Source organism: Oryx dammah, unplaced genomic scaffold (assembly GCF_014754425.2).
Source record: "Oryx dammah isolate SB20612 unplaced genomic scaffold, SCBI_Odam_1.1 HiC_scaffold_27, whole genome shotgun sequence".
In the NCBI taxonomy this organism is placed as follows: domain Eukaryota; kingdom Metazoa; phylum Chordata; class Mammalia; order Artiodactyla; family Bovidae; genus Oryx; species Oryx dammah.
This window is the reverse complement of record NW_024070211.1, coordinates 118,052,194-118,176,612: the sequence shown is the minus strand read 5'-3', so window position 1 is coordinate 118,176,612 and position 124,419 is coordinate 118,052,194. Positions and strand designations below refer to the sequence as shown.

Below are 124,419 nucleotides of genomic sequence, written 5' to 3'. Positions count from 1 at the left end.
CTAATTATTCTGCCCAGTGACACCTAAATGAGAAAGCTGGCAGGATTGTAAGAAGGGAGTTTATTCAACGAATATTTATTGTGCGTTGGTCATGTGCCAGACTTTGTCCTAGGCAAACAAGTAGACACATTCAAACGGCTGAGCTAAAACCTACTTTAGATTTCAGAAGTAAGTTTTTTGGCTCTATTGACTGTATAGGCAGAACAAATTGTTATTAAATTTGAAACATGCTCTTTTGTGTTTTGTTTTTTTTTTTTTTTTTTTTGCTCTTATGTGTTAACATGTTATACACAAAACCTTTGGACTCTCATTCTTTTCTGAGTCAAACAATATGGTACTTAATTGAGTCTCCACCAAAGAGCTCTTCCTGTCTTCTGACCAGCCATTCTGTTCATCCATCACAGTGAATGCCTATTGTGGACATAAATTTTGCTTTTCTTAAAAATTACTTATAAAAGAGTATGATACAGTGAGAGGGAGACTTCTGAAAAAAAAAATGCCTCCAGTCACACAGTGAGACCGACGTATAGGGCCAGGAAGTAAGTCTGCAGTGCCAGCACAGTGGTGAGAGAGGGCGTTCTGCCTGCCTGCCTTCTTTATCTTCGGTTATTGCCTGTGTCAGAATTGGTCTCTTCCTCCTCAGCAGTCTTAGCTGGAGACCAAATACTCAGATCTTTCTACATAAAGAACTTTAGGATATGATGGTCGATATGTGAAAATTTTTTTAAATTATGGGTAGCCTGTTTCCTGTCTCTTGACTTTGAAATAAGGAAAATATTGCTAAATGTAAAAAAAGCTGTTAAGGATTGTGGCTTCCTCTTTTAAAGTATTGGTATGTTTAAAGACTTAGTTTTCTTAATTGTATCTTGGGCATTTTCAAAGATGCAAGAGCAGAGAGAGTAGTAAAGTGAACCACTGTTTACCCGTCATCTGTTGACTGTCAGCAGTCGTCAGTGTGACCAGCCCTACTCCGTGCGTTACCCCCCTCCCCATCATTGATGCAGATCCCAGTCATACTGTGTTTGTAAATGTTCAAGTGTCATCAATAAAAGATAAGGCATCGTTTTTAATAAACATAAATTTACTGTCATTACATATAAAAAAAATGAGCAGTTCTATTTGAGAGATGTTGAAGACCCTCCTTATTCATATCATAATATAGGTCACTGTGTCAAACAAGAGCATGAGAAGTAATGGCACTTAGGCCTTGGATTCAGCACTAGGTTTAAATGCCAGTTTTGCTGCTTTTTAACTGCATGAGCTTGGGCTGGTTAAGCTCTCTTCATCTCACTTAGCCTCAGTTTCCTTAGCTGTTAAATGGAAATAACAGTAATTCTAGCCTCAGAGTTCTGAGTTACAAATGAAGCAGTGAAGGTGAAGTGACTAGAATATTGTTTTATTGTTATATATAGAACATTTTCAATAATACTGGTCATTTTATTTGGAGATACAGGGAAACGTACCTTATGTACCTAGGCTTCCCAGGTGGCTCAGTGGTAAAGAATCTGCCTGCCAGTGAAGGAGACACAGGAGGTATGGGATCAGCCCCCGGGTCGGGAAGGTCCCTGGAGCAGGAAGTGGCAGCCCACTCCACTCCCATGGACAGAGGAGCCTGGCAGACTGCAGTCCATGGGGTTTCAGAGAGCTGGACACGACCGAGCATGCATAAGGAGATATGCAGATAACTAATTTCACGTTCCACCTTTCAAGTGTAGTGATGCTTCAAGGTGATCCTCTAAGCCTCTGATTTTTATGGGATGCTGAAAAGTCTTAGTAGTATTTTAATCCAGAGGCATATTGTACACTTTTCTCAAAAGCAGATGATTTGTTTTAGGACATATGATGCTGTTGAAAGGAATAAGTATTTAATCTTTACTCCAATCTTGGATGTCTTTATGTATATTTGTATGAAAGCTTTGAGATACCTTAAGAGACCATTCTTTGTTTTAAAAATTTTGTTCATTTATTTATTTCGGTTACACTGTGTCTTCATTGTTTTCTGCAGTCGCAGTGAATAGGCTCTCCTCTTCGCTGCACGCTCAGGCTTCTCATTGCTGCGGCTTCTCATGTTGCAGAGCACAGGCTTTAGGCGCACAGGCTTCAGTACTTGCAGCGTGTGGCTCAGTAGCTGTGGCTTGTGGGCTGGTGAGCACAGGCTCAGGAGTTGTGGCTCAGGGACTTAGTTGCTTCGTAGTGAGGGATCCTCCTGGACCAGGGATTGAACCTATGTTCCCTGCACTGGCACGTGGATTCTTATCCACTGTGCCACCAGGGAAGTCCAAGAGCCCATTGTTTATAAATCTCCCCATAGCTTAAAAATAAAAAGCAGATCTAAATGCCCTTTTGTAGTGCCAGTTTCCTTAAAGTGATAGTTTGGGCAACTATAAAGTAAAAGTAGTATCAGTATTATTGCTTACACTCTCCTTTCTCCCCTCTATTTAATCCATTTAATCTTTTCTTATTTTACACCATCCAGAAGGTACAATGTTGAAAGAAATTTGTCTTTGTAGCTGAAGTTCTTTCATAGCAGGGTATTCTGCTGCTGCTGCTAAATCGCTTTGGTCGTGTCTGACTCTGTGCGACCCCATAGACGGCAGCCCACCAGGCTCCCCCGTCCCTGGGATTCTCCAGGCAAGAACACTGGAGTGGGTTGTCACTTCCTTCTCCAATGTGTGAAAGTGAAAAGCGAAAGTGCAGGCTCTGAGTCATGCTCGACTCTCAGCGACCTCATGGACTGCAGCCTACCAGGCTCCTCCGTCCATGGGATTTTCCAGGCAAGAGTACTCTAGTGGAGTGCCATTGCCTTCTCCGAGGGTATTCAAATTATAGTAAAAGTTGGGGATAAATTGTTCAGCATAAACAGTTCAGTTTATAGACTTTCTGGGACAAATTGCTTACATATTTTTAGTTTTAATTTTTAATACTTGAAGTGCACATCATTTTCATTCAGATTTTCCTGATTTATAAAATATTCAATTCTGGTTTTTAAATTATTTTTTGATAGCTTTATTAAAGTAAAATTTATGGTCATAAAATTCACCCATTCTAAGGTTGCAATTCAGTGATTCTTTAACACATTTTTTGACTAGGGGCTTTTTGCAGAAACTAATGCCTGTGGCTGGTGATTTGTTATGAAAGTGAATATTGAAATGTCTGTGGTCAATAACATTTGGGTAACAAAAGATATAGTAATACATCTCTGATCAATAATATGTTAATAGAGTTATAGAATCGTCACTGCAATTTGGTTTCACATTTCCATCACCCCAAGAAAGAATCCTTGTGCCCATTGCCAGTGATTCCCCATACCTAACCCAGATCCAGGCAACCATTAATTTGCTTTGTTTCTGTGGATTGGTGTGTTTTGGATATTTCACATAAATGGAATCATATAATTTGTGACCTTTTGTGTCTGGCTTCTTTCACTTAGCATAATTTTTTTAGCATAATGTTTTATGGTTCATCCATGTTGTATCATGTATCTATATTTCAATCCTTTTTTAATTGCTGAGTAATGTTCTGTTGTATGGATGTACCTTATTTTGTTTATTCATTCAGAATTGGTGGACATTTGAGTTGTTTTCATGTCTTTAGTGTTATGAATAATACTGCTGTGAACATTTGTAAGTAAGTTTTTGTGGGGACATTTATTTTAAGAAATTATTCACATATGTAGAAGTAATGGTTCTCTGTAATTCATGTATTCAAGTAATTCATGTATTTTTAATTTTGATTTTATTATGTGACAATATAGTGGAGAGGAGCCCTGTGCAGGGTTTTAGGAGTCTGGGTTTCATGTTATTACTCAACGTTCAATGTTATTACTCAAGGTTAGAACAGTGAATCTGTGTTTATAGATCTCAGTTTCCACTCTAGATTGAATCTTTTTATCCTTCCCAAAATTCATATGTTGGAGACTAACTGCCAGTGTGATAGTATTTGGGTAGGCCTGGAAAATCCCATGGACGGATGAGCCTGGTGGGCTGCAGTCCATGGGGTCGCTAAGAGTCGGACACAACTGAGCGACTTCACTTTTTAGAAGGTGATTAGTACACTTCTAAGAGAAACCCCAGGGAGCTCCCTTGCCCTCCTACCAAGTAAGGACGTAGAGAATGGCCCCGCAAGAACCAGGAAGGGGCCCTCATCAGACACTGGATCTGTCTGTGCCTTGATCTTGGACTTCTCAGACTCCAGAACCATGGGAGATAAATTCATTTATAAGCACCCCTTTATGGTATTTTTGTTTTAGCAGCCTGAATGAAACTGTGAAAAATAAATTTCTGTTGTTTACAAGCCATTCAGTCTATAATATTTCTATCATAACAGCCCGCATGTACTGAGACAGTTTCCTTATCAGTAAGGTGAAAAAGGTAAGTAGATGCCCTCTATGGTTGTAATCACTGGTTCTGAATCTATTAGTTTTTATCTAACCTTGGGCAGATTACTTAATTTCTCTGTGCCTCAGTCTCATCAGAAAAAATGGGGATATTAATGTAATTCTGGCTTCCCTGGTGGCTCAGACAGTAAAGAATCTACCTGCAATGCATATAATGATGTTGTTTTGAGGCGGAAATTATATTCTGGAAACTTGAAATAAATGCCAAGATGTGTTAAGCTACTTGTAATATGTTTGTTCCCGTTTTAGTGTGTTGGACCGAGAAGGCCTCAGTGGGAATGCTTTGGCTGTGGCCTCTGTAGAGAATCAGTGGTGGAAAGCCAAATAGCAGCTGGGGGAGGAAGGAAAACTGAGCTGTTAATAATCGAGGCCATTGGGTGCTTCCGTTGCCGAGTTTACTAAACGCTGCACATGCGTTAGCTCACCTAATCCTGGGTCTGAGAGTTAGAGTCAGTGACTGTGCCCACAGAAGAAAAGTTAAGGAATTGTCCAGGCCACCTAGCTAGTAAGTGGCTGCGTCCTACTCACACCCTTGCCCTAGGCCATGATGCTTAACACTGCACCAAACCACCTTTCTGGGAGAACACCTCCCCACCTCCCCGGGACAGAGTGCCAGGGCAGAAAGGTGTTCAGTTGGGGAGGACTTTGCTTGGGAAAGATTCCTAGTGTTGCTAGCAGGCCTTCTGAGGGCAAAGAGGTGCTCATGTTGCACATAGCTTTCCATATGTCTTGTATTACTTGGCTGCCTGTATAACTGTGATGTGACTGTTTAGTTACTGAACAAGTTAAGGGATTTGCAGTATGATCACTATTGTTTTTGTGTTTTTGGCTCAAAAATGCATTGTAACATACATTGTTGTGTGTGTTTTTTTTAATGGACTTCTTGTCTGATGTAAAACAACTTTCACGTGTTCCACTGGCTTCTTTCTACTTGGGTAATGCCATAATAATTTCCATTTTGTGAACAGTTTTCCATATCTTTAGTTAACTTATGTTTTTTAAACTTTTGTTTTGTACTATTATACATTTTTTACTTTTTTTCCAGTGTGCTGTTTGATGTACCAAATATTTTCATCATATAAACAAAAATTAGGAACCTAATGATACTTTTGTTCAGTCTGTTAGACGATTATACGTCTGAGTTAGATTTAAAAGCCTGAGATTATCTCAATGAAAGGTGTGTATGTCTTTGCAGAGTATAGAGTAGGAACACTTCTTTTTAGGATAAAGGTCAATAGAGAACAGATTTAATGATGACCCAGAGAAATGTTGAGATAGAGGATGGGATCTAGAAATACAGTCATGAGTTTGTTATCACGTGCTTCCCCTGATGAATGAGACAGACCTATTCCACAGCAAGTGAACTCAGTGGACACATCTATTGCCCTGGGGAAGGAAGTGGTCCAGGTTTCTTGGAGCTCAGTGCGATACTCAGATGCAAAAGCTGTTGCCTGAAGAGAGTTCACTTCAGAGAGCTCTCGTATCAGGTAAAGACTCTCTAGCCATGGGGTACTCTAGAGCTGGGGATGCCAGAAATGTCTTTACTGGAATTCCATCAGCCTCATTCACTTCTCTAAAGCGGTATTCCTTTTGGTGCCCCAGTTTTGGCGAGGAAGGATTTACTTATAAATTAACACAGATAGGAAAAGCCAAAAATTTGAAAAAGTCATACGATAAAGGACCTTCTGAAGCTGAACCTTCAAAAAATGCAGGTTTGTAGTTGCTAAGGACTTGGTAGGCTAGCTCAAGAGGTGAGGAGGTCCTTAAAGAACTGAGTTCCCTTGTGTCTGGCTCCTGAGGAGAAGGGGCAGCAAGGGTGATGTAGGGTACTGCTTGTATTGTTTTTGAAAAGGGTTTTGAAATGGCAGGCTATCATTAATATTAGCTTTAAATCTTTTGACATTTAAATACAGTGTAGGACTTTTCATGTCCCATTGGACCTTTACTGTAGAATTTTCTTGTTTTTCGAAGTAGGTTATGTTTTCATAGAAAACTTGGAACTTTCTCTGTTTGCTTCATCCCTTTCTTCTTTTCTCCCTCCCTCACGGAATAAACTAGGTCTTGACCCATCTGTAAAAATGGTGTCAAACGAGGATACTTCAGGTTTCCATTTTATTTAGAAGAATTACTGTTTTGGATAGATATGTATTGTTGTGAAAGTTAAGCATTTTATCATTTTCATTTGAAGTCTATCCCAAAAGCTTGGTTTTCTTTCAGAATTGTCAATGTTATTGTAAGCCCAGATTAATAATCATACATTGGCACCTACAGTAACAAATGACACGTTTTTAACTGTTGATCTGCTTTATTGATATATTTTTGTAAAGTTGAGTAATGTTTATTTCTGCCTAATTTTACATATGGATATGTAGGTGATGTGCCCAGCTAGGATTAATACTTAGTACCTCTGCGTGTGCTTATTTGTTTTCATCTAAGGTTGCTCTTGCTTTGTAACAATAGTTGAAAGTATTTGTAATCTGAATTCAAGGACAACTATAGCATGTCTTCCGGAAATAGAAAGCTAAGGGAGCGAGCGTGCATTCTGATTTTGCTCATTGCCATTATGTGTCTACATGATGTAGACTCATTAGAGATGATTTAGTTAGCCTTCGGCTATCCTAATGGGTTTTCACTGGTTGTTAAAAATGCTCTTCGAAGAATAACTAAATTTTCCAAATAAACTGGTTGATTTATACTCAGTGAAAGAGGAGTTCCAGTGCACCCATTCATATCATCAATTACAGTCTCTTATGAAGTGTAATTTGCCCAGTCTTGATTAAAAGGCCCGAAATTCTCTTTTCCTGCTGCTTAATACATCCTCTGCTGCCCTCTAATGGCTGCCCATTGGTAGAACCCATCGTGGTCCCCCTTACCATCATCATAGACCTGCCTTTCTCCAGCATCTGGTGATTATGCAGCTGCTGGATCCCTGGGAAACTGTCCCAGTAGAAGCTGGAAGGAGCTGCTTTGAAGGAGAATCAGCTCATGTGATCTGTGATCACACCACGGGGTGCTGACGGTCAGATAGTTGCGATGATGTTAGGACTCCTGGGCTATGTGTTTCACTTTACTGTTTGTCACATGTGTTTGTTCATTTGTTCACTGATTTATCCATTCATCAGTGAAATATATTATGAATACCAAGGACATCCAGAGCATCTTGCCTTGATTCAATCTAGTAGATGCTTACTGTAGATTTGTTAAATGAATGAATGAATGAATAAATAAATATGAAAATAAATAGGACAAGTCTGTCCTTTGGGGAGGCAAAATATCACTTTAACTACTTAGTTGCCCCAGCTTTCCTTTTTTGTTTTATATTTTTCAGAATTTCTCAGAATTCATCATCTCTAACTGTAGACGGGCTATTTTCAGATAGGATTTATTTTGCACCCAGGAATGAGAATTTACTTCAATGTTTCTTGCTTTTGGTTGGTGGCAACATGCAGTCATGGTTGCACATTTTTCTATATAGTCTCCTCTCCAAGGCATCTCACCTGCTATGAATTGGCTTTCTGTTTCTTTTTGAATAATAAATTGTGACTTAATTTATCCAGATTGTTTTAAATACCGTATATGAAATATGACATATTTGTGTTAAGCACTTTGTGAATTGTTGAATTTTCTGCTATTTTTTTAAGCCTGCTTCATTTGGCAAGTTTTTTTTTTAAAAAAACTTACTTTCCTTGCCACTTTCCATTAACTCATATCAGGTATATGCCTGTCATTGACTTCATTCCTTGTTCAAGAAATATTTCACTCAGATATGTTTAGGTTCAGTAAGTTTCTAGTGAAAAATCAGTGATCTGGATCTACCCACTGGAGAAAAGTATGAGCAGATACCCCATATTTAACACTTATTGTGGTGATAGCAGTGGACAGTGATATTTTGCAGGATTTTCTCTTATTTTGTTTTATGTTGTATTAGCTGTGAAGATGTCTTGTGGAATAACCTGAAGAATCTTTTTGGCCAACCCAATATGTTAACTATTTTATGAATTATATATAAGATAACTACAGATAGGCAGATTTGCCTTTTTTTTGTTTGTTTCTGATGACTGTGCTAAGGACTTGAAAAATCTTAAATGACTTCTGTAAAATTAAATTTAATTGGAACTAGTAGTACAGAAATCATGACTTTTCATTACCCACCTCTTTTATGATAACAATGAAAGAGATTGATGGAAAGGAGACTCTAGAAGGGAGGAAGATATAAAAAGTAAACATTACAGCTTTCATCTCGTTGTCTGCTTCACATTTTATTCATCAGTCTGATCTTGGCCTACACAACCAAAACCTACATTTCTCATTACTTTAGATTACTTTTTCATCACTTTCAAGATGTTATTTAAAGAAAAAGGCTATTGGATTAAACGAAAATCAATATTTTGCCATGCTGAGATGGTTTTGTGAAGTCATGGAAAGTTTAGATACTGCATCTCTGTCTCAGGAGAGTGATTAAATGTACTCTTGCTTCTGGATATTATGGTTTTCCAAGATAAATCTATCCCAGAGATTGAACCATCTCCCTTTTGTGCTTTAAGTATGTGGAGAACACAGTGGTGAAAAATTTGGCACTTGTTGGCATAAAATTGATAAGTTGACGTGCAAAACTCACATAACACAGATTTACTCAAAGGGTCACCTTCAGCTATTATTTCTTATGCCTTAAGAATTCCAGATATTCTTTTTTTCTTACTGATTAACTGTTATTAACTCATACTGATTAACTGTTATTTTTAAGATTTTTAAATTTATTTATGGCTGTGCTGGGTCTTCGTTGCTGCGTGTGGGGTTTCTCTAGTTGGGGTGAGAGGGGCCCATTCTCTAGTTGTTGCAGGCAGGCTTCCCAGTGCCGTGGTTTCTCTTGTTGCAGAAAATGGGCTTTAGGCATGTGGGCTCAGTAGTTGTGGCTCATGGGCTCTAGAGTGCTGGCTCCTGCGCTGTGGTACATGGGCTTAGTTGCCCCACGGCATATGGGATCTTCCTGGACCGTGGACTGAACCCGTGTCCCCTGCATTGACAGGCAGATTCTTTACCACTGAGCCGCCAGGGAGGCCTTGATTTGTTGGGCTTTATTGTGACAAGGCTTAAAACGTCAGTGTTCATTCAGAATAGATAACAGCAGGTTGGGTGGGGGGGAAGCCCACAAAGAGCAATCAGTGGCATTGAGTGATTGTATATATGACCTATCAAACTCTAAACTGCAGTTTTGCTACCTGTACTGGTCAAGTTTCTCCATTGACTAAAAGAGAAGTCTGCTCTGGGATCTTAAGCAGAAATGGATTTATTAGGAAAATAACTCAGAATTTATGAGGCTCAGAAAAGTAGGAATGACCCAAAGGCAGTTGAGAAGTTGTCTGTGCTTATACTATAGGAAAAGTCTGGTTAGGAAGCCAGTTCTGTTGATACTTCTATGATTAAGTTGCTCCTGTATCTTCATTACTCCCGCATGTTTGAAATTCCTTTGTGAGGGCATCCCACTGATGGCCTCTATCAGCAGTTCTCTTTTCTAGGTTTCAGGGTGTCTGTGAGTTCAAAATTATTTTTAAAATAATTTTTAGTACATCTTAATAGTGAGCTTTCACTGCATTACATTTGGACTGATGGTACAAAAGCTAGACTCCATCTTGTTCACTTGGCCAAATGTCACTGGATATTTTCAGGCCTGTTTTATTGGTAAGGTGATGATATGATATAAGAACAGTGTTACTGGAACCAGATTCCCAGGGTGTGAGTCCTAACATCTCCACTTACTAGGTTTGAGATGCTGGGCCACATTTAACTTCTCTCAACTCTAGTTTACTTTTCTGTAAAATGGGATTAATAATAGTACTTACCTTATGGAAATGTTGTGAGCAGTAATCAAGTTAATACAGGTAGATCAGTGTATGCCTTGTAATAATCACTTGCTAAATGTTAGCCTTCATAATCATTATTATCCAACGTTCACATCTGATCTTTGACAAGCTGGTCACGAGAGAAAGGAGCTTAGACATGAGCCTGAGCTGTCTGGTTCTTGTAGAGCTGAAGAAAAGACTCATCAGATCAAGATACTGATCTAGAAACATGAAGTGCTACTATTTTAGGATAAAAATGTAAAACATGAACTTTTCCCTCATTCTTCCTACTATTTGTATGTTAGCCTGGGCTGATGTAGAACAAAAATGAATGACCAAATTGCAAACAAATATTCAAGGATAAAACTTAAAGACAACATATCATGTTACTTTGACAACATGTTTTCTTTTGTAGGCAGGTGCCAATAGTAGTGATTTTTTTTTTTTAGTTGTATATGCAAAAGCTGTAAAATAATACACTTCTTTTAGGTAGTCATGCTTAAATAGTCATTATCTGACAAGCGTTAAGTTTACATTTCTTTCTCCAGATAATCTCGGATTTCTTTTCAAAAGACTACATTTTTTTCAGGGCAAGGCTGTAACTTGAGATTTTAGCTTTAGCTGAAAGCACAGAGCTTGAAATGGAATAGGTTTATAGCAAGTATTTGCTGAATAAGTAATGTTTTGGTTTTCCAGTACTTATAAAAGTTACACTTACACAATATTATAGTCTGTTAAGTGTGCAGTAACATGTCCAGAAAAACAAGGTGTGTATTTTAATTAAAAATATTTTATTGCTGAAAATGGCTAACCATCATCTGAGCCTTCAGCCAATTTAATCTTTTTGCAGCGATAACATCAAAGATCACTGATCACAGACCATCATTATAAATTAGTAATAGTGAGAAATAATAATAATGGTGAGAATACTTAGTAATAGTGAGAAACTTTGAAAAGTTGCAGGAATTGCGAAAATGTGACACAGCAATCAGGAAATAAGCAAATGCTTATGGAAAAATGGCATCAATAGACTTGCTTAATACAGGGTTACCACAAGCCTTCGATTTGTAAAAAAAAAAAAAATACAATAAAGTGAAGCATAATAAAAATGTATGCCTGTATATATTTCATAGAGTAATTATTGCTGTGCAGTTGACACTTAACTTTCTGTGTTTTCAGAGAGGAAAATTTACTGGAGGAAGTTTACTGGAGTAAAATGGAGGCCTCAGTAATACTACCCATTCTGAAGAAAAAACTAGCTTTCCTTTCAGGTATGTTTCTTCTTGAAATTGGAAGTGTTTGATGTACAAACTTGCTTAATCTTTTTTCTTTGATAATGCAGAAATCCATTTCCTTTTTCTAGGAAGGTTCTGTTTTAAAGGTATTTCTGAGATACCTTTTACTCAGAATGGATAGCAGTGCAAGCCAACTCTGTCACTTTTGGTGCTTGGCAGGCCAATTTTTATTCTGTTCTGTAATTTGATTAAAATGACCTCTATAAGGTAGATATCATGATGTCTCACTTCTCATATGAAAAATGAAATAATTATTACAGGCTGAGAATAATTGACTAGCCAACATCTAACTTACTGTTTCTGAAATACAGAATAATTCATTTTTGTGGTATCCTCTGTCCTAGCTTTTGTCTTCCATCTTTCTAGGAAGAAGAGTTACGAAATATAAGTTACATGATTTTCTCTCTTTACTACTTGAACTTGGTTTATACAGGCTTGAATTTACCTTCAGTTATTAACCCAAAGGCTGCATCAACAAAGAAGAGACAAAGAGAAGCTTTGAGATGTTTTACTAGTGTGAAAGCAGTGGTAACACTGGGTGTAGCAACTCTATAGAATTTTGGATCATTGAGTAAATTTGCCCATGCTGTAGAATAGATACTGTGGGCCCCCTGTTAAAGATGAGTTAAATTATTTTATTTTGTTTTTTTCTCTTACTCTCTTTAGGTTCTGTCAGAATTGTCTTGATATTGAGACTATTATGTCCTTTTTCAGTGTATATTGTATCTCTGTGATTGGCATGCTTTTTTAGTGTATGTTATAAAGGACAAAGATATTGAATTTCATTAGTAATATTGCTTCTCTAATATGTGTTTCTTTTTTAAAAAAATAAACTTCCTCCCTTATCAGTTGACACTTAGATGTTTTCTCTATTATTTTTTTTATGATATGAATGGTGTTGTAGGAAGCATTCTTAACAGTTTGTGAGTTTTGTGCAAGTTCAGCAGTATAAATTCCTCCAAGTGGAAGTGTTAAAGAGAATTTACATTGAAATTTGTGTTACATCTCGTCAGATTGCCCTTCAAGAATATTGTTTCAATTGTTATTTCTTTTCTCCCATCAGTGTATGAAAATAGACCCACAGACGTAAAAAATAGACCCACAGGTGTAAAAAACAAATTTGCAGTTACCAAAAGAGAAAGGGGAGGAATAGTTTGAAATTTGGAATTAAAAGGTACACACTACTATATATGAAATACATAAAAACAAACTCCTACTGTGTAGTCCAGTGAACTATATTCAATATTTTAAAATAACCTATAAGGGAAAATAATATGAAAGAGAAGAGATATATATGTGTATAACTAAATCACTTGGCTGTGTGTCTAAAACACTGTGTATCAACTATACTTAAATTAAAAAAAAATGCTTATTTGCCCATACTGTTGCAAAAAAGAAATCTTTATCAGTGATATTTTTGCATTCTTATTACACTTGTCTCTGCAGCATTTGACCTTGTTTACCATACCCAACTTGAAAGGATGTTCCTTCTTGGCATCTGCCTTCTTTTGCATTTACACTGGCGATTATTTTATTGTCCCTTACTGAAAGCTAAGGGCATAAGGTTAAATCTAGTGCTAAATGTTAGACCTGTCATCTGCAGGCAATTTCACAGTGGTTTAGAGTGCTATACTTAAGATATGAACCTTTTTGCAGATTTGCTTTAATGCAGGGATAAAGCTTAGCAGTTTTTGAGGAGCAGATGAAACTTTTCTGAACCCAGTCCCTTTTGACTTTCTCTACTGACTGTTAATTATTTCAGGCAGTAATATTCAAGCTTTTTGAATAACAGACAAAAACTTTTCAAACCAACAAAGTCCTTCAGGGAATACAGTTTGAAAACTATGGGTGCAGTTCTTTAAAAAAAAAAAAGAAAAGAAAAAAACTTGGATTCTAAACAAAAAACATTTGCAGTAAGGCACTATTGATTATTAAGTTAACCATTCGAAATTGCCATTTATTGAGATTAAACAAAGTGCTTGAATATCAGTAATTTATATGGTTAACCTGATAAAGGATCATTTATGGTTTGTACTTGGTAAATTGTATCCATGTTATTCATAGGTTGGAGAAGGAAATGGCAGCCCACTCCAGTATTCTTGCTGGAGAATTCCGTGGTCAGAGGAGCCTGGCAGACTACAGTCCATGGGGTCGCAAAGAGTCAGACATGTCTGAGCGACTAACACTACACTTTATTCATAGGAATCTTTTTTTTTTTTCATTTCACTTTGTTCAGTTTTTAGTGAAAGAGATCATATAAAATTGTTTCCTTTAGTATTTACTGGCTTTTACATTTCTAAAATTGCCATAAATGTCGGTTGGGTTAAAAGATGGACTTCAATGTGAAAACCAGTCATGTGGGAAGCTTTGAAAGAAGCTATGTGTATACAAAGTACTAGTAATATTTTCATGTTTATGGAAAATCAATGAGGACTTGAACGTCTGTGAAATACACATACACTCCACTTCCTGGCTTTCAGGCTTCTATATGAGGGCCCATACACTCTTCGTAGCTGGATAGCGCTTTCCCTTTATTGCCTCATGAACAGAGAATCCTATATGACCTTTGTGAGTTACCTGAGATCATTCCTTGTCACAGAATGCTCTTTTGGCTATAAATTCTATCCATTTTTCTTAAGTTTTTAACTTTTCTATGAACCATTATACATTTGTTATGGCTCTTATGTTCTCCAATTTCTAAATCCCTATTTATAATATTTTATATTTTGTACAGCACAGCCTAGAAAGCTGTCATATTTCATACTATTATTTCTTGTGACTTAAAGTTTTTCTTCCTAGATTGATTAGAAATTTATTTTGTTTTATTTGTAAATGCTTACTGTGCTGGGCACACAATAGGTGTTTGATGAATTGATTACAATCAGGAGCAGATTGAATGAGAGAAATTAAACGAAATGGTAATTGCTATGTTTAAGTGAAGACTTCCTGGGTGAATTTTTTTCCTCCTATCATTTTCTAAATTTTGTACAATTATACTGTACTACTATAAATATTTATAATATATAAAATAAACAGACATTATATTGGTTTTTACTTATATCTTAACCTTGAAATTGTTTTTGTAACTTTGAACTCAAGTATATATTATTCATTTAGTGCTCCAGTATCTCTTACATGTTAAATTTACGTCTTTTTTTCTTTAATAGGAGGAAAGGACAGACGAAGTGGCCTCATTCTGACAATTCCATTATGCCTAGAACAGACAAATATGGATGAGCTGAGTGTCACCTTAGACTACCTACTCAGCATTCCAAGGTGACTCCAAAGGCGTCCTTTCTTACATTTCAGGATGTTTTCATTTACTTACTAATGATTCCTGTCACTGTTAAGCTATAGTTTGTTGTCTTATTTGCTCTTATTATCAGTGAAATTATAGTCAAAACACGAGAATCAATAATATATAATGCCATAGCAGATGAAATAAACACATTTTATATTCCTGGGACACTGAATGATAACAGATTTCTAAAATGTATGTGCTGTCACTTTTTAAGGAATACAGAGATTGAGCATCTGTCTATATACCATGTAATTTGAGAAAACTTAGAAAAGTGAATCTTGTATTTAGGAAGCCATTTTGATATAATTGAGCCTCTGATGGCTCAGACAGTAAAGTGTCTGCCTGCAATGCGGGAGACCTGGGTTCGATCCCTGCATCAGGAAGATCCTCTGGAGAAGGATATGGCAACCTACTCCAGTATTCTTACCTGGAGAATCCCATGAACATGGGGTTGCAAAGAGTCAGACACGACTGAGTGACTTCACTTTCACTTTCTTTAGATATAACTATATAGATATAAATATATCTGTGTTTTTTAATATATTGGATGAAGGCTGTTTGGAGTTTAAAACATTTTTAAAAATGCGGAAATGTTTATATTTTAATCCAAAGAGGTTGGATTTTTAATTTTTATATTTCTTGGGTGAAGACAAACTTAACCCTTTGTATGTGCTCAAGCCTACCCATCACTACAACAGCAACAGACAAACCCCTCCCCAGCTTCCCTTCCCACACGTGATATTTGGGGGCTGAAGTTGGACTGCACATTAGACTCATCTGAAGATTTTTTTCAACATTTTTATGCCTGAGCATCCACCTCCAGAGAGTCTGATCCAGTTGTTCCTGGGAATCCTGCTTATCAGGAAAAAAATTCTTTTAAGGTTCCCAGACAATTCTTACATGCAGTCAGAGTTGCAAACCATTACAGTAACAAGGACAGATTTTTTTTATGTATGTTTGTAGAATGTAGAGGTGGTAAAAGGAACAAAGTTATCTCTTAAATAATGCTGGTAAGCTTCAGATGCATTTTAAACATTTTAGTCAGAGCAGACAATTCTTTATATCTTTTTCCTATACTTGAATTATTGACATAATAAATTATTTAATTTTAAACCACTTTGCAGAATACAAGGTTAAAATTGTGTTTTGGAACAGCTGACTTTAATCCCATCTGCTTCCAATATTGGTCTGTAATGTAATGATTCTATTGCTGAATGTTTTTTCAATATTAAGTGAACAGAGGTGTCCAGGTAAAATTTTTCAATTTTTTTTTTTGTTTTTGCTTTCTGGAAAGGAAAGTTATCAGACCTCACAATGGATTAGTACTAAATAACCTTGCTAATTCTCTGAGCTGCTGACTGCTAATTTGTATTATTCTTCATTAGATTGTGAACTGCTTTTTAGGTAAACAACACTGGTTAAACGTATAACTGGCAAATTATCAAAATAAATTCATGGTTTCGTAGGTGGTTAAAAGCGCTGAGGGAACTTAGAGACCATCTGAACCAACTGCCTTATTTTCCAGCTGAAGGAGCTGAGACTCAGAAGTTAGTTACTTGCCCAGGGTTACACAGTCAGTTAGCAGTAGAGCTGGGGTTAGAATCCGCAGTTCCTGACAGCAAGCCAGAGACCTTCATGCTTCAAATGAGTAGAGTACAGTGTAGTCACATCTTACCTGAGGTGAGGATAGAAGTATAGAATGTAATGCAAAAATGACTGATAGTCAAAACCACCCTTGAAAAATGCTTAAGGAAGAATTAGAAACTTAGATGAGCTATTATTTAGATGAGCATGCTAGGTTTTCTTCCAGCATTAGAACATGTCATGGAGACTAAGTTCCAGAAGACACAGTTGGCTTGTGGTTGGGTCTGTGATAAGAAAGTGCATGCTGGTATATACTAGGATCACACTCAGCCTCCCAGGATGCTCATACTATACGAGGCACTGGGTAACTGAGGCTAAGGGACCAGAGGTTTCACTCATGTCTCCTGTCTGTTCACTCTGGGTGTGCAAATAAGAAATATAGTAGAGGGCAAAATAGCCTACACTATTTAAACGTTCTCTTTCTTTGTTGTATAGGTATGGTGGCTCAGCGGTCAAGAATCCACCTGCCAGTGCAAGACACCCAGGTTTGATCCCTGGGTCGAGAAGATCCCCTGGAAAAGGAAATAGCAACCCATTCCAGTATTCTTGCCTGGGAAATCCCATAGACAGAGGAGCCTGGCGGCCTGCTGTTCATGGGGTCACATAGAGTCGGACATGACTTTGCAACTAAACAACAATACATATAATACTGTGCATGCTGAGGCCCTTTAGTTGTGTCCAACTCTTTGTGACCCTATAGATCGTAGCCTGTCAGGCTTCTCTGTCCATGTGATTCTCCAGTCAAGAATATTGGAGTGGGTTGCCCTGCCCTCCTCCAGGGCATCTTTCCGACCCAGGGATCAAACCCGTGTCTCTTAGTCTCTTGAATTGGCAGATGGGTCCTTTACCACTAGCTCTACCTGGGAAGCCCACATATAATACTATTGCAGTGTAGATTATGAATCAGTTTCTGCATACATACACATACCTACCTGCCAGCTAATAGAGAAAATACAAGTTGAAATAAGGTGAAAGAATTTAATTTAGCAAGACAAAATAGAGATCTGGATACTTTATTTTTGATAATTGTTCTGCTAAATTCTGACCTTCTCAAATATTTGCAAATGGCTCTGAATTTTTAGCCTTCTGCTTTTCTGGACCAATCTCCTATAACTTTGGCTTTTAAAAACATAGTTGACAACTTTAATCAGTACTTGCTATTTCATTAGTGAGTTCAAGTGTTTCCTGAAGAGTAATTTATTAGGTGTAATCCTAAAAAGTGGTTTTTCTCCTTCAGAATGCCTACTATTCAAAACTACTTTTAAATTGTGTTATGAGAAGTTTCAAATATACAGAAAAGTTGAAGGAACTGTGCAGTAAACATCATTACGCCCATCACTTAGAAGCCTGCACCCAGTGTTGTAATACTTTATCACATATCTATGTGTTTATCCATCCCTCTTTCCATCCCAGAACTGTTTTTAAGTTTACCCTATCAGATCAGGCTCAGCCTCAGTCTAGAAGGGTTTTCCTTTTTTTAGTATATCTGCTTTTTTTTTATATTTTATATTGATATTTTTATAAATATATGTATAACTTTATAGGTTTATATATTTTTTGAATTTTGATTTGATTTTTATTTATTTTTATTATTTATTTATTTATTTTTTACTTTACAATATTGTATTGGTTTTGCCATACATCAACATGAAATCTGCCATAGGTATACACGTGTTCCCAATCCTGAACCCCCCTCCCACCTCCCTCACCATATCATCCCTCTGGGTCATCACAGTGCACCAGCCCCAGGCATCCTGTATCCTGCATCGAACCTAGACTGGCGATTCATTTCTTATATGATATTATACATGTTTCAATGCCATTCTCCCAAATCATCCTGCTCTCTCCCTCTCCCACAGAGTCCAAAAGACTGTTCTATACATCTGTGTCTCTTTTGCTGTCTCGCATACAGGGTTATCATTACTGTCTTTCTAAATTCCATATATATGCATTAGTATACTGTATTGGTGTTTTTCTTTCTGGCTTACTTCACTCTGTATGATCGGCTCCAGTTTCATCCACCTCATTAGAACTGATTCAAATGTATTCTTTTTAATGGCTGAGTAATACTCCATTGTGTATAGGTATCACAGCTTTCTGATCCATTCATCTGCTGATGGACATCTAGGTTGCTTCCATGTCCTGGCTATTATAAACAGTGCTGTGATGAACATTGGGGTACACGTGTCTCTTTCAATTCTGGTTTCCTCGGTGTGTGTGCCCACCAGTGGGATTACTGGGTCATGCAATGGCAACCCACTCCAGTACTCTTGCCTGGAAAATCCCATGGATGGAGGAGCCTGGTAGGCTGCAGTTCACGGGGTCGTGAAGTTGGACACGACTGAGCGACTTCACTTTCACTTTTCACTTTCATGCATTGGAGAAGGAAATGGCAACTCACTCCAGTGTTCTTGCCTGGAGAATCCCAGGGATGGGGGAGCCTGGTGGGCTGCCGTCTATGGGGTCACACACAGTTGGACACGACTGAAGCAACTTAGCAGCAGCAGCAGCAGCAAGGCAGTTCTTACACTGTTGGTGGGAATGCAAACTAGTACAGCCACTATGGAGAACAGTGTGGAGATTCTTTAGAAAACTGGAAATAGAACTGCCTTATATCTGCATTTTTATGTATGTGACTTGCTTGTTTCTCCAAGGCCCTGCTGTTAAAGTTTAGCTCCTTTCAGTTGCTGATGTCTCCGGACAGCTTCAGCAATGCAACTAGCTAATGTGGCCTCTTCTTTATAGGAGATGTCCAAAAGGAGTCTGTCTTTGCAGTGAAAATGTTAGCATTTTGAATATTACTAAAAGTTATTTAAAAATGGAAAGGAACTATTCAGTTTCTTATCTATGAAAGTTAAAGTCACTCAGTTGTATCCAACTCCTTGTGACCCCATGGACTATACAGTCCATGGAATTCTCTAGGCCAGAATACTGGAGTGGGTAGCCTTTCCCTTCTCCAGGGGATCTTCCCAAGCCAAGGACTGAACCCAGGTTTCCTGCATTGCAGGTAGATTCTTTACCAGCTGAACCACAAGGGAATCCCTTCTTATCCATATTTTATGCTTATTTTAATGACCAGGGGCACGGTGTGATACCTACCTATTTCAAATGGGTAACCCAGCACCACTGAAAATGAGAACATCTCCTGATTCTTTGTCACACACAGTTTGGCTCTAAGCTTGTTTTTTTTTTTTGGTTCCAGACTTGATCAGAGGGGCCGAGAAGAAAGGAGAGGTTCAGGTTAATCGTTGACTTCCCAGGTGGCGCAGTGATAAAGAATCCACCTGCCAGTGTAGGAGACACAGGAGATGTGGATTGATCCTTGGGTTGGGAAGATGCCCTGGAGGAGGGCATGGCAACCTACTGTAGTGTTCTTGCCTGGAAAATTCCATGGATAGAGGAGCCTGTCAGGCTTCAGTCCACAGGCTTGCAAAGAGTTGAACACAACCTAGCGACTGAGCACAGTCATGACCTGAATGTAAGTTTATGTCCAGGTCTGTGTGAAGTTCAAGGCTAACCCTTACTGCCCCATTTTCTAGAAAGGATTTTTAATGAAAAATAATATAGACTGAAACCGTTGGACCAACCTGAGTACTAAGTTTTAGGAGAGGTAAATGGAGTTTTTCATTTGTTTTTCCAGCAATTGCTGTACATTTTAAAAATAAACAACATGGTCAGAAATTGAATCCATGATTCAGAAAGCATAGTCAAATTCAAGATTCCCTTATGGAGGTAAAGACAAGACAGATAAATTAGTTTGCAAATCTTTTGATTAAAAAAGTAAATACTGAGATTAGCGTTATCTTATTTCTTTTTATATTTCAGAATTTTACATCGGAAGCACGTTCACTTTCAAAGTATAAAATGAAATTTGTTTCAGTACTATTACACAAAGTATGATAATAGATATTGAGACTGCCTGCTTTTTAAAAGGGTTTCCCAGGTGACTTAGTGATAATCCACCTGGAATACAGGAGACCTGGGTTCAATCCCTGGCTGGGAAAGATCTCCTGGAGAAGGAAATGGCAACCCGCCCCAGTGTTCTTGCCTAGAAAATTCCATAGACAGAGGAGCCTGGAGGGCTACAGTCCATGGGGTCACAAAGAGTCGGACGTGACAAAGCCACTGAGCACGCGTGCACATGTTTTAGAAACGTGTGACAAAACATTATATCAGTGTTTCTCAGCCATTTTTTGTTATTGTTGTCTTTGTGAGGAGCCCTTTTAAACAGTTTTTCCTATTCACTTCTGCTTGATGTCATAGAGTTCACTGTTTAATCAGTTATTAGATTATAAAGTTACGTCTTCTTTATCCCCATGTCCACAATGCCAATAAAAATGATTTGGATACCTTAGGTGTTTCTTATACGGATACTGAAGGAACCAACCAGAATGAAGTCATGGAAACTACCCAAAATACATCATGAAAGGAGCTATAACAGCTGTGTAGTTCTTATTTAGAATAGTGAAATTATAATTTGAATCCTATATAGGTAGTTTCATAATTGCCAGAATTCTATGGGCTATATATTCTATGCATTCAGAATGAAAAAATATCTTTGGGCATTTTTATTCTGCAGACACTGTTCACCATGCTTTGTGAAGACAAAAAGACTTAACAGAATCTAAATTTATGAAAGAGTTAGAAGTCGAGGCTCACAACCTTTTCTGCTCATCCCTGCCTTCTCAGACTCCACTTATACTGCAGTGGCCCCTTACAGAGCACTTAGAGGATAATTTGAATATGTATACAACACTGATGGGTCATTGGTTTGTCTTAGACTTTAGAAAGCTCAGTATAGTCTGCGAGTGTGCCTTGGATGGCTCTCCTCTATTTCTCTTTTTTATGGGGCATGCTTCTAAGAAAGTTTGAGCCAATGCCTTCCTTTCCTCCTTAGCAAAAGCACTTCTGGCAAATGAAGTATAATTGTGTTGACCTACTGTAGTTAAGTGCTCTGGACATGCTTTATGCTGTTGATGAGTGCTTTTTCAAGATTAATTTCATTCATTCAATGACTATGTATTGAAAACTTACATTGTCCCATTTTAAAATGTGAGAGCTAAGTTAGTATTTCCTTTCTTTGCCATGAATTTTTAAATTTGTTGTCTTTTCTGTTCCCTTATGCTTAAGTTCACGTCGAGGGATGGCTTAGTTGTCAGGCTGGGCTAGTACAGCAGTATCCAGGCTAATTTCTCTATCTCCAGTCTCTCCCCCATTTATACACAAGAACAAAATTAATTTCGCCAAAACAACAGTTCTGTCATCCTTCTCAGTTTTCTAGACCTCCTCTTTCACACAGTGAACTTTAATGCAGTGATCTGTTTATTTTGTTGATACAAAGTGCAGACATTGTTCACCATGCTTTGTGAAGACAAAAAGACTATGTCTGTACTCTCGATGAAGGTCTTTCAGTCTTCTCAACTGCTTTGCCAAGACTTTGTGTGGTTTAACCCACTCTTTCAGTTCCTATTTCTTGAGTGCTTATTTATCATGCAAGACACTTTTATAGCACTTGCATTAACTCAGTCTTCAAAGTAATGATACTATCTCTATTTCGTGCATGAAAAAATTGAGGGCAGAGAAATTAAGAAATTTTCCCAAATTGATGAGGTTCCTTTGTTTATATTCCTCTTGCTCTGTTTCCTTTTATGTTAATTTTCCTTAGCTGCTTATATAGGTATTTCCCAGAATCTGCCAGCATTACTTCAGACTTACAGCACTTGCCGTTTCTGACTCTTTAGGCATTCAATCATAATGTGTTCAGTGATAATTCTTGAAATTTTCCATTTATTTGTCTTATATTTTAAAAAATTTCAAAGATGTATGTTGCTTCCCTTGTAACATTAAAAAGGTAATGTCAGTGAACAGAGATTGGACACTAATTAAAATATCTTGCTCCCCACCTTTTCATCTTTCTAAATGATCTTAAGCTTCTTAATGGGAGAAACTGTCTCATGTATTTTTTCATAGCCCTGTGCAGTACCTCATACTTAGTGATCCATAGCCAGTGGATATGGGTTTCTGCTCTTATCTGACTACTTCACTTTCTTCAGAGCTCTGTGTACTCAGGCTGACTGAGCATTCTCACAGCATCTTACGTTTTGTTGGAAAAATCAAACATGTAGAAGTTGCAGCTCAGTAGAAGCCATTTTGATGGAAACAACTCTGTCTAGGCTCGTCTTGCTTTCCGTTGAGAACACTAAATTTGAAATGGACCTGAGAATTTACTTATGGATGATAAAGTGCATTAGTTTACTTATGGATGATTGGGATGCATATGTGAAAAGAATATTCTGTACTTAAAGAAATAATAGGTAACAGTAAGTCATTTAATTCTCATAACAGCCCTATTAGACGATCACTGTTATCCTTGGCTGGCCCTGTCTTACATATAAGGGAACTGAGGCTTAGAAAGTGTGTGGAATTCAAGTATCTTGATTAAGAACCTGTGGCAAGTTAGGATTTGGACCTGGTGGCCTAACTAAAGCCTGTGTTTCTAGTCACTGTTGTACTCACCTCTGTTATAATCACAATGCCATTGCAATTGAAAACTCTAATAAACATTTACATTTAAGCTGCATCTATTACAACTTAGGGTTGACATATAAAGATAACTGTGGTGAACCTAGTGGAACATAATGTAAATCTTTCAGATCTTTTTTGTTTTAACATTTTCTTTCAACCATGTATTCAAGGTACATTTAAAATCATAGCATTTTTCTAGGTCTCAGGGAAATTGTTGGTCATGGAATGTCAAGATTGGAAGGCACCTTAACAGTAATCTAGACCAACATCTTCTGTCATCTAGACTAACACTTTACCCATGCTTAAATCCTCTTTAGAGAAAGTGCTGCCAAGTAATTGCCCAGATTAATCTAATTCTGTAGAGTCACCATTTATAGAAGTTACCTTTCTATTTCTCTCAAGTTTTGTGTTTTTTTGTTTTTTTTTTAAATTGAGTTTTAGGTCTATTCTACCTAATTGTAGAAAAACTCATTTATATTACAGAAAAAAAGCTTCATCATACAAGGGTTTAATGAATGACTTGTCAAGAGTCATGCAGAAATTAAGCTCATAAGTCTTGAGTCACTCAGTAAATACATGAGATCCTGTAATGAGTTAATGGGTGAACAAAGGCCCAGTCCTTGGGTTTATGGGCCTTATATGCTAATGATTAAATGAATATTATACATAGTACATTGGCTGTCCATAAGTACTGTAGAACAGAGCATGGAAGGAGTTGAGGGAGGGATAGAGTGGGAAGGAGTGTGTGGCAGTACTGTACAAAATGATAAGATAACATTTTACCAGAGATGAGTGAAGTGAAGGCCAGGCTATATAGATAGCTGATGAAAGAGCATTTAAGAAAGACTATTTTAGACAGAAGGAGCAGTAAGTGGAAAGAAAGACGCTGAGGCAGTACAGGTGCAGTGCGTTGTGGGGTCAGTAAGGAGGGTAGTGTGGGTGGAGCAGTTTGAGAGAGGGATAGAGTGCGGGGCGAACGTCCAGAGGGGCTAGAGTCAGACCTTAGACGGCCTGATGAGAAAGAAAGCCATTGTTATGTTCTGACCAAGGAGTGGTGTGATGTGTGGCTTCTGACATTTTTAGGGGCCCTCTGTATTTAAAGCATTGAGCTGGAAGCTTCCCAGATGCCAGTAAGACAGTAATATCCTTGCTTTCTGGAAGCATGTTATCTAATGAAGATGAATTATAAACAAGCAATTGTAAGAAAAGCATAAGTGAAATTCGTGCCATGGTGGAAGTGTAAGGAGAGCTCTTTGAGTGGGAAAAAAAGGGGCCTTTAGTTGTAATCAAAGAAATTAGTAAAGAGCTACAGAATACTGAACCCAGAAAATCCACTGATCGTCTCTTTCTTGCCAAAGTGAATGAACTAGTTAAGGAGCCACTTCTCTTTTAAAAGCTGTTTAATTCAGCCACCAGACCCTTGAAAGGCTCTAATGGAGTATGAAGAACAAGGTAGGGTCTTAATAGATTTTTTTTTTTTGTATATTGGTCTTAAAACTATGAACATGTTAATAGTAGTATAGGAATTTACTAATACAGCACTTCAGCTACTCCAATACACCATTTGTAAGGGACATGATGTGCTTCTAAATCTAAGTATATTCTCATTAAACACAGTTTAAACTATGAGTCCACTTGTAGGATTGAAATTAAAGAAAAAGAATTCCTTTCAAGTTGTTTGTAGTATCAGTTGGTCTTGCAGTTTTCAAATATGTAGTATCTTAGCACTGTGTGTATTTTCTTTATCTATCTTAGTAAAATGTGAGAAAATTATGATTAAGGCTGTTTTTAAGTACTCTAAAAGATAAATTTAGAGTATTTTATGCCCTTAAGTTCCTACAGATGGTATTTGCAAGCTTCATTACTTTGTCTTAGTATACAGATTAATTGATTGTGCTTTGAAATATAAATGTGTTTGTATAAAACTTGCTTGTTCAACAAATCGATTGTGTAACCTGTGCCTCAGAGATACAGATGCCAGTGACAAGAAAGTGCCAAATTATGGGGATGACACATTTCTCTTGGCTCCACTCCCACCCAGGGAAGGTCCTTCACTGGGAAGCGCCGCGTGTCATAGCTCCCCTTCTTGCTAACTTCCATTCTGCACTGGGAGAGGCCCTGCCACTCCTCCTGTGAGCCCTTGCTGACAATTACTCTGTTAGGCTGGTCCTTCTAACGCTTGTATCCCCCCTCAGTCACAGTGGTCTTTCTTCCTACCTGGTCCCACACCTAGCAATTAAATAATCAGAGTTGCTTCCCCAGCAAGTCTTTATGTTGCCAATATGAAAGTGATCATTGGATTCCCTTACCCCTGCCCTTCAAGAGTGGTTAGTGGATCTTTTATTTTATAACGCAAAATCCAAGTCACATATCCATCACTTTTTTAAAGTGTTCATTTCAGTGGTTTTTCAGTACTTTCACAAGATTGCATGACCATCACTCTAATACTAGAACATTGCCATCAACCCCAAAAGAAAACCTGTACCCATTGGCAGTCACTCCTCATCCCGTTCTCCCCTCCTCCCAGCCCTTGGTACCCACTAATCTGCTTTCTGTCTCTATGGATTTACCCATTCTGGAAATTTCATATAAATGGAATCATCCAACATATCGACTTTTGACCTGGCTTTCTTTTCCCTTAGCATAATGTTTTCAAGGTTTATCCATGTTGTAGTACATATCAGCACTTCATTTCTTTTTATGATTGAATAATAGTCTATTGAATGGTTTACCGTTCCATTCATCAGGTTTTGAAGATTTGAGTTGTGATTTCAGGTTTTGGCTTTTATGAATTGTACTGCTGTGAACATCTGTGGGCAAGTGTTTTGTATGGACATGTGTTTCCGTTTGCCTCACCTCTCGAGGTGCCTCTCTCTTCTCTTTGAAAGCTCAGCTTCTGTCCCCACTTACTGAAGCACCTGTTCTTCTTCCAGGTCTTTAGTAATATTGTCCTCATTCTTGTTATCTTACTGTTTCTCAGTAGAATTGGATATCACTTCTCCAGTAATCCTCTAGAGGTTAGTATGAGTGCTTGGAGAGAGTAAGGAGAATTAGTAAAATTCCATAGACTGTTGGATTTAAATCTCAGGAGAGGTCTCCTATTAACCTTTCCTATAATGTAGGCAATTGGAATAACTTTGGGGAGAATTTTTACTACCAAATCCTTGCTCTGCTAGGCAAATCTGCAGTTTCTTCCACTATATTAGAGGGAGGGCAGTTGAGATCCTTGCATTAAGTTGATTTTATAGTAATACAAATAGTAATAATAATAAAGCTATGTAGTTTTCCACTTATGATAGAATTTTTCCATGTAGTTGTTGCATTTTACTAGGGCAGGCTTCTGGGAGGTGTTTAGTTGGTATTTGAATAATTGAATATGCTATATAAGCAATAATGCATTTTCCACCACTCAAGATTTTCTGGTCAGCGACTAAGAGGCAAAAGTGAGAACAGAGGTGGGTCCGATCTGGTGTATTCGAGCTTTGAATTATTATATACACCAAATTTTCACCTCTTTAAGTTTCTCCCAAAGACACAAAAACCTCATTTCCAGTGGTTTAATAATCAGTTCAGTTCAGTAGCTCAGTCGTGTCCGACTCTTTGCAGCTCCATGGCCTGCAGCACGCCAGGCTTCGTTGTCCTTCAGCAATTCCTGGAGCTTGCTCAAACTCGTGTCCGTCGAGTCGGTGATGCCATCCAGTCATCTCATCCTCTGTCATCCCCTTCTCCTCCTGCCTTCAATCTTTCTCAGCATCGGGTCTTTTCCAGTGAGTCAGTTCTTCTCATCAGGTGGCCAAAAGTATTGGAGCTTTAGCATCAGTCCTTGCAATGAATATTCGGCGTTGATTTCCTTTCGGATTGACTGGTTTGATCTCCTTGCAGTCCGAGGGACTCTCAAGAGTCTTCTCCAAAACCACAGTTCAAAAGCATCAATTCTTTGGCACTCAGCTTTCCTTATGGTCCAACTCTCACATCCATACATGACTCCTGGAAAAACCATAGCTTTGACTAGACGGACCTTTGTCGGCAAAGTAATGTTTCTGCTTTTTAAAGGTTTAATAATAGCTTACTTTATTTTCTACCTGATTTTGAAATATCACTTCACAACCTTATACTCTTGGCAGGAAGGAGAGATAAGAAGTACATCCACACTTGGCAGTCATTAGTTACCTATCACTGTGATCCCATTTTACAGATGAGGAGGTTGAGGGGCCAGTGAGGCTATTTGAATGTTGGTTTAATTTTTTCCTCATATTAAGATGTTGAATTTACATGCTTTCAGAGTAATTTTCTCACCAAATTAGCTTATAAATTGTCGATGTTTCCTGAAGTGAGAAAAGTAAATTGCTTGAGAAAACTGAAAACTCAAAGGACACCCCGAAGAATTTTGTTGATAGTGCAAACCAAATCAAGTGAAATTAATGCTGTGCCATATATGATTCAGCTGTAAGCTTTATTTATTTTAATATACTCTGTGATTTTGTTTTGTTTCAGTGAGAAGTGTAAGGCTAGAGGATTTACCGTGATTGTGGATGGCAGAAAATCCCAGTGGAATGTGGTGAAAACAGTAGTCTTAATGCTACAGGTAATTTTATTTTTGGGTATCAGGAAGCAGTTTTATTTTACAGCAACAGATTAGATGATAGAAGCAAATGCGTTTCGTTTATTGGATTGTGCCCAAGCTTCTAAGCAGTGACTGAGTTCTGAAAGGCACAGATGAGTGTTGAATTGTTCAGATTTGCTCTTTAAAGGTTTTACTTGAGTAGTAAAATAAATTTCGGCCCTATTCTAAAGGTATGTAAATTACCAAAAATAACATGTCATGTTTAAGTAATTTAGGCATTGAAGCCAGCGAGTCTCAAAATGTGAGGGCAGAGGTTATCAGACTCATTTGGGCACTCTGGCACGCTGTAGTATTTGCGTCATCCCACCTCAAGGCGGGAATAGGACTGGGTAAGTCTAAGCTGAGAATTCTGATAGGTTTCTCCCTTCTGTTGCCCTCTTTCCTCCAAAAATCATCAGGATTCATGATAGTCATATCTGTTTCTAATCTAGAAGAAATGTACTCAACTTTAGCTGTTTCCTTGGGGACTTTAGCAGCTCACAGACAAGCATTTCATAAACAGCTGTGGCTACAGAATCCCTGGTCTGGGTGGGTTGTAGTCTTTTGCTTATATTTCCTTGTGTTCCTCACAGAATATTTCTGTAATCCCTTGCATGTAGTAGGCACCTAGTAGATATTTGTTGATTTATTATGAGAGTATTGAGGATATTAAGAAAAATACAACAATTGAGTGAGTGAAAGGGGACAGATTGCTCTCATGTACCTGGGTTTCCTTAGAAGGGCTTGTGTAGAAAGTTAAAGTTAAGTGAGTTAAAGAGATTATCTAATTTAAAATAAAGAAAGTGAAAAGGGCATTCCTGGCTGATTTAGTGATAGCTCAAAAATTAAGTGAATACAGTAAAAGGAGCTGATGGCAGGCTAGTTTGGGAAGGTGAACATTCGATTAAGTATCAGTGATATTGAAAGAAAGATCAAGAATTTCAAATGACCTGGGAAATGATTAGTAGGTACTTTAGGGTTCTGTGGAAAGGAATATAATTTAAAATTTTAAATGACAATGAGGGAGAATGATTGTTAATGGATTATTTTTTGTTTAAGATAATTAGAAAAAGAATCTCAAGGAATGGGTACTCATAATTTTAGTTTTAATGCTTAGTATGGTTCAGGTGCTATGTTCTAAGCTTGTTATATAAATGATCTCATTTAATTTCATCCTCACAAACTTGGGAAACAAGTTCTGTTATCCTCAAAAGTCTTCAAGGATTTTAAATAACAACCTATGTTCGTGGTGAACAAGGGAGAAAATCATATGGGAACCTGGAACAGCCTAAGCCCCTTTAAAAGTGTATGTTTAGCAATGGGATGTAGGTGAGATGGTTCCCAAATTTTCTGCCCAGTACCTTATTCTTGATTGGTTGGCCTAAACCTTCATCATTAGACTCCCACCTTTGGCTCCAGTGGATCAGTTTTTAAGGGAACGCAGATTGGTGTCCCATTAATAACTCTTTCTGTTAAATATATTCCCAGCGCTTTTATATTCTAAACCCTGAAGATAAACTCTTCATTGTACAAATCATTAGAAACCTGTTAATTACAGCCTTGTGTTCTTCCATTCAACTGTGTCACCAGTGAGCTGTTGGGATCAGTGGCAGTTTTGAAGAACAATCAATGGATGGTTAAATCCCCTCTTGTTTTTTTTTTTTTTTTTTTTCTGTGTGTGTTTGATTTCTATTCTGATAGGTGTTTTAACAACTTTTGGATTTTGTTAATAGTTACATTTTCAGAAATTGCAATGGCTTGTTGTTTACTCCTCATCAAATAGTTTCTGCATACAAAGTTAGTTATGTTGCTTTTATTTCAGAAGGTGCTGGAACCAGCTGTTTGGGAGCCCAGAGTTTAAGTGCTAGCTCTGCCTGTACATGACTGGCTTGTTTTCTTTTGTTCCTAACAGCTTTAATACTCAGTGATTTTGAATATTTGATTTCCATAATCATGTAAATAAACCTCATTCTACTCTAAATTTCCCACCCCTTCTGATAAAGTTTTGATAGTTTTCTTTTTTAACTTTATTCATAACCCAGTCATTGCAGGGGGCACTAGATTTGTGACATATCCAGTGAGATATTTAAATTGAAAGGTTTTCTATTTCCCCCTGATCAATAATAATAAAACTTATTATCATATAGCATTATTATTATTCAGTAGTGCTATTTATGGTCTAGAACAGTGGTTGACCCCTAGAGTTTGTAAACAGAGTTTTGTTTACATATTGTTTATGGCAGCTTTCACACTATGTGGACAGAATAAAAATAGTTGCAACAGAGACTGTATAGGCTTTAAAACCTAAAATATTTTTTATCTGGACCTAGAGAAAGAATTTACTGACCCCTGGTCTAGAATGTTTGGAGTGTTATGGTAAAACTTGAAAGTCAGACCGACATGGTTTTTGTTCTAGTACTATTCCTTCAAACTCTGTTCCTTTAGACAAGTTACTTTAGTTCTCTCAAGCTCAGTTTATGCTTCTGTAAAATTGGAAGGATGAGGTCCACTTGTTAATGTGCATTCATTTATTCAGCAGAGATCCATGGAGTATCTTCTGTATGCCAGACACCATCATAGGCCCTGGAGATACAGGGATGCCATGATAGACGAGGTGCCTGCCATTGGGAAGCCCATGTTCTGTCTGAGGAGTCAGACTATAAGCTGTTAGGCAAGTTACTAAGTAATGTAACATCATATACTGATAAATGCTATTTAGAAAAGTAAATTGATGAAAGGGGACTGAGTCAAATGTTGCTGCTTTACATAGGATGGTCAGAGAAAGTCTCTCTAAAGAGGAGGGACTATTTGAGTAGAATCCTAAATAAACTGAGAAAGTGCTCCTAGGTATAGGGCAAAGAACATTCCAGGCAGAGGAAACATCAAGGGCGTAGTCTTGAGCTGGGAACAGATTTGTCACATTCCAGGCGCAGCAAGAAGGTCAGCATGGCTGTGGTAGAGGAGTGAGCTAAGAGGGGAGAGGTGTGTGATGAGGTCTGAGGTCATGGAACTTTGAGCTGGGCGGGCTTCCTGGCTTTGCTAGGGGTTTTTTATTCTGAGTATGAAAAAATGCAAAACTGGGAGGCCTGCTAAGAGGGTTTCAAAAAGCTGATTTATTTGGTGATATCAGCAATGTAGGTGGTAGAAACGGGTAGGTTTAATTAAGATATATTTTAAAAATAGACTCTATGGGACTTGCTGGTAAGATATATATGGAATATATATTAGCTCAGTAAATGTTAATTTCCATTCTTTAGGTGATGATGTGAATAACTGTATCTAGCAAATGTGAAATTGTATTTGTGGAGGTTTAGCTTTGTCCTCTTCTTCAAGTTAATAATCATGTAGAATCTTGGCTTCTTTATATAATGGAATAAGAGGCTTATTTTGTTAGAAAATTGATTTACATTATTGGAAGAAATTCTCTAAGATGATTGTGTTACAAAAATTTTTTTTCATATCATAGAAAAGCCAAATTTAATAATTGCTGAACTAAAAATTATCTTGCAGTTTAAATATATTCATATTAGAGATTCAGTAAAACACAAAAATAATTCACATGTGCTGTCTTTAAACATTATTTTCTGAATCAGCTTGTCTTTCAAATATTTCTTTATTGCCATGTATGTTTTGCAGTTTGCAGCGTTTCTTGTATTTTATCACTTTAATTATTTTCCAGAGGTCTCTTACTCTGCTCAATCATGAATACCTAATAATTTACAACTTCAGTAAATTACTAACTTTACATGTATAATTTTTTCTTTTTTTTTTTTGTATTTTATAGAATGTTGTTCCAGCTGAAGTGTCCCTTGTTTGTGTAGTGAAGCCAGATGAATTCTGGGATAAGAAAGTAACACATTTTTGTTTTTGGAAAGAAAAGGATAGACTTGGCTTTGAGGTAAATATACTCTATGAAAAAGCAGAAGTGTGCTATATCTTTAAAAACAGCATTTTGCTGGTATTATTCTGTGTGTTCAGCATTGGATACTATGCAGTGCTTATACAATGCTCAGCCTAAGTAATGATTAATATATAGTCAGCATTCTTGTTGAATGAATTATTCTTTGTCAAGGCCACAAATGCTTTCTTGTTTTCATTTTTATTAATCTTTGTGAATTCTTTAGAATGAGTAGAACCTTTCCATTAAAAACATTTTTGGGGACTTTCCTGTTGTTGCAGTGGTTAAGACTTTGTGCTTTTTGATCCCTGGTTGGGGAACTGAGATACCATAGGCTGTGCAACATGGCAAAAAAAAAAATGTGTATATATATATATATATATATATATATATATAAAACATTTCTTCTGAGGGATTCCTGCCTGCAGTAGTAGATATAATGGTCATCTGAGTTAAATTCACCCATTCCAGTCCATTTTAGTTCACTGATCCCTAGATTGTTGACGTTCACCCTTGCCATCTCTTGTTTGACCACTTCCAATTTGCCTTGATTCATGGACCTGACATTCCAGGTTCCTATGCAATATTGCTCTTTACAACATCGGATCTTGCTTCTATCGCCAGTCACATCCACATCTGGGTATTGTTTTTGCCAACATCCGCTGGATCATGGAAAAAGCAAGAGATTCCAGAAAAACATCTATTTCTGCTTTATTGACTATGCCAAAACCTTTGACTGTGTGCATCACAATCAACTGTGGAAAATTCTGAAAGAGATGGGAATACCAGACCACCTAACCTGCCTCTTGAGAAATCTGTATGCAGGTCAGGAAGCAACAGTTAGAACTGGACATGGAACAACTGACTGGTTCCAAATAGGAAAAGGAGTACGTCAAGGCTGTCTATTGTCACCCTGCTTATTTAACTTCTATGCAGAGTACATCATGAGAAACGCTGGGCTGGAAGAAGCACAAGCTGGAATCAAGATTGCCAGGAGAAATATCAATAACCTCAGATATGCAGATGACACCACCCTTATGGCAGAAAGTTAAGAGGAACTAAAAAGCCTCTTGATGAAAGTGAAAGAGGAGAGCGAAAAAGTTGGCTTGTAGCTCAACATTCAGAAAATGAAGATCATGGCATCTGGTCCCATCACTTCATGGGAAATAGATGGGGAAACAGTGGAAACAGTGTCAGACTTTATTTTCTTGGGCTCCAAAATCACTGCAGATAGTGACTGCAGCCATGAAATTAAAAGATGCTTACTCCTTGGAAGAAAAGTTATGACCAATCTAGATAGTATATTCAAAAGCAGAGACATTACTTTGCCGACTAAGGTCCGTCTAGTCAAGGCTATGGTTTTTCCTGTGGTTATGTATGGATGTGAGAGTTTGGACTGTGAAGAAGGCTAAGCGCCGAAGAATTGATGCTTTTGAACTGTGGTGTTGGAGAAGACTCTTGAGAGTCCCTTGGACTGCAAGGAGATCCAACCAGTCCATTCTGAAGGAGATCAGCCCTGGGATTTCTTTGGAAGGAATGATGCTGAAGCTGAAACTCCAGTACTTTGGCCACCTCATGCAAAGAGTTGACTCATTGGAAAAAACTTTGATGCTGGGAGGGATTGGGGACAGGAGGAGAAGGGGACAACCCAGGATGAGATGGCTGGATGGCATCACTGACTCGATGGACGTGAGTCTGAGTGAACTCCGGGAGTTGGTGATGGACAGGGAGGCCTGGAGTGCTGCTATTCATGGGGTCGCACAGAGTCGGACACGACTGAGCGACTGAACTGAACTAAACTGATATAAAAAACATTACCAAGAATGCATTTAGCTAACACTAGGAAATCCTAGAGAGAAGGCTATGGCACCCCACTCCAGTACTCTTGCCTGGAAAATCCCATGGACGGAGGAGCCTGGTAGGCTGCAGTCCATGGGGTCGCTAAGAGTCGGACACGACTGAGCGACTTCACTTTCACTTTTCACTTTCATGCATTGGAGAAGGAAATGGCAACCCCCTCCAGTGTTCTTGCCTGGAGAATCCCAGGGACGGGGGAGCCTGGTGGGCTGCCGTCTATGGGGTCGCACAGAGTCGGACACGACTGAAGCAACTTAGCAGCAGCAGCAGCAGGAATCCTAGACATTTAGAAATTGAAGTCCGAGCCTATTTGGTATGATGTCATAATTATTTCTTAGTATCTGGTTTGGTTTTTATATATAAAAGGTTATTCATCCTTCCCTGTTTACAGTATGCTCTCCCTCTTAGTTTTCTTGTGTGAAACTTCAGTTGACCCTTGAACAACATGGGTTTGAACTGCACAGATCTGTTTACAAGTGGAGTTTTTTAATAAGTACATGTTAACCCTCTGTATTTACAGGTTTAACGTGCACAGATAGAGAGGGCCATTCATTGTACTTTGCCATTTTGTGTAAGGGGCTTGAGCACCGTGGATTTTGGTGTCAGTGGAGTGTCCTAGAACCAGTCTCCTGTGGACATTGAGGGAAGGCTTACATATTATTATTGTGGGTCAGAAAGAAGTCTCAAGGTAGAATGCAAATTTTAAACAATTCTCTCACATTTTCCTTCCACAGCCTATTAATCTCAGCTTCCTAGTTGGAGAGTCCATAGATGTTAACCTTTACGTTAGCTAAAGTGTGGAAGCACTGAAGGGTGCCAACGCCTAACCCAACCCTGTAAAATCTAGAGCCTTGGAATGTTTCCAAGAGTCAGGCAATGAAGACACATTGTGGACTTTGCCATACTACAATAGTCATTTATATTTTCAATAAAATCAATGTATTTTTTGCATGAAATATCTTAAAAATGTATAACATTTTTCCTGCACTTTAAAGTTAAGTATAATATTCATCTATTTTAGTGTACAGTTCTGAGAGTTCTGATAAACACAGACTGGTCTGTAATCACCACAGTGAAGAAATCCAGGGAATATTACGTTACTCCAAAAATTCTATCATGTTCTTTAGTCAACTCCTTCTTCCATCTTTAGGCCTGACAACCACCAATCTGTTTTATGTTCTGTGTTTTTTGCCTTTTTCAGAATCCCATATAAGTAAAATTATAAAGTATGTAGCATTTTACATTTACTTCTTTCATATACATATTTGCATTTGGGATTCATCTGTGTTGTTGGGTGTACTGGTGGTTCCTTTCTTATTGGTAGGTAGTAATCCACTATGTACATGTACCACAGTCTGTTTATTCATTCGCTGATTGAAGGACATTCAGGATTGTTTTCAGGTTTTGGTAATTACAAGTAGTCACTGTAAATATTCGTGTAGAGATTTTGTGTGAAAATTTTTTTAAGAGATAAAATATCTAGGAGTGGGATTGTTGGGTCGTATGGTAAGTGTATGTTTATTTACTTTGTAAGAAACTTCCAAACTAACAGTTTCAAGGTGTCTGTATCATCTTGCATTCCCATAAATTGTGTGAAGTTCCAGTTGCATCTTGGCAGCAGTTAGTATTATCAGATTTTGTTTCTAAATCATAGTTACTCTAGTAGGTGTGTAGATGTTTATCAGTATTGTTTTACTTTGCGTTTCCCCAATGGTTAATGATGTGAGTATATTTTCAAGTACTCGTTAGCCATCCATATACTTTCTTTCATGATGTCTGTTCAACTCTACTCATTTTTTAAAAAGCAATTAAGGCTTTTGAGAATTATGTATGTGCTTTGGATAGAAGTCCTTTGTCAGATACGCCATGTGCAAAAATTGCATCTCAATTTGTTGTTTGCCTTTTCATTCTCAACAGCGTTTTTAGAGAAGATTTTTAATTCTGATGAAATCTGGGGATTTTAAATTTTTTCTCTTATGAATCAGGCTTTTGGTGTCATAGCTGAGACATCTGTGCCTCAGCCAAGGTCACGAAGATTTTATGTTTTGTTTTAGATGTTGTATAATTTTAGGTTTTATATTTAGATCGGTGATCTATTTTGAGTTAATACTAGTGTGAATTATTGTCTGACAATATATATTTAATGACTTCCATAATTTTATGTTTGTTAAGCCAGTTTGAGATTCATCTGTGTTGTTGGGTGTACTGGTGGTTCCTTTCTTATTGGTAGGTAATAATCCACTATGTAGATGTACCACAGTCTGTGTATTCATTCCCTGATTGAAGGACATTCGGGATTGTTTTCAGATTTTGGTAATTACAGATAGTCACTGTAAATATTCGTGTGTAGATTTTTCAGCCAGTAGATGCTCTGTTTGCTGACTTCCTCATGCACATGTATTCTCCGTGTACTGTGCGTGTGTATTCTGCTTCTGGGGGTGGCGTGATCTGCAGCCGTCAGGGTTGTTCATGGTATTGTTCATGGGCTTTGTAGTGTTCTGTCTGCTTATTCTACCAGTTACTGAAAGAGGAATATTACACTCTCCAACTATAATTGTGTGTTTATTTGTCCTGTCATTTCTGTTGGATTTTGCTTGATGTATTTTGAAGTTCCTACTGAGGTGTCTACTTAAGATTTCATTATTAAATGTCCTTTTTTTTATCCATGATGATACATCTGGTTCTGAGGTACATGTTGTCTGATACTACCGATACTACTGTAGCTATCCCAGCCTCTTTTCATTTACATTTACAGTGGGTTTCTTTTTTTTTTTAAATAGATTTAGTATAGTTGGGTCTTGTTTTCATATCCAGTCTGACAGTCTCTGTCTTTTTAGTGATTTGTAAGACCATTTATATTTAATTCATTGTTAATATGTTTGGATTAAAATCTATCTTGCTAGATTTTATGTAGTTTTTCTGCCTTCTTTTCGATTATTTTTATAATTACATTTTATCTTCAGTTCAGTGCAGTTCAGTTGCTCAGTCATGTCCGACTCTTTGTGACCCCGTGAATTGCAGCACGCCAGGCCTCCCTGTCCATCACCATCTCCTGGAGTTCACTTTCTTCACAGTCCAACTCTTGCATCCAGTACATGACCACTGGAAAAACCATACACTTGACTAGACAGACCTTTGTTGGCAAAGTAATGTCTCTGCTTTTGAATATGCTATCCAGGTTGGTCATAACTTTTCTTCCAAGGAGTAAGCGTCTTTTAATTTCATGGCTGTAGTCACCATCTGCAGTGATTTTGGAGCCCCCAGAAATAAAGTCTGACACTGTTTCCACTGTTTCCCCATCTATTTCCCATGAAGTGTTAGGACCAGACGCCATGATCTTCGTTTTCTGAATGTTGAGCTTTAAGCCAACTTTTTCACTCTCCTCTTTCACTTTCATCAAGAGGCTTTTTTAGTTCCTCTTCACTTTCTGCCATAAGGGTGGTGTCATCTGCTTATCTCAGGTTACTGATATTTCTCCCGGCATTCCAGCCCGTGCTTCTTCCAGCCCAGCGTTTCTCACGATGTACTCTGCATAGAAGTTAAATAAGCAGGGTGACAATATACAGCCTTGACGTACTCCTTTTCCTATTTGGAACCAGTCAGTTGTTCCATGTCCAGTTCTAACTGTTGCTTCCTGACCTGCATACAGATTTCTCAAGAAGCAGGTCAGGTGGTCTGGTATTCCTATCTCTTTCATAACTTTCCACAGTTTATTGTGGTCCACACAGTCAAAGGTTTTGGCATAGTCAATAAAGCAGAAATAGATGCAGGTCAAAGGCTAATAGAATTTTGCCAAGAGTCGCACTGGTCATAGCAAACACCCTCTTCCAACAACACAAGAGAAGACTCTACACATGGACATCACCAGATGGTCAACACTGAAATCAGATTGATTATGGTCTTTGCAGCCAAAGATGGAGAAGGTCTATAGAGTTAGCACAAACAAGACCGGGAGCTGACTGTGGCTCAGATCATGAACTCCTTATTGCCAAATTCAGACTTAAATTGAAGAAAGTAGGGAAAACCACTAGAGCATTCAGGTATGACTTAAATCAAATCCCTTATGATTATCTTCATTATTGAGTGGTAATTTATATCTCTTAATTTTTTCCAGTGGTTGCCCTGGGTTTATCATATACATCTTTAATCATTGGAGTCTTATCTCAAATAATATACCATTTAACACTGGTAATCCCTTAGTACAGTATATCTAATACTTTCCTCCATTGTTTTCATATATTTTACTTTCACTATACTGTAAGCATACAATATACTGCTACTATTTTTGGTGTAATATCTTTATAGCAGTTATAATAATTTCATATGTCTTCACTTACAATATTTTCAGTATTATTCATTTCAGCTTTTTGGCTGGTGCAGTCCTTCTGCCTAAAGAACTTCCTTTAAACATATCTAGCATTGAAGGTCTGTTGGCTTTGAATTTTCTTAGATTTTGTTTACCTGAAAAAAATGTTTGTAGCTGTTTCAGGTTTGAAAATTATTTTCAGCTGATATTGTTTTTTTTTTTTCCATTATTTGATTTTTTTTCTTTTAGCATGTTAACTGTATCACACCTTCTATATCATATCTGTATCATTGCCTTCTCACTTCCGTGGTTTCTGAGAACTCTGCTGTTACTTGTATCTTTGGTCTTCTATAGGTTATATATCTTTTTTTTTTTTTAATCTCCTTCAGTGAGTTCAGTCGCCCAGTCGTGTCTGACTCTTTGCAACCCCATGAATCACAGCACGCCAGGCCTCCCTGTCCATCACCAACTCCTGGAGTTCACTCAGACTCACGTCCATCGAGTCAGTGATGCCATCCAGCCATCTCATCCTCGGTCGTCCCCTTCTCTTGCCCCCAATCCCTTCCAGCATCAAAGTTTTTTCCAATGAGTCAACTCTTTGCATGAGGTGGCCAAAGTACTGGAGTTTCAGCTTTAGCATCATTCCTTCCAATGAACACCCAGGGCTGATCTCCTTCAGAATGGACTGGTTGGATCTCCTTGCAGTCCAAGGGACTCTCAAGAGTCTTCTCCAACACCACAGTTCAAAAGCATCAATTCTTCAGTGCTCAGCCTTCTTCACAGTCCAACTCTCACATCCATACATGACCACAGGAAAAACCATAGCCTTGACTAGACGGACCTTAGTCGGTAAAGTAATGTCTCTGCTTTTGAATATGCTATCTAGGTTGGTCATAACTTTTCTTCCAAGGAGTAAGCATCTTTTAATTTCACGGCTGCAATCACCATCTGCAGTGATTTTGGAGCCCTAAAAAATAAAGTCTGACACTGTTTGCACTGTTTCCCCATCTGTTTCCCATGAAGTGATGGGACCAGATGCCATGATCTTTGTTTTCTGAATGTTGAGCTTTAAGCCAACTTTTTCACTCTCCTCTTTCACTTTCATCAAGAGGCTTTTTAGCTCCTCTTCACTTTCTGCCATAAGGGTGGTGTCATCTGCATATCTGAGGTTATTGAGATTTCTCCCGGCAATCTTGATTCCAGCTTGTGTTTCTTCCAGTCCAGCGTTTTCCATGATGTACTCTGCATAGAAGTTAAATAAGCAGGGTGACAATAGACAGCCTTGACGTACTCCTTTTCCTATTTGGAACCAGTCTGTTGTTCCATGTCCATTTCTAACTGTTGCTTCCTGACCTGCATATAGATTTCTCAAGAGGCAGGTCAGGTGGTCTGGTATTCCCATCTCTTTCAGAATTTTCCACAGTTTATTGTGATCCACACAGTCTCCTTAGCCACCTTTAAAATTTTTGCTTCATTTTTAATTTTCAGCAGTTTTATTTTGTAATGTTTTATTTGGTGTTGATTCTATTAGTTGGTCACTGCACTTCTTGGATCTCTGGTGACTTCTGTCATCAATTTTGGAGAATTCTTAAGACATTTTCTTTTCATATATTTCCTTTGCCTCATTTTATTTTTCTACTCTTTCTAGAACTGCTATTGCATGTATGTTAGATGATGTGAAAATTTCTCACCATGCTAGGTTGGTGTTCCATTTTATTTCTTTTTGTTTTTCAGTTTGGATATTTTTCTGTTGATCTGTTTTCAAGTTCACTGCCTACTTCCTTAGCTGTGTTGAGTCTGTTGATGAGCCATTTGTAAATGGACTTTATCTCTTTTATCATGTTTTTGGTTTGTAGCATTTCTTCTGGATTCTTTCTGATGGTTTCTGTCTCTTTGCTGTAATCCCTGTGTGTTTTGCCTGTTGTCTTGCAGATCTTCCATGAGAACTTCAAGCATAAATAATAGTTATCTTACTTCCTTAGCTAATAGTTGCAGTATCTGTGTCTCTCTTATTCCAGTTATATTATTTGATTTTTGGTCTTGGCAGTATGTTGTTTCCATTCTTGGTTTTTGTATGTTGCATGTTGGACATCTTGTTAGGACAGTAAAGATTGAGATAAACTGTATTTGTGCCTGCACATGAGCCCCTCTTGTTTTTGCTGGGCTCTTGGTAGGACCGGGGCGGGCTTGATTTAGTCTAGACAGGAGTTGAACTGGCTCTGGCTGTTGCTCTTCTTTTCCTCAGGGCATGACAGGCTTCAGACTCCTCTAGAGTGGGTGTTTGTTTCACCCTCAGCTGTAGATCTTTCCTTTGTGCCTGTGTCTCAGAAAAGGTTTCTCTTTGCACGCTGCTCAGCAGTAGACTACTGTTACTTGTTACTCAGTGTTTGTCAGTGGTTCATTTTTTTCTTGTTCTGATTCAGCTTCAGTCTTAGGAACGCTTGGGGAACCCAGGGTCTAGAGGGTCTAGGACCCACCTTCCCAGCTTTAGGAAGACTAGCAATCTGGGTTCATAATATATCCCTGCCTCCACTGGGATAGAGGGCCTTTCTTTCCCCTTCCTCCAGCTGCAGTGGGGCTTTATTTGTGTTCTGAGGGCTTCCCAGGTGGTTCAGTGCTAAAGAATCCACCTGACAAGAAGGAGAGGTGGGTTTGATCCCTGGATCAGAAAGGTCCCCTGAAGAAGGAAATGGCAACCCACTCCGGTATTCTTGCCGAGGAAATCCCGTGGACAGAGGAACCTGGTAGGCTATGGTCTATGGGGTTGCAGAGAATCTGACACAATTGAGTGATTAAAAAACAAAACAGCAAAGGTCATCCTGTCTCACTGGCTTCCCTCAGCACCTGAAAGTTCTTGTCCCCTAGGGATGACAGAGTTGAGGAATCTGGGCTGTGCTTCAGCTTCCTGTCTTTCCCCTGGTGGTTGCTGTCCCCGTACCCCAGGTCTTTTTTGTAATTTCTTACCTCCCTACCCACAATCTTTCTCATGAGTGTCTGTGGAGAAGAATCTGCAGGTACGTTTGAAATCTTCTTGTATCTTTGTTTCCAACAGGTTCAGTACCTTTATACCAAACCACATTTGGCCTTTAGCAATTCATTGGAAAATTTGGCTGGATTCTTAATCTGACTTGTATCATACCTGGTATTTTCCCCAGGTAAGCAAGTGTTCCAGCTCCATTTGTCCTTGAAGGATGGTCTTTACTGGTTTTCCTGTGGACTTAACTCTATGATGTGTTAAAAAAATGTCATTTTTCACATTAATTTGCATTACTTTGTGGTTCTTGTAAGGATTGGAGCAATGCTCTTTCTGTCTTTCTACATATCCTAAGCAGAAGACAGAGGTTTTGTTTTTCAGTGTTATCTGGCAAACTTTTGTCATGGGTTGATTTGACTGAATGTAAACTTATTAGAAACTGTTCGCCAGCAGTGTAAGGGAAGGCAGCCCTGGCTGTTGGATTATGTTAGGAAAGGTGTTAGCCTAATTGCTAGATGGAAAACTGCATCCCATGGAGGAGAGTCAAAAGTGTACTGAGGGAAGATAGTAAAAGCTGAATGAAAGAGGCCTGCATGTAGCCATGGTGAGTGAGTACTTCTTTCAGGCAAGGGAGTCTGCCTTTTATGCCAGGGCCATGCAGGCACTGTTGCTCTGATGGAATGCAGAGTGGACAGAGGCCGGTAGTTCAGAAGCTAACACTGAACACCAAGTAGGAGCAAAGAGGCCTTTCGTGAGGAACTTGTCACATCCTGCTTAAGTGAGGCATCTGCTCAGAACTGGTATGCCTAGTTGGATTTCATGCTATATGAATTTGTAATGGCTAAATACCTTGCATCTTAGAGGGTAAAATGGAAGACAGATTTCCTATCTGCTTTGAACTAATATCATAGATAGTTTAGTTTTAACTTAGTTTTAAAACTATGGTTTTACAGCTTATTGTATCAGTATATTTCTTTCAGATAATGAAGAGATCCAGCTATTTTTCTAGCTGGATAAGTAAATAAGCACTAGACACTTATTTAAAAGCCTAATGTCCTAATGAGATGAGAGTAATTTCAAATGCTGGCTAATATACCACCAAACATAATCTGCTTTAAGGGGCAATTCAAAACCAGTCATTAAATGATACTTAGAACTACATATCATTATAGATGTTTGTTTGATTAACAGTTACTTTCCTTGATGTTATTTTGGATCATTTGAGTTATGATAATTGAGCTTATATTTTTGTATATATTCTAAATATTTTTAAAAGAATAACTGTTATGAGTACTGGTATTCCTATAAGCAAAAGTTTATGTTTTACCTTATTGAATTATTCATCACAAAGATTTATTACCAGCTGTCTGCAATATTCATCAAATAAATATCCAGTTGTCATTTTAATGACAGCTTGTTACCATGATTTCATATTTTCCTTCCTATCATCCTTTCTATTTTTTTTTCCTTTGGATGACCTTCCTCTTGTTCAGTTTCCTAGTGTTTTTCATCAGCCATTGAATATTCCTCATCTCAGGACATCTCATTGGTCATCTAAATATTTCTTTATATATCCTTCCTGTCTCTGAAATAGATACCTACCTTCATTTTCCTTGTTAGCAACTCAGATATTCCAGTGCTTTCTGACCTTCAGTAGCATTATACCTGGTGCTTTGGTACCTTTTGCTGGTTAGTTGATGGTATCTATATAGTCTGTCTAATGACAAGGTAGAATTGAAGTAGTGCTGGCATTAATCTTAAATTGAAAAACTAATAATCTTATTTTCTCATTCTTTATTGTCATGCATGAAGGAAAAATTTTTTTATACTGGTAATGTTAACCAGTAAGAGCAGTAATGTTAATCACCAGTAATGTTAACCACCGTTCTAAGTTGTTTTTTTGCCTTATTTCTTCTGTTACGGCATCTGATCCTTTTCTCTTTTTGAGGCCGTACCAGTGTTAGGATCCAGGACCAGAATTCCTTCATGTTTTTGTCAAGAAACCTCTGGTACCGTCACTTCTGACTTCTTTCTAGTTTTTGCAGAAAATTATTTTCTTTAGTGAGAAAAATATTCCCCAGCCAACAGATACAACCAAATATACTCATTGAGATATAGTATAACAGATAACATACACATGAATCTGTATTAAGCACTCAGAGACACACTTTCATTTTAGATCTTGCACACGCATTGTTAACCTGAATCAAATTTAAAAAGTAAAAGCATCTGAGTGCCTACAGAGTGAAAGGTTCAGTGTTAGATTCTTTGAGAATATTTTATTAGGGAAGGATACGTATTTTAGTTATAGATGGAAGAGTGGGAGTAAAGGAGAAATATTTTTTGGGTCTTTCTGTAAATTAGATTCCAGAAAACCTTCATAAATGTTTGATTAAAAACCATATGATAAATACCTTTTTCCTCAAACTTGTTGAACAATGGTATGTGCTAGTTAGTAAAATATTGTGGTTTAGTTGTTTAATTTGTCTTGTCTTAACCTCTCTCTGTTCAGTTCAGTTCAGTCGCTCAGTCGTGTCTGACTCTTTGTGACCCCATGAACTGCAGCACGCCAGGCCTCCTTGTCCATCACCAACTCCCGGAGTTCACTCAGATTCACGTCCATCGAGTCAGTGATGCCATCCAGCCATCTCATCATCTCTCGTCCCCTTCTCCTCCTGCCCCCAATCCCTCCCAACATCAAAGTCTTTTCCAGTGAGTCAACTCTTCACATAAGGTGGCCAAAGTACTGGAGTTTCAGCTTTAGCATCATTCCTTCCAAAGAACACCCAGGACTGATCTCCTTCAGAATGGACTGGTTAGATCTCCTTGCAGTCCAACACCACAGTTCAAAAGCATCAATTCTTCGGCGCTCAGCCTTCTTTACAGTCCAACTCTCACATCCATACATGACCACTGGAAAAACCATAGCCTTGACTAGACGGACCTTAGTCGGGAAAGTAATGTCTCTGCTTTTGAATATGCTATCTAGGTTGGTCATAACTTTTCTTCCAAGAAGTGTCTTTTAATTCCATGGCTGCAATCACCATCTGCAGTGATTTTGGAGCACAAAAATAAACTCAGCCACTGTTTCCACTGTTTCCCCATCTATTTCCCATGAGGTGATGGGTCTGGATGCCATGATCTTCGTTTTCTGAATGTTGAGCTTTAAACCAACTTTTTCACTCTCCTCTTTCACTTTCATCAAGAGGCTTTTTTAGCTCCTCTTCACTTTCTGCCATAAGGGTGGTGTCATCTGCATATCTGAGGTTATTGAGATTTCTCCCAGCAATCTTGATTCCAGCTTGTGTTTCTTCCAGTCCAGCGTTTCTCATGATGTACTCTGCATAGAAATTAAATAAGCAGGGTGACAATATACAGCCTTGACGTACTCCTTTTCCTATTTGGAACCAGTCTGTTGTTCCATGTCCAGTTCTAACTGTTGCTTCCTGACCTGCATACAGATTTCTCAAGAGGCAGGTCAGGTGGTCTGGTATTCCCATCTCTTTCAGAATTTTCCACAGTTGATTGTGATCCACACAGTCAAAGGTTTTGGCATAGTCAATAAAGCAGAAATAGATGTTTTTCTGGAACTCTCTTGCTTTTTCGATGATCCAGCGGATGTTGGCAATTTGATCTCTGGTTCCTCTGCCTTTTCTAAAACCAGCTTGAACATCAGGAAGTTCACGGTTCATGTATTGCTGAAGCCTGGCTTGGAGAATCTTGAGCATTATTTTACTAGTGTGTGAGATGAGTGCAATTGTGTGGTAGTTTGAGCATTCTTTGGCCTTGCCTTTCTTTGGGATTGGAATGAAAACTGACCTTTTCCAGTCCTGTGGCTACTGCTGAGTTTTCCAAATTTGCTGGCATATTGAGTGCAGCACTTTCACACCATCATCTTTCAGGATTTGAAACAGCTCAACTGGAATTCCATCACCTCCACTAGCTTTGTTCATAGCGATGCTTTCTGAGGCCCACTTGACTTCACATTCCAGGATGTCTGGCTCTAGGTGAGTGATCACACCATCGTGATTATCCAGGTCGTGAAGATCTTTTTTGTACATTTCTTCTATGTATTCTTGCCACCTCTTAATATCCTCTGCTTCTGTTAGGTCCATACCATTTCTGTCCTTTATCGAGCCCATCTTTGCATGAAATGTTCCATTGGTATCTCTAATTTTCTTGAAGAGATCTCTAGTCTTTCCCATTCTGTTGTTTTCCTTTATTTCTTTGCATTGATTGCTGAAGAAGGCTTTCTTATCTCTCCTTGCTATTCTTTGGAACTCTGCATTCAGATGCTTATATCTTTCCTTTTCTCCTTTGCTTTTCACCTCTCTTCTTTTCACAGCTATTTGTAAGGCCTCCCCAGACAGCCATTTTGCTTTTTTGCATTTCTTTTCCATGGACATGGTCTTGATCCCTGTCTCCTGTACAGGGTCATGAACTTCCGTCCATAGTTCATCAGGCACTCTATCTATCAGATCTAGGCCCTTAAACCTATTTCTTACTTCCACTGTATAATCATAAGGGATTTGATTTAGGTCATACCTGAATGGTCTAGTGGTTTTCCCTACTTTCTTCAATTTAAGTCTGAATTTGGCAATAAGGAGTTCATGATCTGAGCCACAGTCAGCTCCTGGTCTTGTTTTTGTTGACTGTATAGAGCTTCTCCATCTTTGGCTGCAAAGAATATAATCAATCTGATTTTGGTGTTGACCATCTGGTGATGTCCATGTGTAGAGTCTTCTCTTGTGTTGTTGGAAGAGGGTGTTTGCTATGAGCAGTGCATTTTCTTGGCAAAACTCTATTAGTCTTTGCTCAGCTTCATTCTGCATTCCAAGGCCAAATTTGCCTGTTACCCCAGGTGTTTCTTGACTTCCTAATTTTGTATTCCAGTCCCCTATAATGAAAAGGACATCTTTTTTGGGTGTTAGTTCCAAAAGGTCTTGTAGGTCTTCATAGAACCGTTCAACTTCAGCTTCTTCAGCATTACTGGTTGGGGCATAGACTTGGATAACTGTGATATTGAATGGTTTGCCTTGGAGATGAACAGAGATCCTTATGTCGTTTTTGAGATTGCATCCAAGTACTGCATTTCAGACTATTTTGTTGACCGTGATGGCTACTCCAATTCTTCTGAGGGATTCCTGCCCGCAGTAGTAGATACAATGGTCATCTGAGTTAAATTCACCCATTCCAGTCCATTTTAGTTCACTGATTCCTAGAATGTCGACATTCACTCTTGCCATCTCTTGTTTGACCACTTCCAATTTGCCTTGATTCATGGACCTGACATTCCAGGTTCCTATGCAATATTGCTCTTTACAGCATCGGACCTTGCTTCTATCACCAGTCACATCCACAGTTGGGTATTGTTTTTGCTTTGGCTTCATCCCTTCATTCTTTCTGGAGTTATTTCTCCACTGATCTCCAGTAGCATATTGGGCACCTACTGACCTAGGGAGTTCCTCTTTTAGTATCCTATCATTTTGCCTTTTCATACTGTTCATGGGGTTCTCACAGCAAGAATACTGAAGTGGCTTGCCATTCCCTTCTCCAGTGGACCACATTCTGTCAGCTCTCTCCACCATGACCCGCCTGTCTTGGGTTGCCCCGCAGGCATGGCTTAGTTTCATTGAGTTAGACAAGGTTGTGGTCCTAGTGTGGTTAGATTGAGTAGTTTTCTGTGAGTGTGGTTTCAGTGTGTCTGCCCTCTGATGCCCTTTTGCAACACCTACCATCTTACTTGGGTTTCTCTTACCTTGCTGGTTGTTATATAACAACTTAAGAAGGTGCATAAGAATGGTAATAATCCTAAAAATTTAACTCAGAGCAATTGTTCTGATGAATAAATTGTACTTATTTCACCAAAATTATTATTTATCATAATGTCTTTAGTACTCTAAAAATTATGGTAAAATGATAGTATATAATGTGATTAGAGCAAATTTGGATCTTCATTATGGGGACTGAAAGACTTTCTACACAAAGAGTTGTCTACCAGGTTAGGCTTACAAACCTGTACTCATATAATTGCTTAAAAGGAAATATAAAAAAAGTATAAAAGTAAACCAGCTAAATTTTTTTTCAGTATAAAAGTAAAATTTTAAAGATCAGGTTATACAAATAATTTCCCCCCTCTGTTTGTGATGGCATAATACCACTTTTCATCCTAATTTATATGTAATTTTATCCAACATGAAAATAGATAATTTTAAAGATGATTTACATTTCATTCTGTCTTATATAACTATTTTAAAATTAAAGATTATGAATTCCATTTGTAGATGAGAAAAGTCAAAATTGGTCTTTTTACTTTGGTATATATTAAGATAGTATTATGAAGATCACTTTGATGCAGTATTTTATAATAGTAATAGTTTAGTGAATTTCTTTTTTAAACTTAAACCCATTGCATATTATTTCTATATTCTGGACAAAGCAATAAAATTGCTGTATAATGATACAAGATTTTTGTAATTGGGAAGTGCTGCTTTAGAGTGATACAGTGGATTATTTTCTGAAATGTTCCATTCCTCTGAGAATGGTATTAAGTATTTTTTGAAAAATGAAATGTCAAATTCATGGTTCCATCTTCTCTACAAGTAGGCATTGTTTGATTTTTAAGATTTGCTTTTGAGCTAGCAAAATGGGTCTTTTTATTAATTTACCATTTTAGAGTAGATGAAAATGTCAATAGATACGGAAGTTTTATAGATAATATAAAGAACTTTATAGATAATATAATAGATTATAAACTTTATAGAGAATACAGAACTGATAATAATATGTTTAAATCAATGTTCTAATACTGTTATGCACTTGCATCTTTCTGTGTGTTAATCACTCAGTCATGTCTGACTTTTTTGTGACCCCATGGACTATAAACCTGCCAGGCTCCTGTGTCCATGGGATTATCCAGGCAGGAATACTGGAGTGGGTAGCCTTCCCTTCTCCTTCCTGACTCAGAGACTGAACCCACGTCTCCTGCATTGCAAGTATATTCTTTACTATCTGAGCGCTAGGAAAGTCTGTGTCTTTTTTGTCTTTTGTACTTTGTATTAGAATTTTCAGCAGTTGTGTCATTATTTGTGTGTTTTCATATTTTGAATCTTAGGGTAAAAAGGGGTCACACATAATGCATGTGACCTCAATATGTTTTGAACTCTTATTTTCTAATTTTCTTTTTAATTTTGGTGATCACTGCTTTGGAGGACTGAATTTTTATTTAATTATTTCTATTTTCCTCTTTGCCAGGTAATAAAACATCTCCCGTAAGATAAAATGACTCCCTGATTTGCATTGCTTTATATTTTAACTTGCGTGCAGGTTTGGTATATTAGTGATTTCTTTAAGAACTGTAAGACAAGGGAATATAGGAAATTTTCCTAGTATAAATTTTTGAAAATTAAGAAGCTGCAATGAATGGTTTTAGAGAAAATAACCTAGCATGGGAATCCAAATTTGTTTTACCACATTGACTTGGAAATGTGTTAGGTTTTTTTTTTTTTTTTTTTTTTATATAAAAATTTTTTTATTTTCTAATTTTTTTCTGTAATTTACTAAGGTCCGGAGATCTTTCTCTGAACAGTTTCCTTTTTTAAAATTAGGGTTAGGGTTAGAATTAGCATTCTAATTTCACCTCAGACCTTAAGCCTCACTTCCCCATGCTCAGCCCTGAAAAATGTAGTATCATATTTTTGCTTGTGTATTTGAAATTACTGTGTTTGTGAAATCACATTCTTCTGTGATGGTTGCTGTCACTTAGAGTTCAATTTGCTGTCTGTTAAAAGGTGATTTGTCTTCTTGACAGCAGTTGTCTGTATAGTTCATATGTTGCATTCTGGCAAGTGGTGTCATTTTCCAAAGGCAATTGAAAACAACACCAGCTGTGTGCTGAGAGGAAGGCTTCTCCTTCCTCCTTAGGATGACACTCCTGACTCACTTGAAAAGAAGATTCTTAGATACAACCATTTTCATACAATAAGATTCTTTCCTACTGTTGCAGGCTTCTCCTAAAATGTTGTTTTCCTTGTTCTTTTTGAAACATATATTATGCAATAAAATAAAAACAGTTGTGGCTTTTTTGCCAGCCTCCTCTGCACTTTCTCCTCACTCTCACTATCTCAATAAAAATGAGATTATTGCAATGGAAATGGAGATATTTCACCACCGTAGATAGTTCTCTAAACTGTTAATTTCAAGTGATGGTGGTTTTGAGTCAGATCACCTGACTGTTTAAACCTTTGTTTTTTTAACTTTGTTTCGCTTTGATGCATTTGCTGTTGACACAATTTGGTATATCTGTATAGCAGATTGACTGTTTTCACTTTGAACAGCCACCAATGAATTTTAAAAGAATATGGATACTATAAACTTTTTTGTAGTGATGGAGAAAATTTGTTTTATGCAAATTTCCATAATTATCATGTTCTTTTGTTTACATTTGTTTTGCATAAATAAAAATATCATAATAGCAGTAATCTTAAGCAACTATTTAAAAAATTATATTTAGTAAGAGATAGTATATTCTCATGGAGAAGGAAATGGCAACCCACTCCAGTGTTCTTGCCTGGAGAATCCCAGGGGCGGGGGAGCCTGGTGGGCTGCCGTCTCTGGGGTTGCACAGAGTCGGACACAACTGAAGCGACTTAGCAGCAGCAGCATATTCTCAAATATATTTTGCATCATGGAAGAAAGTGAATCTGTACTCATTACACTTAAATTGATTTTTAGGAAAAACAAGAAACATTCAGAACTTATAAATTCGCAGAAAATACCTGCGAATTTTCCCTTTGGCTTTTGTTGTTGATAATTGCTAAGTTGTGTCCTACTCTTTGAGACACCATGGACTATAGCCCACTAGGCTCCTCTCAGGAGGATTTCCCAGGCAAGAATATTGGAGTGGGTTGCTATTTCCTTCTTCAGGGACTCTTCCTGACCCAGGGGTCAAACCCGCATCTCCTACATCAGCAGGCAGATTCTTTACCACTCAGCCACCAAGGAAGTCCCTCCCTTTGGCTTACTAAACTTGAAATCTGTTGCTAATGAACTTTAAGGTATTTAGGAACTACAACTGCAAATGAACTTAATGTATTTAGGTGTATATAGTGAGATTAACCAGAGTGGATAGAAGATGACAATGGCTGTCTTCATTGTGCAAATAGGTTATTTATTAGAGAAAATGACCCAAATTAAATGTATAGAATGACAACTCATTAGAATTATGACCTCTTAGAGCTTAAAGAGACATCATAGATAATTTAATGCAGCTGCCTTCTTTGACACATGGATGAGCCTGGAGTGAATTCCTTTAGGTTGTCTTCTACAAGTCAGTGAATTTGTGGCAGAGCTAGGACAGAAACCTGGAATAATTGGCTCCTGGCTTAGTATCCTTCCAGTTATCATACAATAATGTTTAACCTAGGAAAGGGATTTGAAATCATTTGGGATATGCTGGTAAAACTTTTGGCCCTCTGTGCTACCATGACCAAAGAGAAAACATTTAGAGTATTTTCAGTAAAAGTTTTAGAAACAAACTGGAAAACTTTTAATAGACTTCTTTTTATAAAAACGTGCAAAACTCTCTGGAATATTATAGAAGTAATAACCTATGGCTGATTCGTGTTGAGGTTTGAAAGAAAGCAACAAAATTCTATAATTCACTTCTAATAAATAATACTTCTAATAAATAAATGCAACATCCACTGTGGAGAAGGAAATGGCAACCACTCCAGTATTCTTGCCTCGAAAATCCTATGGGCGGAGGAGCCTGGCGGGCTACAGTCCATGGGGTCCCCGAGAGTCAGACACAAAACAGTGAACGTTGAACAAACGGATACCGTATCATTAAAATGTTGTTATAAGGGCTACCTGATACCAGTTGCTCAGATGTGTTTTCACTGTTTGAATATTGTGCCAAATAAGGGAAGATTGAGGGCAGGAGGAGAAGGGGCGACAGAGGATGAGATGGTTGGATGGCCTCACCGACTCAACGGACATGAGTTTGAGCAAACTCCGGGAGACAGTGGAGGACAGGGAAACGTGGCGTGATGCAGTTCATGGGGTCACACAGAGTCGGACAGGACTTGGTGACTGAACAGCAGCAACTAAAGGGATTGACTTTTATACCAAGAAATTACTCACGTTGATAAGATTTTGAAAAGATTTAAACTGAGCTGCTAGTCTCTTTTTTAAAATGAGATTTTAGAAATGGATTATGGTAGCTCTTAAAAGATATGGACAGTTTATTGAATTGCTTTTAAATGCTGTTATATTATTAAATATTTATATAATATTTAATTATGTTGGAAACAGTATTGGATATTACCACCTCATCACTTTTCTTGAGATTAATAGTGGCTCATTAAGTGGTTTTTATTTCTTTTTTTTTTTTTTTTACCTTTATAGGTTATTTTAGTATCTGCCAATAAATTGACTCGTTATATAGAACCATGCCAGTTAACGGAAGATTTTGGTGGGAGTCTCACCTATGACCACATGGACTGGTTAAATAAGAGGCTGGTTGGTATATTACAATGAGATAACATGTTATTACATATAAATAAGACATATGTTGATAGCTATTTCATTTTAATCCACTAAAATGTAGATTGTTTTTCATTGTACAAAACCAAAGAAATATAACATGTACGTGATAGCGTTATGCTTGAAAGCAGATACTCTGGAGACAGACTCACAAGTGTTAACTCTTACTGGTGTCATTAGTAGCAGTATTAAAGTTGTAAATCTTTTGAGTTGAATAATAGTAGCATAATTTTCTGAGAGATAATCTAGTTGGTGCACCATTTTCAGAGAACTATTTAGACATCAATTTGAGTTGAAGAGCAAGGTTAAAGTTTTTATTTCTGAAATATATCTTCTTTCTCAGGACAGACTTTGAAAATCTGCTATTCTGTACACGAATGCGTTATTGTTTAATTGAACAGCTGGGGACTAAAAGAACAAATTTAATGCAGTTTAGACTATATGCTAATGTTTTGGAGAACAATGAGTTAATGGATATTTCAGAATAGATAACCAGTTCTTTTTTCACCATATTTTGAATAATGATATTAGGCAAATAAGTGTCTATTTTGTTATAAACAGACTTGCCCAAATCCCTTTTTAGAAATATTTTAAGAAATCATGTTAATATTATAAGTAATTTATTCTTCTGCTACATGCTTATATATAAAACTTTTAAACTATTACATGCAACCAGAATGATTAATAGAATAACGTAAAGAAATATTCTTTTAACTGAAATTAGAGGCTTAGAACTGGTCTAAATAATGTTCATAAAGTGAAAATGATTGTTGGTTGAGATGTTTCTTAAGGAAACAGGAATAAATATAAACTGATCTGATTGAGGAATAAAATAACTTCTTAATGTATTTAAATTATAAAAATTCCTTATCCATTAAAACTATTCACTGTTTTAGAAAGCAGTTTTGTCTTCTTAGTTGTAAGAAGCAGGTGGTTTTTGCCTTTTACATTGCTGGGCTCTAGTGATTGACTTGTGAACTCTGATATCCAGAGCTGGAACCAGAATCCCGCCTGGCTAATTATGTTGCTCTTTGTTGGAAATCCTTCTGTTCATATGAACTTCTAAGGTTATTCTTAATATGTTAATAAAATCTCATACTGTAGGTTTTTGAGAAGTTTACAAAGGAATCTACATCATTATTAGATGAACTTGCATTGATAAACAATGGAAGTGATAAAGGAAATCAGCAAGAGAAAGAAAGGTAAGCGGCTTCTTGTTGTTCAGTCAGTAAGCTCTTATTTTTGTTTGTTTGTTTGTTTTTTAGTCACTGAGTCTTGTCTGACTCTGTGACCCCATGAACTGCAGCGCACCAGGCTTTCCTTTCCTTCAGGATCTCCGGGAGTTTGCTCAAATGCATGTCCATTGAGTGGGTGATGCCATCTAACAGTCTCATCCTCTGTTGCCCCTTCTCCTCCTGCCCTCAATGTTTCCCAGCATCAGGGTCTTTTCTAGTGAGTCAGCCCTTTGCATCAGGTGGCCAAGGTATTGGAGCTTCAACATCAGTCCTTCCAATGAATATTCAAGGTTGATTTCCTTTAGGATTGACTGGTTTGATCTCTTTGCTCTCCAAGGGCCTCTCAAGAGTCTTCTTGAGCACGACTATTCAAAAGCATCAATTCTTCGGTGCTCAGCCTTCATTATGGTCCAGCTCTTAAATCTGTACCTGGCTACTGGGAAAAGCATGGCTCTGACTGTACAGGCCTTTGTCAGCAAAGTAATGTCTCGGCTTTTAATACCCTGTCTAGATTTATCATAGCTTCTCTTCCAAGGAGCTAACATGTTTTAATTTCATGGCTGCAGTCACCATCTGCAGTGATTTTGAAGCCCAAGAAAATAAAGTCTGTCACTTGTTTCCACTTTTCACTCACCTGTTTGCCATGAAGTGATGGAACCAGATGCCATGATCTTAATTTTTTGAATGCTGGATTTTACACGAGTCTTTTCACTTTGGTCTTCCACCCTCATCAAGAGGCTCTTTAGTTCCTCTTCACTTTCTGCTTAGAGTGGTATCATCTGTATATCTGAGGTTATTGGTATTTCTCCAGGCAGTCTCGATTCCAGCTTGTGCTTCATCCAGTCTGCATTTCATATGATGTACTCTACACATAAGTTAAATAAGCAGGGTGACAGTATACAGCCTTGACATATTCCTTTCTCAGCTTTGAACCAGTCCATTGTTCCATGTCCAGTTGTAACTGTTGCTTCTTGTCCTGTATACAGGTTTCTCAGGAGACAGGTAAGGTGGTCTGGTATTCCCATCTCTTTAAGAATTTTCCACAGTTTGTTGTGATCCACATAGTCAAAGCTTTGCCATAGTCAAGGAAGCAAAAGTAAGTGTTTTTCTGGAATTACTTGCTTTTTCTGTGATCCAGTGAAAGTGAAGTTGCTCAGTCGTGTCCGACTCTTTGTGACCCCATGGACTGTAGCCCACCAGGCTCCTTCCATCCATGGAATTTTCTAGGCAAGAGTACCGGGAGTAGGTTGCCATTTCCTTCTCCAGGGGATCTTCCCGACCCAGGAATTGAACCTGGGTCTCCTGCATTGCAGGCAGACGCTTTACCGTCTGAGCCACCAGGGAGCCAGTGAAAGTGAAGTTGCTCAGTCGTGTCCAACTCTTGGCGACCCCATAGACTGGGGCCTACCAGGCTCCTCTGTCCATGGGATTTTCCAGGCAATAGTACTGGAGTGGATTGCCATTTCCTTCTCCAGGGAATCTTCCCAACCCAGGGCTTGAACCCCCGTCTCCTGCACTGTAGACAGATGCTTTACCGTCTGAGCCACCAGGGAGCCAGTAGGTGTTGGCAATTTGATCTCTGATTCCTCTGCCTTTTTAAAATCCAGCTTGTACATCTGGAAGTTCTTGCTTCATATACTGTTGAAGCTTAGCTTGAAAGATTTTGAGCATTACCTTGCTAGCATGTGAAATGAGCTCAATTATACGGTAGTTTGAACGTTCTTTGGCATTGCCTTTCTTTGGGATTGAAATGAAAACTGACCTTTTCTAGTCCTGTAGCCACTGCTGATTTTTACAAATTTTCTGACATATTGAGTGCAGCACTGTAGCTGTATAATCTTTTAGGATTTGAAATAGCCCAGTTAGAATTCCGTCACCTCCGTTAGCTTTGTTTGTAGTGATTCCTCTTAAGGCCCGCTTGACTTCACACTCCACGATGTCTGGTTCTAGATGAGTGATCATACTATCATGGCTACGTGGGTCATTTAGACCTTTTTAGTATAGTTCTCTGTATTCTTGCCACTTCTTCTTAAACTCTTTTTTGCTTCTGTTAGGTACATACCATTTCTGTCCTTTATTACGCCCATCTTTGCATGAAATGCTCCTTTGATATTTCCAGTTTTTTAAAAGAGAACTCTAGTCTTTCTTATTCTACTGCTTTCCTCTCTTTCTTTGCATTGTTCACTAAGAAGGATTTCTTATCTCTTCTTGCTGTTCTCTGGAACTCTGCATTCAGTTCAGTATATCTTTCCCTTTCTCCTCTGCCTTCCACTTCTCTTCTTTTCTCAGCTATCTGTAAGGTCTCTGCAGACAACCACTTTGCCTTCTTGTATTTCTTTTTTGGGGGAAGGTTTTGGTCACCACCTCCTGTATAGTGTTACACACCTCCATGCATAGTTCTTCAGTCGCTCTGTCAGATCAAATCCTTGAATCTATTCATGCAATTACTTAATTTTCACAAAGCTATAAGTTATCTGTTAAAAGATAACCTCTGTTAATGCAAGCCAAGAGAACTAAGGTAAGCATGTCTCCATCAAACTTAGCATACAAAAGTTGTGTTAAATTTATTTTTTAATTCTTGAGAATTTGATTACATGTAAAATTCATTGATTTGAATCCAGGTTTCTTTACAAAAGAGTTTTTTGTTGAATATACTTACTTTTTTCTGACCCTGTGTATAATAATTTGCAAGAAATATTTTCAAACTGAAAGACTTACTGTCCTTTTTAGAGTTTTACTTTGCTTGTAAAGAGTACAGAAAAGCTTGCAGCTTGAAACAAAATCATTATAACCTTATTTAAATACATTAGCACTTAAATGTCTATCTTGTAGAACTCCTATGTCCTTGTAAAATACGTGATATTCATGAGTTCAGCTTGGGGAATTTATAGTGTTTTATGACACTGGATGAAGTGATTGTTCATTTGTATTATCTAAATGTAACTACCTAGATGTATCATTTTAAGAGATTTCCATTGAACTTTTCAGCCTTAACAATTTGCAGACCAGTTTCCTTTCCCCAGGTGAAAAGCACTGTAGGAAGCAAATTAATCCTCAGTAATAAAGTAGTCACTAGACAGTAATTTTTCATTAGGAAATTTGAAAGGATCAACACTTACCTTGTCTGTCTCTTTTGAATCTGACCTTATAAATACAATGAAACTTTGACAAAATGCATTGTTACTCTGTTAATCCAAAATAGTCCAGACCGATTAAGTGAGATAAGGTAGGACAGCTATCAGAAGGTCATAGTTTAATGCCAAATCTTGATTTAAAACAAAGTAAAACAAGTGGTTTGAAGATAAGTCTAAAGTTGGAACTAACATTTAGTAACATTCCTACCTTAGAGACCATATAAAAATGTAAATGTAAAAATTTTACATATATGTAAACATGCGAGTATGTGTATAGATATCACACACATGCACGCACTATGTAATTGAAAATATCATGCAAGTTACTTGACAAAAATTTGCCAAACCTCTTTATTTCTGAATAGTCTAACAGTAAGTCTGGTGTTTCTTGGAAACATGTTCTTTAGGTAAGACATCCTAAGAGGGCACTGGTAGACAAAGAGTTCATACTCACAGGGTTTAATGCTGTTTTCTGTTTCACTCTTTGGGAATCACTGTGAATATTCACAGAATAGAGGCTTCCCAGGTAGTGCTAGTGGTGAAGAACCAGTAAAGGAGACATGGTTTTGATCCCTGCGTGGGAAAGATCCTCTGGAGAAGGGAATGGCAACCTACTCCAGTACTCTTGCTTGAAAAATTCCATGGACAGAGGAGCCTGGCAGTCACAAAGAGTAGGACACAGCTGAAGCAACTTAGCATGCACACAGGGGTTCTGAGAAAGTGTTGCAGTAAAGAAACCTGTTTAATTGCTTTCTTAAAATTTCCTGTACTTACATGCCACTGGAACTCTTTTTTTTTTCCTATCTAATAGTAATCTGGTTCAGTGTTTTGGGAAACATTAGGAAACCATGGCTTGTGACTGCAGGAAGTATCAGGTGAAATCTTGTATTTGCCAATGTCTTCCCAAGGAACTCAAGTGTTATTACATAGTCTCTTTTAAACTCCATACAACAAAATCCCTCTTGGAAATTTTCATCCCTTATTTCAGTCCTTAGGAAGCACCTGGGCTATATAAGAGGGGAAGTCCTAGATCAGCTGACAAATGTGAAAGGTACAGAGCTAGACCTGTTACAGTAGCTAGGCCCCAGGCTTTGATTTGTCATGTATCTTTCCTTTATCATCTCCACTTACTGTATATGTTTAAGAAAATGAAGGCCATGGTTCAGCTGCAAATGAAATGTGATTAGTACAGGGAAGAGCGCACATGTGCTAGGGGACACACATAACGATTATCAGAGGCTATTTGCAACTCTCAAGGATTGCTGTAGCTAAGAAACTTTTGATTGGAGGATGGCTGCATGCATGTTTTTAATGTTAATGTTCCTGGGTTGCTGTATAGTGACAAATTTCAGTTTAAAGCACGTATCCAGTGGAAAATAGCAAGATGGATTCCTCTGATATACTTGAAATAATACTGTGGTTAATAGCAATAAATTGTAGTTTCCAAGTATTGTATTTTATTATTTATCACATAGATGCTTCTTTGGCTGCTACTGTTTAATTATCTCTAGTGGGCTTCCTGATGGTTAAGAGAAATTAGCCTGGTAGGCCAATATACTTCACATTTTCATACTTACATGTCCCTGTTTTGGTAAGTATATATAAAGGATTTCCTTAAGTTATATGTTAATAAATAGAAATACATGTAGTTTTTAAAAATTACTCTTTTGGTGCTTGCCAGGTCTGTGGATTTAAACTTTCTTCCATCAGTTGATCCTGAAACTGTTCTTCAGACAGGTAAGATGAGACAACGTATTCATTACTGATAATCATAATCCATTAAATCAGCCATATATTAATCACTAAGACAAACATGAATTGAGTACGTATTATGTTGTAGAAACTCAAGAAATTTTTCAAACTACTCTTTGGTTTAAACAGTATATTAATATACTCTATAATATTAAAAATTATTAATGATCAATTATCTTAAAATATTTGAATTTATTTATCTGTGACTTGAAGATAAAAACTTTTGTTTCATTGGGTTGCTGTGAGGATTACTGAATATGGATTATGTTGCTAACATTGTATTTGTGTACATTTTCATATTTCATTCCCATAACAACTCCTAGAAAAAATAAGTATCATCTCCTCTAGTTGTATTTGAGGAAGCCAGGGCTGATGAAATGATTATTGAGTTCTGTCACCATAACACTAAAGGCAAGGTGTGAGTCCAGAGCCACTCGTGCTGTGCAGTCACCTGTGTAAAAGCATGTAGCGCCAGCAGTGGCCTTGCGCACAGTGTGTGTTCACTTGCACAGAGCTGCGTGACGGGTATATTCCAGCCCAAATAGTAGTTCCACACATTCTGGAACGCATTGGAATTTTTTCCAATGAAAATACCTTAATTGTATTTATTATTATTTTCCTAGTAATAGGGCATAATTCTGGTCCTCTAGCAGGTAATGTTTTAAGCACTTTAAGTGTGCTAACTCATTTATCCTTCACTACAGCCCAGTGAAGTAGGTACTCTTGTCATCCCAGTGTTAAGGTGGGGAAACTGAGGCAATAGGATTAGTTACTTATGCAGATTATAGAACTGACAGTGCTAAATTTGGTACTTGAGCCGAGGCAGTTTGGTTTCTAACTGTGCTCTTTGAAATCATTATATAGTGCTGCTTCTGTAATGGAATTGATATCCACAAGGAAAAGATTAAAGGTAGCAGTCATCAAAATAGAAAAAATAATATGTATTCTGAACTTAATGACTTTTATGGATATATATGTATGTAAAGAACGCGTGTATATATATGTATATATATAGAAAGACTTTGTGTAAGTCTTTAAAACAGGTGTTTTTCCAATTATAAATTATGATGAAGAGTAAAGAAATAAATTCTGAATATCTTTATTGTATAGATTCAGTTTTCTTGAGTTTTTCAGTATGATTTGGGTCTTACTTCCTGAAAGAACTAAGAAATAATTGTAATCTGAGTAACTGCATGTTTAGACAGTAAAATAGACTGTCAGTAAAAGTATTGCTTTAGATTAAAAATATCTAATATGATGTTTATATTTAACATTTTAAAAGTTGCTAAAGCCATTGAATTAAGAAACTTGTTACATTTGTATTTTAGAATTATTTTTATATGTCACTGAATCCTTTTTGTTTGTTATTGGCTCGTAAATCAAAGATAGAAAATATATGGAGACATTTAAAACAATCTTGGATGTTTTTCAGAAATTGGAAATACCTCTAAATCGTAAGAAAAAATGTTTATATTATTTAAAGCCATTTAAATTTAGGACACTTTAATAAAATTGAAGAGGAAAGAATTTAAATGTCTGTATTTTGGACTCCTTAATAATAATTATAGTTGTATTATCCTAGAATGTACAGTTTATTCACTTTTAAAATTGTTAATATTATACATATAGCTTTAGATGTTGCACATTCTGTAATTTTAATTTCTTTTGCATGAGTTATTTTTCTCTACAAGGTTGCTGTAATCAAAGAACACTGAAGGCAATTTTTATACTAGTATAGCCCCTCGTGATTCACAACAGTTAATATGTTGTAGAGATGTATATAGAGATTATTTGAATATTATTTTGTACCAGTAGTGAAGACTTTATCCCTTTAATCATTCATTTGTTACACACCAACATTTCTCTAAGGTGCTATGATTTAAGGGTATGAATTAATACTGAAATCCTACAACATATTGCTTAGTATTGTTTAGTACCATCAGACAAACATGCTAATTGGTACCATCAGACAGGAAGTCCCAGATTGTAATTGTGCTCTGAAGGGAAAGAGTGTTGGATGGCACAGTATCCTGAGCAGTGAATCCAATAATAATAAGAATGTGATAGAAAGATCGTTAGATCTAGAAAATATGTATGCCATATGTATACTATATACTTACTATGTAGTATGACATATATGGTATATATGTATTTATGACACTGGTCTTCCCCGAGTTACAGCGTGGTTTCATCCTGGTAAACCCATGATAAGTTGAAAATCTCATGTCGAAATGCATTTAATACACCTAAAGTGCCAAGCATCATAGCTTGGTCTAGCCTACCTTAAACATGTTCAGAATACTTACATTACCCTCCAGTGGGGTGGCATCATCTAAAGCAAAGCCTGTTTTATAATACAGTGTTTAATATCTCATATGATTTACTGAATAATGTACTGAAAGTGAGAAACGGAATAGCTGTGCGATTACAGGATGGTTGTCAGTGTATCAGGTGTTTACCCTCCTGGTTGTGTAGCTGACTGCAAGCTGTGTCTGCTGCTGCTGCCCAGCATCACAGAAGTGTTATACTCCATGTTGCCAGCCCAGAAAAAGAAAAAAATCAGTTTTGAAATATGGATTCAACTGAATGCAACATTATAAAGTCAGAAAATTGTAAATCAGACCATCACTAAGTCAAGGACTGTCTGTATGTGATACAGTTATGATACAGAACATAGTGTATAGATAAACTAAATAGTGTGTATCCATATGTGTATGTATACATGCAGTTTTCCTGTTTATTTCTATATAAACTGAAAAATTGCTTTTTAGTACTTAAGACCTGTTAGGTAAACATAGGCAGGTATGTTCTAAAACTAAGGGACTAAAATGGAGAAGATTGAGAAATAAGATTTGTATTTCTTTATGGATATTAATTGCAAATATCTTTCATTTGTAAAGGGCATGAATTGTTATCCGAATTACAGCAGCGTCGATTTAATGGCTCAGATGGAGGGGTCTCATGGTCTCCTATGGATGATGAACTGCTTGCACAGCCGCAGGTTATGAAATTATTGGATTCACTGCGAGAGCAATATACCCGCTACCAGGAAGTCTGTAGGCAACGAAGTAAGCGCACACAGTTAGAAGAGATTCAGCAGAAGGTGATGCAGGTAGGTGTCTGTTCTGAATATATTAAATTCTTTTTAAAATCTAATTTTTTTCTTTTTTTGTAATTCCTACTCTGTACCTGATTTTACACTAAGCCTTATTTACACTATATAGAGAGCATTAGATATGTCAAACCAGACATTCAAACTATTTTTACAATTAGTTCAGTTTAATTCAGTTCAATCACTCAGTTGTGTCTGACTCTTTGCGACCCCACGGACTGCAGCACTGCAGGCCTCCCTGTCCATCGCCAACTCCCATTCACTCAAACTCATGTCCAGCCAGCCATCTCATCTTCCGTTGTCCCCTTCTCTTCTTGCCTTCAATCTTTCTTAGCATCAGGATCTATTCCAATGAGTCAGTTCTTCGCATCAGGAAGTATTGGAGTTTCAGCTTCAGCATCAGTCCTTCCAATGAACATCCAGGACCGATCTCCTTTAGGATGGACTGGTTGGATCTCCTTGCAGTCCAAGGGACTCTCAAGAGTCTTCTCCAACACCACACTTCAAAAGCATCAATTCTTCGGCACTCACGTCCATATATAACTACTGGAAAAACCATAGCTTTGACTAGACGCACCTTTGTTGGCAAAGTAATGTCTCTGCTTTTTAATATGCTATCTCTATTGGTCATAGCTTTTCTTCCAAGCAGCAAGCGTCTTTTAATTTCATAGCTGCAGTCACCATCTGCAGTGATGTGGGAGTCCAAAAAAAAAAATAAAGTCCAAAAAAAATAAAGTGTCACTGTTTCCACTGTTCCCCCATCTATTTCCCATGAAGTGGTAGGACCACATGGGATCTTAGTTTTCCAAATGTTGAGTTTTAAGCCAACTTTTTCACTCTCCTCTTTCACTTTTATCAAGAGGCTCTTTAGTTCTTCACTTTCTGCCATAAGGGTTGGGTCATCTGCATATCTCAGGTTATTGATATTTCTCCCATCAATCTTGATTCCAGCTTGTGCTTCTTCCAGCCCAGTGTTTCTCTTCATGTACTCTGCATAGAAGTTAAATAAGCAGAGTGACAATATACAGCCTTGACGTACTCCTTTCCCTATTTGGAACTAGTCTGTTGTTCCATGTCCAGTTCTAACTGTTGCTTCTCGACCTGCATACAGATTTCTCAAGAGGCATTTCAGATGGTCTGCTTTTACCATCTCAAGAATTTTCCGTAGTTTGTTGTGATCCACACAGTCAAAGGTTTTGGCATAGTCAATAAAGCAGAAGTAGATGTTTTTCTAGAACTCTCTTGCTTTTTCCATGATCCAACAGATGTTGACAATTTGATCTCTGGTTCCTCTTCCTTTTCCAATTCCAGCTTGAACATCTGGAATTTCATGGTTCCATACTGTTGAAGCCTGGCTTGGAGAATTTTGAGCATTACTTTGCTAGCGTTTGTTCAGTTCAGTTCAGTTGCTCAGTCATGTCTGACTCTTTGCGACTCCATGAATTGCAGCATTCCAGGCCTCCCTGTTCATCACCATCTCCCTGAGTTCACTCAGACTCACGTCCATGAGTCCGTGATGCCATCCAGCCATCTCATCCTCGGTCGTCCCCTTCTCCTCCTGCCCCCAATCCCTCCCAGCATCAGAGTTTTTTCCAATGAGTCAACTCTTTGCATGAGGTGGCCAAAGTACTGGAGTTTCAGCTTCAGCATCATTCCTTCCACAGAAATCCCAGGGCTGATCTCCTTCAGAATGGACTGGTTGGATCTCCTTGCAGTCCAAGGGACTCTCAAGAGTCTTCTCCAACACCACAGTTCAAAAGCATCAATTCTTCGGCGCTCAGCCTTCTTTACAACTCTCACATCCATACATGACCACAGGAAAAACCATAGCCTTGACTAGACGGACCTTAGTCGGCAAAGTAATGTCTCTGCTTTTGAATATGCTATCTAGGTTGGTCATAACTTTTCTTCCAAGGAGTAAGCATCTTTTAATTTCATGGCTGCAGTCACCATCTGCAGTGATTCTGGAGCCCAAAAAAATAAAGTCTGCCACTGTTTCCACTGTTTCCCCATCTATTTCCCATGACTGCAATTGTGCAATAGTTTGAGCATTCTTTGGCATTGCCTTTTTTTGGGATTGGAATGAACACTGACCTTTTCCAGTCCTGTGGCCACTGCTGAGTTTTCCAAATTTGCTGGCATATTGAGTGCAGCACTTTCACAGCATCATCTTTTAGGATTTGAAATAGCTCAACTGGAACTCCATCACCTCCACTAGCTTTGTTCATAGTGATGCTTCCTAAGGCCTAATTGACTTCGCATTCCAGGATGTCTGACTCTGGCTTGCTGATCACACCATTGTGATTATCTGTGTCATGAAGATCTTTTTTGTGTATTTTCTTTGGTGTATTCATGCCACCTCTTCTTAATATCTTCTGCTTCTGTTAGGTCCATACCATTTCTGTCCTTTATTGAGCCCATCTTTGCATGAAATGTTCCCTTGGTGTCTCTAATTTTCTTGAAGAGATCTCTAGACTTTCCCATTCTATTGTTTTCCTCTCTTTCTTTGCGTTGATTGCTGAGGAAGGCTTTCTTTTTCCTTGTTATTCTTTGGAACTCTGCATTCAAATGGGTATATCTTTCCTTTTCTCCTTTGCCTTTCACTTTGCTTCTGTTCACAGCTATTTTTAAGGCCTCCCCAGACAACCATTTTCCCTTTTTGCATTTCTTTTTCTTGGGGATGGTCTTGATCCCTGCCTCCTGTACAATGTCATGAACCTCTGTCCATAGTTCTTCAGGCCCTCTGTCTATCACATCTAATCCCTTGAATCTATCTTTCACTTCCACTGTATAATTGTAAGGGGTTTGGTTTAGACCACTGAATGGTCTAGTGGTTTTCCCTAGTTTCTTAAATTTAAGTCTATTTGGCAATAAGGAATTCATGATCTGTGCACTGTCAGCTCCTGGTCTTGTTTTTGCTGACTGTATAGAACTTCTCCATCTTTGGCTACAAAGCATATAATCAATCTGGTCAGTTAGTATTGACATTTAAATTATATTATTTCTACAGTGATGATGTTGAGCACTCAGCTCATTGTATCAGAATGAGCTTCAAAAATAACTAGTTATTGGGAACCTCTGTTGTGGTCTTTGTAGTCTTGTAATAAATAACATTTTATTGTTCACCATGAATTTATTTTAAATTTCCAATAACATTGTTTTTTTGTTGTTGTTAATTTGGGCGTTATGAAGAGATTTTCTATCCTACTGAAATGACATGTGATATGTTAACTGTAATAATATTTCGTTACTGTATGGTACTGATAGAAAACATGAAGTATATTTAATACTTAGTTTTATTTCTTTTTAAAATTGATTTTTGTAAGTAGGCTAAAAACACTAAAAATCAGTACTTAGGACGATATTTCTGTATTTAGACTACATTTTGGATTTTCATCTGCTGAATTATTAAGAAGTGAATCTTAAATTTTTCACTTTGTAAATCCAGATTAAAAGTGTCCCAGTGTTTTTAATATAGATTCATTCATTAGATAAGTATCTGTTAAGTATTTATTATATAAAACACCTTGTGGTTTTCCTGAAGGATATAAATTTGGGTTTTGCTATACTAAGCTTAAGAGGGGAGAGAGTGTTAGGTGTCCTGAGGGAATGACTGCAGTGCTCTGGGTATTCATAGGGTGGATCATTCCTCTGGTAGCAGGAGATTGGTAAGACTTAGTGGAAAAAGGCAGTGCGTGAGCTTATCCCCAAGAATGGGTAACCTTACTTTAGGTTTTAAAGGAGAATTAGCATCCTGTGGAGGAGAAAGGATCACATTAGTAAATAATAACAGCATTAAATCCCAGGATCTGCTGAAGAAAAAGGCAGCCATAGGTCCCAGGAAGTGTTGGCCTGTAATCATGAAGCATGGTCCATGAGCTTGAGCTGAACCCATGTTCCTCCATGTATTTGCTGTGTGATCCTGGTCACATTTTTATAACCTGAACCTCAGTTTCACTTCCTTCTTTCTTTTTCCCCTTCCTCTCTTTCTTTCTCTTCCTTCTTTCTTTCACATATAAAACAGGGATAACAGGACCTCTTTTGAAAGGTTTGTTGAAAGAACCCAGCACTCAGCTAATGGTAGCTATTTTTATTTATTCCCAGTGAATTAGATTCTAGTCTATAGAATTCTCGTTCACCTGTTGGAAAACTTGTTCTGTGAAGAGCCAAATAGTAAATGTTTAGGCTGTTTGGTTCATACAGTTTTCTTGCAGCTATGGCTGTTTAACTGCTGTTATAATGCATATTCATTATGTAAACAAATGTGTTTGGCTGTGCTCCAGTAAAACTTTATTTATAAGAACAAGTGGGGACTTGCTTGACAGTCCAGTGGTTAAGACTCCGTGCTTCTAGTGCCCAGGGCACCGGTTTGATCCCTGGTCGAGGAACTAAGATCCTGCATGTCATGGGTGCGGCCAAAATAAAAAATAAATAAAAAGTAAAAGTAGATTATTAAAAAGTAAAAAGAAGTGGCAGGCTAGAATTGTCCTGCAGGCAGTAGCTTGCTGACCCCTGACTAGAGCAGTAGGGAATCACGGGGAAGGAGGCTTGAAAGGAAGGACGGGATTGGATCATGGACGATCTTGGATTCTAGGCAAAATGATTTAGGCTTTATCTCATGATAACTACAGACAAACTGAGATTTCTAAGCATGTGTGAATTATGTATAACTTTTTCTATGTGACGTATTCATAAATTAAAGATAGCTTTTATTAACCTCAGATAAACTTTAGCTAAGTAGCTTGAGAGTAGCTTTGAAAACCATAAAGATGGAATAGCATAGCGGTATAAAGTGCCCTGGTCATCTGGGTCTGCCTTCTACCACATCCAACTTGTTTGATCTTGGGAAGGACATGTACTTCTCAGCACCCTAGCTTGCTCCTCAGTAAACTAAGGAAAACAGCAACAGTAATAATAATACCTGCTTAACAGGGCTGTTAACAGAGATTAAGAAGATTTAATTTAATGAATTTTTAGTGCTTGGCACATAATGAGTTTTTATTAATAATAGCATTTTCTCACCTATTAAAAGAAAATGAGTGTCTGTTATACAGTAGTGTGACATTGTGCCCAGTGGAATGTCATGGTGCATAAAAACAGACAAGGTCCCACTTTTTGATACATGGTTACGTAATTACAGCAGTAGTTGTAAAATTGCAACCATGCGAAGTCCCAAGGACAGTGAAGGGAGGAAGGTTGAGAAAGAAGACAGTATCAGAGATGAAGCATTTCTGACTTGGAAGACTTAATGGATGGTGGTGTTCTAGGGAACATTGGGTTTATGTGCAGAGGAAAAAGGCGTGGGAAATCATGAGTTTGATTTTAGGTATGAAGAAGGCTGAGCACCGAAGAATTGATGCTTTTGAACTGTGGTGTTGGAGAAGACTCTTGAGAGTCCCTTGGATTGCAAGAAGATCCAACCAGTCCATCCTAAAGGAGATAAGCCCTGGGTGTTCTTTGGAAGGACTGATGCTAAAGCTGAAACTCCAGTAGTTTGGCCACCTCATGCGAAGAGTTGACTCATTGGAAAAGACCCTGATGCTGGGAGGGATTGGGGACAGGAGGAGAAGGGGACGACAGAGGATGAGGTGGCTGAATAGCATCACCGACTTGATGGACGTGAGTCTGAGTGAACTCCAGGAGTTGGTGATGGACAGGGAGGCCTCGTGTGTGGCAGTTCATGGGGTCGCAAAGAGTCGGACACGTGACTGAGAGACTGAACTGAACTGAACTGAGACATTTCAGGGGACTTTGAGACATCTAAGAAAAGATATATAAAGGTAGTCCCAAACAGGTCCAGAAATGAGAAATCTGGGCTTGTGTGTCATCTGTCTATGAATTTTGATTAAAACATTCATGGGGTGAGAGTTGCCCAGGAAAGGAGCTGAGAGTAGATGAGAGGAGGGCTTTTTAGCTGAGCTTTGAGAAACTCCAGCATGTAATGACAAGATAGAGGAGCATTTTCCTGAAGAGAAGGCAGTGAAGGATTGGTCAGAGATGAAGAAGAAAAGTATAAAGAGCTGTGTATCGTGAAAGCCCAAAGAAGAAAACATGTCAGGGAAGGAGTTGGGAACCCTCTCAAATGCTGCTGAAAGGTGGGATAAGAGGAAGAGTTAATGCATCCACTAAGAATCCCTAAGACCCAGGTTGCTGCTGATGGCAGGGCCGTCAGTGGCAGGGCCAGGAGCGCGTCGGAGTGAACTCAGGGATGCGAGTGGAACGTGGTAGAGTGTAGAGAACTCACTGAGAATGTTCTCTCTGCAGGAAAGGTGGGAAATAGAGCAGTGGCGAGAAGGGGGAGTGTGTTAGTTTGCCAGGTGTGCTGCATTGAAATATGCAGACTAGCGGACTTGAGAAATTTGTTTTCTCTTTGCTCTAGAGGCTAAAAGCCCAAGATCAGGGAGTTGGCAGGGCTGATTCTCCCTGAGGACCGGGAGGGGATGATCTGTGCCAGGCCTCTCTGCTTGGCCTTCTCCCTGTTTCTTCTCATCATCTTCCCTCTATACCTGTCTCTGTTTGAATTTTGTCTCCTTTTAAGAACACCAGTCAGATTAGGGCCCACTTTAATAACCTCATTTTAATTTAACTACCTCTTTAAAGAACCCTGCCTTCAAGTGAATATTCGTTACATCCTGAAGTCCTGGGGCCTAGGACAAGGAATTGGTGGCGGTGGGGGGCTTGAGGGCACAGTCCAGCCCCCAGCTGGAATCAAGTGGAGTTTGTCTGTCTGTTTTTGTAATACGGAAAACTAATAGGCTTAGTTTGGAGGAGGAAAGTTTCTGTTTGGAGGGAGGAGTTGAATGTGCATGAGAAAAAGAATAATTAATACTATCAAGTTTGTGACAAAGGTGGAAGTGAATGGATTCCAAAGCAGAACTGAAGGGATCAGCTTTAGAATGGAAGAGAGAGAACTCCATTTTAACAGGAGGGAAGTGGGTGGGATGAATTCAGAGTTGCCTCTGTGTATGTCAGGCATTAAGAAGATGACTGAGTTCCTGAGTGATGAGGTTTGTTTTGTAAGGTAAGAGACAAACATGATGGTAGAGGTTTGGAGGCAGGGCAGGGTTGGAAAGGACAGTGGTTAAAGATGATTAGAGGTTTAAATGGAGTGGAAATGATTCAGAATTTTTTTTTTTTTTGGAAGATTGTAAGAGTGAAATTACCATGGATGTATAGATGTGTTTTTAGGTAATGTTGGCGTTAACTTTATGGTGGAAACTTTCTGGCCTGTTCCTGTGAATACATGGCTGGCTGTTAACATGTAGGCACCAGAGAATGTGGGTGATGGGATTCCTCCAGCATTTGTGCTTTGCTCTGTGGGATCAGGAGCAAAGGTGTTAGTGCATTTTTGAAATGATGGACCAGCTCAAATGAATAAAAAGCAAAGAAACTAGAGAAAAGAGATGAGGATTCTTAAAATGATGGTGATGATGGCAATGAGATTGTTGTTAAAAACAACCTCATTTCAATTCCATTTTCTTTATGAGCATTACAGGTAAATTAGAAAATTAATATCCATCATGTGATGTTTTCTATACTTTGATTTTCACAGGTCACATTTTAGGGAAAGATCTATTTTTCTTGCCAAAATGATTACTTAAGTTTAGCTATTTAGTAACATATCATGTCAGCACACACAGAATAAACTATCATCTTCAACCTTGCAGATTTGGGGGAGATTAAATTTCTTGTTTATGTAAAAATAATCATAGAGTTGACTACCTCTGCTTATGTAGAATTAATGAAAGTTGACATTTTCCAGATTTCTTTTTTTAGTGACTTATCACCGAAAACAGAACATAATGAAAAGAAACCAGCAGCTCTAATAGATGAACTATATGATAAGCAGTATCCATTGCAGTTATCCATCACTTATTCTCCACAGTTCAGATTGGTAGCGTTAGACTTCATATGGAATGCAGAAATACTCTATGCTGCCACTGCATTTTAAAATGAGATTTCACATACTTGTGGATAGGAGGTGATACCACATCACTGAAATAAGCTATTGTTATTCTGACTGTTGATTACGGCAGTAATTTTGACTAGCATTGCAAACATTTCTAGAATCATCTGTGTGATTTTCTTCCTTTGTAGAAAGGAACCATAGATGCAAATCGGATACACTCTCAGGTGCATAAGTATGCAGCTGGAGGCTGTGATCCCAGTTCTCCGTATTCTTTCTTCTGGCCTGATGCTTCACACCATTTCTGTCCTTTATCGAGCCCATCTTTGCATGAAATGTTCCCTTGGTATCTCTAATTTTCTTGAAGAGATCTCTAGTCTTTCCCATTCTGTTCTTTTCCTCTATTTCTTTGCATTGATCGCTGAAGAAGGCTTTCTTATCTCTTCTGGGTATTCTTTGGAACTCTGCATTCAGATGCTTATATCTTTCCTTTTCTCCTTTGCTTTTCACCTCTCTTCTTTTCACAGCTATTTGTAAGGCCTCCCCAGACAGCCATTATTTCTTTTCCATGGGGATGGTCTTGATCCCTGTCTCCTGTACAGTGTCACAAACCTCATTCCATAGTTCATTAGGCACTCTATCTATCAGATCTAGGCCCTTAAATCTATTTCTCACTTCCACTGTATAATCATAAGGGATTTGATTTAGGTCATACCTGAATGGTCTAGCAGTTTTCCCTACTTTCTTCAATTTAAGTCTGAATTTGGTAATAAGGAGTTCATGATCTGAGCCACAGTCAGCTCCTGGTCTTGTTTTTGTTGACTGTATAGAACTTCTCCATCTTTGGCTGCAAAGAATATAATCAATCTGATTTCGGTGTTGACCATCTGGTGATGTCCATGTGTAGAGTCTTCTCTTGTGTTGTTGGAAGAGGGTGTTTGCTATGAGCAGTGCATTTTCTTGGCAAAACTCTATTAGTCTTTGCTCAGCTTCATTCTGCATTCCAAGGCCAAATTTGCCTGTTACTCCATGTGTTTCTTGACTTCCTACTTTTGCATTCCAGTCCCCTATAATGAAAAGGACATCTTTTTTGGGTGTTTGTTCTAAAAGGTCTTGTAGGTCTTCATAGAACCATTCAACTTCAGCTTCTTCAGCATTACTGGTTGGGGCATAGACTTGGATAACTGTGATATTGAATGGTTTGCCTTGGAGATGAACAGAGATCATTCTGTCGTTTTTGAGATAGCCTCCAAGTACTGCATTTTGGACTCTCTTGTTGACCATGATGGCTACTCCATTTCTTCTGAGGGATTCCTGCCTGCAGTACATATAATGGTCATCTGAGTTAAATTCACCCATTCCAGTCCATTTTAGTTCACTGATTTCTTAGAATGTCGACGTTCACCCTTGCCATCTCTTGTTTGACCGCTTCCAATTTGCCTTGATTCATGGACCTGACATTCCAGGTTCCTGTGCAATATTGCTCTTTACAGCATTGGATCTTGCTTCTATCACCAGTCACATCCACAGTTGGGTATTGTTTTTGCTTTGGCTCCATCCCTTCATTCTTTCTGGAGTTATTTCTCCACTGATCTCCAGTAACATATTGGGCACCTAATGACCTGGAGAGTTCCTCTTTTGGTATCCTATCATTTTGCCTTTTCATACTGTTCATGGGGTTCTCACGGCAAGAATACTGAAGTGGCTTGCTATTCCCTTCTCCAGTGGACCACGCTCTGTCAGACCTCTCCACCATGACCTGCCCGTCTTGGGTTGGCCCACAGGCATGGCTTGGTTTCATTGGGTTAGACAAGGCTGTGGTCCTAGTGTGTTTAGATTGACTGGTTTTCTGTGAGTATGGTTTCAGTATGTCTGCCCTCAGATGCCCTCTTGCAACACCTACCATCTTACTTGGGTTTCTCTTACCTTGGGCATGGGGTATCTCTTAATGGCTGCTCCAGCAAAGCCCAGCCGCTGCTCCTTACCTTGGATGAGGGGTATCTCCTTACCACCACCGTTCCTGACCTTCAGCGTCAAAGATGGGCTAGATAAAGGACAGAAGTGGTATGGACCTAAGAGAAGCAGAAGATATTAAGAAGAGGGGGCAAGAATACACGGAAGAACTGTACAAAAAAGATCTTCACAACCCAGATAATCATGATGATGTGATCACTAATCTAGAGCCAGACATCTTGGAAAGTGAAGTCAAGTGGGCCTTAGAAAGCATCACTACGAACAAAGCTAGTGAAGGTGATGGAATTCCAGTTGAGCTGTTTCAAATCCTGAAAGATGATGCTGTGAAAGTGCTGCACTCAATATGCCAGCAACTTTGGAAAACTCAGCAGTGGCCACAGGACTGGAAAAGGTCAGTTTTCATTCCAATCCCAAAGAAGGGCAATGCCAAAGAATGCTCAAACTACCTTACAATTGCACTCATCTCACATGCTAGTAAAGTAATGCCCAAAATTCTCCAAGCCAGGCTTCAGCAATTCGTGAACTGTGAACTTCCAGGTGTTCAAGCTGGTTTTAGAAAAGGCAGAAGAACCAGAGATCAAATTGTCAACATCCACTGGATCATGGAAAAGGCAAGAGAGTTCCATAAAAACATCTATTTCTGCTTTATTGACTATGCCAAAGCCTTTGACTGTGTGGATCACAAGAAACTGTGGAAAATTCTGAAAGAGATGGGAATACCAGACCACCTGACCTGCCTCTTGAGAAATCTGTATGCAGGTCAGGAAGCAACAGTTAGAACTGGACATGGAACAATAGACTGGTTCCAAATAGGAAAAGGAGTACGTCAAGGCTGTATATTGTCACCCTTCTTATTTAACTTCTATGCAGAGTACATCATGAGAAATGCTGGGCTGGAAGAAGCACAAGCTGGAATCAAGATTGCCAGGAGAAATCTCAATAACCTCAGATATGCAGATGACACCACCCTTATGGCAGAAAGTGAAGAGGAGCTAAAAAGCCTCTTGATGAAAGTGAAAGAGGAGAGTGAAAAAGTTGGCTTAAAGCTCAACATTCAGAAAACGAAGATCATGGCATCCAGTCCCATCACTTCATGGGAAATAGATGGGGAAACAGTGGAAACAGTGGCAGACTTTATTTGTTTGGGCTCCAAAATCACTGCAGATGGTGATTGCAGCCATGAAATTAAAAGACGCTTACTCCTTGGAAGAAAAGTTATGAGCAACCTAGATAGTATATTCAAAAGCAGAGACATTACTTTGCCGACTAAGGTCTGTCTAGTCAAGGCTATGGTTTTTCCTGTGGTCATGTATGGATGTGAGAGTTGGACTGTGAAGAAGGCTGAGCGCCGAAGAATTGATGCTTTTGAACTGTGGTGTTGGAGAAGACTCTTGAGAGTCCCTTGGACTGCAAGGAGATCCAACCAATCCATTCTGAAGGAGATCAGCCCTGGGATTTCTTTGGAAGGAATGATGCTGAAGCTGAAACTCCAGTACTTTGGCCACCTCATGTGAAGAGTTGACTCATGGAAAAAGACTCTGATGCTGGGAGGGATTGGGGGCAGGAGGAGAAGGGGACGACCAAGGATGAGATGGCTGGATGGCATCACGGACTTGATGGACATGAGTCTGAGTGAACTCCGGAAGATGGTGATTGACAGGGAGGCCTGGCGTGCTGCGATTCATGGGGTCTCAAAGAGTCGGACAGAACTGAGAGACTTAACTGAACTGAACTGAACTGATCTGATGCTTCATGTTTGTTTGATACGCTCTTCTGCCTGGTTTGACCTCACATATGTCTAGAAATTCTCTCATGTAGTTTTTGGAAGTCAGCCTGGTTGGGAATAAATGTTAAATAGTCAGATGCATTTTTGGCCTCTTCAGACACTTATGATGGATTTTAAGAGCACATCTCCAAGGTTATACTTTGCATATAAACGTAACCATTTGAGAGGTCACATTGATAAGGATTGTACATGAAACTGTGTTTGCTTTAATATTCATATCAACTGAGCAATAGGTCCTGATTGAAATTAAGTTTTATAAACCCATTTTGGCAAACCACCATCATTAATGCATTTAAATACACTTGTTTACTGGGGAATCAACCTCCGTTTACATCATTTTTATTGGAAATAGTCAAACATTTATGGTGTGCCTGTTTCTGATGGTGCATTCTAAGGGAAATTACTTTCAGCATACATTAAAACTATATGTACATGTGACTGTGTAACTGAGTTTGTGTGTGTGCATGCCAAAGAGATGTCTTTGCTCTACTTAAAGTTTATTTTTAAATTTATGGCCCTTTGAAAGTCTCTGCTGATGAGTTGTTTTTCCCCAGTTATCATGATTTATTTCGACCTGCTTTTTTTGTTTCTAGAGTTTACATGTTTCCTAGAGTTTTAAAGTTTAAATGTTTAAATAATATTGTCTTAGGTTTTTAAAAATAATGTACATTTTAACATTAGTTAAAATTTTTGAGTTATTTTCATTCCATCCTTATTTTTAGAATTTAGATATTTTCAGTGAAATAATTGATCACTTGTTTAAAATACATAAATGCTATTATGTAGCTTTTATATTCATAATACATCGTAATAAATGAGAAGCATATGAGTCCCCCAAGCAAATGGAAACTTATTTCAAAGAGCTTACATGCACTTAGTTAAGACTTACTTAAATACTCTTACTTCAAACTTACTCTCGCTCTCTTTTTTTAGATTTATTTATATAGGGGGAGGGTGCTGTGGAGAGTCTTCATTGCTGCACTCGGTCTTCCTCTAGTTGCAGGGAGCTTGTCGTGTGCGAGCTGCTCATTGCAGTGGCTTCTCTTGTTGCAGACAAGGTCTGGGTGCACATGCTTCAGCAGTCGCAGCATGTGAGCTTACAGGCTCTAGAGTGTGGAGTTAGTAGTTGTGGCGCTTAGGCTTAGCTGTGTTGCGGCATGTGGTCGTCCCGGACCAGAGATCGAACTGGTGTCCCTTGCATTGCAAGGCAGATTTTTAACCACTGAACCACCAGGAAAGCCCAAAACTTTCTCTTCTTCTTTCCATTTTTTAAAAGCTTAGACTAAAACATTTCAGGGATTTGCTTAAGAAATACGTGGATTTTATTGTAAAAATGTAGATGTGAGAGGACGTTTATAAAGAGTGATAAACAGAAGGAACTTCTTCTTCAGAACAAGTGAGGAAAGCAAAGAGACTAACACTATTCACACCATCCTCTGTGCTCAAGTATCCTATGTATAACGACTATAATCGGGACAACAGTCCTGTACGGTAGGTAGCATTGACACATCTTAAATGTGGTGGACCAGAGTCTCTCACCTCCTAGGGGCAGAGCCAGACTTCAGATTTCAGAGTCATGTTCAGTGCTTTCTCCAGGCCGAACTGCTTCTCTTTCTCTCGTGAAAGAGTGATACTTTGCACAGGTGGAGGACACAGACAGGAGCCTGGTACCCTGCCCCTTCAAAACCAGCTCATACAAAAGCCTGAAGCAGAGGAAGTGGAGATGTTGAGGAACATTGTATTCTAAAGAGCATCTGCTGCCAGGGGTTTGCAGGTGAATTTAGGACTCTGAAAGCATGAATTTAACAAAGAGAATCATGGCAGTGAGGTTATTCCAGTGAGTCAAAAATAATACTTAAACTTTTTTTGTTTTTGAGTTTTTGCTCTCTAGTACGAAAACCTTGTAGAAAAGGTGGAAGCTATGAATATATTAATATTTAAGATACCAGGACAAAAAATGGGATAGGCACCAAAAGATAAATCCTGAAAGAATGGCATTCACAATTTATTTATTCTAATATTTAGAAACACACCTCAAGAGATTTCTGTTTTGAACTTGGTGGAAGTATTTTAAAAGCAGTAGTCAGCTATGTAGAGTTCAAAACCAGAAACGGAAAGCCTGGCTGGGAGGTTACCAGAGGGATCTCGGTAAGGCCTGAAGCAGGCTTAGATGCAGTTTTATTTTGAAAGTCAAAACAACAGGATTCTAAGGGTATCAGATATGCAGGCTGTAAGAGAAAAAAAGGAGCAAAAAAATGACTCTGAGGGATTTTGGCTTGAGAATATTGCTCCAAATTATAACTTTAAAGGGTGTAATTTATAATAATGCTTTTTAAAGTATTCTTATTATGTAGGAAGTTTCAAAATTAAAAAGAAATAACAAGAGTAATCACAAGAATGTTGTTTTTATTTGGATTTGTCTGACATCCAGAAATTAACAGTGCAAGTTCAGACAAATCAGAAGCATCCAGGCCCTTGGAAATGAAAAACAACTCATTTAAAAAAATAGATCAAAAGAAAAATAAACAGTTCAGTAGAAAACGTAAGACCAAAATCATCAGCATGAGATGAATCTTGAAAGATGAAAAAGAGGTCAGGAAGAGAAGGGGCTCAAAGATTTCAGGCAGCAGGACAGCCCATATTAAAGCAAGACTAGTGAGAGAGCATTGGAGAAGGCGATGGCACCCCACTCCAGTCCTCTTGCCTGCAAAATCCCACGGGCAGAGGACCCTGGTAGGCTGCAGTCCATGGGGTCGCAAAGAGTAGGACACGACTGAGCGACTTCACTTTCACTTTTCACTTTCACACATTGGAGAAGGAAATGGCAACCCACTCCAGTGTTCTTGTCTGGAGAATCCCGGGACGGCAGAGTCTGTGGGGGCACACAGAGTCGGATACGACTGAGCGACTTCACTTTGATTTTTATGCATTGGAGAAGGAAATGGCAACCCACTCCAGTTTCTTGCCTGGAGATTCCCGGGGTGGTGGAGTCTGTGGGGGCGCACAGAGTTGGACACGACTGACGCGACTTAGCAGCAGCAGCAGCAGGGAGAGAGCATGGCACCCTGGGACACTGAATGTACAGGGTGGGCTCAGTTAAAGGAGGGAATGGTGACACATAGGCAAGGGCCCACCATCCATGGCATCGTGTGACATCGCAAGACATGCCAGCTAGCCACACTGCATCCCGAATGCTACACAGAACCACACTGGGAGAGAGATTTCCACAAAGATGAGTATTCAGTCCACACGAAAAGATTTTTATTTAGTATGTTGTTCTGCTCTTCCCCCCTGGGTATTAACAAACAGTAAGTCTTACTCTTTTTTTTTTTTTTAAACCAATCTATGTTAGAAAAATATAAAACCAAAAAGTAAATCACATCTACTTTGTTTCCAGAAAACTTCCCCCTAATTTTAGTCAACTTAGTATCATACACGTAGGAACTTACCAACATTTTTATGCTCTTAACTAGTTTTTTTCTTAGTTACCATCTCTAACCCAATTTTGTAATAAACATAAATGATTTCAAATTAAATGTAATCATTGCTACATTATTTTGCCTGAGTATTTACCCATTTCATCTCTTCCATTAAAGTTGAAGTAGACTGAGGGCGAGAACCCCATTGCAAGAGTTTTTTTGAAATGGCAAAAAATATTTTGGTTGGTAGATACTATTTCTCCCAGAGCTCCTGTGCAGATGTTTCTCAATAAACTGCACTAAGAATCTCAGAAAATAAAAATTATAAACAAACTAAAGCAATAGTATATATATGTTGTGAAGGTTTATTTTCAGTTAAAACTTTTATGACTTGAATGTTTCATACAGAAGTGTTTTAGAGAGTAATTTTATAATGTATATTAGCCATTAACATTACAAGATCATTGGACCCAGGATATCATTGAAAACATTTTCTAAGAAAACAATAGAGGGTTGGAGAAAAATTCTGTTGTATAACTGCTATATAATATTCATGTTTAAATTACTTAGGTGCTCAACAGAGAACTGGAGCTGTGAAAACAGGTGTAATAGTTATTTGATGTAGGACATTACCTGCTTAGCTCTTAGTGTTGTTGGTTGATTGTATGGTTTGGTTGGACAAATGAGAGAGCAAGAGGGTGAGGCAGGCAAGGAGGTTGGCCTTCTTAAGAAAGAGGTTTAGAGCCACTGAAAATTATAACAACTATAGCCACATGAAAGTGAAAAACCCAAGAGAGAAATTACTTGTATTCTATGAGAATCAACTACAGCACTTAAATCTGGAGTAACACATGAAAATGAAATGCATGTGAAAAATTAATAAAGGAAATACACATGATTATTCCTCAGGTTGAGGTTGTCGTTATTGTTCAGTCGCTCAGTTGTGTCTGACTCTTTGCAATCCCATGGACTGCAGCACGCCAGGCTTCCTGTCCTTCACTATATCCTGGAGTTTGCTTAAACTCATGTCCATTGAGTCGGTGATGCCATCCAACCATCTCATTCTCTTCTCCTGCCTTCAGTCTTTCCCAGTATTAGGGTCTTTTCCAATGAATCAGCTCTTCACATCAGGTGCCCAGAGTATTGGAGCTTCAGCATCAGTCCTTCCAATGAATATTCAGGACTGATTTCCTTTAGGATTGACTGGTTTGACCTCCATGCTGTCCAGGGGACTCTCAAGAGTCTTCTCTAGGACCACAGTTCAAAAGAATCACTTCTTTCGCACTCAGCCTTCTTTATGGTCCAAGTCTCACATATGTACCTGACTACTGGAAAAAGCATAGTTTTAACTATATGGACCTATTGGGCAAAGTGTTGTCTCTGCCTTTTAATACCTTGTCTAGATTTGTCACAACTTTTCTTGCAAGGAGCAAGTATTTTTTAATTTCATGGCTTCAGTCACCATCCTCAGTGATTTTGGAGTCCCAAGAAAATAAAATCTGTCACTGTTTGCCATTTTTCTCTATCTATTTCCCATGAAGTGATGGGACCGGATGCCATGATCTTTGTTTTGTGAATGTTGAGTTTTAAGCCAGCTTTTTCACTCTCCTTTTTCACCTTCATCAAGAGTTGCTTTAGTTCTTCATGTTCTGCCACAAGGGTGGTGTCATTTGCATATCTGAGGCTATTGGTCTTGATTTCAACTTGAGCTTCATCTAGCTTGGCATTTCACATGATGTACTCTGCATATAAGTTAAATAAGTAGGGTGACAATATACATCCTTGACGTTACTCCTTTCCCAATTTTGAACCAGTCCGTTGTTCCCTGTCTGGTCTGACTGTTGCTTCTTGACCTGCATACAGGTTTCTCAGGAGGCAGGTATGATGCGGTGCTTTTATATAATTATTAAAACTACACAAATTCTTAGATTTTAAAATAAATATATATTAACCTGGTAGTAGCTATGGAATGCACTATAGGTCTGTGCTAAGATAAGCCTGTCTCACTGAGTCTCTAGTATTACTTTGCTGTGTGTGTGTGCATGCCTGCTTAGCTCTTAAGCATGTTTGACTCTTTGCAGAGATATCCTTATTCATTTCTGGGGAGCTATGCTAAGTTAAGATTTAGGACATAACCATATATCTGTTGTTGAATGTCTGCTTTGAATTTAGCTTACTAAATAATAATTTAGCTTGGTAGAGCTGGGTACTATTTTTTTCTGTTAGAATTACTTCACTGTGTCTATGTAGTTTTAGAGTATATATGTTTGTGGGTAGAGTAAGTAAAACCCATTTTTCTTCTGCATGCAAATTTGATCTCCTTCTGCATGAGATTTTGATCTTAACTATCTAGCTCTATTCTCTTGAAAACTTGATGAAAATTACAATGTCAGCTGTGTTATTATGTCAGCAACATTGCTTATAATAAAAATTATTCTGGATCTGGATTGGAAGATCTGTTAATAACTTGATGGAAGGCATAACTTTGCACATCTTTGATCTAAGTGACTTTTACAATGGGCATGACACTTGTGTGGTGTGAGGTTTTAATAGAGTGTCTCCCATATCTATCCCATATGGATCTCATCTCCAGAACTGATGGACTGCTTCAGGGACTTAACAAAAGAGAAACACCCAATGCTGCTCTTTTGGCAAACTGTAGTCCCCTCCCTACATCTTTCTGAGTAGACTTGGTGCCAATGGGACTTTAGATGGTCTTTCAGACCCCTAGAGTGTATTGCAGTAGTATAATTCTACTGTTTTTAATTTTCAAAGTGAGAAAAATATTTTACTAGTTATCAGTTAATTCATTCTGTTTTTTCAGTACTTTGGAAAGAACTCTAGATGATGAGTCAAGAAGACATGTGACTCTTAGTTACTAAATAATGAGTTCTGTTACCTTGAACAAGTCACTTAATCTTTCTGAAAGTCACTTCTCTTATTAGACAAAAAAATTTCACAAATGTCATTATTGATGGCCCTTCCAATTTTAAATCCTGTAGTTCTCTGATTTTCTTAACATCATAAGTTAGTTTTTAATCCTATCTTAAGGGAGCATCCCAGATTTTTTTAACCTGGCAGATAATCGGGTAGCTGAAAGCCTGCGATGCTGTAGTGTACATTTTATCAAATTTAAGTTTGGGAAAGTTGTCACATTATAGCTGTATAGTTCCAAAAGAAACATTTACTATATACAATAAAATACAGTGTTCAATAAAACAATTTAAAGAATTTAAATTAAAAATACTTGAGAAACTTTGGGAGGGGTAAACCAGTTAGAATGAAAGCTTGAAAAGTTTTTGATAATTTTAAAATTTCATCTCAACTTCCATTCATAGGTTGTGAATTGGCTTGAAGGGCCTGGATCAGAGCAACTGAGAGCCCAGTGGGGAATTGGAGACTCCATCCGGGCTTCCCAAGCCCTACAGCAGAAGCATGAAGAGATCGAGAGCCAGCACAGTGTGAGATGCTCTTTCCTCTGCAAGTTGCAGTGCTGTTGTCAATGATAATTTATAGCATGTGTGGTCCTCTGTGACAAGTTGCTATATACTTTGGTTTATGGTCATAAAGTACAGTGTGGTTATCAAGTACATTGATAGCACTTGACCACTCTGTTCATATTCATTAGATGTTTGGTTTTGGTTTTCAGTTTAGAAACACAATTCATGTGAAATTGTAAAAACCACAGTAACAGAAGAAAGAGTGATAGTACATAAATAGAACCTTCATCTGTAGTCTTGAATTTTAAAAGTATTATCTCAGGAATAGGAGCTGTAAGTTAAATACAAATCATTGAACATTTCTTCTTCAGCATAAAAGGAAAAAAAGCATGTTGGAACCTATGAAATGCATAAAATAGTTCCATTCAGTTCAGTTGCGCAGTCTTGTCCAACTGTTTGCGACCCCATGAACTGCAGCACACCAGGCCTCCCTGTCCATCACCAACTCCCGGAGTTTACCCGAACTCATGTCCATTGAGTCGGTGATGCCATCTAACCATCTCATCCTCTGTTGTCCCCTTCTCTTCCTGTCCTCAGTCGTTCCCAGCATCAGAGTCTTTGCAAATGGGTCAGCTCTTTGCATCAGGTAGCCAAAGTATTGGAGTTTCAGCGTCAACATCAGTCCTTCCAATGAACACCCAGGACTGATCTCCTTTAGGACGTACTGGTTGGATCTCCTTGCAGTCCAAGGGACTCTCAAGAGTCTTCTCCAACACCACAGTTCAAAAGCATCAATTCTTTGGTGCTCACAATTCTTTACAGTCCAAATCTTACCTCCATACATGACTACTGGAAAAACCATAGCCTTGACTAGACAGACCTTTGTTGGCAAAGTGTCTCTGCTTTTGAATATGCTATCTGGGTTGGTCATAACTTTCCTTCCAAGGAGCAAGTGTCTTTTAATTTCTTGGCTGCAATCACCATCTGCAGTGATGTTGGAGCCCCCCAAAATAAAGTCAGCCAAGTTTCCACTGTTTCCTCATCTATTTGCCATGAAGTGATGGGACCAGATGTCAAGATCTTAGTTTTCTGAATGTTGAGCTTTAAGCCAACTTTTTCACTCTTGTCTTTCACTTTCATCAAGAGGTTCTTTAGTTCTTCTTCACTTTCTGCCATAAGGGTGGTTTCATCTGCAAATATTTAGATTTTTCAATTATAGAATTTTATTTTTATGTCGCTTTCATGTGCTAATTAGGAACATTACAAAGACAGTATGTATACTGTGGGCCCTTCCATATTCACAGGTTCCACATGCTTCTGAGGAGTCAACCAACCAGAGATCGAAAATATTAAGGAAAAAAAATCCTTAGGTAAAGAGCAAAACTTGAAGTGCAGTGTTTTAACCAATAGGTGGCACTGCATTGTCACCTTGAGGACAGGTTGGTTGATGCAAGATGCACACATTAGCTTATGACGTTTAAGATGTTCTAATATTAAAAATTTTCTTTTCTCTTCGTAAATAAAAGTCAGCACTTTAAAGCTTATATTGGAATTGTTCAGGTCTTCTGAAACTGACAGATTTCTAGTATATTGATTGCTTAATATGGGTAAAATTTGGAGAAACTTTTAATATGCCAGTTTGGGTTCAAGCAAGCTGTTAAATACTAAATTTTAGATTCTTTATAAAAACATAATTCAGAAATAAAGCTAAAACAATCCCAAATCAATAAGGATTTTCAGTACTAATATATGGAAAATTAAAATCCTGCTAATAAAATCCTGCTAGTAAAATCCTACTAATATGACAGAAAGTGGTCCAGTGGAGAAGGGAATGGCAAACCACTTCAGTATTCTTACCTTGACAACCCTATGAACAGTATGAAAAGGCAAAAAGATAGGACACTGAAAGATGAACTCCCCAGGTCAGTAGGTGCCCAATATGCTACTGGAGATCAGTGGAGAAATAACTCCAGAAAGAATGAAGGGATGGAGCCAAAGCAAAAACAATACCCAATTGTGGACGTGACTGGTGATAGAAGCAAGGTCCAGTGCTGTAAAGAGGAATATTGCATAGGAACCTGGAATGTCAGGTCGATGAATCAAGGCAAATTGGAAGTGGTCAAACGGGAGATGGCAAGAGTGAACATCGACATTCTAGGATCAGCGAACTAAAATGGACTGGAATGCGTGAATTTAACTCAGATGACCATTATATCTACTACTGTGGGCAGGAATCCCTCAGAAGAAATGGAGTAGCCATCATGGTCAACAAAAGAGTCCAAAATGCAGTACTTGGATGCAATCTCAAAAATGACAGAATGATCTCTGTTCATCTCCAAGGCAAACCATTCAATATCACAGTAATCCAAGTCTATGCCCCGACCAGTAATGCTGAAGAAGCTGCAGTTGATGGTTCTATGAAGACCTACAAGACCTTTCAGAACAAACACCCAAAAAAGATGTCCTTTTCATTATAGGGGACTGGAATGCAAAAGTAGGAAGTCAAGAAACACCTGGGGTAACAGGCAAATTTGGCCTTGGAGTACAGAATGAAGGAGGGCAAATGCTAATAGAGTTTTGCCAAGAGAACGCACTGGTCATAGCAAATACCCTCTTCCAACAACACAAGAGAAGACTCTACACATGAACATTACCAGATGGTCAACACCGAAATCAGACTGATTATATTCTTTGCAGCCAAAGATGGAGAAGCTGTATACAGTCAGCAAAAGCAAGACCAGGAGCTGACTGTGGCTCAGACCATGAACTTCATATTGCCAAATCCAGGCTTAAATTGAAGAAAGTAGGGAAAACCACTAGACCATTCAGGTATGACCTAAATCAAATCCCTTATGGTTATACAGTGAAAGTGAGAAATAGATTTAAGGGACTAGATCTGATAGATAGAGTGCCTGATGAACTATGGAGGGAGGTTTGTGACATTGTACAGGAGACAGGGATCAAGACCATCCCCATGGAAAAGAAATGCAAAAAAGCAAAATGGCTGTCTGGGGAGGCCTTACAAATAGCTGTGAAAAGAAGAGAAGTGAAAAGCAAAGGAAAAAAGGAAAGATAGAAGTGTCTGAATGCAGAGCTCCAAAGAATAGCAAGACGAGATAAAAAAGCCTTCCTCAGCAATCAATGCAGAGAAATAGAGGAAAACAACAGAATGGCAAAGACTAGAGATCTCTTCAAGAAAATTAGAGATACCAAGGGAACATTTCATGCAAAGATGGGCTCAATAAAGGACAGAAATGGTATAGACCTAACAGAAGCAGAAGATATTAAAAAGAGGTGGCAACAATACACAGAAGAACTATACAAAAAAGATCTTCACGACCCAGATAATCACAATGGTGTGATCACTCACCTAGAGCCAGACATCCTGGAATGTGAAGTCAAGTGGGCCTTAGAAAGCATCACTATGAACAAAGCTAGTGGAGGTGATGGAATTCCAGTTGAGCTATTTCAAATCCTGAAAGATGATGCTGTGCAAGTGCTGCACTCAAAATGCCAGCAACTTTGGAAAACTCAGCAGTGGCCACAGGACTGGAAAAGGTCAGTTTTCATTCCAATCCCAAAGAAAGGCAAGGCCAAAGAATGCTCAAACTACCGCACAATTGCACTCATCTCACACACTAGCAAAATAATGCTCAAAATTCTCCAAACCAGGGTTCAGCAGTATGTGAACCGTGAACTTCCAGATGTTCAAGCTGGTTTTAGAAAAGGCTGAGGAACCAGAGATCAAATTGCCAACATCCACTGGATCATGGGAAAAGCAAGAGAGTTCCAGAAAAACATCTTCTGCTTTATTGACTATGCCAAAGCCTTTGACTGTGTGGATCACAATAAACTATGGAAAATTCTGAGAGAAATGGGAATACCAGACCACCTGACCTGCCTCTTGAGAAACTTATATGCAGGTCAGGAAGCAACAGTTAGAACTGGACATGGAACAACAGACTGGTTCCAAATAGGAAAAGGAGTGAGTCAAGGCTGTATATTGTCACCCTGCTTATTTAACTTCTATGCAGAAATCTCAATAACCTCAGATATGCAGATGACACCACCCTTATGGCAGAAAGTGAAGAGGAACTAAAAAGCCTCTTGATGAAAGTGAAAGAGGAGAGCGAAAAAGTTGGCTTAAAGCTCAACATTCAGAAAACGATCATGGCATCTAGTCCCATCACTTCATGGGAAATAGATGGGGAAACAGTGGAAACAGTGTCAGACTTTATTTCTTAGGGCTCCAAAATCACTGCAGATGATGATTGCAGCCATGAAATTAAAAGCTCTTACTCCTTGGAAGGAAAGTTATGACCAACCTAGATAGCATATTCAAAAGCAGAGACATTACTTTGCCGACTAAGGTCCGTCTAGTCAAGGCTATGGTTTTTTCCAGTGGTCATATATGGATGTGAGAGTTGGACTGTGAAGAAAGCTGAGTGCCGAAGAATTGATGCTTTTGAACTGTGGTGTTGGAGAAGACTCTTGAGAGTCCCTTGGACTGCAAGGAGATCCAACCAGTCCATTCTGAAGGAGATCACTCCTGCATGTTCATTGGAAGGACTGATGCTAAAGCTGAAACTCCAGTACTTTGGCCACCTCATGCGAAGGGTTGACTCATTGGAAAAGACTCTGATGCTGGGAGGGATTGGGGGCAGGAGGAGAAGGGGATGACACAGGATGAGATGGCTGGATGGCATCACCGACTCAGTGGACATGAGTCTGAGTGAACTCCAGGAGTTGGTGATGGACAGTGAGGCCTGGGGTGGTACAACATGGCGTTGCAGAGTCAGACACGACTAAGCAACTGAACTGAATATGTAGTTCTCTATCAAGGAGCATCAGTAACAAGTTTTCTTGATTTTTTGAATACTAGGTAAGCACAACTGAAAAATATTGAAGTGTAGGAAATGAGTGTATGATAATAACAATTTAAAATAATTTTAAAGTATTCTATTCCAATCATAAACCTAATTTTAGCTTTTCATCCTGATGATTACCTCTCTTCTAGTATTTGAACCCCCAAGATCGATTCTTACCTACTATCTTATTCCAAATCCCATATCTTGGTGGTGGTTTGTTTTTGTTTCATGTATATATGTGTTTGTGGGTGGAAGGGCTATGAAATAATCATTTTCTATGCAGTTAAATGTTTTTGAGAGGTAGACCAGAGAATGACCATAACTGAACTGAATGTAGCCTGTTCATCTAAGGTTCCAGGAATTTTATGTTCCCTTATTTCCTAGGAAGGAGCATTTTGAAATAAAGTATATGTGTGACATATATTTACATATATTTATATGTGTGTGTATATATTTATTTATATTTGTGTTTATATATATGGATATATATAGTTATTTCTCTGTATCCACGGGTGCTGCATTCTCAGATATGGAGAGCCAAGAATGAGGCTTGAGCATCCGTAGATTTTGGAACCCCTGCACCAGGCCCCCACAGATACAAGGGACAGCCATATGGAGCAGGTTTTCTCAACCTTGGCATTATTGATTGATTTATTGATAAATTTTTGTTGCTCTGCCCTCCCTGCCAAAATAATGAAGGAGCTATGTCTGATTCTAAGACCAACCACTCCACTACAGTCTACAGACTGTGTTGCTTGTGCAAGGCTTTGCTTTTGCAATGATCTTCTCTGTTACCAGCTGGAGTATTTCTTTCGGTGTACAAATACTGTATTATACATTAAAAACAAAATATATGCTCAAGATATGTGCATTTTAATATAAATTAATATAATAATATATAAATTAATATAAGTTAACATTTAAAAAATATTCCCTTTGGCCATACTTTATCTTCTCAATTCTCATTCTTTTTTTAATTAACTCTGATCAGGATTTATGTCCTTCCCACTCTATCAGAATTTTAGTCCTTATCTTATTGGACCTCTCAGTAAATTTTAATAAAGGTGACCACTTCTCCCTCCTTTTTTACTTCTTTCCTGAAACACACAGCTCCTTTTTGGCCTCTTCTGCTCGATCTCTTTCCTCTCATTGCCCTCTGAATTTAGGAGTGACCCAGGGTTCAGCTTTCCAAAGGCTCTTTTCTTTTGAACCAATACTCTTTGTGTTTGGATAATTTCATGTAGTCCCATGCCTTTAAATAACATCTGTTGGCTAATACTTTGCAGATTAGTATCTTCAGCCTTGACCTATACCCAACTGCAAACAGTTTCATATCTTTCAACTTTACCAAATTTGTTGATGAGCTCTAGTGGTTTTCTGGTGGTGTCTTTAGGATGTTCTGTATAGAGTATCATGTCATCTGCAAAATGTGACACTTTTATTACTTCTTTTCCAATTTGGATTCTTTTATTTTTTTTTCTTCTCTGATTGCTATGGCTAGGACTTCCAAAACTTTGCTGAATAAGAGCAGTGAGAATGAGCATTCTTGTCTTGTTCTTGATCTTAGAGGAAGTGCTTTCAGCTTTTCACCATTGAATATGATGTTAGCTCTGGCTTTTTCCTTTGTGGTCTTTATTATGTTGAGGTTTGTCCCCTCTATGCCTAGTTCCTAGAGAGTTTTTTTTTTTTTTAATCATAAATGGATATTGAATTTTGTCAAAAGAATTTTCTGCATCAATTGAGATGATCATATGGTTTTTATTTTTTAATTTGTTGATGTGATGAATCATACTGATTGATTTGTGGGTACCGAAAAATCCTTGCACCCCTGGGACAAATGCCACTTGATAACAGTGTACGATCTGCTTGAAGTATTGGATTTGGCTTGCTAGTAATTTGTTGAGGGTGTTTTGTTTTGTTTTGCTTGTTTCAAAAGTAGGTCTTTAAAAATATTTTTATTGTACTTGATTTACAATGTGTTAGTTTCTGCTGTACAACAAATCGAATCAGTTATACATATACATATATCTACTCTTTTTAAGTTTATTTTCCCATGCAGGCCATTATAGAGTGTTGAGTAGAGTTTCTGGAAACTTTTTCTCATGAATGGATGCTGAATTTTATCCAAAGGTTTTCCTGCATGTGGTCTTCATTTCTGACAGGTGAATCTGATGGAGGAAGCAGAGTATGGCATGAGCATAGGCTGTGCCCTGGGAGTGGTTATAGCCCCTGACACAGTGCAGAAGTGAGGACAGGAGGCTCTTGAGTGCTAGACTCGTGAGCTGAGAACATGCTGAGGTCAGTGGATGGGTGAACCGCATGGGGCTGTAGGAGCTGGCATACTAAAGGGTGTGAATGGGGGCGTCAGTAACTGGTGGTCAGAGAGGGGGCTGTATGTAGTACATGGTATTAATAACAGATTTTGTGTCTGCTGGAGTAGGTAGCTGAGGTGTAGCTGAGGGCAGGACAGGTGGAAGTGAGGGAGGGGTCAAGGAACCAAGCGTGCAGTGTTGGTCGGACGTCTGCGCGGTAAAAGTCAGGAAGAAGGCTGACGCTGAGAGGGAGGCCGAGAAGTCTGCTGGCTGAGATGAGAGCGCGCAGCAGGAGAGGTTGGCAGGATGGAGTCCGACAACATGCACTTTGCAGGAGACGTGGTGTTTGAGAGAAGGATGGAAGAAGTGGTTTGGAAATAAGAGTGAGGCAGCCATCTCCCTCCCCTCCAGGCTCGTGGTCGGTCACCTGTCGACACAGCAGCAGCAGTCAGCAGAGCGGCAGGGCTCACTGCTCTCTCTGAGGATGATGGGTTTCACAGAGAACAGGAGAGAGAGGGAAACATTTAGAGGCCAGCCATGAGGAAATAGAGTTTGCTGTTGGCAGGAGTTATTCCAGGGATCTCAGTGAAAGCATTTGAATGCTGGAACTTTTTGTCCTCAAATTATTTTGATTTAAAAAAACTCATATATGTTCCTTAGTATATCTGGAGATACTGTAAAATGTAGTGTATTCTTCAGGAGCTGATTTGATCCTTAATTTACTTTACAACGTCTCTGTTACAGGAATGGTTTGCAGTTTATGTGGAACTTAATCAGCAAATTGCAGCACTCTTAAATGCTGGGGACGAGGAAGATCTTGTGGAACTGAAGTCGCTCCAGCAACAACTTAGTGATGTTTGTTATCGACAGGCCAGTCAGCTGGAATTTAGGCAGAATCTGCTACAAGCAGCTCTTGAATTTCATGGTGTTGCCCAAGATGTAAGTGACGACTCTGATTGCTTTTCTTTGCTTCAGATTATCTGAGTACTTATCTGCACATCATTTTTGCAGGTTTGCATGTCTCTTAATTATTTTTCTGGAACAGTAAAATTTACTGGTGGGGGAAAACAAGATAGACTTTTGATTTTTTTTTTTTAAATTTTATGTTACATTATTTTGCATGCAACTAAACTTTTTTTTTTTTTAATCTAAATAGAGTGTCCCAATGTAATTGATAGATTTCATTTGGATAGTTTTTTGATGTTCATGTTTTATAACATAGATTGAAATGAAAGTTTCAACACTTTTCTGCATTCTGCTGACCTGGACGTACTGTCTTCCTGGTGCATGCATCTGTGTGTTCTGTCTTTCAGATAATGTGTATTCTAATTATGTGTCCTTGTCTTTTAACAGCAGAGTTTTTTCAAGTATAATCGTGGTAACTTCATTAGCTATAAACCTCATTAATCATTAAACACTGTAGATGCTGATTACATCAGGGTTATCTCTTTGGTGTCCCTCTGCTTTAGTTGTCTCAGCAGTTGGATGGCTTATTAGGGATGTTGTGCGTAGATGTAGCACCAGCTGATGGAGCATCGATTCAGCAAACTTTAAAACTGCTTGAAGAGAAGCTGAAAAGTGTTGGTAAGCAGATTTTAAAAATGCTGAAACATAAGGGTTCTTTTTTAAAAATACTACCATGGTTAGACAAGTCAACTTATACTGATCTCATTATGATCATTTACAGGGAACACAGGAAAAATTAGTATAAAAAGTTTTTATCCCCTTAAAGGGTGTAATTTATGCTACAGTTCTTGTCTTTCGTTGGTGGCCCGTCACCTTCCTGCATAAGGCCTTCGGCCTTTCTGGCTCACCCAGCCGAATCGACAAGCGCTGTGTCTTGCATATTCTATGAGCGGTTCCCTGTAGTGCATGCACACCTGCACTTAGCTGTGGAGTGTTCTGTGGTAAACCCTGTATGCCCCACACTGTGTTTTATGCAATGATTTTTGTTGTTGCCATATCCTAACCTTGTGAAAAGAATAGTTGGTTTGGTTCTGTGCATTTGTCTCTCCAAACTGGGAATATTGCCAAGGTTACATACTCTCCAGGGAGAGGATGGTTCGGTTTTATTAAGCTACTACCCTTACTTGACACCATAGCCTTTTGACTTTTACTACAGGTAGAAAATAGAGAGCGGTTTCCCAGGTCATGACTGGGAGAAGTGAATAGTGGCTGTGAAAATGAGGGGGTGGAGAGTGTGTGTTACCGAGCGGGACATTGGGCAAAGGGAAATGGAGTAGAGAAAGCGGAAACTTAAGGCAGCGATTTAGTGCAAAATGGTGGCATGTGATTGAACCAGTTTAATTAATTTTGAAAAGGACTTGAGGGAATGGGTTTGAAAAATCATGCTTGTATTGGCATTTTACTTGCTTATAGTCTTTGTTATTTTAATGGATGATGTAATTACATGTTTAGTATCTAATTTGCCAAATGAAATTTATTTCAAAAATGTCACAAGTTTTCTTGAGCAATGTTTTTCCTTTAAAAATGGTAAAGGAATTCCAATATACGTACCTCATTTAAAGTCTTATAAATACATCCTAAGTGTTGCTTCTGGTTGAGTATAAGCTGACAGCACCTATATTCAAAATGTTCAGTGTCCTTTTACAGTAAGAACACAGTGCTTGACTGTTTGAATGTCTTGTGGCTCTGATATATTTTTTGAACAAAGCATTTGCCTTCTCTTATGTTCTCCTAAAAACTGAACTATGTAAAAACAGAAAGGAAAGAATTGAAAATCTTACTCGTCAAGACAGGAATTCTCACACTTTCTACTTGCAATTTTGAAAAGTAATTAGTTATCTATGAAAGTTCACCTTTTAGAAATTCTCTTTAGAGAGAATTTGAATGAGAGGGAGCTCCCGTTTGAGCCATGTTTAAATGGGTTTTATTGATTGAGATATCCAGAGGGCTCCAGACCAAAGTAGTTTAATGTACAAAGCTGTTATCCTAGCAATCCAAGTACAGTATCTGCTGAGAGGGTTTAATTAAGGGAGGGAAAGCTTCTCTTGTTTAAGAGATTAAATCTGGTAACTTTTGTTTTAGATGTAGGATTGCAAGGTTTGCGTGAAAAAGGTCAAGGTCTTCTGGACCAGATCTCCAATCAGGCGTCCTGGGCCTATGGAAAGGATGTAACCATTGAGAATAAGGAAAATGTGGACCACATACAAGGAGTGATGGAAGACATGCAGCTGAGAAAACAAAGGCAAAGTTCGACTGTTCATGTTAATTTTTGCTGAGACAACATAATCTTTATGAAAATGAAAATTGATACATTTTCCATACGAAGTAGAAATTCTTACCTGTTACATAGTAGGCATGTAGTAAGTTTTTGGTAAATGTAATGGTTATTGTGTATAATTGTACTAACAAATAATGGCCATTCATGTGATGGGTACCTTTCGCCTTTTTACTCAGTGATAAAAATTTCATTTCCATTCGAGTGCATCACATTCTTTATCCCCAGTATAGCCTGTGACTCATCTGTATTTTAAGACTCTGGAGAATCTGGCGTTTCCATTTGCATTTAGTTTAGAGTTGCTATTAAATTGATCATACATTGATCTGTTTCTTCATCTAAACCTCACACAAACTGTCACTCATCCATTGTTCTCATATTTGCTGTAGAAGGATTAGACAGTAAATTCTGGGTAAGGTAATGTTTAGTTTCATTTGTTATATGGTAGAACTAGAAATTTAAAGGGTTCTTTGAAAACTCAACTTGCAATAGCAATTGCAGAATACTGCAAAATAAAGGATTAAATTAATATATGCTAGTACATACAGGCTATCATGGTTGTATGAAATTTTTGTACACTTAGAAATTTCAAGGGCATCAACAAAACCTCACAGAAACTTCCCTCTGCATCACAGACAAAACAGTCATTAGATAGAAATTCCTTCTATCCTCATAGTTGCAAAGTTTATCCATTTCATTATTTTCATCAGAAGGATGAAAAAGCTCTGCTCTTATCAAAACTGTGTATCCCCATGTCTCCTCACTAAGTCAGTTCCTGCTCTTTACTCTAATCCCTACCTTTCATTCAAATGCTTTGTTATTGTTCAGTCCCCAGTCATGTCCAACTCTGCAATCCCATGGACTACAGCATGCCAGGCTTCCCTATCCTTCACCATCTCCCAGAGCTTGCTCAAACTCATGCCCATTGAACTGGTGACGCCATCCAGCCATCTCTACCTCTGTCATCCCCTTCTCCTTGAATCTTTCCCAGCATCAGGGTCTTTTCCAGTGAGTTGGCTCTTAGAGTCAGGTGGCCAAAGTATTGGAGTTTCAGCTTCAGCATCAGTCCTTCCTATGAACATTCATGGTTGATTTCCTTTTAAGATTGACTGGTTTGATCTTCTTGCTTTGTCCAAGGGACTCTGAAGAGTCTCCTCCAACAGCAGCAGTTCTTTGGCACTCAGCTTTCTTTATGGTCCAACTCTCACATTCATACATGACTACTGGAAACACCATAGCTTTGACTAGACGGACCTTTGTGGGCAAAGTCAAGTCTCTGCTTTTTAATATAATGTCTAGGTTTGTCATAGCTTTTCCTCCAAGGAGCAACTGTCTTTTAATTTCATGGCTACAGTCACCGTCTGGAGTGATTTTGGAGCCCAAGAAAATAAAGTCTGTCACTGTTTTCATTGTTTCCCCATCTTTTTGCCATGAAGTTATGGAACCAGATGCCATGACCTTCATTTTTTGAATGTTGAGTTTTAAGACAGCTTTTTCACTCTCCTTTTTTACCTTCATCATGAGGCTCTTCAGTTTCTTTTTGCTTTCTGCCACAAGGGTGGTGCCATCTGCATATCTGATGTTATTAATATTTATCCCAGCAGTCTTGATTCCAGCTTGTGCTTCATCCAGCCTGATATTTTGCATGATGTACTCTGTATATAAGTTAAATGATCAAGGTGACAGTATGCAGCCTTGATGCACTCCTTTTCCAATTTTAAACCAGTCTGTTGTTCTGTGTCTGGTTCTAACTGTTGCTTCTTGACCTGCATACAGGTTTCTCAGGAGACAGGTAAGGTAATCTGGTATTCACTTTAAGAATTTTCCACAGTTTGTTGTGATGTGCACAATAAAGGATTTAGCATAGTCAATGAAGCAGAAGTCGATTTTTTTCTGTTGCTTTTTCTATGATCCAATGGATTTTGGCAGTTTGATCTCTGGTTCCTCTGCCTTTTCTAAATCTAGCTTGTAAATCTGAAAGTCCTTGGTTCATGTACTCTTGAAGCTTTGCTTAGAGGGTTTTGAGCATGACCTTGCTTGCATGTGAAATGAGTGCAGTTGTGTGGTAGTTTGAACATTCTTTGGCATTGCCCTTCTTTGGAATTTGAATGAAAACTGATCTCTTCCAATCCTGTGGCCACTGCTGAGTTTTCCAAATTTGCTGGCATATTGAGTGCAGCACTTTTATAGCATCATCTTTTAGCAATTGGAATCGTTCAGCTGGAATTCCATCACTTCTGCTAGCTTTGTTCATAGTGATGCTTGCTACGGCCCATTTGACTTTGCACTCCAGGATGTCTGGCTCTAGGTGAGTGATCACACCATTGTGTTTGTCTGGGTCATAAAGATCTTTTTTGTATAGTTCTTCTGTGTATTCTTGCCACCTCTTCTTAATACCTCTGCTTCTGTTAGGTCCATATTGTTTCTGTCCTTTCTGGTGCTCATCTTTGCATGAAATTACCACCTCCTCTTCAAACCGTTCTTTCTCTCCCTTGAGCTCTCCTCCTTGACAGCTGTCATTGAAGATCTAATCTGCATTCATACTTCCTCACTGTCTCCAGTTTACTTTTCAACCCTTCTTTGTCTGACCTCTCCCCTCACCACTTCACTGAACTTGCTCTTACTGATGTCATCAGTGACTGTAATTGCCACATGTCAATGAACTCTTCATCTTGCTCAAAATCCAGGGAATTCTTTTGGTTCTGACGTTGCTTGACCACTCTGAATAGCATTAGGGACAACTGACATTTTTTTTTTTTTCTGTTTGAAACTCCCTGATAACTTTATATACTTTAAAAACACTTTTATGATTCTCCTGGGCACTCTGTTTCTTCTTGGTTTTCTCCACTGATTTCTTGTCCTCTCGCTAATTCCACTGCTTTCAGGGTTTGTCCTGAGGCCAAATCCTCTTCTCACTCATTGTCGTCTCCCCAGACAGTCTCACTGCTTTAATGACTTTCTTCAGTATGACCATGATTGGGTAGTTATGGCTCTGACCCAGATCCCTCCCCTATACTTTGGACCTGTAATTCCTCTTACCTACTGAGCTCATCCACCTGGGTGCCCCAGACAATACTTAAAACTCCCTTGTATGGATTGGAATCACTGTCCTCCAAAACTGGCTCTTCTCCTTTAGTTTCCTGTCCCAGTTAAAAATACCATCAGCTACCAAACTTGGGATTTATCCAAAGGATTTACCAAAATCGTTCTCTTTCTTTTCTCTTACAGCCTCCTCAAATGCCCAAGTTCTGCTGTCTCTGAATCCTTTTTTCACGATCTTAGCTCTACCTGCTTCCTTCCTTGCTCCTCTAGTCTGTTGTGCGTGAGGGCCATCTTTGTAAATCGCTCATCCAGTTCCCTAACTTCTTGTGGGAACCCCTCTCAGTTACTTCCCGTTTCCTCAGATGAAGTTCAGTCTCCTTGGAACAGTGTAGGAGACCCTTCGTAATCCAGTCCTGTATAATCTTACCTCCTTTAACTTTCCTAAAAAACCACACACTTATTTTCACTTTCCTGAATGCATCATGTGGTTTCAACCATCCAGAGTACTTAGAATACTTCTTCCCTCATTTTCTGCCTGGTGTATTCCTACTTATTATTCAAGACTCTGGGGTACTTATCCCTGGAAGCCTTTTTAGATTTCTTAGGCAAGTTTTTACTTATTCCTCCCTATTCTCATATAGCTCCACATCAGTATTTATCACACTGTTTTTTTAAAAGTCCATCTTCCCAAGTGGGACCATCTTAATAAGTAGAAACCATGTCTTGTATTTTCAAGCACGCTGTCCAGCACCTGAAAATATATGTTAAATATGATATTCATCATTGATGTGTCTTACCTTGTCTTTTAGCTTCCGATTTTAAAAATATATATAATCACTTCTCTTCAGTCCCTTGTAGGATTATTTAACCAAATTGCCCTTTAAAAATATGTTATAGATCGTGTTGATGGCATTCTTGTGAAAAAAAAAAAAATAGCCTGTGACAATGACCTAGCTATTGTTATCAAGCTTCCTTAAGAATATCAGCTCTGGTGGAGCCCAGTGTCTCCTGGGTGGCTTGTTAGTGGTGTTCAGTACTGCCATGAGAGTCTCTCCTTCCCATCTGAAGTGCACAGAATTGCATGGAAATGAAGGGGATGGGTCAGAGCTTAATTGATCAAGTCAGCTTAAAATTTTAATCTGTATGTTATCCAGGGAGGAGCACATTAAAATCTAAAAATACTCTAAATTGTGTTTCTTTCTATCCAGAGATAACAGAATTTTTTTTTCTTTCTTAGGAGCATAGATGGGAGTTGTTTTTTTTTTAATGCAAAATTAGATATTACTCTGGTAATGTAATATAATGAAAAGTTTTCATTTTTTTTTTATTTCCTTGGGGCATCATTCTCTAAACTTTATGTTTTTGTCTTCGAAGTTTGTTTAATGCTAATTGGCAGATAATATTTCTTCGGGCTTTAGTGTACTTGTGTGTTTGTGCTTTACTTCAGTATTTTGTACAATCTATACGATAGTCAAGAGGGTTTGTGATTCAGTATCTTTCAGGTATTTTGAGGTTTTAATGGAACACAGATACAGACATCCTTAAAATTCTTGCAAACCAATACAAAATAGTTACAGTCTCCATAGTGTAAGACTTAAGTGTTTTAATATACTATAAAATATGTTGTGCAGATTGGTGGTGTTATACTAGTTATCCACAAGGCTGAAATGTTTCCCTAAATTCGTGTTTGGGTTTATTAGATGTGAAGACATGGTAGATGTGCGAAGATTAAAGATGCTTCAGATGGTACAGTTGTTTAAGTGTGAAGAAGATGCTGCCCAGGTAAAGATCAGTCCAGCATATTACGTCCTTGTCTTTACTTAGAAAATTGATCTCACCTAACTGTAAACAGAAGTGTTCTTTTCGTGGTCCTAAGTAAATTCATTAAATCAGATTCTCATTTATCCTGTTGAAGTAATAAAGTTTTATATTTCCAGTAATCTTACTGGTCTCATTTGACTTACTTTTCAATGAAATGCTCTATTGAACTAGAAATTGGAAGTATTTATTATTGTGATTTGGTTGTCAGTTATATCCCAGGATGAAGGCTGGTATAGGGTATTGCCTTTTAACCCACAAGAGGGTTTTGTAGCTAGATAAACAATTTGCTATTTTGCATAGTCAATATCAAAAAACATAGTTACAACTTAACATAGAAGAAACTAAGAATTTTAAGTTGTAACATTAAGTCTGTAATGCGATTCCAGTAAGATCTATATTACATAAACACATGGATTTTATTAATATAAATCATGTGATGTTAATTTTAAACAAGTACTTGTCTTTAATAGGTCTTGTCTTTAGATTTTAAAAATTTTAAGGAAGAGGAGAGGTCATTAACTCATGTAGCTTGGCACTGAAATAAGCTATATTATGGTTATAACAAATAGGTTAATTAATTACATGATAGTAATCTTTCTTTTTATTAATATGGTATTTTTATATACACGGTAAAAAGTTATGACTCCAGGTTGACTGTGACTTAATTTCATTCAGGCAGTAGAATGGCTCAGTGAACTTCTGGACGCTCTTCTTAAGACACACACCAGACTGGGGGATGACGCTCAGGAGACGAAAGTCCTGCTGGAGAAGCATAGAAAGTTTGTTGATGTTGCACAGGTGCAGAGCTGGTTATCTTCCTTTTCTACAAGCTCAGTGTTAAAACAGTTTTCTGCATGTTTGTAATGTAACTTAGCCCTCCAAGTCCAAGAAGGTTAGTTATATTAATCCAGAAATATAGGGCTAAGAAAATGTCAGCTGATGAATCAAAACTAGCCTGTATAAATCCGAGAGGGTTTAGTTCTGTAGCTCCCTCTGATTTATGATATATTAATATATTATGGTAATTTTAAGGCAGTAATCGTTCATTTGTAAAAAGTTACTATGAAGTGTAAGTTAATATCAGTAAATTAGAAACCGTAGTTTCTGCATCTCAACAGTGTCAGTGTTATAACAACGTGGTTTTTTTATGTGAATAGTATCTTAATTTATTTTCCCTAATTACTGAGTCCATGTTGTTAACAGTGTGGTTTCCTATGTGGAATATTAAGTGCCCCTTTCCACCCATTTGTTTTGATTAATGGGTGAGCAGATTTTTTTTAATTGATTTCTTTCTTTTTTTTTTTTATTTTTTGGGCTGGTGAAATTGAGCAGACTGAGAGGAAAGCAGAGTAAGAGAGGAAAGCCTAACAAGAAGTAAACGTAATAAAAATTAACTGGAAGTATTGCTTCCCCTTAATTATGCATGCAGCCGACTTGTAGTAGAGCCAGTGGACTCATTCATTATTGACTTCTAGTAGTGTTACTTAATTGCAGCCGCAGTCCTTCTGTTCGCTTTCCTGTCCCTCTCTTTAGGATTCTGTTGTTGTAACTTTGTGTCCACTCTCTTTTCTTCAGAGCACTTACGACTACGGAAGACAGTTGCTGCAGGCCACAGTGGTGCTGTGCCAGTCTTTGCGCTGCACCTCTCGATCATCTGGGGATACGCTTCCTCGGCTGAACAGAGTGTGGAAACAGTTTACGATCGCATCTGAAGAGAGGGTGCATAGGCTGGAGATGGCTATTGCGTTTCACTCAAATGCTGAAAAGGTTCGCTTTTTTAAAAAATGTAGTTTCAATCATGTTTGTTATGTATGTTTACAATGTGTTTACCTTGTAATTTTATGATTATTCTGTTCTTTAAAAATTTATATGCATTCCATTGTTTAAAGTTTGTTTAGGTATAACGTATTGTCTTAGAAAGTTCAGATCAGATTCTTGGTAAGCCGTACCAGGGTTGGAGTACCGTGGTTAGAAGAACCGAAACCATCCCGTAGTCTTTGCTCAGCACCACGTCTCTCCTCACCAGGCCTGATGCCCAGAATGTACTGTCTCTTCTTTCAGGTGTCATGACCCCCACTGTGTCATTATGCCAAGAAAGGAAACTGGCTTCACAAATACTACTGACTGTCATAAATTTTTTAAAAGGTCACTTTGTGATTTTTATAATCTTTTGAGACTCTCCAGGTAAAATTACAAGAGTAAGGATAAAAATGAAACCTTTTTTTTTCATGTGTTATCTTTAAAGAATCATTCTAGAATTTATTATTTAATGAATTCATTAATCCCAGAAACTTAAAGTTAATATGCGGTATATTTTTTGGGGGCAAATTTTCAATAGAACCTTTTTCTCAACTGCACAGTGAAAATTGATAGCATCCAAGTCTTGTATTTCCATTCCAAAGAGGAGCCTTACTAAGTAGTTAACTTTGTTTTGATTTCTTAACGATGAAAGTTTATATGTAGGGGATATTCAACGCAAGTTAAGATATGAGAAACCTAAGATAGCCTTGGTCTGTAGGACAGAAGAGATACTGTCAGGAGCCTCAGGAATTAAGCAGTTTCTGTTTGTGTTATGCAGTACATCTGTTGGGAAATGTCCACATTAACTCTTACTGAGCCAGTTACTGGACTCTACAGGTCATTTTTTTAGTGCAAGATGGGCTGACTGTTGATGAATGAAAGTATCCAAATGGCTTGACTTATTTATGTATTGATTGTTTCAGTGAAAACTTTTTATTGAACTATACTACTAACATAGAAAAACGTGCACTCAAATGTTCTACTCACTGAATTTTCAGAGTGAGGATGCCTGTGTAATCAGCGCACTATTCAAATAAGAGAATGTTACCAGCACCCCAGAGGTTGTCCTCCATCCTGTTTTAATCACAATGCTTCTGCTGGCCTTCCCAGTGTGACCACTGGCCCAATCTCTTAACACCACTGATAATTTTTTAGGATACTACTCTTAAAATGTATCTGCAAAGACATTTAAAAATCTAGATCTCTTTAAGAAGTTATGTAAGAATGAATATATATTAGTTGCTCGGTTGTGTCCAAGTCTTTGCAACCCCATGGACTGTAGCCTGCCAGGCTCCTCTGTCCATGGAATTATCCAGGCAAGAATACCAGAGTGGGTAGCCAATCCTTTCTCTAGGGAATCTTCCCAACCCAGGGATCGAACCTGGGTCTCCTGCATTGCAAGTGGACTGTTTACCATCTGAGCCACCAGGGAAGCCCAAGAATGAATATGATTGAGAATTTTTTCATAGAATATTAATATTCCTATTTTTTCTGGTACATGGCCTTTATCATGCTTACAACAAACTCTGCTTAAGGTTATTTTATTATGTCAACTTATGTAAAACCTTTTGTTATTAGATGTTATTTTTCTCTTGGGTGGGTTCTATTTCATACCAGCAAGCCACAACTATAAGCAAACTGCATAGCAAATTACAGTGATTAGGAAAATATTTAAATTAAATATGGAATTTTATTATATGAAAATATCCTTTATGAGTAATGCCAAAATAAACATAATTGGATTCAGAAAAGTATGCAAACAAAGTTGCAAAAATAAATTATTTTTATTCTGTCTCAAATTTTGCAGGTTTTTTTCTTGGAGGTAAATGTTTAAAATTAGTAGTATTGCTTTAAATCTAAAGTGTATCTTAGACTGCTAGCACATCTGCATTCGAGGCTAGACCCACTTCAAGAGCTCACTAACCATATGTACCTAATGGCTACTGTGTGGGTCTGTACTTACAGCCTTAACTATTACAAATCACCGCAATTTTTTTCTTTCTTTTGTACCATTTAAATTTAAATAGTGATAATTAAGGAAAAAATAATATCAAGGACTGTAGAAATTCCAAATTTGCATTAAAACCATATCCATTTATATTTTGTTTTTTAGTTTATATCACGTAACTCAAGTCAGCAGATCTGTTTTAAAAATAACTGTAAAGTTTCTAGCTAGGGAATCACATTGTTATGTGTTTGTACTCTGAGTATATGTTGTTATGTATTTATATATTTTTTTTCATTTGTGAAGTTTGTAAGCTCTTTGAGGTCAAAATCTGTTTCTCATTCATATCCCAAGCCACTACATAAAGTGAGTATTCAACAAATAGTTAATTAATGTATGAAAGAATACTACTTCTTAAGCACAGTTTCAGTTTCATTCCAAATAATAGTCTAGTGTTTTTTTTTTTTTTGGAAATCACTATAGAACTCTTCTTATTCCGATTATAATATTATAAGTGTGGGTTATGTGTTTGATTTTTTTTGAATTTCTTGAGTCCGCTTTGTCAGTAATCAGTCTTCTATGACATACATAAAGATTCTAAGAACAGAACAGAAACACCTTCAATCTACTAAATTTTAATGAACTTGGTTTCCTTTCTGTGTCTCTTGATTGATGTTGCACTTTTATTTGTTGCAGATTTTACAAGACTGTCCAGAAGAGCCTGAAGCTATTAATGATGAGGAGCAGTTTGATGAAGTTGAAGCAGTTGGGAAATCACTTTTAGATAGACTAACTGTTCCTGTAGTTTATCCTGATGGGTATGCTGCATGTTCTTACAGTTTGTGCTTTTATCAGTAAGGTCTTAAAGTAATATCAAGAGAAGAAGATCTGTTTCTAAAAAGTCCTAGTAAATTAGCTTTGGTTCGCATCTTCAGTATCTGTAATAAATTAGTCTAAAATGAAAAGAAATCCCTACCGGGTTTTTAACAGTGGTAGCAGTTGGTACTTGCTGCTATCAAATGTATTGCCCTCGATAGCTTATTGTAGAAGAAAGATCATTGACTAGGTTGACATACTGGGTTCTAGCCTTGACTGTGATGATAAGGAGTCAGGTAACTTTGAACTTCATTCAGGGAATGGATGGGGAGGGGACTGTTTAGTGTGCTCAAAATATGTACCTTATATACCCAGCGCAAAGCTAAACATTTCACCTCTAGGCTTTTGACCAAACAGTGCTAGGCCAATACAATTATTGTGATTTACAGATGAAGAAACTGAAACTCAGAAAGATTAAGTAAGTTGTCAGGATATCACAGCTTCTAAGTGAAATTAGAACATAGTTTCAGGTCTGTCTGGCACCAAATCCATTCTCTTTTCCACTGTGCTATGTAAAGTCCTAATTTCTTCATTTGTAAAATGATGGGGTCATGATTTCCACATTCCTTTTGCATTTCACATAGTTGATGATAAAAATAAGGATTAACCTTTTGCAGATAAATGGTCCAGTAAATGAATCATAGTAGCTTTATCCCCAGGGAGCTAGATCTTCTCAATGAAAACAGTTTGGTGGTAATTCAGAGGATATTTAATTCAAACAATAGAGAAACCAAACCACTGAATATAAGTATCCTTACATTGTAATATAGGGCTTTCCTGGTAGTTCAGTGGCAAAGAATCCGCCTGCCAGGGCAAGAGACATGTGTTCAGTCCCTGGGTCGGGAAGATCCCCTGGAGAAGGAAGTGGCAACCCACTTCAGTATTCTTGCCTGGGAAATCCCATGGACAGAGGAGCCTGGTGGGCTAGTCCATGGGGTCACAAAGAGTCAGACACAACTGAGCAACTAAACAAAAATGCCAACACTGTAATATAGTGTAGTAGGTGTGATTGTGGACTCTGGAACCAGATTTGTTGGGTTTAAATCTCAGCTCCACCACTTACTAGCTGTGACATCTTGGGCAAGCCACTTAACCTTTCCTGTGCCTCATTCCCTCATCTAAAAATAGGAATATATTTTCCATACCTCCTTGGGTTATGTGTGAGGGAGTTAAATGAGCTAAATGTATATGAACTACTTTAAATGATTACCTCACACATGATAAGTGCCGCAGCTAATGTGTCATGAACTTCAAAGGATTATTTGGAATTGATATTGTGAAGATATAATGTTATTCATCGTCTATACATAGATAATCTCTAGTCATACCTAAACTTGAATTATCAAAAGTAGCTTTTAAAGTCATGTATATCTCCAGTGTATAAAAGAGAAAAAAATCTAAAAGTTTTCTAAATCCAGCTGGTAACAGTGTTAGTAGGGTGCTTCTGGTTGGTCCATTCCAGGACATCACTCCACCAAAACCTCATTTCTGTGTTTCACAGCCAGTTGTCACAAAGTCAGTCTCATTCTACTCAAGTCCTCCCAGGAGCATCTCCTCCTGGTACTTTTGCACGGGCTGCTTCTCCCATCTTCTACAAATAGCTCATGTGTCATTTTCGTTTTTAGAATGCAAGAGTCAGTTAGTGCTGTATATTCAGATTTCACAACTTTAATATTTGCAATTATTATTCCATTCCCTTTTATATGGTAATTTGTTTATACTGTGTAAAATTTGACAGTGAGCTTAGTCACATTTATCTTTTGTACCATTCTCCTAGAACAATAAAAGAAATAAGGTGGTCTCTCTGGATTCCCTGCCTGAAGACCCACATTCAGATTCTGTTTTCTCCACTGTGATTGTAGTTCAGTCATTTGTTTTTCCAGGTCCTAGCTTTCCGATCTGAAAAGACAAAGAGCTAAACCAGATTATTTCCAGCAACTCTTTGAGCTCTAAAAGATTCTATGACTCTGAATACTGTGTCTTTGCAAATAGGATAAAATTAAATGATTTTGCCTATTAATGTCCCAAATGATGGCTTAACATTGAATGGATATTTTACTTGCCAGCTATATTAAACATCTGATGACCACAGTCCTTGGCACTGAAGTACTCATACAGATTTTATATTTGTGTATCTATGGCTGCCAAGCTGAAAGCAGAACGTTGTTGCTGTTGCACTGTTTGTTTATTTGTTGCATTGTTTGGTTTATTGAGATTATCATAAGTATACATGATAGGATATTTATACCATTAATATATATTTTTCCATTTAAAAAAATGTTTTATGCCATTTTAAAAAATGTTTCTCCTACCGAATTGCTACTCAAACAGTATGGTCTGCAAATGAACTAACGGCATACCACGTAGGTAATTTTTATGGTAATTTTTGCTTCCTTTTGCATTCACTGCACAGTCAATGGGTTTGTATTAATCTGAGCTTTTTCTGTTTTGATTTTTAGAACTGAACAATATTTTGGGAGCCCAAGTGACATGGCTTCTACTGCAGAACACATCAGAGACAGGATGAAACTAGTTAGTCTCAAAAGGCAGCAGCTGAGACATCCAGAAATGATGACTACAGAGAGCTAATAGCTGCCTTCTTCCCAGAGACCTGCTGTTCGTAATACCGCATGTCGTCAGCATACTCCAGCGTTAGCTACAATACGTTAAGATGCATTTCACAGCCAGGATAAGCCTCATTTCTTCCCATTACACATTTCTCTCCACATGTTAACACCTTGTAATTACCAAGGCAGAATTGTTTAACATGCTTTGCGATCATAGACTCCAAGTATCTTAAGAGAAGGAACTGTAAACATTGCACTGAAAACCTGCTTTAAAGCTTTACCTGACCTGTCAGTTTGCAGATGAATAACTGATAATAAGCTTTGAATGGTGCTAATAAGAGTTTAGAAATTCTCTCTATAAAAGATGGTTGCCCTTCCTCCCCAGGTGATGTAGTAAATTTAGACTATAGCTCAACTGTTATTAGTAGACAGTGGTGTCCTCAAAATTTTGCTTTGTAATTCTCCTTCAAATTTGATTATTTTTATTGTGTCAGTATGAAGAAAAACCTTCAGATTTTTGATATATCATATTCATTAAAAGACATTTTCCTATTTGTATTGATAATGTATTAAAAGTTGTTTGTGCTTAATAAAAGGCTTCTTTTAAACACCTTATTTAATTTGGTGGTTATATCCTGTTTCCAAACATGAGTGCCTTAATTAAAAGGGCATTCTTAGGCTTGTGAGGATGGTTTAATATTTGTTTTTTCATGTTGGTTGCATGTATTTTAGCCAGGAAATTCATATGTAAGCATGTATATATAATAAATAAGCATGTTTTATCAAAAAAATTATTGTGAAGAAAAGTTTAGATCTTAGTGGAACACTCTCATTTTTCTCTTCTTCAACTTGAAAAATGTTATCTAAATTACTAACTGTTCTGAAAATATTTGTCTTTGGGAGAGGAGGGCTGGGAAAGGCATATACATAGTTACTTAAATGTCATCCTTTATATCAGTAATCTTTCAGGAACTAAAATACCAATTGTTAATAGCATTTAATTTGTCATGATAGACTAGATGCAAGATTCTGGTGTAGAATAATAACAAAAATTGTACACATCTTTTAGAAATTATATAAAATGTTAATGCTTTTAAGTTTATATTAAGTTTAAATGGTAAAATACATATAATTTTGTGTTCATCTTTGTTTCTGAAAATGTTTTTAAGAAAGATTAAAAGCAATTTTACAGTCTGTGATCAGTACAAAATTATGCAAAGCATGCTCTTTTCTTTCCATTGTCTACTGAAATGTCCATGTATCTTCCAGTGGAAAAAGCTCCTTCTGAGCCTGCTGGTTTTTCCAGCCTTCTTCACTGCCAGGCTTCTTGCAGAAACCCATATTCATTGCTCCTGCATCCTCAGCACTGCCTGCTCAGCACCTTGCAGTCTGGCTTTACGGAGCTCTGCAGTGCAGTGGTTTGCGGTGTGCTCCAGTTGCTGAATTGAATGTTTTTTTTCCAGTTTGCACTCCTCTCTCCTCCTCTGCCTCTGCAGCATTCCTACCTGGAGCAGCCTCTCCTATGGTGTTTCCTCCCTTGACGATGTTACCTTCTGTTGTAACTCAGTCTAGTCACATAACTGTCACTTAAAATGCATCTACTAAAATGTGCTCGCTCAGATTCTGTCTTCAGAATGATTCTGGATGTCTCCTGTCCTTAGGGTATCTTATTTATCCCAGTGTCCTGTGTTATGTATCTGGTCCGGACTTCTCAACCTGTACTTTCAGCTACCTACTTGACATTTTCAACTTAGGTGAAGTTATTTATCATATTTTTTTCACCTTTCTCAGAGTAATTTTGGTTTGAGATACAGTCTTTTTTAATGGACATGCCAGAAAATCTGGGGGCTACATTTAACTGCTCCCTTTTATGCTGCCACTGCTTCTGAGAACATCCAGAAAGGCTTTTTCTTTATTTGTTAATCCTTAGTCTTTTAGGGTTTAACTTCTATGAGTATGAATGTTTGTGATTCTTCATTTCAGTCTTCATGACGGTGCTAACCACATGCCATAGTTGTTTATATCTGTACCTGCTACACTATGAGCTCTTTCGAGGGAAGGAAACTTGTGGGCCTGACTTCTCCTCTTCCCGGCATGTTGCTCATGGCATAATAGTTACTCTGGAAAAGCCCCTGATGCTGGGAAAGATTGAGGGCAGGAGGAAAACGTGACAGAGGATGAGATGGTTGGCTGGCATCACTAACTCAATGAACGTGAGTTTGAGCAAACTCTGGGAGATAATGAAGGACAGGGAAGCCTAGCGTGCTGCAGTCTGTGGGGTCACAAAGAGTCAGACATGCCGTAGCAACTGAACAGTAATAGTTGCTCAGTTCCCCTGTATGTCTATTGTAAGGGTTAGTAATAATTCCTCTTGTATTGTAGTCTGAAGTATGTTTTAAACAGATTTCCTAAAATTAGAACTGACTGAGAGAATCTACTCATCAGGAAGTCATTTGATAGTTTTAGATACTTAGGTAATTGAGATAGTTCTACTCAATATCTATTTCTCATACTGAATTTCACAGAATTTTTTATTTCTTACTAAGACTTTGCCAGAAAGGAACTGGATTGTAAGTAAAGAGACTCTCTAATTCTACCATCAACTCCCGTACTTACTGTCAAATGAGTTAATTTTATGTGCCTTAATCTGTCCTGCTTACAGCAAGAGTGAAGTAAGGCACATTTGGAAATATTTGTGGTTTGAGTATTTCAAGTGAAGATTATGCTTTTAACACATAGTAAATATTGTTACTTTTCATTTGTAACTTTGCTCCTGCTTTCTATATGTGTATCCAAATACCCGTAGACATAGTTATGAATGAAAACCAACAATGCCCTAATGTGATTTTTCTTCATAGGATCACAGTTCACTAGAATACCTGTGAAGGAAGTGACTTCAATCTGTTGGAAAAGACAAGTTCTTTGTAAATCATAAATTAACATTGGCCTGCAAAATCTAGAGAAAGAACCATCATTTTTAATTGGTACAATATAGGCTACAACTTGGGCTTCCCCAGTGGCTCAGCAATAAAGAATCTGCCTGCGATGCAGGAACCACAGAAGACAATGGGTTTGATCCCTGGGCCAGGAAGATCGCCTGGAGGAGGCATGGCAACCCATTTCAGTAATTTTACCTGGAGAATCCCATGGACAGAGAAGCCTGGCGGGCTACAGTCCATAGGTCGCAAAGAGGTAGACATGACTGAAACGACTTAGCACGCGTGCTACAACTTCCACATTATCTTAACTCATCTCAGGGAGTTATTGAATGTTAATTAGGCTAGCTTAATTTTTTTGTTTTGCTTTGAGTTTTTCTTTTGTCTTCATGTCATAAATTTGCTCCTGTGTAAGCTAAGTATCTATGGACAGTTTAGGCATCTATTCACACATGTCTAACCCAGCAAAATTATGATGTGAAGATGATAACTTCCTTTCAGATAAAATTGACTGTATTCCAGTCTTCATTGTTGGTCACCTGATTCCACCATGGTAACTCGTGGGTGATAAAATTGCTCAGTCTGCCAGCTAAGACGTCGGCAGTTCTAGGCTTCCTTGCTGTGTAGAGGATTGGATGCTTCCCTCACGTCATAGGTCTTTAATTTGGCCAGTGCTCCGAAGCATTACCTGGTATTAACGTGTGTGTTTCACTGTCAGTTGGTGTGCGGGGTGTTCTATTTAGTGTATTATTAGTGCATTCTCCTTAATGTGAATATGGCAGTTACTTTTCTGATAGTGCCGAGTAAATCACACATAAGCCCGCTGTGACAAACGGCGTGGTTGTGAGATGAGTTGAACCTGTCTCTGTACTGGCTTTGTTTGAAGAAAGACTTCATAAATCTCTACTACGTTTTAAGTTCCTTGCCAGAAAGATTGGAAATTACTGTATAGTTTTCCCAGCCCCACAGGACCATGGTAGAGTACTGTGGTTACTAAAAACTGAACATAACTATAGTAGTTAAAATCATCCCCATCTTGAGTCTGTTGAGAACGCTATAGGAGATTAACATTGGTAAATATCAGTGACAAGAGATGTATGTTTGGGATATATTTGTTTAAACCTCAAAAGGAAACATCTAGGGTTAAGAAGGTGGACTAGAATATAGCTGACCAGTTAACCTAATTAGCAAAACTTAGCTAGAGTTAACTTTCAGTTAAAAAATAAAGAGCTCCAGTTGGGTGTGGAAAATTTCGCTCCTGGTATATGTAGAGGGGCAGCAGTCACCTTGAGGGAAAAGGAAGTGCAGGTTTAACACCTGACATTAGTTGACTTAGGTGTGTGCTGCAGAAAATCTAGGTTTAGCCAAGAAACACAAATAATGGCAAGAATAGTACAGGAAAGGTTGTAAACTTGGGCTAAAATAAGAACTCTAGTGAATATAATGAAAAGAGGTGGCGTTTACTTCAGAATCTGGTTTTGGCATTTACCAACCTGGGTGAAAAATCATTAAACTTCTCTGAACCTGTAAAATAGAGAAATCATATCAAGTAATTTTAAGAATAAGGTATAATTATATTAAAAGTCTTGAAAAATAAAATGTTATTCAAAATGGCAGGATTATTATCTTTCCAGAATAAAATGAGGAGCATTCTTTAATCGTGTTCTTGTCCCAGATGGCAAGCACGGGGCTTTGGGGGGAAGGGCACCTTGTCTGCTCACCTCCCAACACTCCCATTTCCCTCCATTCAGGATACTGGCAATACTGAGGGTGGGGCCAGTGAGCTCTGCAGTAAACAGCAAGACTTTTAAGACTGACAAATTAGCCCTGTTGTGGCAGGATGATAGGCCAGCCAGATGGAGGACACGGGAGGAGTATCTTCGACTTTGAGGTTAACAGGACATGATACACTTCCATTGAAAAGTAAAAAGTAAGTAGAAGTCATACTCATGATCTTAGTGAGTCAGCACCAACCTGTAGAAACAAGAGCATGAATCTGACCACCATTGGTGCAGTTAGGTTAGAGAAGAGCAATCCTGGTAAACTTGGGCAGTGGTAGTAAGAGCAAAAGACTGGTCCTATAATAGAGGCTGATAGAACTGCGGGTGCTTCATGAAATAGCATAAATCCATGGGAATGTTGAATACTGAAAAAGGCTCACGGGTATGATGCTGAGTAACGTGACTGTAGTGTTTTAAAGCAGACTTGAAAACATGACTCGTCCGTGTGCTTGAGGAAAAGGCAGAGCCTGTGCTAGAACAGGAAGAACTTAGAGATCACAGGAAAAGCCAGAACTATAACTACACACTGTGAAAGCCGTAAGTAAAATTATAAAAGAATCAAGATTATTTCTGTTAGAAAATTTTTAGGAAGCAACACACGCAATAACATAGGTAATTAGACAGAAATTCTTGTGCTCTGTGCTCAGTCGCGAAGTCATGTCCAACTCTTTGTGACCCTTTGGACTGGAGGCTGCCAAGCTCCTCTGTCCATGGAGTTTCCCGGCAAGAATACTGGAGTGGGTTGCCATTTCCTCTCCCAGGGAATCGTCCCAACCAGGGATCAAACCCGCGACGCCTGTTTCGCCTGCATTGGCAGGCGGATTCTTTACCACTGAGTCACCATAACTAAAAATAGCAGCTTTCAATAGGAGAGTGGCATTGTTAGGAATCTTAGGCCAGGCTTGTGGAATACTAAATATTTCTGACAAAAGGCTATAGGAGTCTGAAGCCATTCTTAGTGATCCTCATGTGTCCCCTTAGAAGTATTTACAAGTCAGATGCCATCTCTATAGGGTGTCTCCAAATGTGTCACTCCTGAAAAGACAGGAGGGTGACTCCAGTGTCCTTCCATTGACTAGCGGGGACCTGTTCACTATGATCAAGCCTGACATCGTGTTTTACACATCTTTTCTATTACAGTTACTCTGGCTCTTTTTTAGTATTAAAAATCAGTAAAAATGTGCTTGATTTTTCCCTTTAGAATGTTTTTCATCTTAACTCTGTTAGTCTACACAACCAACAAAGGAGATGAAAAATCACCTTGACAATTTTAAGTCAGCATAGATCCAAGAACTGATTGCTTACCTCACACAGGAATATCCTTTCACAAGCTCTTAAGATTCTAAGTTGACACTGTTGGGAAGAATTTATGATTATGAAATCAGTAATGAAATTCTCAGCAGCATTATTTTGTAACCAGTATGCCCTGAATTTTTTCCCCAGCAGTTTTATTATAGAATTTTTTAAACATATAAAAAATTTAAAATTTTATAGTATACTCACCACCCAGATGCTAGTTAGCATTAACTATGCTTTGTCACTTATCTATCCATCCATCAGTTCACCAATTCAGATTGTTTCTGATGCATTTTAAATTGAAGAAATCTACACACTTCCTACTGAATACTTCAGTCATTAGCTAGAATTCAGTATATGCTTACAATTTCACTTTTATTTAAAATTAGCATACAATGAATGTGTAAGTCTTAAGTGTGTATCTGCTGAAGTGTGTATCTGCTGGGTTTGGGTAAATGCATACAGTGCTATCAAAATATAAAATACTATTAAAAATTCCCATGTTGCCATTTCCAGTCAGTCCTCTACTCACCCACATCCTCTTCCACAGGCAGCCACTATTCTTTGTTCTACCTTAAATCAGATCTTGTGTTCTAGATCTTTGTGTAAATAGAGCCACACAGCATGTGTCTTTCTTGAAGACTTCTTTACTTACCATGTTTTGGAGATTTAACCACGTGGTCGTGTGTATTAATAGTTAATTCCTTTTCTATTGCTGAGTAGTAGTCCATTGTATGACTGTATTACAGTTTATTTATTCATTTTCCTATTTATAAATACCTGGGCTGTTTGCAGTACTGGCGATTATAAGTGAAGCTGCTATGGTTATTCTTAACATAAGTCTTATGTGAACTTAGGCTTTCATCTCTCTTGGGTGAATACCTAGGATTAGAATTTCTGTGTCATAGGGTAGCTTTGAAAGAAACTTCCATATCTTTTTTTTCAATGTGGGTGTGCTGTGTCCTGGATTTTCACTACATTTTGAATGTGTAGAAAACTGTAAACTATTTTTATGACCCATAATCTGAAGTATTAGAAGTGGATTTGGAATAAAAAAAACGGCATTCTTCACAGTTGGCAGTTAGTGTTGAAGGACACAAATGCCTGTCTGCCCAAAACAGCTCCCCACATGGTACCTATCCCTGAGATTTTAGTGTAACTCCTTGAATGATTAAAGTATTTAGCCAAGCATGGTGATAATATTAGCTAGAAGAAACAGCATTGGTTTGTTATATTACTAACTTTTGCCACCCGTTTTCAGTAGGCAAAGTAAGACTGATAACAGAAAAGATTCATTCTGTTCAATGGGGGTGGGAGAGGTATTAAAGAACATGTCCTACTGGTTAGTCCCAGGTACAGCAGCGTGAAAGAGAAGCATCTGGATGGAAAATCCCCCAAACGGTGGTCAAGAAACCAGAAAACGGGGTGGGGAGAATTCTACCTCACAGTTGTGCTTAGGAAGTAGCTATGTTTTTGCAGGACATTTTAGCCTTTACAAATCAAATCATATTTCAACATTGTCTTTTTATTCAGTACCACCCAGCTACAGTTACTTCACACCCCTAGTGACTTTTATCCACTTTGTCTTACCCTTCCCACCTGTTATGTTACATTTAGCAGTTACCTGTACAAGCCTGTAAAATCATAATCACATGTACGTTTCCAGTGCTTGTGTTCAAAGATATTTATGTATGGTTCATTCAGTCTTTCTTATTTTTAAGGGCTGGGATATTTGGCTTCTACTGTAAATCCTTATAATGTTCCACACGCATTGTAAATGCAATAAAGATGTTAAAAACTAATTAATGGCAACAGATTTGGTATGTATTTCTTTGATATGTTATCACTTTGGACAATAAATTTGGTTTCTGTTACTAATGATCTTGGATGACATCCAGGGAGAATTAAGTCTTACTGGTCTCTATAAGATAATCTGATGAATTCTGCATTTTTTAAATCATTCAAATTAGATTTTTTTACATTACTTTTTTTTTCTTATCAATATTCTATAAAAATATTTTATTAAGACAAAAATTCAACTCCTTTGTTCTGAAATTATCTGGAGTCTTAGAAGACAGAGACTAAACACACTTCACCTGTGCGCCTCTTTCCCTTGTCAAAGCTCCCATCCTGCCTTCCCACAGGCTTAGCACAGAAACTCGGGACTTTCTGTAAGTCCCACATTGTCAAAAATTGTTAGGTTCTCATCACAATGGCAGTGGTCAAATTTCCTTTGTTCCTACCAATAAGTCCATTTTTAAGACTGCGAAGGAGAGAGTGTATTTGGGGTTGGGGAATGCATGTTAGAAGAAAGTTAGCTGTACTTCATATGACACATTCATATTATGCTGAACACAATAGCAGCTCCAGAATGGCTGCCAGGAATTCAGAGTTGCCAGAATTTGGAAGTTGGCAAGCCTTGTTGGATGAAGTTAAGTATATTTGAGTGATAGTTCAACATACGAGCAAGAGATATATATACATATATATGAAAACGTTCACTTTCCCAACTAGTGTCCACCGCTGCCTCTAGATTTCCCTTTAGACACGGTGGATTCACAGAGTTGTTCCACATTCTGCATAAAATCTACACAAAAGTATTCTCATAAACATGAACTCTCAGGAGAAAGTTAAAATGAGAGGAAGAAATACCCAGTTTTTGCTGGGACTAGAGATAGTATCTAACAACAGCAACAGCAAAAAAAGATGGAAAAACTGAAAGTGAACAATAAGCAAAAAGCTAGTTTGTGGCCATGATTAAGTTAAATATAATGGTTAGCAAACCATACTCCCATATTAAATAGTCTTGTACTGCACCAAACCATAACTTACTTACCTGGAAGTTTAACTTCCACTTAAAGTGTCTAATCTCAAAAAGATTTAATTATAAATATGTTTCTAAGAGTAAAAAATTGACAACAACCCAAAGATTTGAATAAATTTATCCTGTAAGTTTAAAATATTGTTACAGAAATATATTTTTTGAAATTAAAATATTGGAAAGGTATTTATGGTATATTGTTGAGTGGGAAAAGTTCCAAAACTATAGAAATGTTATAACCCATTTAAAAATGAAAATAACTATAGAACTTATCTTTGAAATGTGGAATTGATAGATCATCATCATTTTCTTATGTTTGTTACTTTTCTGATTTTTCTGTTCAAATGGGTATTTTTAAAGATCTTCTAAATATAAAATGCCTAGCAAGTATATTCTGAAGTATCTTTTGCAACAAGGTGAAGTAGGCAAAAATAGATATGAAAATCAGGGGGGATGGAATCTTTAAACTCGGTATACTCTCTATTTTCAAATGCTACAAAAAGTACATCTCATTGAAGTCTTAGTACGGGAGATATGTAGAAGATAACATCATGGATTTAAATACCTTAAGAATATGTGCATTAAAGTCTCCTTACATCCTCTCTTCAGGTCTGTTTCAAGCAAATTATTTTGTATAGGACAATGCTCCATTTTAGGAATGGACAAGCAAAACAAATACTCTGAAGATTTCAATAATAACTCTGTTGCTGCAGGTTGACACTAATGAAGCCATTCCTGCATTGGAAGGGTCAAGTTCCTCTACCCCAGGACGATGAGTTACTCCCAATCCCTCAAGATAAGTAATCTATTCTTAGTCAAAGACTGGACGAGAACACGAATGAGTCAACAGCAGACTTTCCTATCTTTCTAACCCATTTTATTCTTTATCTAGAACACTCTCAGAGTAGTACTGTTAGCTGTACCCACTTGTCGACACAGTTGAGTCTACAGGGGAGTCCTATAGTGATGACAGGGCCAGGCTTTCCTTAGAGTGTTCTGTTAGAACTGGGGACACATTTTCCCATAAGAACAATTAAAATGCAATAGGTCTTCTTCAGCTACATTTTGGATTAATCAAACTACTCAATTGGATGACCTAGAACTGTAGTTAGTATTAATTTTATCATTTGTTGCAAGTTGTGAACAACTGACCTACCAATAGCTTTTTAGAACATATTTATTAGTTGGAAACTGATTGTGGTCAACTGTCCGTTTTTGCTTTATTCCTTAAAATTCTGTTAAATATCAGAATAAAGTATAGTTATTGTTTTTAAATAGTATCTTAGGAAATAAGAAAAATATTAAAAGTAAAACTGCCCATAATGCAGAAAATATACAGTTAATGTTTGAAGCCCTCCCTTAACCTAACAATATTATATACCATTACTCAACTATTATTTTCTGCTCTTTATAGTCATTGTAACATAAAAATTTTGCTTTATTAAATTTTGCCAGTGCTAGTCAATAGCTGTGTAATATTCAATAATAATACCATAACTATTATTACTATTAGGTAAAATGTTTATTTCATTCCTGTTTCTCTTTCTTTCTTAATGCTTTGATAAATAATGCTATAGTGAACGTCCTTGTACTTAATTGTAATTGTGTCTACCCTTGAGATTGATTCCTTAAAGTAAAAATGTTGGATTAGAATGTATCCATATTTTAAGATTTTTGATAGCTGTGACTAAATTGTTTTCCAGAAGCAGATTTGTGCTTTGCATCAAAAGTGTACATTTCATGGGTTTCCTTCTAGCATGAAGTGTTATTTATAAAAAGCCTTTGCAAATTTTTGAAAGAAAGAAATTTATTTTGCATTTCTTTAACTGCGATGATGCTGAAAATAATATTATAATTTGGTATTATTCATTCTGTTTCCTCTTGATGACTTGCCTGTGTGTGTTTTTTGTTTGTTTGTTTTGTTTTGTTTTGTTTGTATTTTTCCTCCGGAGTTTTAGCCTTTTTTTCTTATTTGTTCATAGAAAATTTTTATATAGCAAGGATAATAATTCTTTATCATATTGGAGCAGTATTGCTCCTACTTCATCGTTTTTTTAAATCTTTATGAATTTTGATGATGTTAGTATGTTTATTTTTATGGTGAAATCTACTAACCAGTCTTTTTTATTTCTTACATAGCCTCAAAGCATAGAAAAATCCTCTCCTTCAGCTTAAATTTTTTTCCTCTTGTAAAGTTTTATTTTTCACTTTTAAATCCAAAAGCAATTTTGATGCACTATATGAGATAATGATCTAATATGATAGATTTTCCCAAGCATCAACTGTTGTCACCATTACTTATTGAATAACCTGTCCCTCCCACTGATTTCTGATACTTCCGTGAAAATGTATTGAGTTCTTAAGTTTCCTGGGTCTGCTTCTGAGCTTGCTGTTCTGTTCCATTGATTGGTATGTCTGTCTTTTGCCAGTCCCACACTGCCTTTAAGACTGCTTTCAAACAAAACAAAAACCAAAAGTTCCTTGTAGGAGCATTACAAAAATTAGCGCTTTCCTACTAAAACAATATTTTTGTGACATAAGTTAATAAAATCCCTGGCTGAGTATAAGTGTCAGTTCAGTTCAGTCACTCAGTCGTGTCTGACTCTTTGTGACTCCATGAATCACAGCACGCCAGGCCTCCCTGTCCATCACCAACTCCCAGAGTTCACTCAGACTCATGTCCATCGAGTTGGTGATGCCATCCAGCCATCTCATCCTCAGTCGTCCCCTTTTCCTCCTGCTCCCAATCCCTCCCAGCATCAGAGTCTTTTCCAATGAGTCAACTCTTTGCATGAGGTGGCCCAAGTACTGGAGTTTCAGCTTTAGCATCATTCCTTCTAAAGAACACCCAGGGCTGATCTCCTTTAGAATGGACTGTTTGGATCTCCTTGCAGTCCAAGGGACTCTCAAGAGTCTTCTCCAACACCACAGTTCGAAAGCATCAATTCTTCGGCACTCAGTTTTCTTCACAGTCCAACTCTTGATGAAAGTGAAAGAGGAGAGTGAAAAACTTGGCTGAAAGCTCAACATTCAGAAAACGAAGATCATGGCATCCGGTCCCATCACTTCATGGGAAATAGATGGAGAAACAGTAGAAACAGTGTCAGACTTTATATTTTTGGGCTCCAGAATCACTGCAGATGGTGACTGCAGCCATGAAATTAAAAGACGCTTACTCCTTGAAAGTTATGACCAATCTAGATAGCATATTGAAAAGCAGAGACATTACTTTGCCAACAAAGGTCCATCTAGTCAAGGCTATGGTTTTTCCAGTGGTCATGTATGGCTGTGAGAGTATAAGTATAGGTGTCAGCAAATTTAGGGGGATGAAGACGAAGGGCTATATGCTTAAAGATGATTAAGACAGAAGGTGGTAAATGAAGAGCAGTAGCTGAAAAGTGTATTACTTGAATGGGCGCAGTACGCAACATGGAGGGAGAAAGCAGGATGCAGAATTCAGAGAATAAAATGTATAACATAAGAAGTACAAAACAGCCAGAAAATAGTGAAAATGGAAGGGTAGGAGAAAATGGAGAAACAAGATTAAGTTTTGGAAGAAGAGAATAATGGCTGTAGTATTATAGTATAAATATATGAAGTATGTTTGCAATAGTATATTTCTATATAAAATGTAAAATACAAAACAAGGCCCAACCTGTGGGGTAAAAGAGACATACAGGAACAGCATGTTGTATCAACTGATGACAGATGAGTCAGACTGAGACAAGACCCAGGTCCTTAGACTGTCCTTAGAGAGCCGGTTCCCTCACGTGATCAGATGAATGGTGAAAAGAATTTGCAAATGTAGAACTTACCTGGATATACTTGAAATACTTGAAATTATTAATTTACAGTTGACCCTTGGAAAACATGGGGGTTAGGGGCACCAGCCTTCTGCTGCAGTTAAAATTCCACATATAATTTTACAGTCAAACTTCCATATCCATAGTTTCACCTCTGTGGATTCAACTAAGTGCTGATTTTATAATATTATAGTACATATTTATTGAAAAATCCACATGTAAGTGGACTCATGCAGTTCAAACCCATGTTGTTTATGGATTAACTGTATAATTTTTCAATTTATAAGTTTGCTGTGGAGTTATATATGCTTTGACTCTACAGTTTAAAGCCCGTGGTTAGCAGTCTTGTTTTTAGTGTTGGATTGGCATGAGTTAAACCTCATAAACCTTATAATTTTGGGTATTTAGTGTATCTAGTCAGTTTCCTTAATAAAATGAGATTAGTGATAGAAAATATCTGAAAATGTTTCTCTGGTAGTTACATGAGATCATAAATTCTTTAAGAGGTAAGTTGACATATAAGCAGCACCCTATATTGATAATTTTATCTGTAAACTTCCTAACTGCAAACTCCTTGAGGGCAGATACTCCACCTCCTTCCCTGATGTTTTGCTGTGCCAATATTAGTTTTTAACAATTTGATCCTTCAGAGGGCTTTTCCCTCAGGGATACAAGTATGATGATAGGGAAAGAGAGGGCACAACCACAGGTTTGCTTTCTGCAGGCCCACTCTCTGAATGTAAAAATGCCATCTCTTCTAGTCAAGAGTCTCCTCTAAATGCAACTTCATCAAGAACAGGCTGTCGTTTAAGTTATCATCAACTAACACGTTAAGATAAGAGCCATCTGATGTGGACTAATAAACAGTACGGGCAGGAGTGGGTAGCACAGAGGCTAGGGGCCCATTGCAGGTGGTGGGCAAAGAAGACCAGAAGGAACAGAGACTGAGAGGGTACAAAAATGAACCTGTATCTTGAAGTTCCCCATGAGCTACTCTTATCTATTTCATTCTGCAAAATTTTCACATCCAAATGTACTTAGGAGGTGGAATTCTGTGAAGAGGGTCTAAATACAATGCATCCTACTTATTCTTCTGGAGCATACCTTCTGAACCACAAAGCTTCCTTCCAATTCCTTAATCTCAAAATTTTGTTTTCAAAGAAATGAGTTTGAATTCATGCTTGAGTTTGATTAAAATGTGCCTTTGCTTCAGCTTTGTTACTTATGCAGGCCTCCTGGCTATGAAGGAGGAAATTAAGGAAACTATTCAAATATTATATAACTTGGATATCTTCAAGCCTAACCACTCTATAGATGTTAATGGCAAGAGGAGTGTCACATTGCATTGAGTGGGTGAGTGAAAGTCACTCAGTCATGTCTGACTCTTCATGACCCCATGGACTATACAGTCCATGGAATTCTCTAGGCCAGAATTCTGGAGTGGGTAGCCTTTCATTCTCCAGGGGATCTTCCCAACCCAGGAATCAAACCCAGATCTCCCACATTGCAGGCAGATTCTTTACCAGCTGAGCCACAAGGGAAGCCCAAGAATACTAGATTTGGTAGCCTATCCCTTATCTAGGGGATCTTCCCAACCCAGGAATCAAACCAGGGTCTCCTGCATTGCAGGTGGATTCTTTACCAGCTGAGCTACCAAGGAAGCCCCATCCAACCTCTTATTTCCCTGAAAATATGGAGGGGGCAGGCTGGTGCAGCAGAACCTCTAAATTCTGTGTAGGAGAAATGAGCCCCCCAAATACCTTTGGGTTTGAAAATCAATAGGGAATATGTTTAGGAAAGCTATAGAACCACAGGGAATGGAAAACTCGCTCTTAAATGACATACCTGCAGACTCACTCAACCTGAAAACCAGCAAAAAACCCATCAGGTGGAAAAGTACATAGATCATAGATAAAAGGGATTCACTTACTAATCATGAAGCATCTGCCAGAGAGGAAAGAACCAGTTGGGATGCTCCCTTTGGACTGAGACACTGGTGGGAGCCATTTTTTGTGACCCCAGGTTATGTAATGTCAGCACTGGCTGGCAAAATAGTAAAATTCTTTCTCTAACCTGTTAGTGCCAGTGGGCATGCCACACTGAGGGCACCCCCCACCTCTGCACCTCAGCTGGGCTTCACAGCCAGCCAAACAGTAGCCTTGCCCACCATCATGTGCAGTAGCAATGGCTGGACCCTGCAGCTTGTCTGAGGTCCAGCCTCACTGACAGGGTATCACACCAGTGACTGTGTCTTCATTACAAGAAGGCACATAGAACCCACAGAAAGGATGCCTCTTGAGCACCTGGCTCTGGTGTAAGTAGGATTGCACCTCTAAACCCTCAGGACATCTTCCAAATTAAGCCACTCCTTCAAGACTGGGAGAGACTGCTGATTTACCTAAATCAAAGGAGCAAACACACATTTAGGTATAATGAGAATACAGAGGAGTATTATCCAATAGAAAGAACAAGAAAAAAACTCAGAAAAAGACCTAAATGAAATGGAAATAAGCAAGCTCCTTGATAAAGGATTCAAAGTGTAATGGTCATAAAGAGACTCACTGAACTCAAGAGTGGATGAACGCAGAACTACAACAGAGGTAGAGAATATTGTTGTTGTTCAGTTGCTTAGTTGTGTCTGACTCTTTGAAACTCTATGGACTGCACCACACCATGCTCCTGTGTCCTCCCCTGTCTCCCGGAGTTTGCTCAAATTCATGTCCATTGAGCTGGTGATGCTATCTAATCATCTCATTCTCTGCCGTCCCCTTCTCCTTTTGCCTTCAGTCTTTCCCAGCTTCAGAGTCTTTTCCAGTCAGTTGGCTTTTTACATTAGATGGTGAAAGTCTTGAAGCTTCAGCTTCAACACCAGTCCTTCCAATGAATATTCAGGGTTGATTTTCTTTAGGATTGACTAGTTCTTGCAGTGCAAGGGATGCTCAAGAGTCTTAGAAAATACAGAACAGAAGTCACAACTATCAGAGAAACAATTCCATTTACAATTGCATCAAAAAGAATAAAATAGCTAAGAATACATTTAACCAAGGAGGTGAAAGACCTGTACACTGAAAACAATACAACACTGATGACAGAAATTGAAGATGACCAAAATAAATGGAGAGATTTCATGTTCCTGGACTGGAACAATAGATATTATAAAAATGTCCATTCTACTCAAAGTAAATCTGTAAGTTAAATACAACCCCTATCAAAATTCCAAGAGCATATTCCACAGAACTAGAATAAATAATTGTAAAATTTGTATGGAACCACAAAAGATGCCAAATGGCCAAAACAATCCTGAGAAGGAATAAACTAGGTATTATACTCCCTGATTTCAAAGTTTATTATATAGCTGTAGTAATCAAAATAGTCTGGTGCTAGCACAAAAACAGACAGCTCAATGGAACAGAATTGAGAACCCCAAAGAAATTCACACATATATGGATAATTTGTGACAAAGGAGAAAAGAGCATACAATGAAGAAAGCTCGGTCTTTTCAATAAATGGTTTTAGGAAACTGGACAGCTACATGCAAAAGAATAAAACCTAGAAGCCTATCTTACACAATATACAAAAGTTAACTCAAAGTGGATTAAAGATTTGAATGTAGTACTTGGAATCATTAAATTCCTAGAAGAAAAACATAGGCAATAACCTCATTGACATCAGGCCTAGTGATGCTTTACGGCTGTCACTCCAAAGGCAATAGAAACAGAAATGAACAAAGGATACTATATTGATGCTACTGGAGATCAGCGGGTAAATAACTCCAGAAAGAATGAAGGGATGGAGCCAAAACAAAAACAACACTCAGCTGTGGATGTGACTGGTGATAGAGGCAAGGTCTGCTGCTGTAAAGAGCAATATTGCATAGGAACCATGTCAGGTCCATGAATTAAGGTAAATTGGAAGCGGTCAAACAGGAAATGGCAAGAGTGACATTCTAGGAAGAACATTGACATTCTAGGAATCAGCGAATTAAGATGGACTGGAATGGGTGAATTTAACTCAGATGACCATTACATCTACTACTGTGGGCAGGAATCCCTTAGAAGAAATGGAGAAGCCATCATGGTCAACAAAAGAGTCCCAAATGCAGCACTTGGATGCAATCTCAAAAACGACAGAATGATCTCTGCTAGTTTCCAAGGCAAACCATTCAATATCATGGTAATCCAAGTCTATGCCCCAACCAGTAACGCTGAAGAAGCTGAAGTTGAACGGTTCTATAAAGACCTGCTGCTTCTGCTGCTGAGTCGCTTCAGTCGTGTCCAACTCTGTGCGACCCCCATAGACGGCAGCCCACCAGGCTCCCCTGTCCCTGGGATTCTCCAGGCAAGAACACTGGAGTGGGTTGCCATTTCCTTCTCCAATGCATGAAAGTGAAAGTGAGGTCGCTCAGTCGTATTTGACTCTTAGCAACCCCATGGACTACAGCCCACCAGGCTCCTCCATCCATAGGATTTTCCAGGCAAGAGTACTGGAGTGGGGTGCCATTGCATTCTCCAATGAAGACCTACAAGACCTTTTAGAACTAACACCCCAAAAAGATGTCCTTTTCATTATAGAGGACTGGAATGCAAAAGTAGGAAGTCAAGAAATACCTGGAGTAACAGGCAAATTTGGCCTTGGAGTACAGAATGAAGCAGGGCAAAGGCTAATAGAGTTTTGCCAAGACAACACACTGGTCATAGCAAACACCCTCTTCCAACAACACAAGAGAAGACTCTACACATGGACATCAGCAGATGGGCAACACCAAAATCAGATTGATCATATTTTTTGCAGCCAAAAATGGAGAAGCTCTATACAGTCACCAAAAACAAGACCAGGAGCTGACTGTGGCTCAGATCATGAACTCCTTATTGCCAAATGCAGACTTAAATTGAAGAAAGTGGGGAAAACCACTAGACCATTCAGGTATAACCTAAATCAAATCCCTTATGATTATACAGTGGAAGTGAGAAATAGATTTAAGGGACTAGATCTGATAGATAGAGTGCCTGATGAACTATGACGGAGGTTCCTGTCATTGTAAAGGAGTCAGGAATCAAGACCATCCCCAAGAAAAAGGAATGCAAAAAAGCAAAATGGCTGTCTGAGAAGGCCTTACAAATAGCTGTGAAAAGAAGAGATTCAAAAAGCAAAGGAGAAAAGGAAAGATATACCCATCTGAATGCAGAGTTCCAAAGAATAGCAAGGAGAGATAAGAAGGCCTTCCTCAGTGATCAATGCAAAGAAATAGAGAAAAACAATAGAATGGGAAAGACTAGAGAGATCTCTTCAACAAAATTAGAGATACCAAGGGGACATTTCATCCAAAGATGGGCTCAATAAAGGACAGAAATGATATGGACTTACTCCTTGGAGGAAAGTTATGACCAACCTGGATAGCATATTAAAAAGCAGAGATGTTACTTCGCCAACAAAGGTCTGTCTAGCCAGGGCTATGGTTTTTCCAGTGGTCATATATGGATGTGAGAGTTGAACTGTGATGAAAACTGAGCACAGAATAATTGCTTTTGAACTGTGGTGTTGAAGAAGACTCTTGAGAGTCCCTTGGACTGCAAGGAGATCCAACCAGTCCATCCTAAAGGAGACCAGTTCTGGGTGTTCATTGGAAGGACTGATGCTGAGGCTGAAACTCCAGTACTTTGGCCACCTCATGCGAAGAGTTGACTCATTAGAAAAAAAACCATGATGCTGGGAGGGATTGGGGGCAGGAGGAGAAGGGGATGACAGGATGAGATGGCTGGATGGCATTACCGACTCGATGCACATGAGTTTGGGTGAACTCTGTGAGTTGGTGATGGACAGGGAGGCCTGGCGTGCTGCGATTCATGGGGTCGCTAAGAGTCGGACACAACTGAGCAACTGAACTGAACAGAAGCAGAAAATATTAAGAAGAGATGGCAAGAATACACAGAAGAACTGTACAAAAAAGATCTTCACGACCCAGATAATCACAATGGTGTGATCACTCATCTAGAGCCAAACATCCTGGAATGTGAAGTCAAGTGGGCCTTAGGAAGTATCACTATGAACAAAGCTAGTGGAGGTGATGGAATTCCAGTTGAGCTATTTCAAATCCTAAAAGATGATGCTGTGAAAGTGCTGCACTCAATATGTCAGCAAATTTGGAAAGCTCATCAGTGGCCACAGGACTGGAAAAAGGTCAATTTTCATTCTAATCCCAGAGAAAGGCAATGCCAAAGAATGCTCAGACTACTGCACAATTGCACTCATCTCACACAGTAGTAAAGTAATTCTCAAAATTCTCCAAGCCAGACTTCAGCAATACGTGAACTGTGAACTTCCAGAGGTTTAAGCTGGTTTTAGAAAAGGAGAGGAACCAGAGATCAAATTGCCAACATCCACTGGATCATGGAAAAAGCAAGAGAGTTCCAGAAAAACATCTACTTTATTGACGATGCCAAAGCCTTTGATGGTGTGGATCACAAGAACCTGGAAAATTCTGAGAGAGATGGGAATACCAGACCACCTGACCTGCCTCTTGAGAAACCTGTATGCAGGTCAGGAAGCAACAGTTAGAACTGGACATGGAAGAATAGACTGGTTCCAAATAGGAAAAGGAGTATGTTAGGAAAGATTGAGGGCAGGAGAAGGGGACGACAGAGGATGAGATGGTTAGATTGCATCATCGACTCAATGGACATGAGTTTGTGTGGACTCTGGGAGTTGGTGATGGACAGGGAGACCTGGTGTGCTGTGGTTCATGGGGTTGCAAAGAGTTGGACACGACTGAGCAACTGAACAGACTGAGTATATTAAAGTAAAAATTTCTACACAGCGAAGGAAACCATCATCCTAATTAAATAAGGCAGCCTACTGAATAGAAGAAGGGGTTAATATAGACAATATGTAAAGATATCATAGAACTCAACAACGAAAACAACCTGATTAAAAAATGGACAGAATATCTGAATAGACATTATTTTTCAAGAAGAAATACAGATAGCAAGCATCACTAATTATTAGGGAAAGGCAAATCAAAACCACAATGAGATATCACCTTGCACCTTAGAGTGGCTATTATCAAAAAGATAAGAAGTAAGAAATGTTGGAGAGGATGTGAAGAGAATCCTCATACACTGTTTTCCATGGAAAACAGTATGGAGATCCTTCAAAAAAATTAATAATAGAACTATCATATGGTCCCTTTATTCCACTGCTGGACATTTATCTGAAGAACATGAAGACACTAATTTGAAAAGTAATATACACCACGATGTTCATTGTCAGAAGCAACAGTTAGAACTGGACATGGAACAACAGACTGATTCCAAATGGGGAAAGGAGTACGTCAAGGCTGTATATTGCCACCCTGCTTATTTAACTTAAATGCAGAGTACATCATGAGAAACGCTGGGCTGGAAGAAGCACAAGCTGCAGTCAAGATTGCCAGGAGAAATATCAATAACCTCAGATATGCAGATGACACCACCCTTATGGCAGAAAGTGAAGAAGAACTAAAGAGCCTCTTGGTGAAAGCGAAAGAGGAGAGTGAAAACGTTGGCTTAAAGCTCAACATTCAGAAAACTAAGATCATGGCATCCGGTCCCATCACTTCATGGCAAATAGATGGGGAAACAGTGGAAACAGTGTCAGACTTTATTTTTTTGGGCGTCAAAATCACTGCAGATGGTGACTGCAAGCATGAAATTAAAAGACACTTGCTCCTTGGAAGAAAAGCTATGACCAACCTAGATGGATATTAAAAAGCAGAGACATTACTTTACCAACAGAGGTCTGTCTAGTCAAAGCTATGGTTTTTCCAGTAGTCATGTATGGATGTGAGGGTTGGACTATAAAGAAAGCTGAGTACCAAAGAATTGATGCTTTTGAATTGTTTTGGAGAAGACTCTCTGAGAGTCCCTTGGACTGTAAGGAGATCCAACCAGTCCATCCTAAAGGAGATCAGTCCTGAATATTCATTGGAAGGACTGATGGTGAAGCTGAAACTCCAGTACTTTGGCCATCTGATGCAAAGAACCAACTCATTGGAAAAGATCCTGATGATGAAAAAGATCGAAGGCAGGAGAAGGGGACTATGGAGAATGCGATAGTGGGAGGGCATCACTGACGCGATGGACATGAGTTTGAGTAGGCTCTGGGAGTTGAGGATGGACAGGGAAGCCTGGTGTGCTGCAGTCCATAGAGTTGCAAAGAGTTGAGCAACTCAACTGTGTTCATTGCAGAATCATTTATAATAGTCAAATATGGAAACAACCTAAGTGCTCATTGCTAGATGACTGGATAAAGAAGATGTGAGGTGTACATACACATACCCAATGGAATACTACTTAGCCATAAAAATAATGAAACCCTGCCATTTGCAGCCATGTGAATGAAATGAAGCAATGTGAAATAAGTCATATGAAGAAAGACAAATACCATATCATTTCACTTATATGTACTGCCTTAAAAAGGCAGGCTAGCATGCAAATAAAACTCAAATACATAAATCAGATTAGTGATTATCAGAGGGGAAGAGGTTTGTGCGGGTGGGCAAAGTGGGTCTCACATTGAGAGATGCTATTTAGACTTGTGGTGATTGCTTTGAAATGTAAACATGCTTAATTAAATTGCTGCATAGCTGAAACCTATGTAATAATAAAACGTATGCATATAAGTGTAAAATCTCAGTAAAATATTGACAAACTGAGTTCAGTTCAGTTGCTCAGTTGTGTTCAACTCTTTGCTACCTCATGGACTGTAGCATGCCAGGCTTCCTTGTCCATCACCAACTCCCAGAGCTTGCTCAAACCCATGTCCATCGAGTTGGTGATGCCATCCCACCATCTCATCCTGTGTTGTCCCCTTCTTCCCCCGTGTTTAATTTTCCCCAAATCAGGATCTTTTCCAATGAGTAAGTTCTTCTCATCAGGTGTCCAAAGTATTGGAGCTTCAGCTTTAGCATTAGTCCTTCCAATGAATATTCAGGACTGATTTCCTTTAGGGTGGACTGGTTGGATCTTTGCAGTCCAAGGAACTCTCAAAGAGTCTTCCCCAACATCACAGTTCAAAAGCATCAATTCTTTAGCACTCAGCTTTCCTTATGGTCCAATTCTAACATCCATCCATAACAACTGGAAAAAGCATAGCATTGACTATACGGAACTTGTTGGCTAAGGTCTTTAATATGCTTTTTTAATATGCTGTCTAGGTTTGTCATAGCTTTTCTTCCAAGGAGCATCTTTCAATTTCATGGCTGCAGTCAACCATCTGCAGTGATTTTGGAGCCCCCAAAAATAAAGTCTGCCACTGTTTCCACTGTTTCCTCATCTATTTACCATGAAGTGATGAGACTAGATGCCATGATCTTAGGTTTTTGAATGTTGAATTTTCAGCCAGCTTTTTCACTCCCCTCTCTCACTTTCAAGAGGCTCTTTAGTTCCTCTTTGCTTTGTGCCATAAGGGTGGTGTCATCTGCAATCTGGGGTTATTGATATTTCTCCCAGCAATCTTGATTCCCGCTTGTGCTTCATCCAGCCCAGCATGAAGTGTAAAAAGTGTAAGTATAAGTGTAAAATTTCTCAATAAAATATTGGCAAACTGAATTCAAGAACACATTAAAAGGATCATGTATCATAATCAAGCAGGGTTTGTCTCTGGAATGCAAGCATCTCAACTCATGCAAATCAATAAATGCAATACTCTACACTGATAGCATGAAATATAAAAATCATATGATTGCCTCAATAGATGGATAAAAAGCATTTGACAAAATACAACATCCTTTCATGATAAAAGCTTTTAACAAATTGAATATAAATGGAATATACCTTAACATAATAAAGACCATATATAACAATCCCACAGCTAACATAATCTGTAATTGGCAAGCAGATTCTTTACCACTGGCACCACTTGGGGAACACAGCATGATACTCAGTGGTGAAATATTGAAAGCTTCTATGTTAAATTAAAAATCAAGGCCAGGGTGCCGACTCTCACCGCTCTTATTCAACATAATACTGGTAGTCCAACCACAGCAATCAGGCAAGATAATGGAAAAAGAGAAAAGATTTCAATTGGAAAGGAAGAAGTAAAAATGTCTCTGTTGCACATGACATGATCTCATGCACAGAAAGTTACAATAACTCCACCAAAAAATTAGAAGTAATCAACCAATTTAGTAAATTTGCATGATATAAAATCAGCATACAGAAATCAATTCCATTTCTATACATGAACAACAAAACATGACAAAATAATTCCATTTACATCAAAAATAATAGTAAATTTAACCAAAGTGAAAGATTTTTCTTACACTGAAAACTGTAAGACTGAATGAAATTGAGATACAAACAAGTGGAAATATATCTTGTGTTCATGTATTGA

At 38.2% G+C, this 124,419-nt stretch overlaps 1 protein-coding gene and 1 non-coding gene across 2 annotated transcripts; one reads left to right on the top strand and one right to left on the bottom strand.

The window, feature by feature from the left end:
* Positions 1-10,094: 10,094 nt before the first annotated feature.
* SESTD1 (SEC14 and spectrin domain containing 1) lies at positions 10,095-109,239 on the top strand. The gene is made up of 17 exons (XM_040227727.1): positions 10,095-11,507; positions 14,699-14,807; positions 27,496-27,586; positions 31,389-31,502; positions 51,047-51,160; positions 52,289-52,386; positions 57,235-57,290; positions 60,206-60,417; positions 78,841-78,963; positions 86,867-87,061; positions 87,592-87,706; positions 89,171-89,330; positions 94,106-94,187; positions 94,902-95,024; positions 95,802-95,993; positions 98,668-98,789; positions 101,307-109,239. Exons 1-17 carry the CDS (start codon positions 11,453-11,455, stop codon positions 101,434-101,436), a joined length of 2,091 nt encoding a protein of 696 aa, XP_040083661.1. The 5' UTR covers positions 10,095-11,452; the 3' UTR covers positions 101,437-109,239.
* TRNAC-GCA lies at positions 53,692-53,763 on the bottom strand. Its single transcript has one exon. It is a non-coding gene; the product is annotated as a tRNA-Cys (tRNA).
* Positions 109,240-124,419: the final 15,180 nt, after the last annotated feature.

Excerpts from the sequence above, each read along its gene's own strand:
- SESTD1 (XM_040227727.1), top strand. The coding sequence starts at position 11,453 with ATGGAGGCCTCAGTAATACTACCCATTCTGAAGAAAAAACTAGCTTTC. Across the intron at positions 31,503-51,046 it reads AGGATAGACTTGGCTTTGAG|GTTATTTTAGTATCTGCCAA; the intron begins GTAAATATACTC and ends TTACCTTTATAG. Across the intron at positions 89,331-94,105 it reads ATGCAGCTGAGAAAACAAAG|ATGTGAAGACATGGTAGATG; the intron begins GCAAAGTTCGAC and ends TGGGTTTATTAG.